This window comes from Marmota flaviventris, chromosome X, assembly GCF_047511675.1.
Source record: "Marmota flaviventris isolate mMarFla1 chromosome X, mMarFla1.hap1, whole genome shotgun sequence".
Classification (NCBI taxonomy): Eukaryota; Metazoa; Chordata; class Mammalia; order Rodentia; family Sciuridae; genus Marmota; species Marmota flaviventris.
In genome coordinates this window covers 117,377,227-117,521,405 of record NC_092518.1, presented here as the reverse complement: position 1 = coordinate 117,521,405, position 144,179 = coordinate 117,377,227, and the positions used below count along the sequence as shown (strand labels likewise).

Below are 144,179 nucleotides of genomic sequence, written 5' to 3'. Positions count from 1 at the left end.
GGCCAGTGGGGAGGCAGCATATCATGGCAAAAGTGCATGGCTAAGCAAAACTGCTCATCTGGTCATAAGCCAGAGAACAAAAGAAAGTGAGAAGGAAACTAGAGTCCTATAGTCCTTTCAAGGGCACACCTGTGATGACCTAAAGACCTCCCACCAGGCTCCATCTTTTAAAGGCTCTACCATCTCCCAATACCCTGGGGATCCAGCCTTTAACTACTTTGGCTTAGGGGAGCTTTCAAGATCCACACTACAGTATATTTCATCACCTCATTGCTCTGGCAATGAGAACTCATTATTTTTTGCTTATTTTGTTTTGCTTTTTGAGATGGGGTCTCACTATGCTTCCCAGGCTGGTGTCTAATTCCTGAACTCAGGAAATTCTTCTGCCTATGCTTCTTGAGTAGCTGGGACTATAGATACATGTTACTGTACCAGAAAATTCATTCTTACTCCCAGGTTGTGCACTGGAAATCACTTATCTAATCAGAATACTTCTGAATCCTCACCCTCACCTAGTACCTGCTCTATTTTGTATAAAATTTATCATTATCTAAAATTATCTTATTTCCCTTTATTTTAAAAAATATTTTGTTTTAGTTTTGTTTAAAGTATTTTTAAAGTGTTTTTTTTGGAGACACAATACCTTTATTTTATTTTTATGTGGTGCTGAGGATCAAACCCACATGTGCTAGGCAAGCGCTGTACCACTGAGCCACAACCCCAGCCCCTCTCATTTCCTTCTTGATGGCCTGTATGCCTTCCACTAAACAGACAGATTCTTAGATGCTTATTAACTGCCATATTCCCAGCTTTTTGTTTGTTTGAAACAGAAATTTATTCACAGAATAATGCACAAAGCACAGGTTGAGGCTACTTTTGGGAGCTTCCTTCCCTTACTCTTCATCCTCCCACCTCCCCTCTGAATGCCAGTTGAAGGAAATGTGCAATCACAAACAATGGTCAACTCTAAAAACAAAAGGTTTGGTTTAGAAGAACTCAACATAATTAATCCAATCACTGTGAACACTCCACTGAGTAGGATTAAGATATTGCAGATGTATTTTTTTCACAGGTGGCTCTTTAGTGATCAGGGGGCCTGCTTAATTGAGACAAGGATAGAATGCATGGGGGAGACATCTTTGGCCTGCTTGCTGAACTTGGGCCACCTGCTCAGTACCTGGAGACAACTCCTTAATGTCCTTTACAAAGACTTCTTCTGCTGCGCCATTGTTTGCTTTTATTTTCTGTAGGTGCTCCTCCTGTCTTGCATACCACTCTTCTAGCTCCTTTACTGATGTTTTCTTTCCACTCTGCTTCTTGCTCCCAAGAATTGGCATCAAGGAGCCAGGCATGGTGAGACATGCCTGTAATCCTTCAAAGTCAGCCTCAGCAAAAGCGGGGCACTAAGCAACTCAGTGAGACCCTGTCTCTAAATAAAATACAAAATACGGCTGGGGATGTGGTTGAGTGGCCCTTGAATTCAATCCCTGGTAACCCCCACCAAAAAAAAAAAAAAAAAGAATAGCATTAAGGGCTTCCAAGTGTTCCATTTGCTCTTTGCTCCCTATGATTATTGCCCTTATAAGAGGAGGAAAATTTGTACCTAAATACAGAGGAAAGACAGACATTATGCTGCCATAAGGCAAGGAATGTCTGGAGTTATAAAAAAAATGTAGTAGACAAGGAGGGATCTTACACTGCTTGATTTTATGCTTTTAACCTCCAGAACTATGATAATATATTTCCATTGTTTGAAAAGCCATCTGTTGATGGGCACTTGGATTGTTTCCTCCTTTTGGCTACTGGTGGTACTTTGTGCATGACTCAGAGTCACTTTTATATTTGATGCAATCTCTAATAAAATTCCAATGGAGTTCTAATCTTGAATTAGAACAACAAAGTTGGAGAATTCAAATTTCCTAGTTTCAGTACTTATGTCAAAGCCACAATAATCAAAATGGCATGGTATTGGTCTAAGGTAGACAGACACTGAAATAGAAGAGAGGGCCCTGAATAAACCTTCACATCTATGGTTGTATGATTTTCAATAAGGGTACCAAGACCATTCAGTGGGGGAAAGAACAGACTCTTCAGCAAATTAGGAAAAATGGAATATCAACATACAAAAAAAAGTTGTATTCATGCTTTTTACCACATACAAAAAAGAACTAAAAATAAGTTGAAGATCTAAATGTAGAGATAGAATTATAAAAGCTTAAAAATAAAACATAAGGGAAACCTCATGACCTTGAATTTGGTATTGTTTTTTAAAAATGTGACACTAGAAACACAATAACACAGAAAAAAATAGGTAAGATGGATTTTATCAAAATGTAATTTTTAATGCATCAGCAAACAACATCAAAAGATTGAAAAGGCAACCCTTAGAAAGGAAAAATTTCAAATCATAAATCTTACAAGGGTTTAATATACAGAATATATAAAGAATTCCTACAATTCAACAACAAAAAGACAAACATCCAGTTAAGATATGGGCAAAAGACTTGAACAGACTTTTCTCAAAATGAGATATTCAAATGGCCAGTAAGCACATGAAAAGATGCTTAACATTTTGAGACATGAGGAAAGCATAAAATCACATGATACACCCTTTCACACCTCTTAAAATGGCTCATAGAAACAATAGAAATAAGAAGTGTTGGTGAAGGTGTGGAGTAAAACAGTTTGATGATTTCTCAAAAAGTTAAACATAGAATTAATGTATGACCTAGCAATTTCACTTGTAGATATATGCAAAAGAATTGAGAACATGGATCCAAATATTCAACACAGCATTATTCACAATAGCCAAAAGGAGGAAACAATCCAAGTGCGCATCAACAGATGAACAGATAAAGATACATAAAAAGGAATGAAGTGGGTACATTGTACAACATGGATGAATTCTGAAAACATGTTAAATGAAAGAAGAGTCATAGAAGTTTTCCCAGGGCTTCCTTAAAAATTATCACTAAGCTGGTTGTCTTAGAACAACTCAAATTTATTATCTCACAGTTTCGGTGTCCAGCGTCTCAAATCAAGATGTCAACAGGGCTATGTTTTCTCTGAAGGCACTAGGGAAGGATCTATTTCAGGTCTGTCTCTAGCTTCTGGTAGCCTCAGGTGTTCCTTGGCTTATAGATGTTTATCTTCTCTAAGTCTTTTCACACCATCTTCCCTCTGTGAATATCTGTCTCTGTGTCCAAATTTTTTCTTTTTATAAGACAGCAGTCATAATGGATTAGGGCCCACCCTATAATGACCTCATTTAAACTTGATTATTTTAGTAAAGTTCCTGTTTCCACCTAAGGTCACATTCTGAGATATCGGGGATTAGGATTTTCATCACATATCCTTTTCATATTTCCCTTACATGAAATATCTAGAACATGCAGATTTACAGAGACAAAAAGTAGATGAGAGAGAGAGAGAGAGAGAGAGAGAGAGAGAGAGAGAGAGAGAGAGAGAGAGGTTAATGGGGAGGGGTTTTTTTTTTTTTTTGTATTGGGGACTGAACCCAGGGGAATTTAACCACTAAACTGCATCCCTAATCCTTTTGTTTATTTATTTTATTGTTTCTTTTTAGTTATGCATGATAGTAGAATCCATTTTGATATAATCATACAAGCATGAAATATATCTTATTCTAATTAGGACTCCAGACTTGTGGATGTACACGATGGTGAGATTCACTGTGGTGTATTCATCTATATACATAGGAAATTTATGTCAGATGCATTCCACTGTTGTTCCTTTCCTATACCTGCTCCCTTCCCTTTATTCCCCTTTGTCTAATCCACTGACCTTCTATTCTTCCCCTCCCCTCATATTGTGGGTTAGCTTCCACATATCAGAGAAAACATTTGACTTTTGGTTTTTGGGGATTGGCTTATTTTACTAAGCATATGTATCCATTTACTGGCAAATGTCAGAAAGTCATTCTTCTTAATGGCTGAGTAATTCTCCATTGTGTATTTATAAGTATATACCATATATTCTTTACACATTCCTCTGATGAAAGGCACTTAATCCAAACCTTTTTAATTTTGAGGCAGGGTTTTACTAAGTTGCTTAGGACCTCACTAACTTTCTAAGGACCTCACTAAGTTCCTGAGGCTGGCTTTGAACTTGCAATCCTCCTGCCTCAGCCTCCAGCTGCTGGGATTATAGATATGTGCCACTGCACCCAGCTAATGGGGAGTTTTTGCTTAAGAGTTCAGTTTCTAGGCCAAACTCTCCATCATGTTACCTTAGGAACTGATTTCCTCAACAAGATACCTAAAGTGCAAGAAGTAAAATCAACATTAATAAATGGGATGGTATCAAACTAGAAAGCTTTGTCACAATAAAGGAAAAAATAAAAAATGTGAACAAAGAGCCTACAGAATGGGAGAAAATCTTTGCCACCTGTACCTCAAATAAAGCATTAATCTCTAGGATATACAAAGAACTCAAAAAACTTAATGCCAAGAAAACAAATAACCCAATCAATAAATTGGCCAAGGAACTGAACAGACACTTCTCAGAAGACAATATACATTCGATCAACAAATATATGAAAAAGTATTCAACATCTCTAGCAGTTAGAGAAATGCAAATCAAAACTACTCTAAGATTTCATCTCATTCGAGGCAGAATGGCAGCTATTGTGAAGACGAACAACAATAAGTATGCCTTTTTCCCCCACATTGAGGATGTGGGGAAAAAGGCATACTCATACATTGCTGGTGGGACTGCAAATTGGTGCAGCCAATATGAAAAGCATTATGGAGATTCTTTGGAAAACTGGGAATGGAACCACCATTTGACCCAGTTATCCTACTCCTTGGTGTATACCCAAAGGACTTAAAATCAGCATACTACAGTGATGTAGCCACATGGAGGTTTATAGCAGCTCAATTCACAATAGCTAAACTATGGAACCAACCTATGTGCCCTTCAGCAGATGAATGGATAAAGAAAATGATGTATATATACACAAAGAAGCCATAAAGAAGAATGAAATTATGGCATTTTCTAGTAAATGGATGGAGCTGGAGACTATCATACTAAGTGATATAAGCCAGCCCCCAAATCCAGAGGTTGAATGTGTTCTCTGATATGTGAATGCTAACCCATAACAAGGGGGAGTTGTAGGAAGGGGAAGTATAGAAGTACACTGGATTAGAAAAAGGGGAATGAAGGAAAGGAAGGGAATAGGAGACAGTAGAAAGAATCGAATATAACTTTCATATACTCATGTATGAATGCACAACCATTGAAAATCCATCATGTTCAACCACAAGAGTGGGATCCTAATTAGAATAAGTTATAGTCTATGTATAAATAATATGCCAAAATACACTATATCGTCATGTATATCTAAAAAGAATACATAAAAAAGTTCAGAGTTTTTGTGTGGTGTAATGAAAAGTTTTTGAAATAGATGAAGTAACAGTTGCAGAACATTGTGAATGAATTAATGACATGAAATTGTACAATTAAGGTGATTTAAATGACTTATGTTTTTATCACAATTTAAAAATGGATTAGTTTTGGGCTGGGGTTGTGGCTCAGTGGCAGAGTACTTGCCTTGTACATGTGAGGCACTGGGGTTTGATCCTCAGCACCACATGAAAACAAATAAACCAAATAAAGATATTGTGTCCATCTACAACTAAAAAAATTTAAAAAATGGATTAATTTCCAAAGAATAGAGAAAGAGATCAAAAACTATCCTGCAGGAAGTACCAAACCCAGATAATTTCACACAGAAATGCACATAAACTTTCAGGGACTATCTAGAGGTAAAAAGCAAGGCAAAAGAGGGATAAATTGAAACACCGTCCTGAATAGGAAGCATCATTCTAAATAAGCAGGTGTATCTTGCAAAATCTGGAGGAGACAAGGACGTCTACCCTCACTCCTTCTAGCCAGTGTACAGAGTTCCTAACCAGGTCACTACATGAAAATTGTATTATAGACAGAGAATCAGAAATGAGTGAATAGAACTTCTGCTATTGCCAATGATCCACAAAACAAATTATTAGAAAGAATCCACAGACAAATTATTAGAAAGAAAGGAAGGAAGAATAGCAAGGGTAATTCTTAAGAAGTAGTAGTGTAGGATGTAAGGGGCAAAATGGGGAGGAGAGATGCACTTAGGTATCAGAGTTTATCATGAAGCAATAATCAGTAAAACACTTCCTCTTAATTACTCTGCCTCCCCACCTTAATCACCTTTGTCCCATCCCATCTTATCCTTAGAGTTGACTCCACATGAAAAGCCAAGGGTCCTGTGATTCTCTACTTTCATCATCAAAAGATTTGATACATTCTCATCCTCTATCTCCCTGGATCCTTTTCATGGCACCTCTCATTTTTCTCCTCTGATTTCCTGATATCTGGCTGCTTCTCAACACTTACCTATTAGTAATTGGTTTCATTGACGGAGAAACCTTTATTCCTGACCTCTACACCACAACTTCCAGTAAACTTCCATATTGGTATATTATGGCAATTCTCTGAAATCGGCTTTCTTATTGGTTTACTGGCTTGTTTAGTGTTTACCAATCCCTTCAAAGTTATGTTCTACCAAAGCAGAAACTTTGAAGGTTTTATTTGTCTATTCCCTAGAGAAAGAATAAAGTGGGAAGTCAATAACGTGGAATAAATGAATGAATAAAAGCTCTGTGCTGAGTTTACTTCTCAATTTCCTTGACTGAACATTTCAATGATTCCATTTAATAATGGAGTGTTTTGAAGAGAAACTCACCCAACTGCTTGCTGCTCAAAGTGGAAATACTGATACAAAATGAATAGACCAGAAGGACAAGTGCTAGGAGAGCAAGTCTTTTTTATCCCCAGCATTATAATGTCACCCCTTGCACAATGTAGATTGCCCACTGTTGAGAGCCACAGCCGAAGGGGCCCCAGCAAACTTCCAGCTGCCGGCTGATGATTGGCTCATAGCGGCCCCAGCAACATCTAGCTGATTGGCTCCTCTGCGGTGATGCTCACTGGGCTGTTTCCCTGCCCTTTCAGACCACGGAGCTGCTCATTGGGGGACTTTTTTGGCTCCACCCACGTGACCCAGCCAATCGGCCTCAAGAGCAGGAGGATTGTGGGAGGTGGAGAGAAGCTTCTGTGGGAGAGAGAGGCTTGTGGAAAGCCGGTGGTGGCAGTTGAGGCTCTGAGGGTTTTTCCTGAGAGGCTGTTTTGTTTGGCGTGTGTGGTTCTAAAAATAAAGTTAGTTTCTTTTGACAAGTGGCTCCTGATTGTGCCCAGCCAGACTGCGGCATTTGGTGGCTCGCACGGGGAGCGACTGAGGGTAAGTGAAACTGCTTGCCCCTGAGGGCAGGGCGAGAGGATGGGTAGCCATTTTAAGATTCCTCTTTTATTTTGCTTCACTTTTGTTTTAAGTTGCCTGTCCCTGGAGATGAGTGAGACGGAAGAAAAACCGCTCACATCTGAGGAAAAACTATTTACGTCTGAGGAACAGATAGGGAGAAAGGACGGATGCACATGTCAGGAGGATAGAATGGCTATAATGACTTTTTGTTGTTCCCTTTTTATTTCATTCTGTCTCGGTTTTGTTTGGCGTCATCTTGTTGGGTTGTATTATAGTAGAAATACGGGATCAGAAATTAGTAAAAAACAAACTGAAAGAGTGTTAAGTAAATTGTTAGAGGAAGGAGGCATCTCAGTAAAATCAAGAACAGTCAGGGCATACGTTGATACAATACAAAAATGTAGCCCATGGCTTTTTAAGGAGGAGTTGTTAAATATATCACAATGGAACCATCATGGTGAAGATTTAAAAAGAATAGAAAAGAAAAGCCCAGGGACTCTGCCAGTTGGCACATTGCCATTGTGGACGTTCGTATCTTGTTTGCTTAGTCCAAAGCCTTCAGTTCAGACAATGGTAGAGGAAGGAGAAGACATAATGATTCAAGTAAAAGAGAAGGTCTCTCAAGTTAGTCAGACAGAGGAAAAGATTCAAGTAAAAGAGAAGGCCTCTCAAGCTAGTCAGACAGAGAAAGAAAGTGTAAAACAGAAAAAGCCATCAGGGGGAAAGTTACAACAGGAGACTGCTACTAACACCTTTCTATCACCAGAGGGTGTAAGTGTCCAACCAACAGCACCACCTCTACAGGAGACTGCTACTAACACCTTTCTATCACCAGAGGACGTAAGTGTCCAACTAACAAGGCCACCTCCATATGCTGGGAGGCCCCCAACCCCCGCAGTTGATAGTGGGGATCCTGAGACAAGATCTCAAATATTAACATGCCCTGTATTTGAGGCAGGAGGGCAGCGATTTTACCAAGTTTTAAATTTCAAAACAGTGAAGCAGCTAAAAGAGGCTGTAACAACCTATGGTCCTCAAGCACCCTTCACTGTAAGCATGGTCGAATACATTAACAACTTGAACATGACGCCAGCAGATTGGGCTAATATGTGTAAAGCTGTGCTAAATGGAGGACAATACCTGTTATGGAAGGTTGCCAATGAGGAATTTTGCAAGGAGACGGCTAGGCGAAATGCAGCAGCTGGTTATCCTCAGAGAAATCTAGATATGTTGTTAGGAAAGGGACCTTATGAGGATCAGCAGCAACAAATTGCATATGATCCTGGTGTATATGCACAAATTGTTGTAGATGCAATAAGGCATGGAAGACTTTACAAGGACATGGAGGTTTACAAGGTCAATTATCTAAGGTAATACAAGGAGCTAATGAACCTTATGCTGAATTTGTAGATAGGCTTATTCAAACAGCTACCAGAGTTTTTGGGAATACAGAACAAGCAATGCCATTACTAAAACACCTGGCTTATGAGCAAGCGAATCGTTGGTGCAGAGATATCATTAGACCATGGAAACATGAAGATTTAAACACATATATTAAATTATGTAGAGACATTAATGAACAAGAGCAAGTCGTGGCAGCTGCAGTAAAACAGGCTTTAGATGCCAGAGACATTAAGGAACAAGGGCAAATTGTGGCAGCTGCAGTAAAACAGGCTTTAGATGCCAGGCCAAGAACATGCTACAATTGTGAACAAACAGGACATTTTAAAAGGAATTGCCCCATTGGAGGAGGGTTTAACAAAACTAGGTATCAAAGGAGTAGAATACCAGGTATTTGCCCACGATGCCATAGAGGGAGATATTGGGCTAATGAATGCCGTTCTCAAACCACCATAGAGGGTACTCCATTATCAAAAAACGAACAAGGACCAGGTGTTTATCCATGATATCGTGGAGAAAGGCATCGGGCTCCATTGCCAAAAAATGGACAGGGGGGCCCAATGCTCCGGGGCCCAAAACCACAAATATACGGAGCACTGGAGGAACCCAGCAACCCCATCAGGGTAGTGCCCAGGACACATTGTCCATCAGATCCCTCATCAGACAAACCAGAGGGAGCGCAGGGTTGGACATCTGCGCCTCCGCCAGAGCAGTACTAACTCCAGAGATGGGAGTTCAAATAATTCCCACAGGGGTGAAAGGACCTCTTCCCAAAGGAACAGTAGGCTTATTATTGGGACGCAGCTCTTCTACTCTAAAAGGACTTATGATAAGTCCTGGGGTAATTGATCCCGATTATGAAGGTGAAATAAAAATTATAGCCAGTTCTCCAAAGGGTATATCAGTAATTTCACCAGGAGATAGAATAGCACAGTTACTAATAATACCCAGCCTACATGATAAATTTTCCAGTCGTACTATAGAAAGAGGTTCCAAGGGATTAGGCTCCACAGGTGTAGATTGGGCTATGCTTTCTTTAAATTTAGATTCTCGCCCCATGCTAAAACTAAATATTCAAGGACATGAATTTAATGGGCTACTGGATACAGGTGCAGACCTTAGCATCATCTCTTGTCAAGAATGGCCAAAACATTGGCCATTACAACAAGCCACTCAAACGCTTCGAGGCCTAGGAGTGGCAACTAATCCCCATAGAAGTGCAATGGTATTAGATTGGAAGGATCCTGAAGGATGTGAAGGAACTATACAGCCATATGTATTGGATCATCTTCCCGTAAATTTATGGGGACGAGATGTCCTAGATCAATTAGGTTTGACATTAACAAATAACATCAACCAAAATGCACCCACTATTATGACTAGACAAGGTTTTAGGAAAGGAAAAAGATTAGAAAAACAAGAACAAGGTATAGCAGCACCAATACAAATAGATCAAGGAACAGACAGACATGGGTTGGATTTTCAGAAAGGGCCACTGAGACAATAAAAATTACTTGGAAATCAGAAAGACCAGTATGGGTTCCTCAGTGGCCCCTGACTAAAGAAAAGATACAAGCAGCCCATGACCTGGTCAAACAACAATTAGCAGAAGGACATATACAACCTTCTGTATCTCCCCATAATACTCCCATTTTTGTCATCAAAAAGAAATCTGGTAAATGGAGATTATTGCAAGATTTAAGAGCCATTAATAATGAGATGGTTATTATGGGACCTGCTCAATCAGGGATTCCTCAGTTGTCTGCTTTGCCAAAAACCTGGTATGTTTTAGTTATAGATATTAAAGATTGTTTTTTTTCAATTCCAATTCATCCTGAGGATAGTCCACGTTTTGCATTTACTATCCCTGCACTGAATCATGAAGGTCCTGATCAGAGATATGAATGGAAAGTACTCCCTCAAGGGATGGCTAACAGCCCAACTATGTGTCAAATTTATTTTAACAAAGTAATCCAGCCACTTAGAAATCAAAATCCTGAACTACAAATATTTCACTATATGGATGATGTATTATTAGCACACAAAGATAAAAACACATTGCTAGAATGTTATGCCACACTTACAAACTTATTAAAAAATTATAATCTAGAGATAGCAATAGATAAAATACAATTAAATTTTCCAATTAATTATTTAGGAGTTCTATTATCCTCAACCATGGTCCGTCCACCAAAAATTCAAATATGAGTAGATCAACTCAAATCACTTAATGACTTTCAAAAGTTATTAGGAGACATAAATTGGATAAGGCCTTATTTAGGTATACCAACAGGAGAGTTGGGACCTTTATTTGATATCCTAAAAGGTCCATCAGATCCAAATTCACCCCAAATGTTAACGCCTGAAGCAAGAAAGGCATTAAAAATCATTGAAACATATATGGAAAATATGCATTTGGATAGAATTGATATAAGTTTGCCTTTATTATTTATTGTACTACCAACAAAAAATATTCCTACAGGAGTATTTTGGCAAGAAGGTCCATTATTATGGATACATTTATCTTATTCTCCTAACACTATTCTTACTAGGTATCCTGAGGCTGTAGGACAATTAATACTCAAAGGAATAAAAGCAGCAAAGGGAGTGTTTGGAATTCCTCCCAATAAAATTATTACTCCATATACTATGAATCAAATTGATGAGTTAGCTAATGAGTTAAACACTTGGGCAGTAATCATGTGCAAATCTAATGTTTCATTTGATAACCACTTACCATCTAATCCTTTATTGTCTTTTTGGTCATTGCATCCTGTAATTTTTCCAAAAATGACAAGAAAAACACCTATCATGAATGCTCCAAATATATTCACTGATGGGTCAAATAATGGTACAGCAGCAGTAGTTACCCCTGATCAAACTTTTACATTTTTAGTACCCAAACAATCAGCTCAAAAGGTAGAGCTTAATGCAGTTTTACAAGCTCTTGTGATGTTTAAAGATTCTGTATTTAATTTATTTTCTGATAGTCAGTATGTAGTTAATGCTATAGTATCTCTTGAAGATGCTGGTAGGATTTCCCCTTCTTCTACTGTTTTCTCTTTGCTTTCCACTATACAAAGTCTAATCTGGGACAGAAAAGATCCATTCTTTATAGGACATATCAGGGCACATACAGGATTGCCTGGAGCCCTTAGTTTGGGCAATGATTTAGCAGATAAAACTACACATGACATACATATTTTCTCTACACTAGAAGAAGCTATAAATTTTCATAAAAAGTTCCATGTCAATGCTAATACTTTACAAAAGCGCTTTAAAATAACTAAGGAACAAGCTAGACAAATAATAAAACAATGTCAAAATTGTGTGACCTTTTTACCACAAGTTAATCTTGGAGTCAATCCTAGAGGATTGATACCTAACCATATTTGGCAGATGGACGTCACACACTTGCCAGAATTTGGAAAATTAAAATATTTGCATGTTACAGTTGATACTTCTTCTGGATTTTTGATGGGCTCCCTTCATGCCGGAGAAAAAACTAAAGATGTTATAGATCATTGCTTACAAACTTTTGCCACTGTGGGTGTTCCAAAACAGTTAAAAACAGATAATGCCCCTGGTTATTCTTCTACCTCTTTTAAACAATTTTGCTCAACATTTGGCATTACTCATATAACAGGAATCCCATACAATCCACAGGGACAAGGCATAGTTGAAAGAGCTCATCAAACTATTAAAATGTACTTATTAAAGCAAAAAGAAGGAATTGGGAAGGGGTATATATTCCCCAAAGATAAACTTAAAATAACCCTTTTTACTCTAAACTTTTTAAATTTGGATTCATCAGGACTTAGTGCTGCGGAAAGGCATATGTGTCCAAAAAATGTGCATAAGCCCAAGGTACTTTGGAAGGATATTCTAACAGGACAATGGAAAGGTCCTGACCCAATAATTGTCTGGAGTCGGGGGTCTGTTTGTGTGTTTCCACAGGGAGAACAGCAGCCGATTTGGATTCCAGAGAGATTAACCAAGGTCCTGACCCAGTGATTGTCTGGAGTCGGGGGTCTGTTTATGTGTTTCCACAGGGAGAACAGCAGCCGATTTGGATTCCAGAAAGATTAACTAAAGCGATTTCTACAGACCAAAAAGAAGATGATTTGGCTCAAATCCATAACAACTGATATCCAAAACTCCAGTTTGGCTATTCTTACATCTGCAACAGAACCAGGATGCTTTTTTCAATATCTATTTTATTATTGCCCTTTGCCATATCATGAAGTTCTATTTTGTTTTTTGAGCTCATACAGACCTAGGTTAATGTTTTGCTGATCAGTTCTATTTTTTGACTATAGAGTTTTTAAACATTGCAATGGAGATTTCACCTGTAAAAAGTTATAAGGCCTTTACTATAATGTTATGTGTTGTATGTATTATATTATGTGTGCACACTTGTGTTTTGTGTTATATGTTTGAATGTATGTATGTCCATATATCATATATGATGAGCGCTCATGATAAAATGGATCCAAATATTTTTTTTTCACGTGATTTATATGGTTTAATTTAAATTGGATGAACAACTGTTGAGGATTGTTTTAATATGTAAACAAAAAAGAAGGTTAACAGATCTGTTTGTTTACTTTCACCTTTCCTTTTCATTATATTTAATAATTCTCTGAAAGATAATGTAAATTGCTAAGAAAATTGTTTTCTTTTAGTGCCTTCTGTAATGTTACATAATTTTTTCTTTAGCCATTATTGCCAGAATTCCTATCTTCATCCCAGTGCCGGTGAAGACAATGTAAATTGTTAAGAAAATTGTTTTCTTTTAATGCCTTCTGTAATGTTACATAATTTTTTCTTTAGCCATTATTGCCAGAATTCCTATCTTCATCCCAGTGCTGGTGAAGTCAAAGATAAAACCAATCTACAGCTTCTACAATAGCCATCACTGAACTGCTTGCAGAACTTGCCTGGACACATTGTGAGCTCACCTGTATGCATTGTGAACTATCTGTTGGTGCAGCGACTTGTGGTAGTGTTGGGGTATTTTTGCTGATGATGTCATTGGTGGTACAATTTTTCCAAAAGGAGCCGTCAATTGGCTTGGTGTATCTTCCTCCCTTCTGCTTGTCATGATCGTCCAGCTAAAATTTGGGGGCCAACAGAGGTGAGGCAAAGAACCTCACCCCCCCCCCGCTGGTACAAAGACCTCTCCACAGGTGTGGCTGTATACTGGACCGGTAGTCAGTGACGGGTAAGATCCAATTGCAATGGTACCAAAGGACCATATGTACTATTGGACAACCTAAGGCAGGCACGGTCCCTAAGCCACATGCTTGTTGTTTAAACAGAGAGGGGGAGATGTTGAGAGCCACAGCCGAAGGGGCCCCAGCAAACTTCCAGCTGCCAGCAAACTTCCAGCTGCCGGCTGATGATTGGCTCACAGCGGCCCCAGCAACATCTAGCTGATTGGCTCCTCTGCGGTGATGCTCATTGGGCTGTTTCCCTGCCCTTTCAGACCACTGAGCTGCTCATTGGGGGACTTTTTTGGCTCCGCCCACGTGACCCAGCCAATCAGCCTCAAGAGCAGGAGGATTGTGGGAGGTGGAGAGAAGCTTGTGTGGGAGAGAGAGGCTTGTGGAAAGCCGGTGGTGGCAGTTGAGGCTCTGAGGGTTTTTCCTGAGAGGCTGTTTTGTTTGGCGTGTGTGGTTCTAAAAATAAAGTTAGTTTCTTTTGACAAGTGGCTCCTGATTGTGCCCAGCCAGACTGTGGCAGCCCACCACTGCCTGTCGATTTTATGAACAACAGAGCCCCAGCTCCATCCAGGATAGTGGTCACCACCAGAGTGTTCATCTTTATGTTTCTTTTTAAAATAATTTTTCTAATTATACCACTTGTTCAGGAACTTCATTGGCACAGCTACAAGACCCACAGCTGTTCCCCTTTTTTTTCTAAGTCAGACTATGGAAGTAGAATTAGTCAACTCCATGTCATCCTGCTGTAGTGTTTGCAACATCTCCTGCAACTTGGTGTGCATGCAGTCAAGTTCCACTCTATTGAGGTTCTCGCACCTGAATTGATCCAAGTACACAATGCATTCAGCAGGGACAGGGTAATGTACACACTTTAGCTCCTTCAGCTAAGTGCTGAAGCACATTCAGTATGCCCGACATGGAGATGACATTATCATAGAAGACAAGGGAGTGGAGTTTGGTGCAGCAGCATGGGTGGGCAGAAGGGCTCTGAGCTGGGCTTCCTTCAACCTGCAGCTTCTCAAATTCAGGTGTTGCAGAGTGCCTGATACCTCACCCAGCAGGACCTCTAGGGGTCCAGGAACCATTTGGGACAGGTTATTGCTACACAGGATCAACTCCTTGAGGCGTGTGGCACGAATGCTCTGGGATAAGTAGGTGATGTCATTCTCAGTAAGCCTGCATCCATTAATCACCAGGGTCTCCAATGGTTTCTGCAGGCCACTGTGAAAAGACAGATAAAGTTACTCCTTGGATATTGAGATACATTTGAGAAATGACAGAAATATAGCTTAGGAAATTTTCATTTTTCCTAAATCAACTACATCAAAGCTGGGAGTTTTGATGTCAGCTTTGATTTTCAGGTTGTTTGTACTGCTCAGGATCAGAGTTTAGAGTGAAACAGTTTCCTATTCCCAAAAGAATCATCCTTATATTTCAGAGAATGGTATCAGGTGCACTGACCTCTCACAGTCTCAGCTTCCTAATAAGCCATATAAGCACAGTCATCACTCTTGCTCCATAAATTGTTGCAGGAATTATTGAAATTTATATATAGCCCTTAACATATGGAGAGAATTAGGATTTTACGTGGTGGAAGGGTTGGTAAGTTATTTTCCACGTTTCTATTTGCCTAATTACTGGGCTCCAGGAGAAAAAAACCCTATTCCAGGAAAGGGCATGGAGAAGTCTATGAGACATAAATGAGAGGAACAAAAAAATCAGCTGTGCTTAGATGTTGTGGGGGCAATTAACTCCTTTCAATGCTACCCTCACAATTTACTATCCCTATTCATACTTCTCTATGTAAGCTTCAAGGAGCTGAGACCTGTTTGACTTTATTTATTTATTTATTTATTTATTTATTTTAGTTGTAGTTGGACACAATACTTTTTAAAAAATTTATATGTGGTGCTGAGGCTCTAACCCAGGGCCTCACATGTGCTAGGTGAGCACTCTATCGCTGAGTCACAACCCCAGCCTCCTGTCTGACTTTTAAAGATATATTTTAATTTTTAACTAACATATAGTAATTATACACATTTATAGGTATATGGTGATATTTCAAAACATGTATACCATGTTTACTGATCAGATCAGGGTGAGTGGCATATCTATCACCTTCTTTGTGTTGGAAACATTCAAAATCTTCTCTACTAGCTATTTAAAAATATTTAATGAATTGTCATCAACCATAATTATCCCTGTTGTGTTATAGAATGTTAGAAGTTATTCCTCTTATATACTGTATCCTTGTACCCATTAACCAAACTCTCTCCATCCCTCCCTCCTCCACACCTTACCAGCCTCTTCCCACTATTCTATTCTCCATTTCTTTTTTTAAAAATATATATTTATTGTTTAGTTGTAGATGGAAAATACCTTTGTTTATCTTTATGTGGTGCTGAGGCTTGGACATAGTGCCTCACACATGCTAGGCGAGTGCTCTACCCCTGAGCCACAGTTCCAGCTCCCTATTCTCTATTTCTTTAAGGTCAATTTTTAGCTTCCACATATAGATGAGAACAGGGAGTATTTGTGTTTTTGTGCCTGACTTATTTCACTTGATTGCTTTCTTTTGAGTTTTATCTCCCATTCTTATCCATATGTTTGATGTGACCAAGTGCATGAATGGATGCATGGACAAAGTGCCAATTTCAGACACGTATTTTTTTTTTCTATAAAATCACCAGCCACTTGTTGGTCCAGGACACCAATCTTAAAGTCTGTGCCCATAAGTGACTCTGTAGGTATTTAGGGAAGGGAAGGTCAAGCTTGTTTGGTCTCTGATGTGACATTGCAGGAGTGTTCAGGAATCCTGGCCTTATCTCTCCAGTGGGATTTAATGTACACTCACTTGAGCATCTTATTTAGCTGGCCTGAGAGACAACCAAAGATGAGGTGTAGCTTTTGAAGGTGGTCCAGGGGATTCATCAGGGAGAAACAATCAGCAGGGAAGTTCGAGGGGATGCCACTCATGATGAGATTGCCCAGATTGCACATTTGTCCTATCTGGGTGAAAAACTGGATCAGGTCTGATAGGAAGCAAAACCTGCTCCAATGATGCAGCCATACCTCTCCAATGGCCTCCAGTTCTGGCATTCCTAGAATTTTGACCAGACTGCGGAATGGCACTTGGTTAATGAACAGTGTCCGACAGCAGAGGCGCAGATAGCTATGGCTCCTCTCAGCTCTCTGCAATGTGTAAGAAGGGAATCTCGAAGGTGGAAGAAACCAAATAAACTGCCTAGGAGAAGGTCTGTTGTATTTCCACAGGTTCCTGGTAATGCCGAGGCTGTTCTCTGCAACTGGGCATGAGCTGGTCTGCTTCTTGCTCTTCCAGTGTGTGCATGATGACAAAGGGTGCTGGTGAGATTTCAGAGCATTCCTCCCAGTTGGAGTGTTCAAGGTCATGGGTAAAATCCAGCACCTTTAGCTTTGATCTCCTGTGGGGGAATGGGGAACAGATCTAGGATACTGATTTGCAGGTCAGTGTTGGAATAAGACCCACAGTAGCAAACTTTAGGAGGAAGCTTCCCTGCCAGCTAGCAGCCTTGCTCATTGGTCTACCATGCCTTTAAAAAGGCACTTCTCCATTCTCATTTCTCCTTTCGAAACCCCTCAGTCTTCACTCCTGGGATATCACTCAGGAGCTTCAACTATAATCTCAGTCACCTTAGCAGCATGGTCATCTCTGAACCATACCAGCTTCTTTCTTTTCTGAGGAACTCTATGATTTCAAGGCCTCCCGATGATTGATGCTGGGCCACCTGCCGACTCTGGAATATCTTCTGAACACATATCCCTGAATCCCAGCTCCTTCTTCCTTTACTTAGTGATTCCCCTACCAGCACCCCTTTACAATTACCTTGGGCAAACAGTGTTGGGACACTTCTCAGAAGAGAATATACAATCAATCAACAAATATATGAAAAAATATTCATCATTGCTAGCAATTAGAGAAATGCAAATCAAAACTACTCTAAGATATAATCTCACTACAGTCAGAATGGCAGCTATTATGAAGAAAAACAACAATAAGTGTTGGCAAAGATGTGGGGAAAAAGGTACACTCATACATTGCTGATGGGACTGCAAATTGGTGTAGCCAATATGGAAAGCAGTATGGAGATTACTTGGAAATCTGGGAATGGAACCACCATTTGATCCAGCTATCCCTGTCCTAGGACTATACCCAAAGGACTTAACAGCATACTATAGGGACATAGCCACATCAATGTTTATAGAAGCACAATTCACAATAGCTAAACTGTGGAGCCAACCTAGATGCCCTTCAGTGGATGAATGAATTAAAAAAATGTGGCATAAATACACAATTGAATATTATTCAGCAACAAAAGAGAATAAAATCATGGCATTTGCAGGTAAATGGATGGCATTGGAGAAGATAATGCTAAGTGAAGTTAGCCAATCCCAAAAAAACAAATGCCAAATGTTTTCTCTGATATAAAGAGGCTGATTCATTGTGGGGTAGGGAGGGGGAACATGGGAGGAATGGATTAGCAAGGATGGAACTAATTAATTTTTGACAAAAAGAAAGAGATGAGAAAGGAAAATTATAGTAAGTTTCATGTATGAAATCCTTAGTAAAGTATTATCAAGGGGAACATAACAGTGTCTTAATAAACATATATATATATATATATATATTTTTAAAAAGCCCAGGATGGGAATGACACTTGCCTAGCATGTGAGGCTCTGGTTTTGATTCAAAGTACCACAACTAAACAAAAGAAAAAGTCTGGTCACAAAGTGTTTCCTCGAGGAATGAAAGGAGAGTGATACATTAGAGAGCTTACAAATGATCTCCAGATTATACCTGGATGACTGAATATCAATGCTTTGAGTGGCTACTGGAAAACACAAAATAAAGGAATTCAAAGGGAATGAATTAGACTTCGTTCCTCTCCCAGGAAAAAAAATCTAGAATCTGAAAAAAGAGTAGAGGAACTACTGTGAAGACCACAAAAAAATGAAGGCCTAAGCCTATAGGGACTGGTAAAACCAGTAAGAAGCCAGCTACAGAACTTGGGAAGCCCCCTGGAATGCATCTGATGGTTAAGGCCCTGGGCAGGGAACAGAGAGGATGTAAGGAGCAGTGGTGGAACACTTGGATTTACCTGGATTTATCTCCACTACTGGCACAGCCAGTGGCACAACTAGGCCCATCATTCCTTTAATTCCCACCCTGACTCTGTTTTGCTGCCCCATGGAGCCCTCAGCCCACAGCAGTTTTGTTGGGAGTCTCCCTGAGAACTCCCTGGGCCTTTCAGACATGGCAGCGGGCAAATTGCTAGTGGGCGGCTAAGAACTCCCCTGCCTTTCAGATAAGGAGCCCCTAATGCAACATGGCGGTGGGCAAATTGCCAGTGGGTGGATAACAAATTGTTTTGAAAACCTTCTAATTGGCCCTTCCATCTTCCGTGCTCGTGAACAGTTCGTGCCCCCCATGAATCTTATGCAGGGCGGACTTGCGAGCACCGTAGGTGACCTTTACTATGATTGGCCCCAGGAGCTTTCTGGTTTAAGATAACTGACTTTCACTTTCTATATAAGTTAGCACCAGCTTGCAATAAAGTGCTTCATCTTTGTCACTGCTATCTGTGTGTGCCTTTTGATCTCCAACGACAAGCCTTGGCCTTTCAAGTTTGTTCTTCTGTGAGGAAAAGGAGGGGGAGAAGGGAGAAGGGTTTCCCTGGGGGCAGGTTTTGTAGATGATCATTTTAACAATTAAAATGCTAGATTTGACCTGAATTTCTCCACAGGAGAGTGTTCCACAGACATGTGACTGAGAAGGGGCACAGGCCTGGAGGGTAACCTAGGGATCAGGTGGGGTCACAGAGGGAAGCCCAGGTCTCTGTTATAATTCACCAGTTGTTCTGAAGGCAGAGCTCCTCTGCATCAGTTGGAGTCCTTGCTGCAGAGGTGGCTGTGATAAATTTGAATCTTCATTTCCGTGCTTCTATTAGTATCCCATTTTTCTAAAGGAGCAGCCATAGGAAGCCACTGGACCTCTTTAGAGGTGATATTCAGTGTCTGTGGGCAGTTCATAGTCATGGTGAATATGCCCTGGAGCCTCAGGGCCAGCTCTGCTCTTGTAAGCTGACAGTTTCATGTCCTTCTAATTTAACAAAAACAAGTCCAACTACCAAACTCTTCAGGAGCAATGTGCAACTTTATTCATTTCTCTTTTGGGGCAGAGTGGAGGTTCCTTGGAACGGGGTGAGAAATCTCATTATATTTCTGCATGTGACAATTTCCCTGCCTCTCCTCAGCCTGTCTGGCTGAAGAGGTGTCAGCTGTATTCTTTGCCTGGACAGTCTTCTTCCCACCAAAGACACCTTCATTTGCACCTCTCAATGTCTCTCTGCTCAGTCCCTGAAGGTCCTCTTTGATCCCATCCCTCCAGTTAAGGTGGGTATTGGAATTAGCCCATATTTTAATTGTCATACTGATTTTTCTCAGGTTTTCTACTAACTATTACAGATTTTCTTTTCACTAGAATTTTCAGCCCAAGCCATAGGTCTTTATTTATCAGGATATAGATAGAAATGGGGCTCTGGTTCTTTCCAGTAGCCACAATTTCAGTTACTACTACTTTTCTTGTCCATTAAATATTAGGGTTGCTTATTGCTGCCTATTCTTGGCCTAGGTCAGCCTGATTATCTAGTAAGACTAAACTGATACCATCTCTTTTTGGAGGTTTGTGGTTTGACTGTGTCTGCTGGAGCTTTAATGCCAATACTAAGGTTGGAAATGTAGAACAAATGGGCTTGTCTCTTTGGTGTGGCGGAAAAGCCAATAAGCACAACCAGGAGATAAAAAATGATGTAAGCTTTATTACTTGGAGCAAGTAAGGAGAGCACTAGATATAATTCCTAAAGCAATATCTCTCTGAAAAAAGGAAGCAAAGGACTTTTATTGGGGAAATGAAGATATGTGTATTCATACTGGAAAGACCCAGCATCATATATAGAGGCAGGCACATTCCTGAGCAGTCTCATTTGGAGATCATGCTTCTTCATACATGAAATGTCCAAAAATGATGATTGGGAATGTCTCCTGGGAGGAGAATTTAGCATTATGAAATTATTATTATTATTATTTTTAATATTTATTTTTTAGTTGTAGTTGGACACAATACCTTCATTTCACTTATTTATTTTTATGTGGTGCTGAGGATTGAACCCGGGTCTTGCACTCTACTGCTTAGCCAAAACCCCAGCCCAGCATTATGAGATTATAAAGAGTAAAATTCATGTTAGGTCATCTGGAAGAGTGACTTAGAGTGACTCAGCAATTTTGGCTGGTTTGGGGTGTGTGTGTGTGTGTGTGTGTTTTGGGGGGGAAGGCCTTATTTGAAAGAAACAACAATATAATGGGATTTTTACAGTCATTTTAAAGGGCAGCAGTTATTTCCTTCATAAGCATAGAAACTATGCTAAAGTTCCTACCTAGTATCTAACAAAAAGAGGTCTGCTCTGTTCCTGAAGCCCATCATTAGAATCCCAAGATAGTGAATGCAGGGACTGGGGTGCAAGATTTGGAACAAGAGAATATGCATTTGAGGTAGATTTGTGGGGATCAGTCACCCTAGAGTTTGGGTTTATTCACTTATTCAGTGAGTAATCATTTGACTTCTCTGATGGTTCAGCTATTATTTAAGGTGTTGAAAATCTGTGGTAGGGACTTTCTCAGAACAAAAAAGAACATGGCACCATCAGTATCATTCCACAATTATACTGCAACACTGAAGCAAATCTAGAGTATAGAAATAGAACACCCAATCAGAATGTGCATTATCATATATGGGCGACAAAGAGTTGGCAAATGAAAGATGAACTAGCAAGGGGTATGCCTCCTGCCTTTGGTGCTCATCCTTTGGGTACGAATCCACTGGGCCAGTGCTAGCACTAAGAAATGCTGCTTTCTGCTGAATGCCCCAATGCCCTGTCTCTCTGTGCAGGCATCCACCAACAAACCTAGAACTGAACAAAGTAGAATGCCTGATCCCAGAGGATCAGGCCTGCTGGAATATTGACTTCTCCTGGAAGCAGGATATGAGATGGAGTTCAGTGTGTAGACATTTACTAGGGGAGTTTCCTTGGGATTGGTACCTGAGGAGTGTGAGAAACATATTCACCTCTCAAACTCAAAGAATGGACTTGAAGACACAAGCTGCAGTGGAAGTAGGGTTTATTGTTGTTGTTTTTTAGTTTATTTGTTCTTTTTTGATATACATACAGCAGAGTGTATTTTGACATATTTTATATACATGGAGTATATCTTATTCTAATTTGGATCCCATTTTTTGTGGTTGTACATATGTGGAGTTTCACTGGTCGTGTGTTGTGAATTGAGCTGCTGTGTTATATGAACATATGAAAGTTATGTTTGATTCATTCTATTGTCTTTTCTATTCCCATCATCCCTCCCTTCCCTTCATTCCCCTTTTTCTAATCCAATAAACTTCTATTCTACGTCCTCCTTATTGTGTGTTAGCATCTGCATATCAGAAAGAACATTCAGTCTTTGGGTTTTTGGGGACTTGCTTATTTCACTTAGCACGATAGTCTCCAGTTTCATCTGTTAACTGGCAAATGCCATAATTTTATTCTTCTTTATGGCTGAGTAATATTTCATTGTGTATATATACAACATTTTCTTTATTCATTCATCTGTTGAAGGGCACCTAGGTTGGTTCCATAGCTTAGCTATTGTGCATTGAGCTACTATAAACATTCATGTGGCTGTGTCACTGTAGTATGCTGATATTAAGTCCTTTGGGTATATACCAAGGAATGGGAAAACTGGGTCAAATAGTTGTTCCATTCCAAGTTTTCTGAGGAATCTCCACACTGTTTTCTAGAGTGGTTGCATCAATTTGCAGTCCCATCAGCAATGTATGAGTGTACCATTTCCCCCACATCCTTGCCAACTCTTATTGTTGCTTATATTCTTGATAATTGCCATTCTGACTGGAGTGAGATGGAATCTCAGTGAAGTTTTAATTTGCATTTCTCTAATTGCTAGAGATATTGAACATTTTTTTCATATATTTGTTGGTTGATTGTGTATCTTCTTCTGTGGAGTGTTTGTTCAGTTTCTTAGCCCATTTATTGACTAGGTTATCTGTTTTTTTTTTTTTTTTTTTGGTGTTAAGTTTTTTGAGTTCTTTATATATCCTGGAGATTAATGCTTTATCTGAGGTGCAGGTGGTAAAGATTTTCTCCATTCTGTAGTCACTCTGTTCATGTTCTTGATTGTTTCTTTGCTGTGAAGAAGCTTTTTAGTTTGATACCATCCCATTTTGTGATGTTTGATTTTACTTCTTGCACTTTAGGATTCTTGTTGAGGAAGTCGGTTCCTAAGCTGATATGATGAAGAGTTGGGCCTACTTTCTCTTCCAATAGGCACAGGGTCTCTGGGTAATATCTAGGTCTTTGATCCACTTTGAGTTGAGTTTTGTGCACGGTGAGAGATAGGAGTTGTATTTCATTCTACTACATGCGAATTTCCAGTTTTCCCAGAATCATTTATTGAAGAGGTTATCTTTTCTCCAATGTATGTTTTTTTGTGCCTTTGTCTAGGATGAGATAACTGTATTTATGTGGGTTTGTCTCTCTCTCTTCTATTCTGTTCCATCAGTCTTCATGTCTGTTTTTGTGCCAATATCATGCTATTTTTGTTACTATAGCTATAGTATAATTTAAGGTCTGGTATTGTGATGCCTTATGGTAAGCAAGGTTTTAATGAGGGTCTTGCAAGATCAGGTGTCTGGTGGTCAGATACACCCAAAGCAGTTACAATCAGTATTTTGTACCCTTGCGCACAAGTTCCCTCCCTCAATTCCTCACTGGCTGAATACAATGGGGTGTACAGTCTTTCTTGACATTGCCTAAGTTTTAATGTCTACTATTCAGTTATTTAAAGAAATGCATCTTTATTTGTCTCCACCTCCTTTATTTCTCTTGTGGTGAAAATATTGTCTTGGGGTGAGTACATTTTGGCATTATGCAGTTCTTGGGTTCTATTTTTTAATTAATTAATTTACTTTAATTAGGTATATATGACAACAGAATGTATTTTGATTCATTGTATACAATTGCAGTACACTTTTAATTTCTCTGGTTGTACACGATGTAGCATCTCACCATATTGCAGTCATACGTGTACCTAGGGTAATGATGTCCATCTCATTCCACCATCTTTCCTGCCCCCATTCTCTCACCCCACCCCTCCCTCCCTTTTGCCTCATCAAAGTTCCTCCATTTTTCCCATACCTCCCCCCAGTATGAATTGGCATCCACTTATCTGAGAGAACATTTGGTCTTTGGTTTTTTGGAATTGGCTTATTTCACTTACATAATATTCTACAACTCCATCCATTTACCTGCAAATGCCATAATTTTATTCTCTTTCAATGCTAAGTAATATTCCATTTTATATATATATATATATATATATATATCATAGTTTGTTTACCCATTCATCTATTGAAGGGCATCTAGTTTGGTTTCATAGTTTAGCGATTGTGAATTAAACTGCTATAAACATTGGTGTGGCTGTATTATTATAGTATGCTGATTTGAAGTCCTTTTGGTATATACTGAGAAGTGGGATAACTGGGTCAAATGGTGGTTACATATTTTTCCAAGTGAATTTCATGATTGATTCTGAGGAATCTTCATACTGCTTTCCAGAGTGGTTGCACCAATTTGTAGTCCTACCAGTAATGTATGAGTGTGTCTTTCCCCCTACATCCTTGTCAACATTTATTCTTGTCTGTAGTCTTGATAACTGCTATTCTGACTGGTGAGAGATGAAATCTTAGTTTTGATTCACATTGCTCTAATTATTAGAGATGTCGAACATTTTTTCATATTTTGTTGATCAAATGTATAATTTCTTCTGAGAAATGTCTGTTCATCTCCTTAGCCCATTTGTTGTTTAGGTTGTTAGTTTTTTTTGGTGATAAGTTTTTTGAGTTCTTTATATATCCTGGAGATTAGTGCTCTATCTGATATGTGTGGCAAAAATTTTCTCCCCAAAATGTAGGCTCTCTCTTCACCTCCTTGATTATTTCTTTTGCTGAGAAAAACCTTTTCATTATAATATGCCTTGGTGTAAATTTATTGTAATTTTGTACATTTAGTGTCCTCTAAGCCTCTTGTATTTGATTTTTCCCACTCATGGTTCATGTTTGGGAAATTTTCTGATATTATTTCATTGAAGAGATTGTGCATTCCTTTGGTTTGAATCTCAGTGCCTTCCTCTATTCCAACAATCCTTAGATTTGATCATTTGATGCTGTCCTCTAATTCTTGGACATTCTGCTCATGGTTTCTTACCATCTTCGCTGTGTGGTCAACTATATTTTATATTTTCAAGATTATATACTTTGTCTTCATTATCTTACATTCTGTCTTCCAAGTGATCTAGTGTTTTGGTGATGCTTTCTATTGAGTTTTTTATTTGGTTTATTGTTTTATTTATTTCAAGGATTTCTGATTTTTTTTCAGAATCTCTATTTCTTTCTTGAAGTAATCTTTTGCTACCTGTAATTGCTCCCTTATCTTTTTTGTTGGTGTAATCAATGGTTGCCTGTATTTTCTCTCCTATCTCTTTGTTGGAGTAAACATTTTTTTGCTTGTATTTGCTCATTTAGATCATTCATGAATTCATAGATTATTTTAATTATGTACATTCTGAACTCCTTCTCTGACATTTCATCAATTTCGCTGTCCATGGATTCTATTATTTTAGTATGCTGGTTTTTTTGGGGCCCTTTCTTCCCTTGTTTTTTTTTTTCATGTTGTCTGTGTGTCTTCTTTTCTTGCAGTGTGGATCTGAGGTATTTCAGTTTCTATCCTATAATTTTATAGTATCCATGCAGATTATCTGTACCTCACCTTGGTGTTGGGCTTCCAGACCCTGTTGTGATCCCATAATGGATGCTACTGCATCTAAAGGTGGTGGTGGCAATAGTAGAGGTAACTCAAGATAGCAGTGGGGGTGTCCCAAGATGAATGCCACCACTTTTGGAGATGGGGCTGAATGGGTGGACCTTACAATGGCTTCGTGCTGCCTGTTCTGAGATGCAACTGCTTCTAGACCCTGTCTGTTGCCCCAGTGTGGAGGCTACTGTGTGGGGAGGGCTATGGTGATGGCTGCAGTGTCCCAAGATGGAGGTGGGCTAGGCTTGAGCTCCCAGGTGGGCCCAGGGGATGGTGCTGGGCCTGACCTGGGCTAAGACTCCAGCGTGGGTCTGCCAGTCAGCAGGTCGGACTTGGGTTTAACCTGGGCCTTGGCTCCCTAATGGGTGGTGGGGGTGGAACTAGGCATGGGCCTGGGAAGTTCTATCTCTTAACAGAGATATTTCTATCTGTGTTTGTCCAGGCAACCCCTCCTCCCACTTCCTGTTTGTCAAGGGGCTGTTCAGGGGTATGGATTTTGAATCTACCACATCCACAGGCTGTTGTGCCATGGTGTGAGTTAACTGCAGGTAATCACTCTGCTTTATTTCTCCTCTGATTGTTTTTCTTACATTCTCAGTAATTTTACATTTAAAATTAAAACACGATTCTGAAAATGGACCACTGGACAAGTCTCCCCTTTTTATTTTCGTGCCTTTTGGTCTTATTTTTAGTTTTGTTCCTATATCCTCTGGTCCTCAAACTGTCTAAGATCTGCTGTTTTTTTCTCCTCATAGGAAAATGCATATAATTTAATCTCCAATACCAGTAGTTATTCTGTTGAGAAGTCATGGGAATTTATTAATTAACTGCTGTTTCAATTAACCTCTATGTTAATTACCTACACAAGAAATAATAAAACACTTTACTGCTGTGAGGACCCCAGCCCCAATTATGAAGGATGCCATTATTGAAGCTACTTTGCCCTTTTATTTTCCAAATAATCCCTCTAGTCAGTCTGCAAAACTTGACAGGCATCAAACTTTACAGTCTGGAGGAAGTAGTTTTAGTCACATTAATCACCAGTTTGGGTAGTAGAAATTTCCCTGTTGGTTTCCCCTTTGATTTTCTTTTTTAAAATTTATATATGACAGTATAGTGCATTACAATTCTTATTACACATATAGATCACAATTTTTCATATCTCTGGTTGTATACAAAGTATATTCACACCAATTCGTGTCTTCATGCATGTACTTTGGACAATAATGATCATTACATTCCACCATCATTTGTAATCCCATGCCCTCTCCTTTCCCCTCCAACATCTCTGCCCTATCTAGAGTTTGTCTATTCCTCCCATGCTCCCTCTATTTATCCCACTATGAATCAGCCTCATTATAACAAAGAAAACATTCGGCATTTGTTTTTTGGGGATTGGCTAACTTCACTTAGCATTACCTTCTCCAACACCATCCATTTACCTGCAAATGCCGATTTTATTCTTTTATTGTTGAGTAAAATTCCATTGTGTATATGTGCCACATTTTTTTATCCATTCATTTATTGAAGGGCATCTAGGTTGGCTCCACAGTTTAGCTATTGTGAATTGTGCTGCTATAAACAGTGATGTGTCCCTGTAGTATGCTGTTTTTAAGTCCTTTGGGTATAGACCAAGGAGAGGGATAGCTGGGTCAAATGAAGATTCCATTTTCATTTTTCCAAGAAATCTCCATACTGCTTTCCATATTGGCCGCACCAATTTGCAGTCCTACCAGCAATGTATGAGTGTACCTTTTCCCCCACATCCTTGCCAACACTTATTGATTTTTGTCTTCACAATAACTGCTATTCTGACTGGAGTGAGATGATCTCTTTGAGTAATTTTGATTTGCATTTCCCTAAATGCTAGAGATGATTAACATTTTTTTCATATATTTGTTGATTGATTGTATATCCTCTTCTGAGAAGTGTCTGTTCAGGTCCCTCTCAATAGGCTGAGATCTCAATGTGGGGGAGATGCATTAGTTGAGGTTTGGGAGCCCGACTGGTACATGAAAGAATTTCCAGTTGTCCCTGCAGAGCGAGAGACTGAAGAGAGAAGCAACACTAGCACTACAGTTGCTATGACTCACAGGTACCATTAAGCTGCATTCCACCTGTGTGCCCACCTGGGTACTGGGTAAACACATCACTTCCAAAATAGGAGCACATTCATTCATGTAGTTCTGCAGTAGTGAATATAGAGGGGGCACTAGATCATCACCTTCAGTGATGAACTCAACAGAAGCAGTCCTTGATTTCAAAAGATTGTGGTAAATAGAAACAAGCACATATGAAGTTCTAAGCTCTGACAAATACCTTAACAACTATAATACATAGTAGAGCAAGAGTCAGTTGAGCCTTCTGATGTGATAAAGTCAGGTGAGTCTGCCAAGGAGGTGATGTTGAAATGAGCACCTCAAGGAAGGAGGTTTGTTTGGAGAGAACCATGAGAAAAGGCATTGGATCATGGGCAAATGTCCTGTGGTGACAAAGAGTGTGGTGACAGTATGGCTTAGCACCATGTGAGAGGATGAGAGTGGAAAGGCATGAGATAAACATGCCTTTACATGAGAAATGAGGTAGAATGGGAAATGTTAGGAACCAAGTGAGGGAAGAGGCAGAGATGGGGAGGAATGATGAGTAGAGGAACCATTAGGTGGGGATGTGGAGGGTCTTGTTGAGATCAAAGCCATGTGCAGAAAATGAGGTGCCATATTGGCTCTCCCAACCATGCTGAGTCAGCCATTATTGACCAAAACCACAAAGGTGATCCCAGGTAGAACCAGAAGAACCACTAAAGCAAACCAAAGAATTGAAGAAATAACCAATTGTTTATTTATTTTTTGTGTGTTATTGTATTTTTATACCTTTATTTTATTATTCTATTTATATGTGGTACTGATGATCAAACCTGGTGCCTCACACATGCTAGGCAAGTGCTCTACCATTGAGCCACAACCCCAGCCTCAATCGTTTATTAAAAATTTTTTAGACTTATTTTTTTTAGTTATACATGACGGTAGAGTATATTTTGGCATATTTATACAAATATGGAATATATCTTATTCTAATTATGATCCCATTTTTGTGATTGTACATAATGTGGAGATTCACTGTGGTGTATTCATTTATGTGCATAAGAGTTATGTTAGATTTATTCCACTGTCTTTCCTATTCTGGTCCCTCTTTCCTCCCTTTTTTTCCCTTTGTCTAATTCACTGAACTTCTATCCCTCCCTTGTTATGGCTTAGCATCCACATATCAGAGAAAACATTCAACCTTTGGTTTTTTTGGGATTGGCTTATTTCACTTAACAACATTCTCCAGATGCATCCATATATTGACAAATGTCATCAAGTCATTTCTCTTTATGGCTGAGTAATATTCCATTGTGTATTATGTACCACATTGTCTTTATCCATTCATCTGTTGAAGGACACCTAGGTTGGTTCCATAGATTAACTATTGTGAATTGAGTTGCTATAAACATTGATGTGGCTGCATCACTGTAGTATGCTGACTTTAAGTCCTTTGTGTATATACTTAGGAGTGGGATGACTGGGTCAAATGGTGGTTTCATTCTAAGTTTTCTAAGGAATCTCTATAATGCTATCCAAATTGGTTGTACCAATTTTCAGTCCCACCAGCAACATATGAGTGTACCCTTTTCCCCACATCCTGGCCAACATTGTTACTTGTATTCTTGATAATTGCCATTCTGACTGGAGTGAGATGGAATCTTAGTGTAGTTTTAATTTGCATTTTTCTAATCGCTAGAGATGTTGAACATTTTTTATGTATTTGTTGATCGATTGTATTTCTTCTTCTGAGAAGTGTCTGTTCAGTTCCTTAGCCCATTTATTGATGGGCTATTGGTTTATTTGTTTTTTTGGTGTTAAGTTTTTTGAGTTCTTTGTATATCCTGGAGATTAATGTTCTATCTGAGGTGTGTGGTAAAGATTTTCTTCCATTCTGTAGGCTCTCTTTTCACACTTTGTTTCCTTTACTGTGAAGAAGCTTTTTAGTTTGATACCATCCTGTTTATTGATTTTTGATTTTACTTCTTGTGCTTTAGTAGTCTTGTTGAGGAGGTTGTTTCCTAAGATGACTTGTTGGAGCATTAGACCTACTTTTTTTTCCCTAGCATGTGCAGGGTTTCTGGTCTAAGACCTAGGTATTTGATTCACTTTGAATTGAGTTTTGTGCAAGGTGAAGAGACAGAGGTTAAATTTCATTCTACTACATATATATTTCCAGTTTTCCCAGAACCATTTGTTGAAGATGCTAACTTTTCTCCAATATATGTTTTTAGCACCTTTTTCAAGTATGAGATAACTGTATTTATTGAATTTGTCTCTGTGTCTTCTTCTGTTCTGTTCCATTGTTATTCATGCCTGTTTTGGTGCCAATACCATGTTGTTTTTGTTACTATAGCTGTAGTATAATTTAAGATCTGGTACTGTGATGCCTCTTGCTTCACTTTTCTGAAAAGATTGGCTCCCAGTGGCCAACACATGTGCTGGGAAATGCCTTGGCCCTTCCAGATCCTGCTGGATATAATTTTGGCCCTCAGAGCATCTGGCTGTAGATGGGGATCACACATTCTGAACTCCTCGCCCTGCACGGCTAGCCCCATCTCTGTTCCTTCAGCTTTGCCCTCAACATCCTGCCTCATGGGCCATCTTCAGAACCTGGCAGTTTAGTGGAGATGATATATTTCATCATTTTCACTTCTGTATGTAGCTCTTTTAAGTAACTATCAATCAAGAGAAAGTTGTTGAGCTCTGTGACAGACCTCAAGGTCCTCAAGGACCACAGACATTCAAAAGACTTCTCTATGCTCCTGCCTAATCTATTGATGTCTTATAGACTCTAATTATCTACTGCTTCATGACAAACCACCTAAAATATTGCCAAAATAACCATACTACCAAAAGCACTATACAGATTTAATGAAATTCCTTTATGAAGTCAAACAACAACAAGTGCTGGCGAGGATGTGGGGAAAACGGTACACTTGTACATTGCTGGTGGGACTGCAGATTGGTGCAGCCAATTTGGAAAGCAGTATGGAGATTTCTTGGAAAGCTGGGAATGGAGCCACCATTTGACCCAGCTATTCCCCTTCTTGGTCTATTCCCTAAAGACCTAAAAAGAGCATGCTACAGGGACACTGCTACATTGATGTTCATAGCAGCACAGTTCACAATAGCAAGACTGTGGAACCAACCTAGATGCCCTTCAATAGACGAATGGATTAAAAAAATGTGGCATTTATACACAATGGAGTATTACTCTGCATTAAAAAATGACAAAATCATAGAATTTACAGGGAAATGGATGGCATTAGAGCAGATTATGCTAAGTGAAGCTAGCCAATCCCTAAAAAACAAATGCCAAATGTCTTCTTTGATATAAGGAGAGTAACTAAGATCAGAGTAGGAACGAAGAGCAGGAGAAGAAGATTAACATTTAACAGGGATGAGAGGTGGGAGGGAAAGGGAGAGAGAAGGGAAATTGCATGGTAATGGAAGGAGACCCTCAGGGTTATACAGTGGAGGGGGTAGAGAGAGAGAGGAGGGGAGGGGAGGGGAGAGGTGGGGAGGGGGAGGGGAGAGGTGGGGAGGGGGAGGGTGGAGGATGGGAAAGGCAGCGGAGCACAACAGACACTAGTATGGCAATATGTAAATCAATGGATGTGTAACTGATGTGATTCTGCAATCTGTGTATGGGGTGAAGGTGGGAGTTCATAACCCACTTGAATCAAAGTGTGGAATATGATATGTCAAGAAATTTGTAATGTTTTGAACAACCCACAATAAAAAATTAAAAAAAAAAAAAGTCCAATGTCGTTCTTCATAGAAATAGAAAGAAAAAAGTCATGAAATTCATTTGGAATAATAAGAGACCCAGAATAGCCAAAGCAATCCTTACCAAGAAAAGTGAAGCAAGAGGCATCACACCCTGGGATGCCGGGGTTAAGTCTACAAGAACAAAGTTGGGGTCAGGGTTTCTATAAGGTTAATGGGAGGTTCTCAGCTTACTCATTGTCTCAGTAAAACTAGATGTGTATACCTAAAAGTGAAAGTGGAACTACTTACTTTCTCTGAGATTTATAAGGATCAAAAAGCTCTGACAGTGACTATGGTGGGACCAGATTGTGGGGATTCAGTTGTTTTGATGTTCACAAGTGGCACGGTCTCCAGCCCTGATTCTCAAGGACTGGGTGCTCTGGGAGATGCTACTTCTTTTTCATGAATACATGCACAACACATGGATGAACAACTGGATGAGGGAATGGATGCTTGAATGAGCAAAGCTTCCTTTCTCCTTTACTCTCTGGTCAGTTTCCCAGTGTCCACCATCCTGTGCTGAGGAGGGAAGAGTGACAGATCATTTTTATGGTTGCAGCCGTGACTGGACAAGGGGTGATCAAGATGTCCTATATCTGCTGTGATTCTCCTCACCCCTCACCAGAGCCGATTTTGCGGTTGGCCAGAGAGGCAGCAGGAAGAAGGACACATCTCCTTTAGTTGCCCTAGCTGACCAATTTGAGTGAGGTCTGCTCCTTGTCAGGGAAATAAAGAAAAAGGGGAAGCTCAAGGCTCTATAGAAGTAATATTAGGGAATAATAAATTTAATTAGCCAAATATTTATGAGAAAGAGAGGACTGGTGCTTTCCCAGCTGCTCAGTGCCATATAGAGCACATAAGGTCACTTCACCCATAGTCATAGAGCTGTGCAGATTTAAGGAGAAACTTTGACTCCAGCTTTTGAGTGAGCCTGTGGGAAAAGAGAACTTCGGGGCCATCTTAGAATTACTTCTGGCTATGTTTTGAATGTTTGTGTCTCCCCAAATTCCCATGTTGATCCTCACCTCCAATGTGTCATTAGCAGGGCCTTTTGGAGGTGATTATGTTATAGGGAAGAATCCTTATGAACAGGATTGGTACTTTTACAAAAGAGGCCAAGAGGGGTCTCTTGCCTCTCCACCACATGAGATTGTAGCGAGAACCCAATCTACTCTGAACCAAGACACAGGTCCTTGCCACACACCAAATCTACCAATGTCTTGATAGTAGAATCCCCCTACCCCACAACTTTGAGGTCTGTGAGAAATTCCTGTTATTTACAAGCTGCCCAACCTATGGTATTTTGTTGTAGCAGCCCAAATGAACTAAGAAACTTCTGTACTGGTTTCCTAGGACCTGAGTGACAAGGTTCCATTAACTAAGAGGCTTAAATAACAAAAATTAATTGTCTCACAATTCTAAAGGCCAGAAGTCCCAAATCAAGTTACTGGCAAAGTTGATTTCTTCTGAGGGTTTTGAAGGAAGATATGTTCCAGATTTTTCTCTTGGCTTGAAGATGACCTTCTCCTCTCTACATCACTTATCAGCTTCCCTGTATCTGAGCTCAAATTTCTTATTTTTATAGGGACACCAGATGTACTGGATCAGGGCTCTATTCTTATGGTCTTATTTAACCATAATTACTTCCATAAAGGTCTTCTCTCCAAATTAGTCCCACTGGGGGGTTATGGCTTCAATGTGTGAATTTGGGGGACATAGTTTAGTCTACAACAGGGCCAAAAATGTGTCTCCTTAGTGAGCTGAGAGCAGGAAGAGGAATAATTCTGGGTCCCCTGGTACTTTTCTCTTGAAGTCCAATCATTCCACCTTGTCCTAGGAGGGGAAAGAGCCAGGTTAAAGGTGTTACTGAGTTTTGGAAAGGCACAGAGCGTCCCACTGTCTTCAGGATCCCCAACACTTGCAGGTGTTTTAACCACCCTGAGGATGGGTCCTCTCCATTTTACTAGGCATCTACATTTGGATGAGAAACTTATTTCTGTGAGGCTTAGCTTCCTCAAGGGGGAATTGATGTCACTCTCCCTCAGGGACCTGAGTTCACCAGCCAACCTCCTAGGCACTGATCTGTAAGCTTTCAGCAGGTGCTTCCTCCCCAAACCCTTCCACATGGCAAGGCCAGAGCCACAAAGCCTGCCGTGGGACCGTTCTTTTAACTGACAATGCCAACCCAAGAAAGTCTGGGATGGTAGTGAGTAGGAACTAGGGTTGCAATGGCTCCTCCCCTTGGAGCAGGGAGGAAGAGGCTGGCTTATCCTACAAAGGCCCCAGGAGCAGTAGCCTCGGGAAGTAGAGTTCTGCCGGTCTGCACCATGTCCTGGGTTCCCGTCCTGCTCATGCTGTTAGTCTACTGCACAGGTGAGGGAACTCCCAGTGTCCAAAGCCTTCTGCTCCCTCTCTTGCTTTGCCCTGCCTCCGTGGGGTAACCCACATGCTTCTGTGTTCCCAGGTTGTGTTCCTCAGCCTGTGCTGCATCAGCCACCATCCATGTCTTCACCTCTTGGAACCACAGTCCGCCTTACCTGCACCCTGAGCAGCAACTATAACATTGGTGTTTATAGCATCTACTGGTACCAACAGAGGCTGGGCAACTCTCCAAGGTTCTTGCTAAGATACTTCTCATACTCAGATCAGCACTGGGGTCCCAATGTCCCCCATCGCTACTCTGGATCAAAAGATGTGGCCAGGAACCGTGGGTATTTAATCATCTCCAAACTGAAGTCTGAGGATGAGGCAATGTATTTCTGTGCTGTGGGTCCCCAAAGCATGGAGAGGGAAAAGATGGAGAGGGAGAGCAGGGAAGAAAAGGATCCTGCTGCTTCAGGATCCCAGATGCCCCAGGACATGTATACCTGAATTGAAGACAAGGTTTCACTCAGAGAGGCTGGTGTGGGAAGGGGGAGGATAGAAGCATGGGGCTGCACAGAGCCCAGGAGATAGGGACACTTAGCTCCTTCTTGTCTAGCAGTATGGCTGTAAACCTCATTGGAAGCTAGATTACAGAATTAAAGCTTTTTTGTGTTTTCAGAAGTTGTTTTGCTGAGTTTGGTCTGATTGCATGATCTCATGGGATGAAACTGACTAACTTAGGGCACAGGTCCCAGGAAAGTTACCAACCACAGTCTACTCAGTCAAGGCCCTGTGGGCAGTTTCACCTGAGCCTCTACTCAGGGTTATGGGGGCGGGGGGGAAGGAGAACAAGAGACTGACACAAGTGCCTTGGAGCAGGAACATCCTTGCCGGACAGGACCTTCTATTGTCATCTGATTATGCCCAGGAGTTATGAGGTGAACAAGGTTAAGAAAACACTTTTTATTGGGCCCTTGGGGAGGACAATAGGAGCCAAGTGAAAGAGATATAGCAGGCTCCCCACTTTGGTACTGTTTTTTTTTTTTTTAAATAAATTCAATATCCCTGACATAGAATGCATTTTTTAACTTTAAAATATTTGCAGTTTTTTTTAATTAATAACAAAACCGACATACTTATTTTTATTTGTTCTAATTACTTATACATGGCAGTAGAATGCATTTAGACACATCATACATAAATGGAGTATAACTTCTCATTCTTCTGGTTGTACATGATGTAGAATCATACTGGTCATACAATCATATATGCACATAGGGTAATTATGTCTGATTCATTCTACTATCCTCACTACCCTCATATCCTCTCCTCTCCCTTCACTTCCCTCTGTCTAATCCAAAGTACTTCTATTCTTCCTTAGAAGTATAGACACCCCCCTCCTTTTTGTGAGTTAGCATTCACATATCAGAGGAAACATTTGGTCTTTGGTTCTTTGGGATTGGCTTATTTTGCTTACCATGATATTCTCTAGCTTTATCTACTCACTGGCAAATGCCATAATTTCATTCCCCTTTAAGGCTGAGTAATATTCCATTATGTGTGTGTGTGTATGTGTGTGTGTGTGTGTGTGTATATATATATATATATATATATATATATATATATATATATATATATCTCACATTTTCTTTATATTCATAGGTTGAAGTACACTTAGGTTCCATAGTTTACCTATTGTGAATTGAGCTGCTATAAACATTGATGTGATTGCATCACTGTAGCATGCTGATTTAAAATCCTTTGGATATATACTGAAGAGTGGGATACCTGGGTCAAATGGTGGTTCCATTTATAGTTTTTTTTTAGGAATATCCATACTGCTTTCCAGAGTGGTTGCACCAATTTGCAGTCCCAACAGCAATGAACACACTGATTTTATACATTTAAATTATTTCGAGATTTCATGACAATAATTACCTATATAGTATGGCCCAGAAATGAAAATATACAAAATATTTTTAGAAACACATGTATTTCTACTGTATCATACAAAGATACATATTTTTATTTATTTATTAAAAGGTGTTGATGGACCTTTATTTTTTTTATTTATTTGTATGTGGTGCTGAGAATCGAACCCACTGCCTCATGCATGCCAGGCAAGCACGCTACCACTGAGCCACAACTTCAGCCCCCATATTTATTTTTAAAATAAAGACTTGGAAAATGAAACCAGTTAATCAAATTTTTACCAAACTATGACAAGAAACCTTTTATGCAAAAAAAAAAATTGGTGCAGAAATAACACTTTTAACTTTTCTGGTGTCTTAAAAATCACACTAATTCTATAAATTGCTATTTCTAAATATATAATTTTAATTGTTCCCTGCCCATTTCTGTCATGCTTACAATAAAACATAAAAGTGATCTATATATAATAAATGAAATTGTTACATTTAAAACTTTTCTTAATATAAAAGATAACATTCACATATCAGAGAAAACATTTAGCTTTTGTTTTTTGAGGGACTGGCTTATTTCACTTAGCATTATAGTCTCTAGTTCTATTTACTGGCAAATGCCATAATTTCATTCTTCTTTATGACTGAGTAATACATACCACATTTTCTTTATCCATTTATCGTTAAAGGGCACCTAGGTTGGTCTCATAGAACAGATCATATCTTATTTTTCTATTTAACTTTATATTGTACTACTTTACATGGAAGAAGTATCCTGATGACATGATATTTTACATACATTCTTTGATACTCACATCTACATTGATGATAGTTCACAGTCCACTTAAATAATTTTCTAGTAGGTATTAATAAGATCATATGTATAGTTCTACTCTTTTTGAAACTCAAGATATTCAGGTTTTATTATTACTGCCTTGGGAAACACTGAATTTAAAAAAAAAACCAAGCAAATCACTCATGGTACTGGTCATAACATTTGAGCAAAACTTGATGATTCTTCATTTTTTTTGAGTCTCTCTCTCTCTCTCTCTCCCTCTCTCTCCCTCTCTCTCCCTCTCTCTCTCTCTCTCTCTCTCTCTCTCTCTTTGTACTGGGGATTGACCCCAGGGTTGCTCTACCACTGAGCCACATCCCCAGACCTTTTTAATTCTTTTCTATTTTGAGATAGATTTTTCTTGTGTTGCCAAGACTGGCCTCGCCAGACAGGTTTTCCTTTCGTTGCCAAACTTGCCATCCTCCTGCCTCACCCTTTGGAGCCATTGGGATTACAGGTGTGTGCCAACATACCCAGCTTGAGTCTACTTTTTTTTGATACCAAGGATTGAACTTGGAGGCACTTAACCACTGAGCCACATCCCCAGCCCTTTGTATTTTTTTATTTTGAGTCAAGGTCTCACTAAGTTTCTTAGGGCCTCATTAAATTGCTGGTGCTAACTTTGAACTTATGATCCTCCCACCTCAGCCTCACAAGCTGCTGGTATTACAGGTGTGTGCCACCATGCCCAGCAAATCTCTGTTTTTAAATACATTTATTTTACTAAAAAATGAAGAAAAAAATTCTTTTTTCCCAATGAAGCAGAATTATGAGAAGAGAAATAATTATACTTCAAAGCTGGGTATATTTTATATTCTGAATTTTATATTTTATATTCTGTAAAATTCAGTTCTCATTGCTCTTCTGCAATATAATCAAACCCATTTATTTTAACAATATAAACAAAACATTAAGAGTCTTTACAAAATCATGACTATAGGCTTGGAGTATCATTTAGTTGTCAAGTGCAGGCCCAGTGTGTGCAAGGCCCTAGGTTCAATCCTCAGCACCCCCCCCTCCCCCAAATTATGATTACAATCAAAAGCTTTAAACAGGAGTGTTGAAATTTGGCTCAGGGATGGAGCTCTTGTCTAGCATCTGTGAGGTGCTGGATTTTGCCCCAGCACTGCAAAAAGAAGAAGAAGGAGGAGGAGGAAGAGGAGGAAGAGGAGGAGGAAGTTTGGAACAGTATGATAAATCTAATGGAAATCTCTTTTTAAAAAATTTTTTTTTATTAGTTGCTCAAAACATTACAATGGCAATCTCTTAAACTCCATTTTAAGATAGTTCTGCTTCCAAATAACATTTTAAAATGGTCTCCAACAATCTGATTATAATTAGTCATCACCATTTTAGGAATATTTTTTCAATATTCAAAAAGCATAATATTTGGCATCAGAAAGTACTTTTGATTTGTGAATAAAAAAAACCATGTACTAATGTCAGTGGTTCCTGTGACAGATAAATTTCCTCTTTCAAGTAATGCCTGTTCCACAATTAAAGTAGCACTATGTTTTTATTTTTCTGAGAGTTTATTAAAGAAACCACAAACCACATTTTTTTTTAGTTGAGGTGAAAAAACGGCTTCATAAGTTCATATGTTGTAAAAGCCACTGCTTGAGAGGGAATACACAGAATGAAATTAAGGGATAAGCCACAATATAATCCTTTTCAAATTCTGTGGTGTCAACAGACATAGTTCATAGTCTCCCGCAAGGTAAGGTGCTTTTCAAAATCTGGTGGAATAGTTCCTAGTTATATTTTCTGATGAGTTACATCAAATGGGTATGATATTGCCTATGTTGTTGCAACAGCAACACCAGCACAATGTAAGTTAATGTGTTTTCAGCACCATGACTTTAGGATTGTCTGATGAAGGTCTGCTAAGAAGGGTAAGAGCATGGGAAAGCCCAACACTCTTTAAGATAATCAAAAGTAAAAAATGAAACACCTGCAACAGCCACGTCAATGTTTATAGCAGCACAATTCACAATAGCTAAACTGTGGAGCCAACCTAGATGCCCTTCAGTGGATGAATGGATAAAAAATGTGGCATATATACACGATGGAATTTTACTCAGCAATAAAAGAGAATAAAATCATGGCATTTGCAGGTAAATGGGTGGCATTGGAGAAGATGGCAATTAGCCAATCCACAAAAGAAAACAAATGCCGAATGTTTCCTCTGATATAAGGGGGCTGACTCATAGTGGGGTAGGGAGGGGGAGCATGGGAGGAATAGATGAACTCTAGATAAGGCAGAGGGATGGGAGGAAAAGGAAGCAGGCAAGGGGTTAGCAAGGATGGTGGAATGCGATAGACATCATCATCCAAAGTATATGTATGAAGACTCGAATTGGGTGACAGCATACTTTATATATAAACAGAGATATGAAAAATTGTGGTATATATGTATAATAAGAATTGTAGTGCAAAAAAACAAAAAGTTCATGTATAAAGGCATGAATTGGCGGGGACATACTTTATATACAAAGATATGAAAATTGTACTCTATATGTGTAACAAGAATTGTAATGCATAAAAAAGAAGCCATTCCTAATATAGTGAGCATCAGTCTTTGTAAAAATCCAAGGAAACCACCTTTGCATAAATTGGTTTGAATGCATGAATGATTCCTGTGTAGGTGTGTTGCCCTTTCATCTGGAATGCTCAATGTATTCTAACCATGTCAAGAAGGTAAGTACAGATAACTGCTGTCATACCTGTGATGGATCCATCCGTTAATCTGTGAACACGACCATAGGGAAAGATTTGAATCATCATTGCACCATTTCCTTTATACAATCCCAGGTGTCCTTCTCTTTGGAGAGCAACACACAATGTAGAAAATACTCTTCCATGATTCGAAGATTTTGGCTTGGAAAATATCAGTACCCTAAATGCCTGTAATCGTGATTGTGAGCTTGTAATAAAATCTTTACTCATTCCAAAGGAACCACTGTTGTTTTTGCACAGCATCTGGCAATACCTCTGGCCAAGAAGGAGCCCAGTCAGTAGAATTTGCAGCAGACAGTGGGCCCTCCAGCCCCTGCTGCCTGCAGCATGGCGGGAGGGAGATGGCAGGGCTGCCGCCACAGCCATCAGGACAAGGACATCTTGGGAGCCTTGGTTGTCAATTTACAAACCACAGGTCTGAACACAGCTGTGCCTGTAGTGACAGGAAGCTGACCACCATGCTGGGAGTACCAGATCTACCTTGGTACTGCTAACATTTTGGGTTGGACAAATTTTTGCTGAGGGGCTGTCCTGTGTATTGTAAAATGTAAAGTTGCCAGATGCCAGTACATACCTGATGTTTCCCTGCACATTTGTAACAACCCAAAATGTCTCCAGACATTGCTAAATGTCCCCACAGTGGAAAAATTGGACACTTAGGTGAGAGAAACACACTTATTCTTCTGCACAGGGGAGTGGCAGGAGCTAGCAAACATTTTCTGTAAACAGCCAGATACTAACTTTTGGCATTGTGGGTCCCACTGTGTGGTGTGCCACCTGTAAAGCTACTTGAGTGGTCTTTTACTGGGTACTGAGCCATGGGGGACTTAAATCTCCCCTAGGAAACCATCCCAGCATTCCCATGTGTAGACCACCCAAGACATGAGATATCTGCCCTCCCTCTACCAATGGGACAGTTCTTGTAGCTCTGGAATATTGGGCGTAACCCATTGGGTTTGGACAGCCCACCTCCTGCCTTAATTTGGTGAAGAACATTCTGTAGAAAACCTTTGAAGTTCCCTTGTATAAATAAATGGAACGGGGTGGATGGGTGGGGGGCTCAGTCTTCCCACTCCCTTCCCAGTGTGGAAGCTGGACACCTAAGGTTGTAGAACTGTCCAGCCCTTGCTTTTCAAAATTAATTCCTGTGTAGTGTGGTTTCTTCAGGTGTTTTCTTTTCTTAGCTTTAATTTGCAGCCAGTCTGCATCATGCAGAGGAAACCCAAATTCCATCGCTGGCGCCAAAGGTGGTGAGACTACTGTCTGTTGAAATATTCAGGTTTTCCCCTACAGTAAGAAACCCTTTACAGACCACAGGTGAACAAATGGGTATGGCTATGTTCCTATTAAACTTAATTTATAGAAATAATTGGGGCTCTGGCCGGCTGATCCTCTACTCTAGGGAACACTCAAACTCTTGCCTCCATGTTTCCATCAAACCACACTTGGTGGGGCCATCAAGGTCCTTCTTAACTCTTTCTGTATTGATGCCCAAAGAACTCTATGTTTTGCTTATCATCTGCCCCCCCTGCCCCAATTTTTTTTTTTGCTTTCATCCTTCATGATCTGAGGTTACATGCCTTGACAAGAAATCCAGAAAGCAGGGATGTAAGGTTGGGCTTATCCATCATTCTGTCATTCCTGCCCCACCAGCTCAATGGAGGATGAAATCCTGAACTTGGCTCTGGTTGGCCTTAGAGGGTCACTTGAAATCAAGGCCACCACTTCCAATGTTTTATGTAAAGGAAATAATGATAGCACTAATTAATTAATTTAAAGTGCTTAAAATGGGCTTGACTGTCATGGGTACTCAACAAAATAATGCTATCCTTTCCTTATCAGTTACCAGACCTGTTCTTCCCTCTTGTCCAATTCTTTCATCTGAGTCATTTCTCACTTTGACCATCATCTGGCTTCCTGTCTATGGCTCTGATGCAACCTATAACTTTATTACCTTTCATTATACCTAGATCCAGGCTTGCTTGTACTCCCCTCTGACCCTTGACTGCCTTACATGCTCTAAGGGACATAAGAAAGCCCTATCTGTAATTTCCAATTTTCTAGTGGCTACATAAAAAGAAAAGTATTCAGGACTGGTAGTATGTGCCTGTAGTCCCAGCTACTTGAAAGGCTGAGCAAGAGGATTGCTTGAGTCCAAGAGCTCTGGGCCAATCTGGGCTACATAGTGAGACACCATATATATTTTTTCTTTTTTAAAAAAATTTTTTCTTTTTAGTTATTCATGATAGTAGATTGTATTTTGACATATATATACATGGAGTATAACTTCCCATTCTTGTGGTTGTACATGATGTGAAGTTACACTGGTTGTGTATTCATATAAGAACATAGGAAAGTCATGTCTGATTCATTCTATTGGCTTTCCTATTCCCATCCCCATCCCTTAAAAAAAAGAAGTAAAAAAAAAAAAAAAAAAAAAAACAGGTGAAATTCTTTCTTTTTTTTTCTTTTCATTTTTTAAAAATATTTATTTCTTAGTTGTAGTTGGACACAATACCTTTGTTTTATTTATTTATTTTTTAATGTGGTGCTGAGGATCAAATCCAGGGCCTTGCACGCACTAGGCCAGTGCTCTACTGCTGAGCCATAATCTCAGCCCCATCTTTTTATTTTTTTTAATATTTTATTTTTTAGTTATAGGTGGACACAATACCTTTATTTTGTTTGTTTATTTTTATATGGTGCTGAGGATAGAACCCAGGGCCTCATGCATGCTAGGTGAGTGTTCTACCACTCAGCTACAACCTCAGCCCCAGGTGAAATGATTTCTAATTATATATTTTATTTAGTATTATTTTGACATAAAACCAATATGAAAAGTAGTCATGAGATCATTTAAACTATTTTTTTTGAAACCCAGTATGTATGTTACCCTATGGGTCATCTCAACAGCCACATACAAGTTGTGAAAAGACAGCACAGGTTGAAGGTACGTTATTATGACATTGTCTTGGAAGACTGAATCAGATTTCTGTCCTAAGTTCCATTACTTGTGTACCCCTTCACGGTTAATTTCTCCCATGGTAAGCCAACTGCAATTGATCATGCACTTGATTCGATTTGCTTACCTGCCTCCAAACATTTGTTCAAGCTGTTTACCTGTTGGGAGGACTTCCTGTCCCTGGGCAGTGTCCTCCCAGATGGCTGCTCTAAGGGTTCCTCATGATTTTAACTCTCCCTCCTTGGGCAAGACTTTCCTGACTTCTTTATGCAGTTATTAACTTCCTCCAATGGGCAAACAGCTTGTTTTCCTAACTATATTTAGCACCAACCACACAGCTCTGGTTTTATTTAGCAAGGCTTCCTCCTTCACTAGTTTATAAATTCCCAGTGGGTAGGATCTGTTATGCATCTGATAAATACCAGGTGACAAGAGAGTTGAGTAAATGAATTAATGAGTGAATGAATGCATTACTGAGTGAATCCTTGGATTCCAAAGACCCCGACATTCTAGGATCCCACTAGGTGGCTGGGATCATTGTGATTCTCTAAGATGGGAGAACCAAACCCACATTCTCTTTTACCTTTGTGGCTAGCCAGCCTCTCTCTCTGTTTATATGTCTTCATTTCTCTGACTTTGTTTGTCTCTTTCACACACATACAACCCCTTCTGATGCTTGGCATATGTATCAGGTGATTATATCCAACAGATAAGAGTGGCTTGGAAGGGAAAGATGAAATTATGGGAAGGGGATGTTTGGGGAAATTTCTGAACCTGAAATAGAGGGGAAAGGTAGTAGAAAGTGTGGAGTTCCCAAACTGTCCATTGCTCAATATTGCAAAGATCCCTCTCAACCAGAAACTAACAGAACTTCTGATGATAAAGCACTACAAGACTGTGGGGTGCTAAGAACTATGAACTGTGCACAGAAATGCTCTTCTCAGCTTCCAGGTTTGACAAAGAAACACAAAACCAAATAAGCTTGGATATGAACAGAAGACAGGGACCTGCATATTCTGACCTGAGGAAGACCCTGAAACTCTTGGTGGAGAGAATTTTAGGAAGACCCAGGGATATTGGGGGATGGGGAGAATCAATCAGACTTAGAATGAAATGCAGGGACTCTCCATGGATATAGAAGGCCTCTGTGGTTGTGACATGGTCTGGTAAAGTGGGAGAGGACCATGAAAAGAGAGGGTGGAATCAGGATACAGAGGCCATTAGGAAGAATGATGAAGGCCCTTCCTTAAAACTTCATTTTAAGCTGCATTCTTGTGATGTATGCTCACTGTTCAATCCATTTGATCATTATGGAATGCAAAATGGGGACATTTTCCTTCTAGCATTCCTCATGCACTTGTTAGCTAGAAAAGTAACATAAAAATCCTTTCCCCCAAATGATTTAGTCACTTTGAAGGACATTTGAAAAGTAAAAACAGGTTAAATATTTAAATTTTTTCTCTTTATTTACTAACTATCAAAATAATGAGTCAATATGTCAGCATCATTCAATTTTAGTTTGTTAGTGTTATAAGCTCATGGGTATTTAAATTCATTGCAATGATTATAAATTTTCTGATTTTTGGTCAGGGCAAGCCTATTCAAATTAGTCCCTAACCAGGAACTTTTTGTTGTGTTGAAACAGTAAATTAAAATTTTCTGGGGAAAGGTTTATTTCAGCCAATTCACCAAAGAATAATGGAATTAGCACTTGGGTAGGTGCATGCACAGTGCTAATTCACAAAAGAAAGGAGGCAAAGAAAAGTTTATTTTACAGAAGAATGAACATTTACACATGGAGAAAGAGTACTAGAATTAGAAAATCATTATTTGCAACCTCAATGTGATACATAGTAGTTTTTAAGGCCGAGATCATAAATGGGTGCTGAAAGCATTGAGTGGTTATCAGTGAACAAGGGTCACCCCACAAACCCTAGTCATAAAGGGAGCATGGACATTTCCATTGGAGAGAGTTGGATGTTTCCCCTACTGAGGCAGTCAAGTCTGGATTCTCTAATTGTGGGTAAATAGTGTCTCCTAGGGGGTGTAACAAGAGCATTCCACAATTTATACCACAAGTCAGCTTTCAGCCTCAGTTTTTAGGAAACACAGGGGCCATAGGAAAATGATCACACTAACTCAGACTGTGGGATGCTGGAAAAAGAAAGAAAACTGGATTGGACTCTGACAAGTGAGTATCATGAAAGAAAAGAGGCAAGCATTTGCAGGTTAAAGGCTGGTTGTGGATCACGGTAGAGTGCTTGCCTAGCACGTGTGAGGCACTGGGTTCAATTTTCAACACCACATAAAATAAATAAATAAATTAAAGGTGTTGTGTCCATCTACAACTAAAAATATTAAAAATAAGAGACTAAAGAGTTTTAACAAGTAACTAGATTACTAGAATGTATGAATTGGGTTTAGATCTTGTTTATAAACAAAACAAAATAAGAAAGCAATAACTTTAATAAAGGAAAATCATTTTGAGGACAATTATGGAGATCTGACTATGGAGAGGATGTTAGATATTTTAGGGCAAAGGTATTTAGGACTATATTAACTTTTTAATGTAGTCATGATATTATGACTTTGTAGGAAATATGTCAAGACATCTGTAACTGAATTTTAGAAAAGTTTTAATTCAGAAATAATTATAGATTTATAAGAAATTGCAAAGTAATACACAAAAAGTTACTGGAGATGGGAACTTCTGATTTGGTGATGGTAGAAACGTAACTGAACCAAGAGAAAGCAAACATACACACAGGCAAATCTTTTAACTGGAACTTCAATGGAAGGCAGACAGAACTGATCAGGAGAGAGACCAAGCTGTTTCTTGTACAAAGGGAGATTTAAGCTTTTCTTGATTTTTCTGGAGTAATTTTCCTTTGGTTGGAGATATGGTTCCCAAAGATGTTTCTTCTTGTGTGAGACTTGGCCTACTGTTTGGTCATAGTCAACTTACCCCAGGAACTGTTGAGCACTCTTGCAGCTGGCACCAACATCCTGTGCAAACATCCTGGTCTTGTGGCTTTACTTGTGATAGAGCTTATTATAGGCCTGAAGAACTTTAGGTTCTTGGGTTGCTATAGCTGCTGAAAGAGCTCAAGGGTGGGGTAGAAGAAAATACATATCAGCTCTAATGGGCCATCAACACACCAACCTGCAGAGGAGGTAGAATCTGACACAAAAGTTAAAGCAGAAAGGGAACAGATATAATAAGAAGACAGACGAAAAACTTTTCATCCCATTGCAGTTACCCAACAGACATCTGCAGGCCCAAGCAAAGAGTCAGTGTTTTCAGCAAAAACACTGGTCTTCAGGTCCCTGAGAAGTAACGTAGCAAATGTTATCATCATAACACACAAGGAGATTTCCTGGGAATTCAGGTGCTACCTCGTTTTGTTTTTTTCCAGTCTTTTGTCATGGGAATTCCCAAGACGTTGTCTGGGGGTTATTCTTACAGCCATTTTAGATCCAACCAGCTTCATCCAGCTCGACATCCAGCTCGACAAAGGGAACTTTCAGGCATCCTGCCCTTAAAGGAAAGCAAGATTAGAGCTGCTAAGTCACCTAGGCAGTATAAGATTAGGATAGGATAACAGTTAGCTTTTTGTTGTGTGGCAAAATACAAGTGATAAGGAGAAGTTTATTTTGGTTCACAGCTCCAGAAGTTTCTGCCTGTGTTGTTCTTTTATTTATTTTTTTGCTTGTGGTGAGGCAGAACATCGTGATGAACAGCTGCATGTGACAGAGGAGGTCTGTTTACCTCATGGCAGCTGGGAAATAGAGAAAGGGGCTGGGGTTCCAATATTACTTTATGGGCATGTCACCAATGACCTAACTTGCTTCTGCATGGCCCACCTCCTAGAGGTTCTGCCACCTTTAGGTAGCACTACAGGCTGGCAAGCTGCGGCTTTAGCATATGGGCCTGCGGGGAGCATTCAAGATCCAAACCATAACAGCGTTGGAAGTGGGAGCAGTTTTGTGACACTTAAATTCTTAACCTGTGGGATCTGACATTAACTCCAGGCAAATAGTATAAAAGTTGAGTTGACTTATAGGATACCTAGTTGAGTGTCCATAGAGAACTGAAGAATTGTTTGGTATGGGAAATTCACACATATGGAGACCAGAAGTGTTGGTATGAGTGTGTAGAGACAAAGTTTATTTTTCCATATTCTTTCTTATTAAAGATTAGTAATTGATTGATATTGTTTGTTTGACTTTAAGAGGCATTGTCATAGAGTAAATGTAATTTCTCCTTCATCCTCATAAGTTCATCGTTGGAACAGAAACTTGTAAAGAAAGATGAGTTAACAAGAGAAAAATAAGCAAGTTTATTAATACCTGCAGTGCAGATCATGCAGGAAAAAACATAAATGAGAGGTAACTCAATGCAGTAGTTTAAAGGTCTGGCTTATATAACATCTTCAAGAAGAACAGTGCATTTTAGGAAAGTGACAAGATAAAGGAAAGCAGCTCTTGACTTTTAGAGGCAGGGAATTGTGAGGTGGTATACACATGGGAGTAAACTAATGTAGTACATTTGTTTGCAGATTTCTATGGTCCTCTTATAATTGGTCTGTTTTTCATACAAGAGAGGGGAGGGGGAATACTTTTATAAATTTGTATGCTCCTTTTAGGTAAATGGGGGAGCACAGAAAGCTTTTTTCCTGAATCTAATTCTTCTTTTCTTTGGCTCAAAAATATTTATGTCAAAAAAGCATACTTTGGGGTGATATTCTAGTTTCCTTAAGTATTAGACCCTCATGCTTAGTTCATTATTTTGGATTTCTTATTACTGATTGCTTGCTACAAAAGTTCAATCTTCGGTTGTATATTTGTATTCAAGAAGGAAGCATTGGGAAGGTGACTGGTTCTCTGGTACCTGGATAGGGCTTGTAAACTATGGAGAGCATTGTAGGAGTAGGAAATGTTCAAATGAAAGTACCTTTAGGTTTCTCTTATTTTATCAGGCAGATTCCTCCTCTCTTCTGAGAACAATCCTTAAGACTTCTTCCTGATGCTTAGATACCTAGCTGCCAGCATGCTGGGAGCCCAGCTAGGAATGGAAGCTGAGGCTCATCCTTTAGTATGTCTGCTTTAAAATTAGTCTGTTTTCCTCAGAGATCCTTACTCCCAGTAGCACAACACTCCCACATTATACCTGGACCACTTGCCCATATCTCTTGGTTGGGGGGAGGGGTTTCCTCTCTGTAGGTAAGTGTCTGATCCTCTGGTGGGAATGAGGAATGCCTGAAAGTCTAAATGCCTTCTCAGTTCTCCTGTGTTTGCTCCCTAAAAGACTTCTGGCCCTTCATATTCCCATTGTTTTTCTTACTTTCTGTGGTTTGATTCTTGGAGGCTTCTCCATCCCTTTACAAACTAAGATTGCAGCCTCCATAGTCTGTGCTGGAGCTGACCACTCATTCCAGCTTCTTTCCAGGTCATGAAATTGTGCATGTGCCAATGTGAATTCGGGGGGGGGGAGGGGTGGAGAGAAACTGAGAAGGCAAATTTGAAGCAATTCAAACTTTTGAGATGGAACAGCTAAAACACTGAGATCCCTGTCCTCATATTAGCCTCATAGCATCTATATCTAGAATACTGTGGTTACCAGAGGCAGAAAATGATGTGTGGATTTCTGCTCGACAAAAAAAAAAAAAAAAAGTATAAGTAGGAGTGGGTAGTTAGAATGTTTGGGCTTTCAGTGGAGTGAAAGCCTGGATTACTTTTAGCTAACCTGGGAGGGAGGGAGGCTGAGCATGGTTAAATTCATTCAGCATCTCCTTTGTCTTACACCAGTCAGTGGAGATGACCTTCTCAGACTCTTGGTTTTCACAATGCAGAGGCTGCAGAACAATAAACACTCAGCTGTGTGTGCGTGCCCTGGGAGAGCTCCCTGTGGGCCTCTTACCAATACTGTCCATGGTGGCCTTATGATGCAGGTCACACAAATACTGTGCTGGTGATGGTGAAGTCTTGGGCATCTGTCTGGGACCACTAATGGGCTTGTTAAGTAAAGGAAGCTTGAAAATTAGGCTGGGGTGTTACTTGTCTCAGGTGGTGGAGGAGAAGGTTTGCAGGCAAGGACTCAGAAAAGTGGTGGGAGGTTCTGTGTGGAAGACAGCTGAGGTACACCCAGGGGGAGCAGATGTTAATAGCTACACAGATCTGGTTCTTCAGCTAGCTAGTGCAGAAGAGCAACTTGAGCAATGTGAAGTGGAACATCAAAGGATGTGCACAAACGTGGGTCTCTGGGAGGCCTTCCATCATTTTTGGGAACCCCTTATGGATGAAAGTCTTGGGAATAAGTTGGGACTTCTTGAGGTGGTCAAGCTCTTGTGAGTTAGAGACAAAGAAGGTTGGAAGGAAAATCTGCTACAGAAGAACTCTACCTTGCAGGAGTGGTAGATGGGATGGAGCAGGCAAGTGGCTTGTAGAGAGGATTAAGCCCCTGAAGGCTTGTTTCTCCATGATATCCACTGCTCCTGGCCCTGTGCTGGCACTCAGGATTCATCATCTAGTCAATCTTCTATTTTACACAAATCAGAGATCAAAGCTGAAGGTATTAGGTGTTACTTATCACTTGACGTAGTCCACTGGGGGGCCATTCTGTGGCTTATTCACAATCCCTTCTTTTCTCATATACTGGTCAAGGCAGAGTGGGTCCCATTTGCAGCCAACATCAGGTCAATATAGGTGTCATAGAGGAGCCACCATGTGTTCTGGAGCCAGTGGAAATATACCTCAGTCTCATCCTACAGGGCAGAGTGAAGTGTTCTTCGTTGTTATTTCCTGTTCTGCCTATTTTTAAAAAAACATGGTGAGGTTCTCTGTGCCCCTGATGCTACAAGCTGCACATCCATGAAGTACCATCCTCCATGGGGCAAAAATCATGAGGAAGATGGAACTGGCATGCATCCAGAGGGAGCCAATGGTCACAGATACATACTGTAGTTCCAACTGTCCAGATCTGGTATCACACAGCTGAGGCAGATGTGTAACTTGGGCAATCTCAGACCAGTACATTCTTAGTCAACTTTTCATCACTCTGACCAAAAGATCCAGTAATAACAATTTAGAGAAGGAAAAGTTTACTTAGGCTCACAATTCCAGAGGTTAAGTTCATGGCTCCGTTGCTCTGGGCCTGAGATGAGGTAGGACATCATGGCAGAGGGCATAGTGAAGGAAAGCAGCTGAAGACATGACAACCCGGAAGGAGGGGGGGAGGAGAGAGAAATATCTGCTCACTAGGGACAAAATACAACCCTCAAAGACATGCTCCAGTGACCTACTTCCTCCAGTCATACCCTACCTGCCTGAAGTTTCATGCATCAGTGGAATAATCCATCGATAAGGTTATAACTCTCAAAATCTAATCATTTTACATATGACCATTGCCTTGTCTCACATATGAACTTTTGGGGGACACATCACAACAGTACATCTTCAGGGATTTTCCTGTAGATTTCTCCCCCTGGTTCAGTAAGCTAGACGGCCTCCACAAGGTTCTCATGTCTGGCTATCTCTCAGGCTAGTTACACAAGCTGCTCAGATAAGTGTATATGAAAGTTCAATTGGCTGGTGTTATCAGTTTCCCAGGGCTGCCTTTAGAATTGTCACAAATGGAGGGACTTAAAACAACAGAAATTTATTCTCCACAGCTCCAGAGGCTGGTAGTCAAAATCAAAGTGTGGATATGGCCACGCTTCCTTCAAAAGCTCTAAGGAAGAATCCTTTCTTGGCTTTCTAACTTCTAGTGGTTGCTGACAATTCTTGGCATTCCTGGGCTTGCTAATGCATCACACCAATCTCTGCCTCCATCATCACATGGCCTTTCCACCTGTATGCATGCATCTCTGTCCAAGTATTCTCTTATGTACACTAATCATTAGATTTGAGGCTCACTCTATTCAGTATGGCCTCAACTTGATTACATAAGCAAATATATAATTCCCAAATAAGATCATATTCATAGGTTCCTCTTGGATTTGAATTTTCTCACAGGGAGAGTGAAAACAATATTTAACCCAGTATAGTTAGAGAGCTCTTGACTCATGCCCCCAAATCAAATCAAATCAAAGCAGAGGTCAAATCTAGATTTATCTTCTTGTCATTCTTATGGACTCATTCAAAGTAAAGACTGGTGTTCTGAATTAGTTGATGTCTAGTTATAGTTAAAGAGACTAATGCTACATATGGGAAGAGAAGTTCTATTTATGCCAGCCATGGTGTCAGGCAATAAGAGTGTAACCATTAAAAGTCACATGATCTTTTACATGAATCTTTGAACAGAGTGGCTCTAGTTGAAAAAGTATAAATATGGTGTATGATGTCTTCTGACACCACTTTTGTAATTCTCTTGATACCAACAGGTTTCCAGCAATTAAATTAAATTATCAGACATTAATCTGAGTGTGGTGGTGCACATTTACCATCCCAGCAACTTGGGAGGCTGAGGTAGGAGGGTCACAAGTTCAAGACTAGCTTCAGCAACTTAGCAAGATCCTAAGCAACTTAGCAGGATCCTGTTTCAAAATAAAAAGGACTGGGGATGTACCTCAGTGGTAGAGTGCCCCTGGGATCAATCCCAGTCTTCTCCCGCAAAAAATTTAGAAATTAACTTTCCATGGTTAACATCTGATTCCACAGGTTTAAAGGTTTTGGTCTCATAAGACACGCTTTACTTCATATTCCAGTCACTAATAGGGTGCCCAAGCCATTTGTATTTCTGTGTGACTGGACTACAAATCTAGGGGTTTCCATGTTTCCCTCAGGTTTGATAATGTCTTAGACTGGCTCACAGAACTCAGAGAAAAATACTGTACTCATGGTTACAAGTTTATTAGGAAGGATGCATCTTAGGAATTGCCAAGTGAGTAGGGCAAGGTGTTAGGAATAGTGCAGAGTTCCCATGACCTCTCTGGGCATGCCACCTTCCAGCACATTGGATGTGTTTAGCAACTTCGAAGCTCTTCAAATCACATCAGGAGTTTTTTTTTTTAGTTAACATGTATGTTTATGTATGCATATATATATATATATATATATCTATATATGTCTATAGTAGTTTATTATAGTTACACATAATATTTGGGTTCATTTTGACATAATTATATAAGCATTTGGAATATAATTTGCTCCATTTTAGCCCCCAGTTCCTCTCCCTTTTCCTTGCCTCCTCATTCCCCAGTTCCCTTTCCTCTACTTTACTGATTTTTCTTCTATTTATTTATAGTTTTTAAAATTTAGTGCATTATTTTAATTTTTAATTTAGTGCACACACATATTGGTGAAATTCATTGTGGCATATTCATATGGGTATATAGGAAAGTTTGGTCAGATTGATTACACCGTTTCTCCCTTTTCCCATCCCTTCTCCATCCCACTCAATCCCCCGCTTCCATGCTCCACTGATCTGTCTTCTATTTTCATGGGATTCCCTGCCACTTTTTAAAAGATCTCAAAGAGTTTATATTCCATTCATCTTGTATTCATTTCTTATTTCTGTTCTAACAAATTATCACAAATTTGGGTGTGAAACAACCCACTTACAATACAAAAATTTATTATTGTACAGTTCTGGAGGTCTGAAATTACTCTCATGGGATTAAAATCAAGGCATGAGCAGGGCTGTTTTCTTTCTGGAGGATTTACTTAAGATAATGGTTTAAAGGTCTGGCTTATATAACAAGAGTTTGAAGAGAAAGCCTAGAATGGGAGATCTTTGCTACCTACTCCTCAGATAGAGAAGTAATATATAGAATAAATAATTGAAAAACTTAAAACCAAAAATATCTAATGAATAAATGAGCGAAAAAACTAAAGAAATACTTCTTAAAAGAAGAAATACAAATACAGCCAAAAATATATGGAAACATATTCAACATTTCTAGCAATTAGGAAAACGGAAATAAAAATTGCACTGAGATATCTCACTCTAGTCAGAATAGCAGTTACCAAGAATACAAGTAATAAAAAAGTCAGTGAGGATGTGGGGAAAAAGGCACACTCATATTGGAGGGACTGAAAATTAGTATAACCACTCTGGAAAGCAATATGGAGATTCCTCAAAAAACTAGGAATGGAAATACCATATGACCCAGCTATCCCATTCTACAAAGATAAAACAACATTAGTCAAGAGTTTTTATAACCCAATATCCAGTCCTTCCTCTTCTTCTTGAAGGGGGAGGAGGCTGAAAGTTCTCACCCCCTAATCACTTGGTTTTTCTAATGAACAGCTAGCTATACCACCCTCTAGGAGCTCTACCACAAGATATCTCATTAGCATAAACTTACATGTAGATACTCCCATTAGCAAATTCCAAGCATTTGAGGAACTCTATGCCAGGAACCAGGACAATGACCAATTTTGTTTTTTTGTTATTCTATAGGTGAAACATGTAGGTGGTCTAGTTTGCTCCCCCCCAACATCAATTCTAACCATACTTGACATTTAACCAACATTGTATTAATTTACATTTAATAAAGTTTATCAGAACCTGGGACTGCACTAGGAAACTGGCTAATGGGAACAATGTGTATGTGTGTGTTGGGGTGTGTGCATCTTTCCAACCTTAGCACATAGTAACAGTTCAGCTACAGAGTACAAAGTTCTTTCAAAACCTTAATCCCCACACTTTCTATATGCAGCATAAGCAATGATTACATGGATATAGCCAGTTAAAAATTTGTGGATAATCATGGTCAAATAATGTGCCCCAAAACACACATTGGGTAAGAATTCTTTAGAGTACAGGAGAGCATTTGACTCTAAAATCTGGGCTTTAGAAGTGTGAAGACTCTCTTGCAATAACATGTGAGCAGTGAAGGTCTACCAAGTCAAGAACCTTAAGTCTTTTCCAAATAGGATTTGAACTTCAAACACAGTGCTATAGTTTGGACCTGAAATGTCCTTCAAAGCCCCATGGTGCTATTGGGAGGTGGTGAAATCTTCAAGAGATAAGGCTTAGTGGGAGGTTTCAGGTCAGTGGAGGCATGCCCTTAGAAGGGGTTTTGGAACACCTGTATTTTTTTTTCACCACCAATACATTTATTTGAGGGAGGTGGGGTCAAATCTTACCATGAACTTTTAAACTGGGTAGGGCTAGAGACAATGATCTGTCTAACTTTTTCACATTCATACAACTGCACAGGTAACCGAATCCTATACATGAGGGGAACACCTGTATTTTTATGATGCCATTTTATTTTCACTATTGTCTTAAGCCAAAAGATATTCTACATGAATGGTATACTAAAAAAAAATCTGAGGTGCTTATAATTACAAAGACTTCAGAAAAAGTATTATTATCAAGGGTAAAGAGATACTAAGTAATGATAAAGGGCTCAGTACACCAGGAAGACAAAACAATTCTAAATGTGAACTAATAAAAAGTTCAAAGTTCATGAAATAAATACTCAGAACTGAAAGGGAAAAAATTCACAATTGGAAGAACTAGCAAGTGAGTTTAGAAAGGTCACAGAATACAAGACAAATATTTAAGAAAAACCAGTTATGTTTCTATAGTTAGCAATGAACAAGTAGAAATTGAAATCCATAAAACAGTGCTATTCCCAATACCATGAAATGTTAATATTAAATACTTCAATTTAAATATCATTGTATTCTCAAAAGCTCTGTGCAGCAAATGATGGCTCTTGGAAAAGAAAGCATAAGTAGAAAGTCTAACTAAGCAGAGAGATAAACATTCACATGTCACTTAATGATGGGCACATTCTGAGGAATCTGTCATTAGGCAATTCCATCTTCATGCATGCAAATATCAAAGTATATATAAACAAATCTAGACAGTATAGCCTCTGTTCTTAGGCTGTAAACCTGTACAGAATATTACTATAATGTACATTGTAAGTGATTGTAACACAACAGCATTTGTGTATCTAAATATAGGCAAGATTTCAGTAAAAATAAGATATACAAGGTACACCTGTATATGGCACTCACTGTGAATGGAGCTTGCAGATTTTGGGTGAATCAATGAGTGAGTTCTGAGTAAATGTAAAGGCCTAGGCCAATACTACAAATTACTGGAGACTTTATAATCATCGTAGAGTTGGGATACACCAAATTTATTAAAAATTTAAAAAATAAGAAATCAACATTAGCATATTATAAAATTTTACATTATAAAATTCTATAAAATTTTCTAAATTTTTAGAAAAATTTGTAGCTTCATTTCTAATAACAATTGGCCTGTTAGTCAGCTTTGCATCATGGTGACCATTATATCCCACAATAACAACTTAGAGGAGGAAGAATTTATTTTGGTTCATGGTTTCAGAGTGGTTCAGCCTATGGTGGCTTACTCCATTGCTTTGGACCTAAGGTGAAGCAGAACATTATGGTGGAAGAGCATGGCAGAGGAAAGCAGCTCAGGACATGGTAGAGAGAGCTTGAGAGTAAAGAGTCAGGAATAATATAATCCCCAAGGGCATGCTCCCAGTGACCTACTTCCTCCAGCCATGCCCTATCTCCCTATAGTTACAACTCATTAATCCATTCAAACAATTAATCCATTTTATGGGTTAATCCATGAATTAGGTTACAGCTCTCATAGTTTAATCATTTTATTTCTAAACATTCCTGCATTGTCTCATATATAAGCTCTCAGGGAACACCTCATATCCATAACACTTGGCTTGCAACACAGACACGTGGGTCTGCTATAATTTATTTCATCAATGTTGTTTGATTTTCAGAATACATTCCTTTCTTTTATTTGGCTACATTTATTTCTAAGCATTTTTTGTTTTAAATCTTCTTGTAAGTGGATTATTTTCTGAATTTTCAGATTGTACATTATTAGTATAGAAACAAAAATTGAGTTTTGTATTTTATTTTGTATCCTTCAGTATTATTAAATTCATTTATTAGTTCCAGTGGATTTTTTTGTGGAATGTTTAGAGTTTCCTACATAGAAGATCCCGTCATCTGAAAACCTATATACTTTATTTCTTCCTTTCTAATTTGGATAATTTCAACTTGTTTTTCATGACTAATTGCTCTGAGTAGGACTTCCAGTATGATGTTGAATAGAAATGGCAAGAGTAGGCATCCTTGTCTTGTTCCAGATCTTAGGGGAAAGAGCTTTCAATTTTTCACCACTGAATATGATGTCAGCTAAAGATTTTCAGATATGGCCTTCATTGTGTTGAAGTAAATTCCTTCTGTACCTAATTTTTCCTGAATTTTTTATCAAAAAAGGGCGTTGTGTCTGTTGAGATTATCAGATGATTTTTATTCTTCATACTGTTTATATGGTGTATTACATTGCTTGATTTGTGTATATTGTACCCTGGAAATAAATCCCATTTGGTCATGGTTTATGATCCTCTTAACATTCTGTCAAATTTGCTATTATTTTGTTAAGGATTTTTGCATTAGTTTCCTTAGGCATTTATCTTCTTCTTCTTTTTTCTAGTGGTGTCTCTCTGGATTTTGATATCAGGGTAATGCTGCATGTGTGAGGCTCTGGGTCAATCCCAAGCACCAAAACCAAAATTTTGAAAGCATTACCTGATATACTTTTAAGAAAAATTTAAGAAAGATTGATAGGAATTCTTATTCTATAATTGGTAGAATTCACTTGTGAAGTCATTTGGTTCTGTGCTTTTCTTTTTGGGAAGTTTTCAATCTCCTTATTTTTTTTTTCATTGATCTGTTCAGTCTGCTCATCTCTTTTTAAGTTAGTCTTGGTAGGTTATATATTTCTAGGACTTATCCAATTCTTCCATATTGTCCACTCATTTGGCATATAACTGTTCATAATATCCTATTATGATTTTCTGTTTTGGTGGCATCAATCATAGTATTTTTCTCTAAATTTCTCAAAATAATTCTTCTTTCTGAAGGTAGTCTACCGAAGTGTTTGTCAATTTTGTTTTTCATTTCAAAGATCCAACTCTAGTTTTGTTGATTTTCCTAATAATTTATGTTGATTGGGTGATTTGTTTTTTTGGTGCTTAGGAAAGTCAAAGTCTTTACAATGCCTTCCAAGTCCTCAGCCTGCACCTGACCCTCTTTCTCCCCTCTGTACACTCACTGATCTTACTCTTTTTTAAAAACCAATCTATTTATAGCAGCACAATTCACAATAGCTAAATTATGGAACCAAATTAGATGTCCTCCAGTAGATGAAAGGATAGGGAAATTTCTCAAAATAATTTGGTTCTTCTTTTTGTAGGTAGTCTACCTAAGTGTTTGTTATAATAAGGATGGTGGAATGTGATAGACATCTGTGCTGCTATAAACACTGATGTGGCTGTGTCCCTGTATGATGTTTTTAAGTCTTTATAGCAGCACAATTCATAATAGCTAAATTATGGAACCAAGCTAGATGCTCTCCAGTAGATGAATGGATAGGGAAATTTCTCTCAAATAATTTGATTCTTCTTCTTTAATAATTTAAAAAATTATTATGTTTTTATCTTTATTATTTTCTTCTTTCTGCTAACTTTAGACTTAGTTTGTCTTTTTTTTTTAGTTATTTGATGTATAATGTTGGTCTATTCATTTGAGATCTTTCTTTCAACAATATAGATATTTACTGCCCTTATTTCCTCTTAGTACTGATTTTTCTGCATCCCATAAGTTTTGGTATTTTTATTTTATTTTCCTTTGTTTCAAGGTAGTTTCTAATTTAACTTAAAACTTCTTCTTTGACCCAATGGTGTTCAAGAATGTGTTATTTAATTTCTGTATTTTGTTTTCCTTTTGTTATTGCCTTCTAGTTTCATTTCATTTTGTTTGAAAAGGATGCTTATTTTTTTAATATTTTGTTTTTAGTTATAGTTCAACACAATACCTTTATTTTATTTTTATGTGGTGCTGAGGATCGAACCTAGCACCCCACACATGCTAGGTGAGTACTCTACCACTGAGCCACAACCCAATCCTGGATAGTTATTTTTTAAATTAAATTATTTATGTATTCTAATTGTTATAAATGATTACAGAATGCAATTCATTTCAAATTACACATATGAAGCACAATTTCTCAAGTTACTGATTGTACACAAAGTATTTTCACACCATTAGTGTCTTCATACATGTACTTAGGGTAATGATGTCTAACTCATTGCACCATCAATCCTGACCCCCCCTCCTCCTTTCCCCTCCCTCCCCTTTGCCCTATCTAAAGTTCCTCCATTCCTTCCAGACCTCCCCCTGCCAATCGCCCTTATGAGTCAGCATCCTCATATCAAAGAAAACATTCAGCCTTTGGTTTTTTGAGATTGACTTGCTTCACTTAGCATTGTATTCTCCAACCTCATCCATTTACCTGCAAATGCCATGATTTTATTCTCTTTTAATGCTGAGTAGTATTCCATTGTGTATATATACCAAAGTTCCCCTATTCATTCTTCTACTGGAGGGCACCTAGGTTGGTTCCATAATTTAGCTATTGTGAATTGTGCTGCTATAAAGAGTAAGATCAGTTTTTTAAAAAGAGTAAGATCAGTGAGTGTACACACGGGAGGAAAAGGGTTGGGTGCAGGTTGAGGGCTTGGAAGGCATTGTAAAGACTTTGACTTTCCTAAGCACCAAAAAACCCCTCAAATAACCCAATCAACAAATGGGCCAAGAACCTGAACAGACACTTCTCAGAGAGGATATACAATCAATCAACAAATATATAAAAAATGTTCCTCATCTCTAGCAATTAGAGAAATGCAAATCAAAACTACTCTAAGATTTCACCTCACTCCAGTCAGAATGGCAGCTATTATGAATACAAACAACAATAAGTGTTGGCAAGGATGTGGGGAAAAAGGTACACTCATACATTGCTGATGGGACTGCAAATTGGTGCAGCCAATATGGAAAGCAGTATGGAGATTCCTTGGAAATATGGGAATGGAACCATCATTTGACCCAGCTATCCCGCTCCTCAGTCTATACCCAAAAGACTTAAAAACAGCATACAACAGGGACACAGCCACATCAATGTTTATAGCAGCACAATTCACAATAGCTAAACTGTGGAGCCAACCTAGATGCCCTTCAGTGGATGAATGGATTAAAAAATGTGGCATATATACACAATGGAATTTTACTCAGCAATAAAAGAGATTAAAATCATGGCATTTGCAGGTAAATAGATGGCATTGAAGAAGATAATGCTAAGCAAAGTTAGCCAATCCCAAAAAACAAATGCTGAATGTTTTCTCTGATATAAGAAGGCTTATTCATAGTGGGGCAGGGAGAGGGAGCATGGGAGGAATAGACAAACTTTAGATAGAGCAGAGGAGTGGGAGGGAAAGGGACGGGGCAGGGGGTTAGCAAGGATGGTGGAATGTGATGGACATCATTATCCAAAGTACATGTATGAAGACACAAATTGGTGTCAACATACTTTATATACAACTAGAGATATGAAAAATTGTGCTGATATGTGTAATAAGAATTGTAATGCATTCTGCTGTCATTTATTTTTTTAAAATAAAGTTTTTACTTTTGTTTTTAATGCTCAAAATTTATTTTTAAAATTGAGATTGTGCTCTGAAGTCACTATCTATATGAACCTGAGAGAGAACCTCCTGGGGTGTAACATGGGCAATGTGTTAATTTGTTTTCTGTTGCTACAATCAAGCACCCAAGGCTGGGTACTTTATGAAGAAAAAAGTTTATTTGGCTCACAATTCCAGTGGCTGAAGGGTCCAAATAGCATGGCATTAGCATCCTGGCTGTTTTGCAGCATAGTAGAGAAACAGAGAACCAAGCACATGCAAAGGGTCCAGGTACATGGGATGGCCTTACTTTATAAGAACCCTCTTTAGAGAGAACTAGCTCACAACACTAGGATCAAGCCCTTCTGAGGGTGATGCCCCCAAGGACCTAATTACCTTCCACTACACTAGGCCCCACCTCTTAAAAAGTTCCACGACCAGTCAACATCTTCACACTGGGGAGGAAGCTTCTAGCACATGAACCTTTCGGAATACACTCAAGACACATCCCAACCAAAGCAGGCAGGCATCAGGGAAAAGAGTCTGCACATCCGAGCCTCTGTATCTGTGCTTGTGCTTAGTGGCTTCTGACATAGACATTTCTGAGAGCTCTGCTTAGCCTCCATGTAGTCTTATTTAGCACATGTAACTCAGACTACTCAAAGTCTCCCCTGGTGCTGGTATTGTTTTTTGTCTCTTCCCACTGGTCATTTGCTATCAGGGGCCATCAGGTAGGCCGTGGGTTGGGGGTCCCTCTCTTCCCAGTGGTGTTGGCAGGGCAGGAAGAGGTAGAGAGTGGAGGAGGTCATCTGGGGGTGCTGGTCTCACTGATCCTCTGACTGGGGTCACTGTGGGTCCTGCATGGAGCTGCTTCCATGGCCTCAGCCAGCCTCTGCTGGGAAGGTAATTGGGTGGGAGATAATCAGTCTTGCCCTCTGCCTGAAAAACTGCTATACATCCGTCATTGGATCCTTGACAACGGTGCCAAACACGCACACGGGAGGAGGCAGCCTTTTAAACACACGGTGCTGGGAGAACCGATCATCTCTATGTAGAAGAAGGAAACTAGACCCTAATCTCTCACCCTGCATAAAAATCCACTCAAAATGAATCAAAGACCTAGGAATTAGACCAGAAACTACGCAACCCCTAGAAGAAAACGTAAGGTCAACAGTTCAGCTTTGGGGCACAGACAATGACTTTCTCAATTGGACTCCTAAAGCTCAGGAAGTAATGTCAAGAGTTAAGAAACTGGGCAGCATCAAATTCTGCAAGGCAAAGGAAACAATTAGGAACATGAAGGGAGAAGCTACAGAATGAGAGAAAAAATTTTTGCTAGCTACTATTCTAACAGAGGATTAATATCTAGAATATATAAAGAACTCAGAAAACTTTATATTAAAAAAAATCAAATAACCCAATAAATGGGAAAATGAATAAATCATTTCTCAAAAGAAGAAATACAAATTGCCAACAAATATATGAAAAAAATATTCAACAGCATTAGCAAACGCAAATCAGAACTGCGCTGAGATTTCATCTCACACCCATCAGAATGGTCTTCATCATCAAGAATACAAATAATAATGAATGCTGGAGAGGATGTGGAGAAAGAGGAAGTGTAAATTAGTACTCTCACTGTGGAAATCAGTATGGAGGTTCCTCAAACATCTAGGAGTGGAGCCACCATATGACCCAGCTATACCACTCCTTGGTATTTATCCTAATGAATTAAAGTCATCATACTACAGTGATACACGCATACACCCATGTGTATAGCGGCACAATTCACAATAGCCAAACTATGGAACGAGCCTATGTCCATTAGTAGATGAATGGACAAAGAAAATGTGGTATATGAGTACACAATGGAATTGTATTCAGCCATAAAGAAAAATTAAATTATGGCATTTGCAGGAAAATGGACAGAATGTAGAGACCATTGTGTTAAGAAATATAAGTCAAACTGAAAGTCAAGGTTGTGACATCATGAAGTCAAACAACAACAAGTGCTGGCGAGGATGTGGGGAAAAAGGTACTCTCATATGTTGCTGGCGGGACTGCAAATTGGTGCAGCCAATTTGGAAAGCAGTATGAAGATTCCTTGGAAATCTGGGAACGGAACCACCATTTGACCCAGCTATTCCTCTTCTCAGACTGTACCCAAAATACCTAAAAACAGCATACTACAGGGACACAGCCACATCAATGATTGTAGCAGCACAATTCACAATAGCTAGACTGTGGAACCAACCTAGATAACCTTCAATGGATGAATGGATAAAAAAATGTGGCACATATACACAATGGAATATTACTCAGCACTAAAAAATAACATGATCATGGCATTTGCAGGGAAATGGATGGCATTAGAGCAGATTATGCTAAGTGAAGTTTGACTTATATTTCTTAACACAATGGTCTCTACATTCTGTCCATTTTAAAAAACAAATGCCGAATGTCTTCTCTGATATAAGGGGGGTGACTCAAAATGGGGTAGGGAAGAAGAGCTTGAGAAGAAGATTATCACTAAATAGGGAGGGAAAGGTAGGGAGAAGGGGAATTGCATGGAAGATGGAAGGAGACCCTCATCGTTATACAGAATACATGTATGACAATATGAGAAAAAAAAAGAAGTGTGTCACATTAGATTGGGTAGAGAGAAGTGATGGGAGGGGAGGGGAGGGGAAGGGAGGAAAGGAAGGTCAGCAGAATAAAATACACATTAGTATTGCTGTATGTATACCGTGATTGCATGACCAATGTGATTCTGCAACCTGTACACTCAGAAAACATGAGAAATTATACCCCATCTGATTCAAAAGTATGATATGTCAAGATCACTGTACTGTCATGTGTAACTAATCAAAGCAAATTAAAAAAAAAGAAATATAAGTCAAACTGAAAGTCAAGGTTGTGTGTTTTCTCTCATATGTGGAAGCTAGAGAGGAAAAAGAAAAGAAAGGTGGGAGGGGGTCTCATGAAAATTGAAGGGAGATCAGTATAGAGGAAAGGGACCAAAAGAAGGAGAGGAGAGAAAGGAGAGGTATTGGGGAATGATGTTGGCTAAGTTATATTGTACAAATATGTAACAACAAATCCTACCATTATGTACAACTATAATGCACCACTAAAAATATGCAGAAATTAAAAAAAAAAGAAAAGGTGATTGTGTCCATTTGTCCTGGGACCACTGACACAAAGCCTGTAAGGAGGGAGAGGAGATGGGACTTGAGAGTGAAGAGCCTAGTCCCTAGGGTGCCACCCCTGGGGCTGTGGCTGGGCTGGACTCAGGGGTTGAGGCAGGCCCAGCTCAGGGTGCTACAGGGCTAGCCTGTGGGCAGGGTGAGGGTGGCTGCATCTGTGCAAAAAGTGAAGTGGGAGAGCAGGATTGGGGTCCAGGTCTCAGTGGAGAGATCTCAGAGCACTGTCCCTGCCCACAGCTGGGCAGGGCTCTCAGGCACTGTCATTTGTGTAGGTCTTGTGCAAATGTGACCCTGTCATGTCAAAGGGCTCCTTGTGGCTCTGAGCAGGGCTTATCTCCCGGGGTTCATGACATTTCTCAGGGCTTCCCCTCTGCCCTCCTACCTGAAGCAAGGTGGGCTCTGGCCCTCAGGGTCTGATATGACCAGGTCCCAGAACTTTTGCCACCACCAACATTTTACACCAGATATCAAAATGTAGGCTCAAGCCAGGCATGGTGATAATCCTGTAATCCCATAATCCCAGTGGCTCAGGAGGCTGAAGCAGGAGGATCATGAGTTCAAAGCCAGCCTCAGTAATGGCGAGGCCCTAAGCAACTCAGTGAGACCCTATCTCTAAATAAAATACAAAAAAGGGCTGGGGATGTGGATCAATGGTCGAGTGCCTCTGAATTCAATCTCTGGTACCAAAAAAAAAAAAAAAGTAGATTCAGATCCAGGAGGTCTAGGAAGGTGCTGAAATGTGGTATTCTTTATAGGCTTCCAGGTGATGTTGTTGCTACCAGCCTACAGACTACACTTTGAAAGGTTCAAATGCAACTACATAGAACAGCCTTGTTAAAAGGTGTTTGCATTTGCCCAGGAGGTGATGGAGGCCAATGGAAATCATTGACTTCACCAAGAGTTGATTCGCTGGGAAAGTCAAAATTCACCAATTTAAATGCTAATCTCATTCAAACACCTTTTCCCTTAGAGCAGGAGCCCCACTGACAAGGGACCTGACCTGTAGACCCTTGGTGACTCCCCTAGCCAGGGAGCCCCAGTGGGCATGAGCTTCCCATGCAGGAGCCTTGGCACAGAGGAAGAGGCTTAGGAAGCTGGTAAGTAATACTGGTCCATTCATTCACATACCCCCTAGAAAGCCCCGCCTGCTGTGTGTAAATCCTAGTGCTAGATGCAAAAATGGATTGCAAAATGAATTGAAAAGCCCCCTTCTCTCTCTCGCAGTTCCAAGTCTAATGCAAGTATTCTTAACCACGGGACCCTTCTCTCACCATATATCCCCTACTCCCTGCTGGTCAGAAGCATCCCAATCCTGCCCCATCCCTTGAACTCAAGCTCTCTGGGGAATCTTGTTCTGCAGGGACTCAGCCACTGTCTACAGCCCCTTGAGCCTACAAGAACATCCCCCACAGACCCAAGATGTCCTTGGGGAACTGGGGAACAGGGGCCAAGAGTTGTCCCACCTGGGGCCCTGGAGGTGGGGCCAAGACAGCCCCTGTGATGGGAAGCAGTTGAGCTCAAATCCTGACCACAGCAAAACAGTTAGCAGATGTTTCTCCGGGAAAGACCCTTAGAGTTAACGGCCATGGGCCCTGCAGGGGGACAGGCTGGGGGCAGGGACCAAAGCCTTCAGGGCAAGGACTGACTACATAGACCTGTGTGGGTGCATTTGAGTGGCCGCTGCCAGCAAGAGGACCAGGGGCATCCTCTCCAGGAAACCCACACAGCTCTTGGGGCCAGAAGTGCCTTTGTTCCTGACGACGGATGAAACCCAGGACAGGCCAGATGGGCACTGTCCCTGGGGGGGCTATGCCTTGGCCCCAGGCAGTGCAGGGCCCTTCTGCAGCTATTGCTTCTGGGCCTGGCTGTAGGTGCCCAGGATCTTCTGCCCCCAACAGCAGTACCATGGAGCAGGGATCCAGGCCTCAGAGCCCGAGCAGGAAGCAGCCCCTCCAGCCTGCAGAAACTGTGGGGCAGGTAATGGGCCACGTGTGTTGTGGGGGACCCTATTGTTCTGGACAGGAATGAATGACCAGAGGGGTGGGAAGGAAGGAGCAGCCTGAGACAGGATCCTGGTCAGGTTCTCTGCCAGGGCTGCTTGTAATACTTATTACTTTTAAATGTTGTGTTAAGATACTTTTTATCTTGACTTGTCAGTCTTCTGGCTCTCCTTAAATTATGCATCAAGGCAAGTGGCTCACTGGCTTCCTCCCAGTCCTTTGAGTAAGGCAGATAAGGAGGTGCTGGTAATGTCTGTGGCAGGTGGCAGGTGGTGGCAGTCCAGAGCACTAGCTGGTGTTGCAGGTGATGCCTTCCACATAGTCCCCAGGTAATCAGACCCTCAGCGAATGTCCGTCCCTTTCTCCAGGAGCTCAAGTCCTCCCAGGGAAAATCCCAGGGTAGGTTATGTGTGGGGCGCAGCATGTCCCAATTTATGATATGACCTGAGCCCCCTCCCCTCTGTTTGTGGTGGAAAGTCCGTGGACAAAATACTGAGTATCTGATCCATTTATGACACTCTCTGGTACAACACCACTGGTGGCTGCTAATCATTGAAGGGGAAGAACCTCCCCCTCAGTGGCCCCTCAAGGCAGGATCTGCTGTTATTCCCTTTTTACAGATGAGGGTAGAGGTCAGAGAGGTGAGAAGTGGGGTGAGCTACCTAAGGTCACACAGATCATGGGCAAAGACCCCAAGACCTGAGCTTGATTCATCCAGCTCTTTGCTGTTTCCTTCCTATAAGCTGGTGGAGTTGATGAGTTCACCTAAGCGAGGAATTCTAATTGGGCAAGGACCGTACAGTCTAGTACCTGCCCAGAGGATGTAGGGTTGTCATAGTGAGAGGCTCCAACTGGATGAGCTGGCTCTCTGCTACATTAGGAGTTCTACCATGGAGGTTGGGTCAGCACCTGTGGTATGGCCAGGGTGAGGGACTCAACGTACTGCAGGGACTGTTGAGCAAACAGTCCCAATCAGGGTCAGGTTCTCTGCCAGGGCTGGTTTTCTGAAGGAACAAGATTTACCCCAACTCACAGTGACAGGAGACCCAGCGAGATGATAGTCACAGGTGTGTTGCCTGCAGGACAGAGACTGACCTAGAATAGAAAACAGGTAGAGGATTCCACCTGGGAAAGGGTATTGCAGGTGTAGAACTCTCAGGAAACTCCTGGTGGTTGGCAGGGCTGCATCTGGTGGGTCTTGGGATGAAGGTAGTCTGAGAGGAGGCTGGGCAGAAAGCCAGGCCCAGACCCAGAGGTCCTATCCTGGGAGCACACACTTCATCTGGGAGAGTCCTGGGGAATATTTACAAGGGAGCAACATGACTAGACTTAAATGGGTGGGCAAGGTGGGGATCTGGAATTCGGGAGACTCCAGGGAGGATTTTGTGGTGCCCAGGCAGAATTTAATAGATAAAGGGTCAGATCCAGAAGGTAAAGGAAATACAACAGGGAGAAGCAAGAACTACCCATTTCTCTCTCTCTCTCTCTCTCTCTCTCTCTCTCTCTTTCTAGGGGAGTCTTGCTAAGTTGTCCAGGCTGGCCTAGAACTCAGGATCCTCTCACTTCAGCCTCACAAGTAGCTGTGATTATAGTTGTGTGCCACTGCTCCTCACCCCCTGATGTCTTGATGGGCAGTTAAGAAAGTGCGTGACCATATTGGCAGGTTCTGTATTTTAAACAAAATGGTCCAAGAGAAGGAGTATTCTGCAAATAATACTGTGAGGGGAGTGAGGGCTTGGCTTAGTCTTCTCCAAGAATGTTCTCTTACTGATTTATCTGTAAACATTTCCTGGGAGTTAGACCTGGGGAAACAGAGAGGGTGGGCCTGAGCCAAGGGGACCTGACTAGTCTTGGGGACAGACCAATGGTCCTGTTCAGGGGCAATAAAGGAGGAGGTTATTCTTTCTACGTTGTGGATGCCCAATCAGGTCTCACAGGTGGAGGGGCTCTGGCTGGTGATAGGAGCACCATGCGAAAACAGCAGTGGGCAGAGTGTGGAACATGGGCTCCAACTGCAGGAGGGAGCTCCCCATGGGCAGGGGCTGTGGCTTGCAAAGTTCCTGAACTCCCAGCCTTTGTCTTGCAGTCCAGGAGCAGGAGTTGGAAGGATTTAAACAGGGGGCGGCCAGGGTCGGACTTGCATTTTGAAAATGTTGACTTACGATGAGAGGCTGGTGAGAAGCCAATTCCAGGAACCAGTCAAAGGTAGAAGACAGAGACAGGGTGGTGGCAGGGGTTCAGAGAAGTGGGTTGGGACCACAGCCTACACCTGGGAAAGGGGATGAGGCGCAGGTCCAGGCAGTGACCAGTTGCCAAGATTCCTATGAATGTAGTGAATTTTCTAATTTTTATTTTTCAGAAGACCATTTTTTTTTTTTATTCACAGCAGTCAGTCCCCTGATCCCCTGAGATTTACTTATTTTTTCACATGCTCAATGTGTTCATTCCATCCCAACACATTTCACTCATGTTACAACTCCATCCTGGAATTTCCAAAAGTCTCATGCTATTATACTATTAACTCAGTCCAAAATCTCAGTTAAATGTCATCAGTTCAAAAGTCTCAAATCTCATTTTTTTAATCATATGAGGATGATACTCTGCATATGATACATCTTAAGGCAAAATTCCTCTCCATCTGTGAATGTCTTTCTTGTTTTTCTTCTTTCTCTCTTTCCCTCCTTCCCTCACTTTCTCCATCTTACACCTTTATTACATTGGTGGGACAGGCAGGCACAGAACACCAGTTTTATATATTCTGGGTTAAGTTGGAGAGAAAATGGGAGGAAAAAAAGAAGCCACAAATATCAGACAATATCAGAAATTCAGTCAGGCAAATTTCATTACATTTTAAAGACTGGTAATAGTTTTCTAGGATTTGCAACTCTACCTCTGGTCTTGAGGCTTTGGCCTCTGGACTTACATAGTTCTACCCTCAAAGTTATTTTTCCTTTTATACGAAGGGTAGCACATATTTGCAGCTGAGTAGTTTCATCAGCTACTTTCCTGATTGTAGAAGTTTGAAGGTACAACAGGCTTCTTTAATTTTAGACTTAGAGAGTGAATTTAAAGCTAGAATACTAGAACCCTGACTGGGAAGGAGTGGTCTTTCTCATGGACTGTCAGAGGGAGGCTGCATTTCTGGAACCAATAGCACTGTCTATGATTTATAAAATTTTATGATTTATAAAATGTGTATTCCTTTTAATCAAGAAAAGATTCTATAAATGTATCTTGAGGGAATAATTAAAACTACCATTAAATATTATAAATGTGTCCGTGGGGAAAACAGTGGAAACAAATTGTCAAAGGATAGGGGAGGCAAAAATAAACTATGGTACTTCCATGGTAGGGAATACTAAACAGTTATTGAATATAATGTTTTTTTGAGGTCTGTAATGACATAAAGATTTCGAAACAAACTGCAATATGTCCTACTACCTATTTTATTTTAATGTACACAAAGTAAAATTTATTCTTTTTGGTATAGCAAAAATTAGTATAAATTTAGAAAGAACAACAGACTCATGTATCCACCACTTCAATCAAATACAGAATATTTCTATCACACCCGTCCCTGCGATTTCCCTTTGTCCCTTTGTAGTCAAATACCATAACCATGGTATCGAGTTGTCTCTTTTTGACCCTATGGTTTTGCCTTTTCTAGAATATTGTATCAGTGGAATCATACAGTTTGTAAAGTGTGTGTGTGTGTGTGTATTCTGTAAATAGTCTCTCTGTGTGTTTTACTGGGAATTTAACCCAATGCTTTACATATCCTAAGCACATGCTTTACCTCAGAGCAATATCCCCATCCATGTTCTATAAATGGAATCATGCAATATGTATCCTTTTGGAACTGACTTGTTTTCCCCTCCTTAGTCTAATTTTCTGGATATGCATCCAGGTGGTCGGATGTATCACAGGTTTTTTTTTTCCTTTTTTTTTCTGAGTAGGATTCCAGCTATGAACCCTTTGGATCTGTGCTCAGTATAACACCTTTGCAATTCATCCATGTTGAATCTTTACAGTATTTGTCCTTTATCAATATTTTGTTACTTTTTTGCTAGGTAATATTTCATGTATGAATACTTCACGATTTGTTTAACCATTCACCAGTTGAAGGATATTCGGATTGTTTTCTATTTGGGGAAATGATAAATAAAGTTGGCATAAATATTTGCATACAAGTTTGCTTTTAAACCTAAGTTTTCATAGATACCTAGGAGTAGGGTTTGCTTTGGGTGTATTTATTAGAAACTGCCCCTGACAGCCACTAATCTGCTTTCTGCCTCCATGGTTTTACCTATTCTGGATATTTCATATAGAAGGAAGCATACAATATATGGTCTTTTGAGTCTGGCTTATTTAACTTAGCATAATGTTTTCAAGGTTTACCCATGTGTAGTAGGTGTCAACACTTCATTTTTTTATGAACAAATAATGTTCCATTAAATGGCTATATCACACTTTGTTTATGCATTCATTAGTCAATGGACCTTGGAGTAATTTCCACTTTTGGTTATTGAGATTTGTGCTTTTATTAACATTTGTGTACAAGTTTTTGTTTTAATACTTGTTTTCAATTCTTTTGTGTATATGCCTAACAGCAGAATTGCTGGGTCATATGATGACTTTGTATTTAACTTTTTGAGGAACCACCAAAATAATATTCATAGAGATTGTACCATTTTACATTCTCACTAGCAATGTGCAAAAGTTATAATCTCTCTAAATCCATGTAAATACTTGTCATTAAAAAATTCATAGCCATCCTACAATCTATGAAATGGCATCTCATGGCAGTTTTGGTTTTAAAATCAATCCAATTATTTTTGAAAATAAAAATTGTGATTATAAGTAAATCACTTTTATTGGCTGGCTTCAGAAATCATTAGAATCTTTATAGTATTTGTCCTTTCTGTCTAGTAACAGGGCTTGTATCTCTTGCGTACTTTTTTAAATTTTAAAAATAGTTTTATTCATGTGGGTTTTGCATCCATCTCCCTTCCTCCCTCTCTCTCTTCCTTCTTTCATCTTTCTCTCTTTCTCTTTCTTCTTGATCTCTTCTCTTTTTTTTGAGATGGAATTTTGCTGTTTCCCAGGCTGCTTTTCAACCCTTGGGCTTCAGAATCCTCCCACCTGTCTCCTGAGTAGCTGGGACTACAGGCACACACCACCATGCCCGGTGGTTTTGGATATTTCTTATTAAGCTATTCTTAGGTGTTTTTTATTCTATTGCTACTGAGAATGCAATTTACCCCATTACACAACCTAATTCACTATTGATTATGAAAAGAAAGTTGCCATTTTTCCCCCAGTCCTGGGGATTGAACTCAAGGAGGCTCTACTGCTGAGCTATGTCCACAAGTTTTCCCATGGCCCAGCTGGACCATGTAGAACCTATGCCCGTTTCATTTTTATATTTTGAGATAGGGTCTTATAATTTGCCAAGGCTGGCCTCAAACTTGTGATTCTTCAGCCTCAGACTCTGAGTTGCTGGGATTATAGATGAATGACATAGCGCCCAGCAAAAGTCACCAATTTTAATATACTGATTTCTTATTTCATTTAGTAGTCTTTCAACCTGATATCTTTATTTCTAATATTGATACTCCAAGTTTATCTTATTGCATTGTTTAGAACCTCCAGAATGATATAAATGAAAGTGACAAAGGATGTTATGGCTTGTTTTCAGACTTTAATGAGCATGCATGTAATATTTCATAGTCAAGAGTGATTATTGCTTGCATGGTGGTGTAGCTCAGTGGTTGACCACTTGCTAGCACATGCAAGGCCCTGGGTTCCATCCCTAGCAGCAAGTATATCTTCTAGTCATAGCTTAATAATCGTTTCTTTTTGTTTTTGGGAAATAGATTTTGGATGAATGTTAACAGGTTTTAATTGTTAATTATTTTATTATGTTTTTGTCTCGCTTAATTAAAAACTATTTTCAAAAATTTTCTGTGACACCAATGAAACTTAATGTTATGCTAAGTGAAATAAGGAGACTCAAAAGGACAATGACTATATAATTTCACTCATATGAGGTACTTAAACAGTAGGCAAATTCATACAGATGGAAAGTATAGTAGAGGTCACAAGGGACAGGTGGCAGGCGGTGGGGGATAAGTTATTACTTAACGGGTACAGAATTTCTATTTAGAGAGATGAAAAAGTTCTAGAGATGGGTGGTGGTGATGGTTCCACAACAATGCACTGAACTAGACAGTTAAAAATGGCGAAAGTGGAAACTTATAAGCTATATATGTTTTACCACAATTTTTTTAAAAAAGGAAATGTAACAAGCAGGAGAGAGATGGAATGATAAATATTGTAGCTTTTATTTTTCATTTTTTTTGTGGTACTGGGGACTGAACCCTACCACTGAGCTACATCCCCAGCCCTTCTTTGTTTTCTGTTTTAAGACCAGCTCTCACAAAATTGCCCAGGCTGGCCTTAAACTTGTGATCTTTGTGCTCCAACTTAATATAATACTTTTTTTTTTAACTGATTTTTTTTGTACCAGGGATTGAACCCAGGGGTACTTAACCACTGAGCCACATTTTCTTATTTTGAAGCAGGGTCTTTCTAAGTTGCTTAGGGCTTCGCTAAGTTGCTGAGGTTGGCACTGAATTCACAATTCTCCTACCCCAGCAGGCATGTACCATCATGCCTGGCCAACCTAATATAAACTTTTAAAATGCACTTCTGCATTGCTTGTATAATATTTTTAAAATCTTAAAAACAAAAAAGGATTTTTAAGCAAAAAGTTGTGTATTTGCCTCCTACTGCTTACTGGATGAGCTCTAAGGTGGAAATGCAACCTCCTGATAGAGATGCATGCATCCAGTTAGTACCAACTCAATGTTGCATCTTTGTAAGAAATTGATTTGCTGATTAAAATCAGCAAAGGCAAAACCTAGATCTTCTTGTAGATTTGGAGTCTCAGAGAGTCATTTTAGTTTTCTTAATATTTCAGCTTTAGTTTAACTTCAAAAAGGGTGTTTAGATGCAGCATCTAAGGACAGAGAGGTCATTTTACTGTGGGAGGCCACAGTAAAATTACATTAATTACAACTGATTTACTGTGGTCTGAATCTATAGTGACTCTAGTTTTCCAGCCTGGGGAGCAAGAGTGTTTATGGTCATTGTGATAAGACAGCAAGAGAGCTGGGTAGACGAAGGGTGTAAATCTCATTTAAACATGATTTTGAGCTTCCTGTTGGGCCTCTGGCTGAAGACGGTCAGTAGGCAATTCAGGGGGAGCCAAGGTGGTTTTCAGCTGAGATCGTCTTGAGGCTTACCATATGGACAGTGGTTGGACTGCATAGTGTGAGATGATGGAGGATGGCAGTGGTGGGTCTGGGGACTAGAATTCAGGCATGGTCCATGGAGAAAGGGAAGCCAGAGAAGGAGGAGATACCCCAGGAAGAGAGTTTTTTTAAAAAATTATTTTAGATATACATGACAGTATATTTTGACATATTATACATACATGGAGAATGGTTTATTCTAATTAGGATCCAATTCTTGTACATGATGTGGTATTTCACTAGTCATGTGTTCATACATGAACATAGGGAAGTTATGTCTGATTCATTCTACTGTCTTTTCTATTTCCATATCCCCTCCCTTCCCTTCATTCCCTTTGTCTAATCCAGTGAACTTCTATTCTTTCTTCCTCCTTCTTATTGTGTGTTAGCATCTGCGTATCAGAGAGAACATTTGGCTTTGGTGTTTTGGGATTGGCTTATTTCACTTAGCATGATAGTCTCCAGGGCCATCCATTTACCAGCAAATGCCACAATTTCATTCTTCTTTATGGCTGAGTAATATTCCATTGTGTATATATACAATATTTTCTTTATCCAAACATCTGTTGAAGGGCATCTAGGTTGCTTCCATAGTTTTGCCATTGTGAATTGCGCTGCTATAAACGTTGATGTGGCTGTGTCAGAGTATTATGCTGGTTTTAAGTCCTTTGTGTATATACTGAGGAGTGGGATAGCTGGTTCAAATGGTGGTTTCATTCCACGTTTTCTGAAGAATCTCTATACTGCTTTCCAGAGTAATTGCACCAATTTTGGAAAGAGGGAGGACCTCGTGCTGCATCCTTCAGAGATATCCAGTACAACAGGGATGGGGAAGGGACCTTGGATTTAACAATGATGAGGGCCTTATAGGCCTTAACCTGAGAGGTGTCAGAGGGAGATGGGATTGAGAGCCAAGGGGATTCTGCCACATCTTCAGCATGTGAAACAGTGCCTGGTGCAAACGGGCTGAAGAATGGATGGATAGATGAATGGATAAACAGATGGATGGACCAATGGATGTAAAGATATATGGGTCTGTGCTCAGAGAGATGACTAGATAGATGGGTGGGAAAAAGTGCCCTGAAAGATCAGAGAAGGCCTCAGGAATGAGACGGGACTGAGCTGCGTCTTTGAATAGGAATGAAAGCCGAGGGGTCTCCACATAGGAGCACCTTAAGTCAAGAATGACTCAGTGCTTGTGGGTCCAGGGAGGAAGCTAGCCCAGATAGACCATGGGAAACTTGTGTAAAGGAGACTCAGAGGCCCTAAGATGACCCAGTGCAGTACTCCTTGCCATTCCACACCCACCCGAGAAGGCACATCACTCAGGGGCTTGCTGAGTACTTACTGTGCCCAATGTTGTAATCGTCATCAACCATCTCAGAGATGGGGGAGGTGAGGGCAAAAGTGGGGTGACTCTGAGGCCATGGATGACACTTGCTTGGGACAACGGGACAGGCCTCTGGGGAGCTGGCTGATAGCCCACCTGCCTTCCACTGGGGTCATAGCTCACTCTATTCTCATCATTCCCAGCAGGTTCCCACTCCAGCCTGGCCCCCAGGGGGCAGGCCCCAGATGCTGGTTCCATGGGTTTTGGTTTGAGCCTCAGTCACCGTGGTTCATCTTTGGTGGTGGAACCCAACTCACTGTCCTAGGTAAGTGACTCTCACAGCCTTTCCCAACCTTCCCACCCCTTTGCTGTTTTAGGACTGTTCATTATCTTTTTCTTGGATTTTTCCCCCCTCTGCCCTCCCCAGACTTAAGGTTTTATCCATTATCTTTTTTCATGGAGTGTGGAGGTGGTGGGTGATCTTTGGGTAACCATCGGGAAGGTCCCAAACAGAATGCTAACAGTGAGATACAGCCTGCCCAGGGTCCTGGGCTGGGGGTTTAGTCAGGGATGGGGCTCTTTCCCTTCTTCTAGGGTATTTGCCAAGTGGAGGCTAGGGGCCAAGTCTAGTGAGGTGAGGGAAACCAGGCCTTAAAGAGAGTTCTTGGGCCTCCAGCATCTGGACTGAGGGCAGATGCTCATCTCATCCAGGCCAGGAGACCACATAGGAGGCCCAGAAATATGGCTGGGACTGTGACCCCAGACTGTGGGACTCAAGAGGTCATCCCAAGTATAGACCATCAGAGGGCAGGGAGAGGCGTCTGACTCACTCTAGGCTCTAGTTCTTTGGACCTCTGCTGGGCCATGGAGACATGGACTTAGAGATGGGGCAGATGAATCAGAGTCTGGCCTTCCCAGTATGGCCATTAGGGCAGACACTCATTTGTTCCTGAAACCCTTTACCTCTGGGGCCTTATGTCTCACTTGTCCGTGAGTCAGCCTACCACCTTCCTTGAGGGGCACATTTAAATGAGGGATGGTGAAATGAATGGGGGGAGTGTTCGAGATACCTGACTTCCAGGTAAAATTAGGAGTTGTCAGAGGCTGCTGGGGTGAGTGCAGGGCTGCTATATCTCATAGTCTGCCCCAAGAACATAACCAAGACGAAGGGTCTTTGTGATCAGGCCAGTGGAGACAGGGGAGACACTAGTGTTGGAGGAGCCCTCAGGGATTGTCTGGTTAGAACCAACACTTGCCAGCAGAGTTGAGTGGACTGGCCTGGAGCTTCCTGTCCTCTCAGAGGATAGGCTCTGCTTCATCCCTCCACCCATCCCCGTGTAGTGGGCATAGGCTTGGGACCTCCACACATACATTAGGACCATCCTTCTAGGCTGAATGGGGACCCCCACTTCACAGCAGAGGCTCTGGACACTGGAAGAATAAATGGAGGTGGGACCCTGGACTGGGATGAGGGCTTAGTTGCTGAGGGTTAGATTCCAAACTCAGACTCCAGAAACCAAGGGGGAGGGAGCACAGTCTGTCCTGGGGGCTGCAAGAGGAGGGACTGGGTCAGGTAGAGGTAACCTGGGAGAGGTAAATTGGGAAGAACTTCCAGGAATATTCAGAGGTGTCAAGTGGAAAGGCGGAGGGAAGGAGGGTCCTCAGTTGGACAAGATGGCCACACTGTGAATGGTCATAGAGATTTTAGGAGTGTGTGTGTTGATCCCAACACTTAAAATCTCTTCTAGTGACTCATACTCCCTCTTCTATTCATACAGACCAGCCCAAATCTGCTCCCTTGGTCACTCTGTTCCCACCCTCCTCTGAGGAGCTCCAGGTCAACAAAGCCACACTGGTGTGTCTGATGAATGACTTCTACCCGGGCACTGTGATGGTGGCCTGGAAAGCTAATGGCACCACCATCACCCAGGGTGTGGAGACCACCCAGCCCTCCAAACAGAGAAATAACAAATACACGGCCAGCAGCTACCTGACTGTGACACCTGACCAGTGGATATCTCGTGGCACATACACCTGCCAGGTCACACATGAAGGGAGCACTGTAGAAAAGAATGTGTCTCTTGCAAAGTGTTCTTGGTCTTCAACCCTCACCCCATATGCAGAGACCTAGAACTGAAAAACTCTGGGGAGGGGTCCCCCCTCCTACCCTTAACATCCCAAGCCCTTTCCCTGCAACCAATAAATGCTCAATAAAAGGTTCCATTGTCAATCAGAAATTCTACTCTATCTTATATTTCATATGCAATCCTCCCCAGAAGTTTTAGGGTGGTAAGGAAGAATCTTAGTACACACTGGGAAAGTAGCTCTGGGGGAGAGTTTCATGGTCTCTTAGAGGCAACACCAGGCAACAGTCATCTGTCCCTCTGTTCTCTTTTCCTCCATTTCTGCCCCCACCGCAAAACAGGGTCCTCCACTCCCTGCCTCCTTTCTAGATGGATTTGTCTGGGCCAGAATCTCCTGAGTTACATTCTCTCCCTGCCCTGTTCTGAGGGGATGAGGCTTAAAAACATTAATGGCCCAAGGTCGTACCCCAGTTCAGAGCTGGGATTAGAATCCAGGTACTGAGTTCAGTCCCTTTACATATAAACACCAAAGTTCTGTGCTTCTCCTGGTTTGGATTTACCCACCCACCAAACCATCCATCCATTCACTCACTCAAATACCTGCTCAATCATGCACCCACAATTCACCCACTCACTACATGCATTGGCCCATCGCCTCCTTCTCCTCCCCCTTCTCTTTTCCTTTCTCCTTCCTTTCCTTCTTTTCTTTCTTCATTTAATTGGGAGCTTTATATGTATCAAATACCAGGCAGGGGATGAGATGAGGTAAAGAGTGTGGAAAACTTGCAAGGGGCTGCTTGTCTTTGGAGCAGTAGCTTTTCCTTGGCTAATGTGCGTCCCCAAAGGGGTGAGTGAGTAAGAGCCCTTCAAATCAGGTCCTTCAGCATTCTGTTACCCAGGATGAGACTCAGGGAAAATTTGGAGAGGCAGATGATCTTACAAGGTTGGGGAAGGAGGGAGGAGTATGGTGAGCACAGGGAGAAACAATTAGGGGATGCTCTGTAAGTTGTTCACGAACAGATTGACCTTGTCAAGAGCTCCATAGCTGTTATGTGGAGAGCAGTCTGCAGAGTCTGAAAGTGGAAGGTGGATCATCTGTGAGGTGGCCACTGATTCTCTGACAGATCTAAGAGGAGTCGATTTTGGTGTTCGCAGACTTTATAGGTTGTGAGAACATTGTGAAAATCTCCAAGATCCTTACCTGCCAGAAGTTCTTTTTGATTATTTAAAATTATTTCCCTGTTAAATAATTCAAATCAGGGATGAAATCAATGAAATTGAAACAAAAGAAACAATTGAAAAAATTGACAAAAAGCTGATTCTTTGAAAAAATAAATAAAATTGATAAACACTTAGCCACTTAATGAAAAGGAGACAAAACTCAAATTACTAAAATTCATGATGAAAAAGGAAATACCATGACAAACACTATTGAAATAGAGAAGATAGTTAGAAACTATTTTGAAAATTTATACTCCAATAAAATAGATAATCTCAAAAACAAATTTCTAGAGGCATATGATGTGCCCAAACTGAATCAGGAGGACATACACAATTTAAACAGACCAATTTCAAGCAATGATATTGAAGACACCAGCAAAAGCCTACCAGCCAAGAAAAGCCCAGGACCAGATGGATTCTCTGCTGAGTTTTATAAGACCTTCAAAGAAGAATTAATACCAATACTCATCAAATTATTCCATGAAATAGAAAAGGAGGGAAGACTTCCAAACTCATTTAAAAAATATTTTTAGTTGTATATGAACACAATACCTTTATTGTATTTTTATGTGATGATGAGGATTGAACCTAGTGCATCTCACATGTGAGGTGAGAGCTCTACCACTTCCAAACTCATTCTATGAGGCTATTATCATCCTGATACCAAAATCAGACAAAGGCACATTAAGGAGAGAAAACTTTAGATCAATATTCCTGATGAACATAGATGCAAAAATTCTCAATAACATTCTGAAAATTTGCATACAAAAACATATTAGAAAGATAGCACACCATGATCAAGTGGGGTTCATCCCAGGGATGCAAAGTTGGTTCAACATATGGAATTCAGCAAATTTAATTAATTACATCAATAGACTTAAAAGATTAAGAGATGCAAAAAAAAAAGCATTTGGCAAAATATAGCACCCTTTTATATTCAAAATACTAGAAAAACTAGGGATAGTAGGAACATACCTCAACATTGTACAAGCTGTATATGCTAAACCTAAAGCCAATATTATTCTAAATTTTAGAGAGAATTGAATGCATTCTCTCTAACTGGAATATGACAGGGATGCCCTCTTTCACTACTTCTATTCAACATAGTTCTTGAAACTCCAGACAGAGCAACTTGACAGATGAAAGAAATTAAAAGGATATTTGCCAATGACATGATTCTGTATTTAGAGGATCCAAAAAATTCTTCCAAAAAACTCTAGAATTAATGAATTAAGCAAAGTAGCAGGATATAAAATCAATACTGATAAATTAAATGCATTTCTATATATCAGTGTTGAATCCTCTGAAAGAGAAATTAGGAAAATTACCCCATTCACAATAGTTTCAGAAAAGAATAAAATACTTGGGAATCAATTTAACAAAAGAGATAAAGTGAAAACTACAGAACACTAAAGAAAGAAATTGAAGAAGACCTTAGAAAAGATGGAAAGATATCCCATATTCTTGGATAGGCAGAACTAATATTGTAAAAATGGACATATTACCAAAAGTGCTATACAGATTTAATGCAATTCCAATTAAAATCCCAATGGAATTCCTCATATAAATAGAAAAATGATCATGAAATTCATTTGAAAAAATAAGAGATGCAGAATAGCCAAAGCAATCCTTAGCAAAAAGAAAGAATCAGGAGGCATCACAATACCAGACCTTAAATTATACTATAAAGCTATAGTAACAAAAATGGCATCGGTACCAAAAAGACTTGTAGACTAAGGGTACAAAATGGAAGACACAGAGACTAACCCATATAAATACAGTTATCTCATATTAGACAAAGGCACCAAAAGCATACATTGGAGAAAAGATAGCCTTTCCTACAAATGGTGCTGGGAAAACTGGAAATACATACGCAGCAAAATGAAATTAAACCCCTATGTCTCACTATGCACAAAACTCAACTCAAAGTGGATCAAGGACCTAGAAATTAGACCAGAGACCGTGCATCTAATAGAGGAAAAAGTAGGCCCAAATCTTCATCATGTTCGATTAGGCCCCAACTTCCTTAACAAGACTCCTAAAGCACAAGAAATAAAATAAAAAATCAATAAATAGAATGGATTCAAACTAAAAAACTCTCATAAAAGAAACAATAATGTGAAAAGAGAGCCTGCAGGGTGGTAAAAAATCTTTAGCACATGCATATTAGAGCACTACTCTCCAGGGTATATAAAGAACTCAAAAACTTAACACCAAAATAAAACAAAACAAAAACAACCCAATCAATAAACAGGCTAAGGAGTTGAACAGACACTTCTCAGAAGAAGATATACAATTGATCAACAAATATATGAAAAAATGTTCAACATCTCTAGTAATTAGAGAAATTCAAATCAAAATTACTCTTTTATTTCACTCCAGTCAGAATGATAATTATCAAGAATTCAAGCAATAATAAGTGTTGGCGAGGTTGTGGGGGAAATACTACAATCATACATTGCTGGTGGGACTATAAATTGGTGCAACCAACCTGGAAAGCACTAAGGAGATTCCTCAGAAAACTTGGAATGAAACTGTCATTTGACCCAGCTATCCCACTACTCCATCTATTTAATATTGCAGTACTGAACCCAAACAATTCTATCTAGTTTAATGTTTTTGAAGCATTTACTGAAATCATTCTGTTTTTGCTTTCCTAATTCAGGTTTACACTTCGTCTTAGTCTCTTTTCCCTTTTGCATTACCTGCTTCTGTCTCAAATCCCCCCATTTCCTTCTTTTGATCTCTTTATGTATTTTTCTCTTTCATCTTTGTTTGATCATTTTTCTCTTTTCTCCTTTTAAATCCTGCAAAGTTTAATAGTGATTTTGCTATCTTTTATAACTAATTTTTTCAACCCTTTCAAGAACACTATTTTAAATCCATATTTGGATTAGAGGAATTGTGGAGAATATTTTCAATAAGTTTTTTTCCTGAGGTTTATTAGTATTTGGCATTGCTCTGAAGCAAATAAAGTTAATAGGAATTAGCATATTTTCTCAAAGTGGTGGTGGATACTGGGCCCCATGAGGAGAAATATTGATACTTAGATATTTGTCCAGCTTAAGGCACTTAAGCTCAATAAATAGCCCCTGCATAAAAGTGCAAGAGATAACCATCCCAGCTGATGGGTAGACACATACAAACAATATAAAAACACAATGGAACAAGCCACCCCAAACAACCCACAACAACTAATCCCACTGATACCTGTGGGGGATATGTCAGATAAAGGATTTTCAAACTTCATAGCTAAAATGTTCAATGAATCAAAAGACGATGAAAGAAATGAACTATGAAAGAAAATACAGGAAGTAAAAGAATATTTTAATAAAGATATAGAGATTGTAAAAAAGAACCAAACAAATCCTGGAAATAAAGGACTCAATAAATCAAATAAAAATTTCAATTTTAATAAATCAAATCAATAAAAAGCATAACCAATAGATTAGGCTATGCAGAAGACAGATTTTTCAGACATGAAGATAAAGTATATTATCCTAAAAGTAAACACAACAATAAAGAATATATGTGAAGAGACAATAAATAGAATATTCAAGAAACCTGGGATAATATTAACAGACCAAATATGAGAATCACTGGTATAGAAGAAGCACTAAAATATGAAGTAATGAATACTAACTAAGCACTAAATATTACCTAATACACAACATTTTCAATGAAATAATATCAGAACACTTAGGAATAAGATTGAAATCCAAATACAAGATACATTTAGTGCCAATACCATGCCATTTTTGTTACTATAGCTTTGCAGTATAGTTTAAGGTCTGGTATTGTGATGCTTCCTGCTTCACTCTTCTTGATAAGGATTGCTCTGGCTATTCTGGGTCTCTTATTTTTCCAAATGAATTTCATGATTGATTTTTCTATTTCTATAAGGAATGATGATGGAATTTTAATTGGAATCACATTGAATCTGTATAGCACTTTGGGTAGAATGGCCATTTTGACAATATTACTTTTGCCTACCCAAGAGCATGAGATATCTTTCCATCTTCTAAAGTCTTCCTCAATTTCTTTCTTTAGTGTTCTGTAGTTTTCATTGTAGAGGTCTTTCACCTCTTTTGTTGATTCCCAAGTATTCTAGATTTTTTTGAGGCTATTGTGAATGGGGTAGTTTTCCTAATTTCTCTTTCAGAGGATTCATCACTGATGTATATAAATGCATTTGATTCATGGATATTAATTTTATATCCTGCTACTTTGCTGAATTCATTAATTCTAGAAGTTTTCTGGTGGAGTTTTTTTGGATCCTCTAAGTATAGAACCACATTGTCAGCAAATAATGACATGTAGACCAATGGTACAGAAGAGAAGACACAGAGAAAAAACACATAAATATAGTTATCTCATACTAGATAAAGGCATCAGAAACATACCCTGGAGAAAAGATAGCCTCTTCAAGAAATGGTGCTCGGAAAACTAGAAATCCATATGCAGCAAAATGAAAATAAAGCCCTATCTCTCACCATGCACAAAACTCAGCTCAAAGTGGATCAAGGATCTAGGAGACCTAGAACAGAGACCCTGCACTGTAGAGGAAATAGTAGACCCAAATCTTCATCATGTTGGATTAGGCCCTGACTTCCTTAACAAGACTCTTAAAGCTCAAAAAAATAAAATCAAGAATTAATAAATGGGATGGACTCAAACTAAAAAGCTTCATCTCAGCAAAAAAAAAAAAATAATGAGGTGAAGAGAAAGCCTGCTACATTTTGGGAGCAAATTTTTGCCACACACAAGTCAGAGCACTAATCTCCAGGATATATAAAGAATTCAAAAAACTTAATACCAACCCCCCCCCCCAAACAACCCAAGCAATAAATGGGCTAAGGAGCTGAACAGACAGTTCTTAGAAGAATATATACAATCGGTCAACAAATATATGGAAAAATGTTCAACAACTTTAGTAATTAGAGAAATGCAAATCAAAACTACTCTAAGATTTCACCTCACTCCAGTCAGAATGGCAGTTATCAAGAATACAGACAACAATAAATGTTAGTGAGGATGTGGAGGAAAAGGCACACTCATACATATCTGGTGGGACTGGAAATTGGTGCAACCACTCTGAAAGCAGTATTGAGATTCCTTAGAAAACTTGGGATGGAACCACTATTTGACCCAGCTATCCCACTCCTTGGTCTACACCCAAAGGACTTAAAATCAGCATTCTATAGTAACACAGCCACATCAATGTTTATGGCAGCTCAATTCACAATAGCTAAACTGTGGAAGCAACCTAGATGCTCTTAAATAGATGACTGGATAAAGAAATTGTGGTATATATACACATTGGAATATTACTTAGCATAGAAAGAGAATAAATTTATGGCATTTGTAGGTAAATGGATGGGGTTGGAGAATATCATGCTAAGTGAAGTAAGCCAGTCATCCCAAAACCAAAGGCCAAATGATAAGTGGATGCTGATTCATAATGGGGGAGGGCATGGGAAAAATGGAAGAACTTTGATTGGGCAAAGGGGAGGGTGGGATGGGAAGAGTGCATGGGGGCAGGAAAGATGGTGGAATGAGATGGACATCATTACTGTAGGTATATGTATGACTGCACATATGGTGGGATGTACATTGTGTACAATCAGAGTAATGAAAAGTTGAGCTGCAATTGTGTACAATGAATCACAATGTATTCTGCTTTGATATATACTAATTATATTAAATAAATTAAGAAAAAAAGACATGTTTAGAACTCCAGGTACAAAGGATTAAAATGGTCCTCTCCAAAACATAATTAAAATGTCGAATATAGAGAATGAGGAGAAAATTTTAAAAGCCACAAGAGAAAAGTGGCAAGTCACATTTAGAGGTAAACAAACATAAGTTATCCCTGATCTTTCAGCCTAGATTTTAATAGGCAGGAGGACTTGCAATAATACATACCAAGCCCTGAAGTAGAAGGGATGCCAAAGAAAACTGCTATATCCAGGAAAACTATCCTTCAGAATTGGAGATCAAGTAAAACCTTCCATGATAAGCAGAAAGGGAATCATCCAACAATATTATATGATGATTGGAAATATTTATGCCCCAAACAATGGTGCATTTACATACATAAAACAAACCTTTCTCAATATAAAGAATAAAATAGACTATAACTTAATAATACTGGGTGATTTCAACACACCTCTCTCACCAATAGACAGGCCATTCACACAAAAACTAAGCAAAGCAATAAATTTTTTAAAAAAACTAAGTAAAGTTTCTTCAGGAATAAAAAATACTATTGATCAAATAGACCTAATAGACATCAACAGAATATTTCATCCATCAACAACTAAATTCACTTCCTTCTCAGCTGCATGTGGAACCTTTCCTAAAATAGAAATCTGAAAAAATAGAATTCCTTGTGTTTTATCAGATCATAATAAAATTAAAAATCAATGACAAGATAAAAAATAAAATATTAACATGTGGAGATTGAACAATATATTTTTGACTTAAGAATGGGTCATAGAAGAAATTAAGGGTAAATAAAAACATCATTCTTAAAACAAACAAGAACACAGATACAACATATCAAAATTTTTAGGATAGTATGAAGGCAGTTTCAAAGAGAAAGTTTATAGCCTTGAGTACTATATAAAAAGAGAGAAACCAGAAAGATCCCGAATAAATAATATAATGCTGAATCTAAAGGCCATAGGAAAGCAAGAACAATCTAACTCCAAAAATCAATAGAAGACTGAAAATAATTAAGATCAGAGCCAAAATTAATGAATTTGAGAATAAAAGGCAACGTAAAGGATCACTGCAAAGAAGAGTTAGTTCTGTGAAAGGTATACAGGATTGATAAATCTTAGCCAAAGTTACCAAAAGGAAGAGAGAGAAAAATCAGCAAAATTACAGATGAAAAGGGAGATATCCACCAAAGATATTTCTTTTTTTAAAAAATGTTTTTTAGTTGTTGATGGACCTTTATTTTATTCATTTATTTATATGTGGTGCTGAGAATTGAACCCAGTGCCTCACACATGTGAAGCAAGTGCTCTAAAACTGAGCCAGGAACCCAGCCCCACCAAAGACATTTCTGAAGTGAAAAGGATCATTAGGAACTATTTTGAAAATTTATACTCCAATAAACTGGAAAATCAAAAAGATGTCGACAACTTTCTAGACCTACCTAAATTGAATTTACCAGATATTTAAAGAACTAATGCCAACCTTCCTTAAACTATTCTATGAAATGAAAAGGGAGGGAATACTTCCAAACTTATTCCATGAGACCAGTATCACCCCAATACCCAAACCAGAAAAAGACACATCAAGGAAAGAAAATCACAGATACATATTCCTGATGAATATAGATGCAAAAATACTTAATAGTAAGATTAGCAAACTGAATAAAAAATACACTAAGAAGATGGTACACTATAATCATGTGGGTTTTCTCCCAAGAATACAAGAATAGTTCAACATATGCAAATCAATAAGTGGAATTCACCACATAAATAGAATTAAGGACAAAAATCACATGATCATCTCAATCGGTACAGAAAAAGCCTTTGACAAAATTCAGCAAGCATTTCTGTTAAAAACATTGAAAAAAACGAGGGATAGAAGGAACATATGACGAACCTAAAGCCAACATAATACTGAAAAGAGAAAAACTGAAAGCATTTTATCTAAAATGTCAGCTCTCACCATCCCATTCAACATAGTCTTGAAACTCTAGCCAGAGCAATCAGGCAAGAGAAGGGAATTAAATAGATACAAATAGGAAAAGAAGTGTAACTCTTTGTTAATGACATTGCTTCTATATATGTAGAAAATCCAAAGAACTCCACCAAAAGACTTCTAGAGCTGGTAAACAAATTCAATAAAGTAGCAGCATACCAGATCAACAAAAAATCAATAGCTTTCCTACATTTCAATAATGAATCTGCTTAGAAAGAAATAAGGAAAATGATTCCATTCAAGTACTCAAAAAAACTACTTGTAAATAAATCTAACAAAGGAAGTGAAAGTTTTCTATAATGAAAACTATAGAACACTGAAGAAAGAAATTGAATACCTTAAAAGATGAAAGGGTAGGCATGCTGTTGAATAGGCAGAATTAATATTGTAAAAATGGTCATAAAGTGATCTAAAGATCTATTGTAATACCTCTCAAAATGCTAATAACATTCTTCATATAACTAGGAAAAATAGTCCTAACATTTATATGTAAAAATAAAAGACCCATAACAGCTAAAGCAATACTGAGCAAGAAGATAGTACCTGATCTTAAATTATGCTAGAGTTAGTAATAAAAACAGCATGTTATTGGGATCAAAACACACACGAGGACCAATGGAATGGGGCAGGAAACAAAGACAAATCTACATAGATGCAGCCACCTAATTGGTGATGAAGTTGCACAAATATATGTTGGAGCAAAGATAAGAAATGGTGTTGGGGAATCTATCCATATGTAGAAGAATGAAGCTAGATCCCTATCTCTCACCAGACATAAAAATAAACTCAAAGTGGATAAAAACCCTAAGAATTAGACAAGAAACATTACAACTGGTAGATAAAAACATAGGGTTTATACCATATGAGCACAGGCATTGACTTCCTTAAGGTGACTCCTAAAACTGCAGATATAAAACCAAGAATCACTAAGTGGGATGAGATCAAATTAAAAGCTTCTGCACAGCAAAGAAAATGAGAGCATGAAGAAAGAGCCTACAGGATGGGAGAAAATCTTTGCCAGTTACTCTTCAATAGGGGACTAATATTCAGAATACATAAAGAACTAAAAAAAAAAACTTGGAAAAAACCCAAGCAACTCATCAATATAAACAGATATTTCTCAAACAAAGAAGTGCTAATGGCTAACAAATATATGAAAAAAATGTTCATATATGTATACAGGAAAGTTAGATTAATTTGACTGTCTTTCCCTATCCTATTCCTCCTCCCTTCTCTTAATTCCCCTTCATCCACTCCACCGATTTTTCTTCTATTTTTTTTATCCCCCTGTATTTTGGATCAGCTTCTGTATATCAGAGAAAACATTTAACCCTTTTGGGGGGGGGGGGGCTGGCTTATTTCACAGCATAATAGTCTCCAATTATTGTTAAATGGGAAAAAAAAGCACAGTGCAGAACTGTTTACTGTTTACAATAAATATCTATTAGGTCCATTTGTTTTAGCATAGAGTTTCAACCCAAAGCTTTTATATTGATTTTCTGTCTGGATGATCAGTCCATTGAAGAAAGTGGGGATGTTGCAATCTTCTATTATCTATTCCTTTAAATCTCTTAATATATGTTTTATATGATTATGTGGTCCAGTGTTGTTTGCATATATATTTATACTTGTTATATCCCCTTGCAGTATTGATCCCTTTGTGATTGATTATATTATGGCCATTGTCTCATTTTATTGTTTATTGATCTTATCTTGTATAAGTATAGCTACCCCTGATATCTTTTTAAAAAAATTTTGTTTCTAATAGTAGTTCAAAACAATACCTTTATTTTATTTATTTGTTTTTAATGTGGTGCTGAGGATTGAACCCAGGGCCTCACACATGCTAGGCAAGTGCTCTACCACTGAGCCACAACCCCAGGCCTAATCTTGATATCTTTTGGTTTCACTTGTTTGGAATATCTTTTTCCATCCCTTCAATTTAAGTCTATGAGTGACCTTGCAGATGAAGTGAATCTCTATAGAGAACACATAGTTGGGATATCAATATAGATAAAGATATAGTTACAGATACAGATATAGAGTTCTATTGCTGAGGATCAATACAAGCACATGAATCCTATAAGGACATATCACATTTTCTTTTTCTCATTCCTTCTAGATTACAGGAGTGATGCAGAATCTTCTTTGCAAATAAGTAAATACTGGTTTTAAAGTTAAATTCTAAGTGTTAAGGGATGAGAGTATTTTGTATAAAGAGATTAGTGAGAAAATAAAATGCTTTTACTGCAAAAACACGTAGTTGGAAATTATTTTTTAAAATTTGTTCTACCATTCTGTGTTTTTTAGTTGAAGAACTTAATCCATTTAATTCAAAGTAGTTGATGATAGGTTATGACAATACTGGCATTTTGGTAATTGTTTTCTCATTCTTTTGGAGACCTTCCTTTCTCTCTTAATGGCTTTCTTTGCATTTAGGCAATTTCCCCCAGCAGTATGTTTTGATTCCTTGAATTTTTATTTTTAGTGTATTTTTAAACTTTTTTGGGGGGGTATACCAGGGATTGAACTCAGGGACACTCAATCACTGAGCCACATCCCCACCGCTATTTTGTATTTTATTTAGAGACAAGGTCTTACTAAGTTGCTTAGTGCCTCACTCTTGCTTAGGCTGGCTTTGAACTCGTTTCAAGCCTCCCAAGCCCCCTGGGATTATAGGCATGCACCACTGCGCCTGGCAGTATTAAACTTTTTCCTTTGTGGTTATGATAAAGTTCACACCAACATCTTATGATAGATTATTTCAAACAGGTAACATCTTACCTTTGGTTACAAAACAAATTTAAAAAAAACACTCCACACTTTGACTCCATCTGCCTAGGTTTTTAATTTTTTTATGGCACATATTTTTATATTGCTGAACTCTTAACTAGTTATTATAATTGTTCTTATTTTAATAGTTTTGCCTTTTAACCTTGATGCCACAGATATAAGTGGATTACATGTCATGGTAACAATGTTTGGATATCCTGAATTTGCAAATTGAATATGCTAAATTTGCCAGTGTATACTCACTATTACCAGTGAGTTTTCTATACTTAGCTGTTTTTGTGTTACATGCCAACACTCTTTGAAGTTTAAGGTATTCCCTCCTCGCTTTTTTTTAAGAGGAGAAAAGGCACAAATTTATTAACACACACATATGCACAGGAGCCATATAAAATATAAAACTCAAGGAAAGGTCAGATGGTTAACACTTATATTTCTTCTTCTTAGGGAAAAGGGAACACGAAGGATGAGGTATTCCCTTTAGCTTTTTTTTTTTTTAATGATACAGGTTTTGTGGTAATAAATCCACTTGATTTTTGTCTGGGAAAGTCTTCGACTAGTCTTCATGTCTGAAGGACTTTAATGACTGCACTATTCTACATTGACAGTTTTTCTCTCTCAGGACTTAGAAGGTTATCATCCACTCCCTTCTGGCCTGTAAGATTTCTGCTGAGAAGCCTATTTCCAGGTATATTGAAACCCAATGTAAATGATCTCTTTCTCATGCTACTTTTAGAATTCTCAGTTTATCTTTGATCTTTTGTTTTTTTTTATATTGGCCTTAGTATTGTTTGATTTGTATTAAATCTGATTGATGCCTTTGATCTTTTTATGCCTGGATATTTTTATCATTTTCAAGGTTTGGAAAGTTTTCTGTTATTTATTTAAATAAGCTTTCTACCTTTTTGTCATTGTCTCCTCCCACTTCAATACCATTTAGATACTATTGGATCAAGTATTAATAATCTTCCATAGGATCAAGTATCACAATGTCTTCATTCCTTTTCATCCTCTAATTTTTTTTCATATGGACTGTCTCTGAGTTCACTGATTATTCTACTGGTTCAATTCTGCTGTTATGCATCTTTATATTTTTTTCAGTTTATTTATTTATTTTGAAAATAGAGTAGCTTTTATTATGAATCTGGGTGGCCACCAGTTTTAAAGGAAGCATTCAGAACCATCTTTTCATCATGGCAGAGTCTAGTAATCTTAAGTCTGAAAAAAATAAGCTGCAACAGGATATGAATTGTAAAATTTACTTTAATCTCTGTTCAAAATCTCTGTCCAATTTCTGTGTGTCTCTTCAAAGTTTGGTGTTTCCTTTAAACAGGTATTTTGAATTCTTACTCTCCCAGATTCTTTCCTTGACCCTGCTCAGCTTGTTGGGGAGCCTGTATAAAGCATTCTCCATTCATGTTAGTGTTTTTTATGTCTAACATTTATATTTACCCCTTCTTAAGAGTTTCTATCTCTGTGCTTACTAATGTAAGTTCTTTCATGATGTATACCTTTTTCATTAAATTTTTTAAAATATTGATAATTGAAATTCCCAGTCCTATAATTCCCTTGTCTATATCATATATGACCCACTGTTTAGGCTTGCTCTCCCACTTTAAACTGTTTTCTGCTAATATGACTATTTCTAACTATTACCATTATAGCACTTAGAATATCAATTATAGTTATTTAAAAATTTCAGTCTAATAGTCCCAAATCTCTGATATCTCAGTAACATTTTTATGCTTGCTTTGTCTCTTCAAACTGTGCTTTTCTTTCTTTTTTTTTTTTTTTTTTTTGCTTTTAGTATGCCTTGCAATTTTTTATTGAAACCTGGACATGATCTACTGGGTCAAGAACTGAGGTAAATAGAGCTTTAGTGTGAGTTTGCATTTATTCAGATAGGGGTACGCTGAGTTCACTATTTATTGTAACTGTTGGTGTCACAGTCTAATATCTGCCATATTTGTTTTTGAGCTGTGATCTTTTGGGTTTCCATAGGAATATTTTCTTCACAAATTCTTCTGTGATCTGCAGTTGCTTCTGTTGCAATCCTTTGTTATTTTATGGAGGTCATAGTGATGCAGCGGTGAGATGTGGACAAAGAGGAAGCCTTCTTTAATGCTGTGATTAGTCTGTCAGTGAGTCTGGAACACTGGACTGTGACTCCCACAGCACTTCTCAGTCCTCCCCCTTAGGTGAGATAGGAAGAGGAGTAGTAGTTTAGGTTTTCCTGTCCAACTACTTGCTCCACTGGAAGCCTATGCTCAGGTAAGCTGTGATTCTCTATGTTCTGGCCATTCCAATTTTGGTAGAAATGGTTGACCCTGTTACCTCAACTCTTTGATGGAGCAGAAAAGAGAAGTTATTTTCAGTTTTTTTTTTTTTTTGGTACCAGAGATTGAACCCAGGGGTGCTTAGCCACCAAATCACATTCCAGCCCTTTTTACTTTGAGACAGGGTCTCATTTAGTTGCTGAGGCTGACCTTGAACTTGCAATCCTCCTGCCCCAGCTTCCTGAGTAACTGGGATTACAGGTGCATACCACTGTGCCAGCCAGTTTGTTCATCTTTTGACCCATATATATTGCCCCACAAATTGGAAGTATGTAGTCATTTTCTTAGTCTAAAAGTGACAAATTTTGCTTGTTTACTCAGGAAAGAGTCTCGTGCCATCTCTATTCTTGCAAAAGAGAAGAGATGTACTTAGGGAGTCCCCTACCTTTTTAAAACCAGGATGTCATAAATCATTCAAGAATATATTGCATCCTAGAATCAATGTTTTTCTAGGATACAGAACAAATGTAAGTTTTCTATCTTTTTTCTTCCTGGTACAGTCACTTTGATGCCAGACCAATACTCTCTGTGTGAGATGTTGATATGGGTTATTGACCCAAGACCCATTAAAAACAAAAAGGGGAAAAGAAATGGATCCAATCTAAAAGATTAAAATGTATAGAGTGGGGACACCTGGTGAATATGAGGGATGATGCAGTCCTCTCCAGGTCAGGTAGGTGGTTAACAAGTGGCAACTCTAATGTAAGGAGCAGACTCCTGTATCCCTCCATTGGGTACACTTGATCCTGGACTGCTGTCCCTTAAGCTCAATCAGATTTTTAATATGTCCACATCTGTCTCTTTGGGTATCAAATTGAGCTACTGGCCATCTCCATCAGCTGGGCTACCAAAACTGTAGGCCAGATAAGTCTGGCATCCAGTGTCACAACTCATCCATACCATTGCTTTCTCACTCTGGATCTAGAAAGCACAGATTAATGAGGACAATATATAAGAAGAAGACCTCATTAAAAGATACATAGAAGACACAGGATTCTGGGAGGGAAATGGGGGAAAAGGGCATCAACTGTAGGTAACAGTGGACATCCTGTCTACACCAGGACTGGAGATATTACCAGAGTCCTGGCCAAGGCTTGGCTCTAGGGAAATTTCAAAAGAACAGTCCTGGCCACTTGCTCCAACATAAAGTGCCAAAAGTAATGGTGAAAACAGGAAAAAGGGTTTATTTTCAATGTGGCTACACTGGGAAGAGAGATCTATGTGCTATGTTCAGGATGTAAACAATATCTTTGGGGTTACATAGTAAAGAAAAGGGTTTATATTGCTAGTGATTTTGCTCAGTTTGTAATATTGTTCATTATTATCCTGGGGACTCATCATGTAAAGGCTTGTTTACAGAAATGAAATTTCCACTGCTTGGGAAGCAGTTTAGATTTCTGTCATAGGGTGTTATGTTTGCCTACAGATCTGGGAGCTGGGAATTGAAGATAATCTGAGGGAAAGAACTCATTAAAGAATAGGTCAGAGAGAAAATGGAGTTAGGCTGGGGATTAGATCCTTCTTCAAATCCCTATCATCAAATAACCATTCCATTCTGTGGCATAAGGATTTCTTTAACTATTTCCTGCTGACAAGGAACAATGTGAAAATTTTTGAAATGGAAGAATTTGACAGGGTGAGAAAATTTTCTCATATCTTCTGAGGAGTAGAGCATTTTTTCTTTTTTTATTGGTTCTTTTTAGTTATACATGACATTAGAATCCATTTGATATAATTATACAATCATGAAATAGCTCTTATTCCAGTTAAGACCCTCATTCTTGTGGATGTATATGATGGTGGGATTCACGGTGGTGTATTCATATATGTACATAGGAAAGTTATGTCAGACTCATTCCAATGCCTTTCCTTTTCCTGTTCCCCTCCCTTGCCTTCATTTGCCTTTGTCTATCTACTGAATTGCTATTCTTTCCTTCCCCACCTATGTGCAGTTAGCTTCCACATATCAGAGAAAATATTTGACCTTTGGCTTTTTGGGATTGGCTTATTTCACTTTACCTGATAGTCTTTAGATCCATCCCTTTCCCAGTAAATGTCACAAAATCATTCTTTAAAAAAAAACATTTATTATGGGACTTTATTCATGAAGGACAATGTGGTTAGGACACAAGCCAGCAGGTGGTCACAGCCTCACCACCTGCAGGGTGCGGGGAAGCATGAAGGGAAGGAGGTGCACCCAGGAACACCCATTCCACTCCTAGAGACCCAGACACACTCCCGGTGACTCAAATGACAGGTGGGGGTAACAAGAGATGGAAGAGTGGCCAGAGTGAGGACCTGTGGAATGGGGCAGGTGCAGAACCCCCATCCACTCAGAAATCTCTTGGATCTCATTTGTCTTCCTCTTCAAGGATGTCTGGAAGGTCATGTGCAAGTCTCTTCAAGGTGGCTTCTTGATTCTTGCCTTGTACCACCAGGATCCAGGGCCTCTTGGGAAGGGCTGCTGCCGGGACACTCTCCTGGGCACCTTCAGAGGATGGACATGTATAAAACAAGCCAGACCAGGTGGGGAGATCCCAGGACTGGCCTGGCCAGGTTGAGTGTGCCCAGCAGTAGCCTGAGCCCTGGGAGGGGTGGTTTCTAATCCACTGCTGCATCAGAAACCAATCCTGCACGTGTTGCTCCTCTAGGCCTAGGCAGGAGGCCAGGGCCACCAGGGTACTGTGGGATGGAAAGGGGTCCTTCCTGAAGTGCTCCTTCACCTTCTCCATCTGCTGCATGCTGAGGATCAAAATAGTCCCACTCGACGCTAATGGGCCCAGCATAAAGTGAATTCTTTCGATCTTATCCGTGGCAGCGATCTCTTTCCATCTCATCCACGGCAGCGATCTCTCTTTCCATCTCACCCATGGCAGCGGAGGCTCCGTTCAGAGGAGTGGATAAAATCATTCTTTATGAAAAAATAAAAAATAAAACAATAACAATAATAGAAGGGAGATCAGTAGAGTAGAACAAGCAGATCTGGGGAAGGCAGTAAGGGAAGGTACTAGGGAAGGAGACTGAGTAAATTATGTCATGTGCATGTATAAATATGGCATAATAAATCCCACTATTATGTATAATTATAATGTACCACTAACAAAATAGTTGTGATTAGACTGAGATTTAAATGGAAATGGACTTCTTCTACATGCTTTCAAATAGAAAGTTTTAATAATGCTTATAAAAATATAACAGTGTATTCCAATCAATATTTATACTATCTTCTATTGCACTTAAATCTGAAAAGGAGGTTATGATCTGAGAAACTATCTGCCAGAGTATTCATGATTTCACCCAAAGAAGCAATTTATTTTAGTTTCTACCACTACACCTTCTTATCCAACTCATGGCTTCACGTATGAGTCCCAAAGAGTTGCTTTTCTGTGTTTCACTTTTTCAAACATTTCTGGGAAGGTTAAAAATAAATATACTGGTTTTCTTGAAAACATGTTCTCTACTTTTCTTTCACAAGTGGTCTATACTATGTCACTAATAAATCCATTTTAACCAACAACAAAAAAAATCATTCTTTATGGAGGAGTAACATTCCATGTGTATTTTCTTTATCCATTCATCTGTTAAAGGTACCTAGTTTGCTTCCATAGCTTAAGATATTGTGAATTGAGCTGCTATGAATATTGATGTGCCTGCATCACTATAGTATGCTGATTTTAAGTCCATTGTATATATGCTGAGCAGTGGGATAACTGGGTCAAATGGTGGTTCCATTCTAAGTTTTCTGAGAAATTCCATACTGTTTCCCATAGTGGTTGCACCAATTTGCAGTCCCACCAGCAATATGTGCCCCTTCCCCTCCATCCTCACCAACATTTGTGATTCTTGATAATTGTCATTTTGACTGGAGTAATACGAAATTTCAGTGCAGTTTTTTTAAAAATTTATTTTTCAGTTGTAGTTGTACATAATACATTTATTTATTTATTTACTTATTTATTTATTTTAATGTGGTGCTGAGGATCCAACCCAGGGCTTTGTACATGCTAGGAGAGTGCTCTACTGCTGAGCCACAACCCCAGCCCTCAGTGCAGTTTTAATTTACATTTCTCTAATTACTAGAGATGTTGAATGTTTTTTTTCTTATATTTAGTGACCATTTGTATTTCTTTTTTTGAGACATGACTATTAAGTTCCTTTGCCAAGTTATTGATTGGGCTATTTGCATTTTTTTGGTGTTAAGTTTTTTGAGTTCTTTATATATTAGCAGAGGCATTTTCAAGTTGCTACGAACAGCCCAAGTACTAGGCTTACAAAAGCACTAAGTTAAACAGCACCCAAAGAGAAGGTGAGAAAGGAAAATAACAATGCTGAGAACCAGGTATTTCCTTTTGGATCAAATGACCTTAGCTTACTATTAAAAGGATGTATTGCCAAGGTATCAATAGTAATGACATGTTTGTCTAGATCTTTCATAGTTTTGATTTTGTTTTTTTTTAATAAAGGGGAATGCAAACACAACATTCTGTTTTTTTAATAAATCCCACTGATATATTATATCCCAGATGTTCTCAACTATGAAATTTTTGACACAGATATGTTTGTATTGATTGTGAGGTACATTAAAATTATTGTTAATAATAACTAGAACCATCACCCGGAAATTATGCATTATTACAAATATTAAAATTTTTATTAGTGTATTATAGTTATTCATAGTAGTGAAGTTTATTTAAAAATATTCATACATGTATAGAACATAATTTGCTCCATTTAATCTCCAGTGTTTCTACCTTCACTCTCCTCCCTGTTCCTTTTCCTGTACTGGTCTTCTTCATATTTATTTTTTGTTTTTTAAATTGGTGCATTATAGACATTTTGATAAAAGCACATCAACCCTTGGACTACAGTCAAGATATCTAAGATCACCTGGTTTTGGAGCACCCATCTTCAGAATTTGTGTGGTTTCCAATGTTTATGAGGGTGACAATACATAGGGTTTGAATAAAAGTTGCTGTATGCTGAGCTGGAGCTTCCATGCATAATTCTACACTGACAGAGGTTGGCTCCTGGAACAGTATGACTGTTTTTTTTTTTTTTTATACAGTATCTGGCTTTAACATTATCCCAGTTATGGAGGTTTCTGGCAAATGGGAAACAAACCATTCTTCAAGGGTTAGGCATACCCAGGTCTATCATTCAACCTTTATAAGGAAAGGAAAGCCACTTGTGATTTCTACAAATCCACAGCCATATGGCACAGGGTATATTCCTATTATCAAATAATGAGACAAGCCATATAGACTCATTTGCAATGAGAGTTATGTTACACTTCTGTCAGGGAGTCCTGCCAATTATATTGGGAGCCCCACAAGAGTCATTTTAGTTTTCAGTATATAAGTTCACATTCAATTGAACTTGTTTTTCAGTTATCCATTTGACTCCATCATGTACTCCATAGCTTATACCCAGAGAGAAATTAACCAGTTATTGTACTAGATCAAACACATTTTCCCCCCTCAGCTTTGGTTGTGAACATCTGAGAGGTCAGTGTTTTTCTTAGAAGAGGGGAAGAGGCATTTTGCATTAGGAAGGGGAAATGCGTTCTCTTTGTTCTTGAGACAATTAGAAAACCACCATCATACAATTACATTAACTTCCTGAAGTTTTCAAGTAGTCTGTTAAGTCCAAGAGAGAGCACTCTCTGAATACCCAGCTGGATGATGAACCTCAGAAACTGAGAACCTAGTCTGTAAATAGGTTGGATTGAATAGTTTGGAGTTAGGAAGAGAAAGAGAAGATAATGAATAAGAGTAAAAAAAAAAATGCATGGCTGTTTAAAATGTCTTGCCTGAGTTTTTTCTCTTGAAGAGATATTGGAGGTCTTCTAGAGGAGTTGCCATCCAGCCAGGTGGCTGGGTGGGTCCCCATGAGGATCAGATGAATCCATTTCTTTTGAGTGAATCCATGGTTTAACATCTGCAAGTTTTAGAGATGTATGAGTATTTAGGAGTACCTTGTAAGGGCCTGTCCGTCCATTAGTAGATATTCCAGTCCCTGGTTAAATGTCTTTAACAAGACTCCATATCCTTGTTGGAAAGGGCATAGGCTCTTGTCCTAGAGAAAGCAAAACTCATGCGTAGAGTTTAGAATTTGGTTAAGCTGTTGTACACGAGTGTTTGAGCCTATATTCATATTCTAAATGGGAAGAAAACATCCTTCTTATAGAGGTCTGAAGGTATATCCCATATATAATCTCATAAAGGATCAATTGTAGACCCCTCTAGGTGCATTCTTATGCAGAAAAGGACAATATGCCTTTTCCCATGTTGGGCTAGTTTCCTGACATGGATTTCTTAGAGTCATTTTAGAGTAGGGTTCATCTTTTTTGCCTTATCTGTCAGTTGAGTTCTTCAGGAAGCATGCAGTCTCAACTGAATTCCTAAAGTTTTACTCACCTTTTGTATTACTTTTAAGGGTCTTTATCACTCTTTATGGAGTGAAATATACCATATCTTGGAATGTCTTTTAATAAGGCTCAAGCCAATTCTGAGGCCTTTTCTTGTTGGGTTTGCCTGGTCCAAACTGGAGAAAATGTTAACAAAAACTAGTAAGTTTCTACTAGTAGTCTTTGGCATCTGGGTGAAGTCCACTTGCTGGTCTTCAAGAGGATATGGCCCATTATATTGGGGCCCACAGGTTTTGGACAGTATTTCTATTTGGAGTTGTTTTGGCATTTTTGGTTCACCACTTCTATTGCTGGGCACACTTGGTCCTCAGAGGTAAGGTCTGACAAATTCAGTAACAGGTTTTGCCAATAATGAGACACTTGATGAATATAATTATGACAAACACAAGCTTCTCTGGTAATAAAATGACTCCGAGATGCACTGATCCCCAAAACACCACATAACTCTGACAGGCATCCTTCCCCTACTCTTTCTGTGTTCCAGAAAGTTGTTCAGGATGTCCCAGGGGTCTCACCAAGTCCTTGGAAAACTCCATCTTACAGGACCAGGATTACCCTTTGAATAAATCCTCTCAAGCTTCTGCCCAGTTCTGTAATGTATACCCTTCAGCATGTCAAAGAACTTCACTGGTGGAAGGACAGAGCATGGAGTGAGGGGCACCTACCAGCAGCATGTTGATTTCTCCCTCCTGGGCTGCTTTCAGCTTGGTAGCTGGCCCTCCTAGGGGTCCTTACTACTCACTTCATTGTGGGAAGCCATTCTCACACGTGACTGGGCAACTCCCGGTTTGGGTCTGAGGCGCTCTGGCTAACTGTGTCGGAGCTTTCCCGGCCCTCTCCTGATGAGAGAGCCTGTCCGTGTGGGGGTGTGACTGACCACTGACCCCGGGGGCCAATCACTGACCCTGACCTTGGAGTGCGGCCCCCCTCAACCTTCATTGGATGGAATTCTCCCCTGAATTTCTTGTTCCCCAATAAAAGGCTACTCCCTGGCATGCTCCCTCTCTCTCTCTCCTGCTAGCCCTGAGTAATCCTTGCTGCCCTACCGGGTGGTTCGAGGTGGGAACCAGAGAGGGGAGCTGTCTCGGACCTGGTCATAGAGAAAGGTAACTGAGTCTGTGTGTTTTATTTCGATCTCGCTAGCTAACTTTTATGCCAAGAACCTCATTAATGAAACCAGTGCGCTGGTCGCATGGCGGACTTCATCTTTGGAAATGGAAACTACATTTGTAGATTTAACTCCCCTATTCATAATCCTGCTTTATGGAGATGAGGCCAGGTTCTCCTAGAGCCTCCTAGGCTCTCAGTCTTGCCAATCTCCAGTGTCCTGGAGGTGGCCTGTCTTCTTTCCCCATTTCCTGCTGCATGGAAAAATGAGCTGGATTCCCTATGGGAATTGAATCATGTATGTCCCCCTAAGGAGTTGACTGCTTGGAGTGAGCATTTGGGGCCAAGTCTGAGGGGCCCTGGTGCCTGAGATTAACTGAGCTTTTTATTTTCTAAGAGCAAAGACATATGCAGCCTTTATTGCTTATTTTCCCTCATTACATGAACAACCAGTATTCATTGTAGATATTTAGAAGGAGCTGATGCACAAAATGGAGAAAACAAAAAACATCTATAATCCCATCTAAGAGACTCTCAGCATTGACATTTGGGTATACCTCTTTGCAGTTTTGTTTCTGGATGATTTCTTCCTTCTCTTTATGTATTTTAAAAGGGTTTCATGGATGGCAATTCTCTTGAGGACTTCATTTTGAAGAACAAAGTGCAGTTTTTGAGAGAAGAGTGGGACTGCAAATTGGTACAACCACTCTGGAAAGCAGTATGGAGATGTCCTCAGAAAACTTGGAATGGAACTACCATTTGATCCAGCTATCCCACTCCTTGGGATTTATACCCAAAGTACTTAGAATCAGCATTCTACAGTGACACAACTACATCAATGTTTATAGCACCTCAATTCACAATAGCTAAACTATGGAACCAAACTAGATTCCCCTTCAATGGATGAAGGGATAAAAAATGTGGTATAAAGGATGGAGCTGCAGAATATCATGCTGAGTGAAATAAGCCAGACCCAAAAAACCAAAGGCTGAATGTTTTTTTTTTTTTTTCTGTTAAGTAGATGCTGATCTATAAGGGCGGGGGGTAGGGAAGAATGAAGGAACTTTGGATTGTGCAGAGAGGAGTGAAGAGACAGGAGAGGGTGTGGGGATGGGAAAGATGGTGAAAATGAGATGTACATTATTACCCTATATGCATGTATGATTATATTACTGGTGTGACTCTGCATCATGTTTTTTGTCCACAATGGAGTGAAGATAAAAATTAATAGCTAAATGAAAACTGGAAATTTCACCATTATGTGGACATAAAAACCACTATTAATCATTGAGTAAAAGAAGAAATCACAATGAGATTTAGAAAATACACTGAGATGAATGAATTCAAACAAACAATCTATCAAAATTTATAATATGCAGTGAAAATATTGCTCATAGAAAAATTTATAACTTCAAATGCTTACATTAAAAACATCTCAAATCTCAACTTCTTAAGAGACTAGAACAACAAAGTAAACTAGTAAGAATGATCATTTGATCCAGTTTTTTTTTTTTGTATCTCTCTGAAGACTTTAAAACCAGCATACTACAGTGATATAGCCACATCAATGTTTATAGCAGCACAATTCACAATATCTAAGCTATAGAGCCAACCTATAGGTGCCCTTCAATAGATGACTGGATAAAGAAATGTGGTATATATAAACAATGGAGTATTAGTCATAAAAAAGAATGACTTTATGACATATAGATGGATCTGGAGATTATCATTCACATGAAATGAGCCAATCCCCCAAAACCAAATGTTGAATGTTTTTTCTGATAGGTAAAAGCTAACCCACAATAAAGGGGGACAGAAAAAAAAAAGAAGTTCAAAGGAACAAAGAAAATGAAGGGAAAAGAGGGGGGATAGGAAAAGGAAAGACATTGAACAGAAGGAAGTTAACAGATGGAAAAGAGAAACTAAAAGGTTCTAGATATAGATTTAATAGAGGGAAAATGTGTTTCTTGATAAAAGAGTCTATATGATTAAGTAATTAAGAGAGTTTAAATAAGTGATAAAAAAGGTCTGTGTAAGTTGGCTATATATGTAAGTTTTTGAGCAAATAGTCTTAAAAAATTAAAAAATTATACAACTATGGTTAAACAACAACTGTTATTTTTCAATACTTTTCCTGTGCTCTCTTGCTGTGCATAATGAAGTTCTTTCAAACCCAATTGAAGAAAGTTTCTAATCAAACTTACAACCAGCTTCTGCTTAGGCACTACCAGCCTCTGATGACCGATGAACCCCCAACATCTTCAAGAGAACAGTTCACTCAGTGCTGAAGCTCACTACCAGGCACGATGGAATACAACGGACATCAGACAGTGGGAGACAATAAGTTCGGAGAACCTCTTAATCTACCATCCTGGATTCATGAGTCTTTATGTCCTTCTAAGCCTCCTCATGGCCCCTGGCCTCTTTTCTGTCAATCCCCCAACATGGAACTTCTGCCAAAAGCTGACCTTTGCTTTAATTTTTATCTTCATTCTGTTTTAATTAACTCTGATTTTGTTCAGGTGCTGGTGACGCCAACATGGTGCCTAAGGACTTCTTCTTCCTACCTTCTTCTTCTCTGCAGTGGTGCGATAATTTCCTGCCCGTGTGAACTCTCCCACCAGCGCCAATCTCAAATCTTGCTGGCGGAGAACCTTAGCCCCAATGAAAACTAATTCCTGGGCTCCGGAGCTCATATCTGGAAGAACTTACCAGTAAACAGGTTGCCTGCCATTTATCTAAGCCCTACCATCTCCCCCTTAGTTTTATATAAGCACAGAGCTTTTTGCAAGGGTAATTATGGTGCCATTAATATATGTTCATATTTTCCAGGTATATAAGTCTGTAAGGTAGAAACTTCAAAAGAGCATTATATCAAGCTGGTGTTCTAAAGTTGTATGGTAATTTTAGGCTTAAAAAGAAAAACTTGTTGGAGATTTATTTATATAATTTGTGTTCTATAATTGGACTTGTTATCAATAAGATATGTATAGTTCCATGTTACTTTTTACACTGAGATACAATTTAAATGTATTTTTAAGTTAATGAGAGCCTAATCTGTGTAAAGGTTTTATTGTAAAACACCAAAGTACTTTGCTACTTTTCTATAAAAGGTTAGAAGTTTTCAGCCTTTAATTCATGTTTTAGATGTGATATTATGTTGTGTTAGCTAATATCCATGTAAACTTGAGCAACAATTTATGTAGGCTTTGTAAAATGATGTCTAAAAAGCAAAGAACAGCTTCAGAACTATAGTATTTAAGATTTATGAAGAGCCCTGCCTTACTTGAGATAAGGCTCCATGTCCCATCTCATGTGAAAGAGACTATGAAAGAAGTAGGCCAGATTTCAGTACATTTAAAGTTGTGTCCAAAAGTTGGTTGCCCAGTAAATACTCCCCCTGACCATCTGGTTGTTTAATAACCTAGGACCCTGTGCGGCCTGGCACATAGGCATCGCAGGACCTAAACCAATCAGTTTGAATGTATCCCACCCCCTTAGGAGTGACCTATCACTCCCGCCCAACCTGTTCCCACAAATGAATGTACTAATCGTGTTTAAGAATTGTTGTTTGATTTTCCTGTGGTGTATGATGATTGGTTAAAGGAGACTGTGATGTATGTAAAGTCCCCACCCTCCCCAAAAAGTGTACTTAAAACACTGCTCAAGCCCTGCTTGGGGCTCTGGGCTGCTCTCCCTTCTTGAGTGAGCACGGAGCCTCAGCACGCTGGATTGGATCCTCAATAAACCCCTTTTGCTGATGCATGAGCTGGTCTCTTGGTGGTCTCTTCCTCTGACATTCACCAGACCCTTACAAGCTAAGGATAAAATCACATATCAATGCATTTTTCAGTCATTAAACTATGTATAACTATTTCAGTATGGTGTTATGCAGATGGGGATACTGAGGCCCAGAGAAGTGAAGTCACTTTTCTAAGGTCACATGGCTGGGAAATGGTTGAGGCTGAGTTTTTTCTCAGAGTAATGGGCATACATTTATTAGAAGGGATATGAAAGGAGGAAGGAAAACAATCTCAAGGGAAATGGTAGGCCCTTTCAGAGAGAAGAGAGACACTGTACCTCTCCTTTGAAGCTGAGATTTGATGTCAGATTCCAGAGTCTGTTTCCAGAAGCACCACTCCATAGAGCCTCTTCTCATAGTAATCCTGTGAGGCTCGATCCAGATGGTGAATGTGCAGTGCTCAGCTCCATGCATGGGCTACCAAGAAGGCTTGGTAAATGGATGGTAGCTGTTGTACTAAGCCCTCAGTAACTGCTGGCTCCTTGGAAACTGACAGGCCCCAAGATGAGGGATACCATGGAGTACACAGGGAGGAAAGGCCCTGTTTACAAAGTGGAGATGGAAACACAGGGAAAGGCCCCAGTTCCAGAAGGCCAGGGGCAGGATTCTGGCAAATGTAAGATTCTCTGAGGTCCAACATCCAGGTGCAGGTACCCACAGATGATGGAGGCTGAGGGGGTAGAGTTGAAAGTTAGTGACAGTGGTCCCATTACCACCAGGGCCAGCTCACTCATAAGTTTCAGGCAGACCCCCAACATCATAAGTGGGGAGCAGGACAACCCAGAGGGAAAGATGTTCCCATCTTCAGAGCTGGGGCCAATCAGAAAAATTATGGACAGGCCTGGGCCTCATTATTTATCTGATAATAAATCCTGGAGGGTAGCTATGACTCCCTTTCTCTGAGGAGGTGATCTGTGCCGCAGTCTGGCTGGGCAAAAATAACTGAGCTGCCATAAAGCCTTGTAGGTTCAAACAGCAATTCTTTTTTTCCCCAATTCTCACTGGCACTGCACACACACTCGTTGGGAACACACTTCTTCCAACGGGCTCCGTGCGCCCAATCTCCTTGAACCCCAACACCCCCTCCAACTGCACGGGACCTCCAAAGTAGCAGGCGCCCGAGAGACAGATTCCTGGAGCCGCCCTATTCATGGATCAGGGTCCATATATAACTCAATCAATCCAGCATCACAGCAATTATATACAGCTTAACTCAAATCATCATCTCAATGGTTTGCTGGCCTCACCTTTCAACCATTCCCTCTGACAATATGCCAGGCGTCATTCTGACTTGGCTGTGGCTCTCAACAGATCTGAAAACAGAGATGATGCCTTGTGAGGAGTCTGGATTTGGACTATCATAGCCTTCATCCCCTAAGGACCTTTCCAGCTCCTCCCTCAGCCTCTCTCACTCCTGACCTAGTTCATGTCTTTGGCTTCTTTGAATTTCCCAGGCCTAGGATCTAAGCTTTGTTTATTATCCCCATTTTGCAGAACAGGAAACAGGTTCAAGGTCAAACAACAATGGGATGGCCAAGTCAGGAATTGAACGTAAATTATCTGCCTTCCAGGCTGCTGCCCAAACTGGGTCCATTATGGCTTCTCATCTGCAGAGCACAGCTGGCCTCTCAACCAGAGTGCGCTGGTGCCAGACCCACTCTGCTTCTGCTACTTGACTGTGGCTAAGCTGCTTGTGCTCTCTGGGCTGCCCCTCTGACATGTTCTATGAGGGGGATGGAGATGCATCTTCACAACTTCTGGAGGAAGCCAAAATGCCCTTCCTCATATCCTCATTATCCCAACATGTCCATTTGCAACCCATCAACTTCTTGAGTTCACAAACTAGGGCTTCCAGGAAGAGACTGAAGAGTCAAGGCCTGGCCTACTCCTAATCATAAAGAAACCTTAATCAGGTCATGACTTCTCAAAGCAGTTGCCCCTTATGCCCAGAGATAGCCAGTCTTGCTTTAGGCATAGCTCCCAGGACCACTTGGAGCCTCCCAGACAATGGTGGTGGATGCAGTCCCTGCACACTGTGAAGCACCAGGGCAGGCATGTCCACTCCTTTGCCCACATCCTGCCTCAGGCAAGAGACATTGGACTTGATTCTCAGATGCTTTGGCCCTGCTTTCTTTGAGACTTTACCAGCAGCCCCCAGTAATCTCTGGACCCAGCTCTGCCTCACCCTACAGTGGGGTAAGTTTCAATCAGGATCCCTGACATCCATGGCATGAAGTGACCCAGAAGCCTGGAAAGGAGCATAACAAAACCTGTCAGGCCAATAATGTCAGAGCATGAGCAATGGCATTCTATAACCTCCAGACCTTGCCCATGCCAAGCCTCTGTTGAGAACACTGCCCCTTTCTGACCTTTTTCCACTGGATAATGCTACCTCACTTTTAGTTCTCAGTTTAGACTTCACCTTCTCTGTGATGCCACATCTGTGTTGGCCCCTCTATGAACTCCCACAACCCTCTAATCCAACTGTTTTGAAATCATTGACTTATCTTTCCCACTAGATTGGGAGTGTCTTGCGGGTGGGTCTGTCTAGCTCATAATGATATCCCTGGCATCTACCACGGAGAGTAGCATGTAATGGATGTTGGGTGAACTTTTGGAGGATGAATAAATTGTATTCTTCCAGGTGGCACAAGCTTTCCTCAAAGAGTGTGGAATGCCTGGGATCCCCATAGAGGTCTGATCACTTGGTATCTGTCCCATGGGCCACTCCCTGTGGGGCTCTGCTCTCCACTGGAAGTCCCCTTCTTCTGAAATCATCCCTTGAGCAGGCTAATCTGGGTCTTCATTGCTGCTGCTACCTTATCCCATCCAGTGTATGACCTTCATGTGGGGCTACCAATCCCATTTCCCAGTAGGCTTGATGGCTATTTCCAAGTTAGCTTGATGGCTATTGCCACCCCTCCCCAGAACTCTGCTTCTTTCCACCCTGAAAAAACGTCCATGTTTCAGAAAACCTCCCTCCTCAAACTCACCAGGCCACACCTTAGTCTCTAAGCCCCATTCACAGGCCTCCTTTGAGATGGTGGTTCTCCAGGGGTGGTCCAGGAAATAGTGTTGGTCTATGGGACCTTCAAGTGATCTGTGGGCAGGTCCAAAATTCAAGGCATGCAAAAATGTGTGATGGAGTGTTAGGGGTTTTTAATTAAGTTTATTTTCTGCAGCAGATTTCAACCTATACATTGAAAACCCAAAGATGGCTAGCTTTTCAGTACAGTCATAGTAAAGTTTATCTATCCAGTCAAAAGGCCATCAGACCAGTTAGGATTTGGGAATGTGCCAGGATAAGATAGAAAGAGCCTCTAAAGAAGGAGGCTTGTTTCATGATATGAAATCAGAACAGGAAGGGGCCTATAATATTGCCCCCCCTTTGGAAGTGGAAAAACAGAGGCTGTAGTATAAGAGAGGCCCAAGGGGCCTAGTTGACCAGGCCCAATGGTACCCTTGGGCCCCCAAATCGTTTGGCAAGCATTCCCCAAAGAGGGACCACTGTAGCCTCAGTGATCCCAGGACTACAGTGCTACCACCCCAGACCAAAGCCTTTAAGGATCAGTGAACACATGCTGCTTACCTCTCTTTGGCCTCAGCTCCCAGCCTTCCCAACATCCCTAACAACTGTGGCCCTTTGGGGATCTCCCAATCCCCAGCTCCAGGCCAGACAGGCAGGCAGCCTCCCCTTCACATACACACAAACACAACCTGCATTCTTGAATAGCTGCCACCACTTCCTTGGCCTCAGCCCCAAGAAGGAGTGTGGAATGTGCTTCCCTGAACCATTAGGGAGCCAGTTACTATGGGGGGAGGAGTGTCTGCAGGGAAGGCACTGAGAATAGAAAAATAGACTGCAGAAGGACAAGAGGGATAAAGCCAAGGGCCAAAGCTGCTAGGGGTAGGTGGCCCCCGGCAGTTTCCCTGGAGACCAGGCTGGGAAGGAAGCCCTGGGCCTCTATCTCCTACTCTATTCTCTATACCCACACTCACAGGACACAGGATACCAGGTACCAAGGCTCTCTGGGCACACCCTAAGATTTCAGCCAGAAATGGGGTAGGCATGGATTCTTCTGGAACAAGCTTTAGAAGGCAGGAGAGGAACTGACTTCTGCATGTACTGAAATAAAATTACCAACTCAGCCTCCTCTTTTGTGAGTGCTAGCATCCAATCTTTTTACTGTGAAGTTCATTGTGAAGACAAATTGAGTATTATGAGCTCTTTGTCATTCACTAAAATTAAAAAGTCAAGAATTGTGAATTATTTCCTGTAGTTTTCATTTTGTAAAAGTCGATTAGAGATGATTCTCAAGTATAAGAAAAAGGTAACAGGAATTTCTGGTTCAAGATAAGAAAGAGGAGATACAATTCTCTTCCTCCTGATAGATACAGCTCAAAACTTTGGATGATCTTCTTATTTATATCTATATCACACTGAAAGGTGGAGAGAAGGCAGACCAGCTAAAGAACTCAGGGCCCATTGAGTGTTATAGAAGGCAGAAATCAGAAATACGAATGGGAACAGACAAAAAACAAACCAAACTGAATGCCAAAAAAAGAAGTTCAACTCCAACAAAATTCTGCTTTCTGTAACCAAAAAGTCAGAAAAGAGATGCATAGCAAGGCAAAAAACAATTAGACACCATCAATCCACCCCATTTTAACACCACAAAATAAAAAAGTGGCTCCACCCTGTATCCACAGCAAATGGGCTGAATGACTTCTGCCCTCACCAGGCTGTAATATGGTGCCTCAGTCTATCCTCTTGCTTGTCACTCCATGGCCACTGGGATAATATCAGAGAAAGTTAAAAGACTTTTATCCCTTTTTAGTGGTAATAAGGTCTTCCCTGCTCCCACTGTGTGTGGAAGTCTTATAAGAATCCTGAACTCCTAGATCTACCTATAGTAAAGAGGCATTCTCCAATCTTTGGGCTTCAAAGGCAGAGTTGAGAATCTGGATTTTTATTATATAAATAGCAATAAAGAAGAGATATCTTCCTTTCCGTGTTAGCATAGTGATAGAGAATTCCTGCTAAAAGAGAAGACTTAAATAAGAATCTCATAAGGTTATTCACTAAGTATCCAGGTTTCAACAATGAAAACTTCAACTTGAATGAGAAAAGAAAGTCAATATATTCCAAAACCAAGTTATCACAGATATTTAATTATCTGATTAAAAGCAGCCATAGTAAAAAAATATTCAACAAAGAATTACAAGAAAATATGGTTGAAAAAAATTAAAAGCCCATAAATTATTAGTAAAGAAATAGAATATATATAAAAAAACAAAATGGAAATTATTTTAATGGAAAAATACAGTGAATGAAATGAAAAACTCAATGGATAAATTTAGAAAGAATGAAGGTAACAGAGGAAAGAATCAATGAGCTTGATGACAGAGGAATGAATATTGCCCATTTTAGCAACACAGGCAAAATACACCTTAAAAATGAAGAGATGATCAAGGACATCACCACATCATTAGAGTTCATGTCATGAAAGGAGAAGAGAATGTAGTGTGAGCTAAAAATTTACTCAAAGAAATAATCACCTGAAATTCTCAAAATCCAGCAAAAGACACAAACGTGCAGATCTAACATGCTGAGCAAACTCCAAACAGGATAAATGAGAAATTTACACCAAGGCACATCTAATCAAACTTAAAAATAAAGATAGAAAAAATTCAAATCAATAAGAGACAAATGACAATTTACTTGGCAGGGGGAGAACTCCAAGTATAGCCCATTTATCATTAGGAACAATGGATGTGAAAAGAAATTGATATGAGATTTTCAAGAGTTAAAAGAAAAGAACTGTTGACCAGCAAAACTATCCTGCAGAAATGAAGGATAAAAGCAAGACATTTCAGATGAAGGAAAATGAAGAGAATTTGATACTAATAGGCCTACTCTAAAGGAATAGCTAAAGGAGGTCCTTGAGATGAAACTAAAGTGGCAAAAGAAGGAATATTAAAATATCAGGAAACAAGAAATAAGATAAAAACATGGGCATAAACAGTGGCCTTTCCTTCCCTTCTCGAATTTTCTAAAGTATGTTTGACAGTTGAAGCAAATATTATAACAATATCTAAATGTGGCTCTCAATGTAGGAATAGGGTATATATTGGAAAAGCAGGGTATGTAGAGAGACTTAAAAAGGAAATAAGGTCTCTACACTTCTCTTTGAAGTGGTGAGGTGTTGACAATGGCACATGGTGATAGAATTGAATGAAACTGGAAATGTGTACAACATGTAAAAATCTGTGTATTGCAGCTAAAGCAGTGCTGGGAAGGAAATTAATAGCACTCAAAGCATTTATTAGAAAAGAGGCAAATATCAAAAAAAAATAATAATAAATTAGAAAACTAAATAGTAAAATCAACCCAAAGCCAGCAGAAGGAAAGTAATAATAAAAATAAGAGCAGACTTCTAGTATAAAAGCAAAGTATTGTATGTAAGAATCCTAGAAGTCACTATTCCCATCCAACAATAAGTACAAAGCTGGAAAAAAATGATAAATAAGCAACTGTTCTTAAATATGTAACAGAAGGTCACAGGGAAAATCATTTCCCCAAGTTGAAGAGACTAATAGGAAAATATCAATAATCAAAACTTACTGAAATAGAAATCTACAGGTAGAAACTTGGCCAGAATCAGTGCCTGGTTCGCAAAACCTGAATTGTAATTGAAAAGTTGCTGAAGATTCAGTGTGGAAGTCTGAGAAATCATTTTTTAAAACTCCATTGGATCCTAGCCATGGGGGTGGGGAGTGCATTTTTGTGATTTTATCTCCTGGAGATGTACCACATTCTCACAATGAATATTGGAGAGACATCCTTCATATATCCAGCAGGGTGAGAGGAGAAGAAAAAATTCTGAAATACTCCTTAATTTAAAAAAAAAAATCTTTTACTTAAAGTTGCATAATTGCAAATCCTAACCATATCTCCAAAATATCTTTAGAATCAGCACCAATAGTAGGATTTGATTAAACAAATGTATTCTATAGCCTAGCCAATTTGACACATAAGACTAACCATTACATATTGAGTTATTTATATATTCTGAATATTTGACCCTTATTAGATTTGTACTTTGCTAATATTTTCTCCCATTCTATGATTTGTCTTTTCACTCTCTTGAGACTGTCCTTTCATATACACAGGTTTTTGATATTTATGAGACTCAATTTATCCATTGTTTCTTTTGTCACTTATGTTTGGTATCGTAATTGAGAATTCCTTGCCAAAGTAAGGTCATGAAGATTTATCTTTATGTTTTCTTCTAAATTTTTGTATAGTTTTACCTCTTAAATTTTAATCTCCTGAATTTTGAGTTAATTTTTATACATGGTGCAAGTTAAGGGTTCAACTTCATTCTTTGGCATATGGATACACAATTTCTGCATCATTTATTGAAAACATAGTTTTAACCAGATGGTAAAATGGCACTCTGGTCTTGGCACTCTTAAAAAAAGTCAATTGGCCTTCAATATATTCAATTCTGGATTATTAATTCTATCCCACTAACCTATGTCTCTATGTGAACACTACATCATTTTGAATACTGGAGCCTAAGAATGGGTTCTTTAACATTTTATTTTTCAAAATTATATTGGCTATTTGTAATCAATGGTACTTTTATATGATTTGGTCAGTTTTTGCATTTCTTGAACAAGGTGTATTGAGATTTTGATAGCTATTCCCTTAAATATATAGATTGCTTTAGAGAATGTTGCAATATTACTAATATTAAGTATTCCAATTCATGAACATGGTGTGTTTTTCCTTTTTTCTAGGTCTTCTTGAATTTAGTTCAGGAATGTTCTACATATTTCAAATAATAAACCTAGAAACTGCTTAGTTAAGTGTATTGACTCTTTGATCCTTTTTGATGTGTATGCACAGAAAATTGTTTTGTTTTTCTCCCCTCAGTTTACAAGAGGTCTGATTGACCAACAAAAATCATATATATTTATTTTGTGCAACATAATGATTTGCTATATGTATAATTGTGAGATGATCACCGAAATAAAACTAATAACATAAAAACCACCTCAAAAAGTTGCCTTGTGAGGCACTTAAGATCAATTTTCTTGGCAAATTTCAAATATTTTACAATACAGTATTAGTAACTGTAGTCACTACATTATACAGTGATCTCCAGAATTCATTCATCTTTTAACTTATGATCAACATCTCCTCATTTCCCCCACCCTTCAGCTTCTGGTAATCTTTGTTCTACTCTGTTTTTATACATTTGACTTTGTCAGAGTCCAAATATGTATAATAAATACAATATTTTTATTTTATGGTTGGCTTATATCAATTAGAATAATATCCTTAAAATTAACCCATGTGGTCACAATGGCAGGACTACCTTCTTTTTTAAAGTGAAACAATATCCATTGTATACATGTATACACACAACATTTTATTTATTTATCCATCAATAGGCATTTAGGGTATTTCTATATCTTTGCTATTGTAAACAATGCTGTAATGAACACAAGAGTGCAAAATCTCTTCAAGATAATGATTTTATTTCCTTTAGATTATATATCCTAGAGTGAAATTAATGATCATATGGTAGTCCCATTTTAATTTGGAGGGAACCTCCAAGTTGGTTTCCATAAAGGCTGTACCAATTTACACAATTTACATTTCCACCAACAATGTACAAATGTTCCTGTTTCCTTGACAACACTTGTCATATTTTGGAATTTTGATAAAATCATCCTAAGGAAGTAAATAAATGAATATAAATAAAATTTTTAAATGGTTCAATTTTTTCCTTTCATATGTGGATATCCAGTATTACCAACATCATATATTGAAGTGGCTACCCATTGCCTATCATGTATTCTTGGTAACTTTGGTGAATATTAGTTGACTGTGTATATGTGAGTTATTTCTGGGATTTTTATTCTGTTTCATTGCTCTGTGTGTCTTTTTTTATGCCAATACCATGCTGGTTTTGTTACCAGGATATTTGTGATAAAATTTGCAATCAGGAAGTGTTTTGCCTCCTGGTTTGTACTTCTTTTTTTGATTGTTTTAGATACTCAGGATCTTTGGTGGTTCCATATGAATTTTAAGATAGTCTTTTCTATTTCAGTGTAAAACGCCTCTAGAATTTTCAAAGAGATTGTATTGAATTTATAGATTGCTTTGGGTAATATGGGTATTTTTAAAATTTTTTTAGTTGTATATAATACCTTTATTTTGTTTATTTATTGTTGTGTGGTGGTGAGTACCGAACCCAGTGTCTCACACATGCAAGGTGAGCTCTATACCACTGAGCCACAACCCCAGCCCCTAATGTGGGTATTTTATCAATGTTAAACCTTCCAATTCATATTTTCAATTATTTGTGTCTTCTTCCATTTCTTTCATGAATGTTTGGTAGTTTTCTGTGTCCACCTCTTTCACTTCCTTGGCTAAATTTATTCCTAAATATTTTATTATTTTGATCCTATTATAAATGATATTGGATTCTTTCTTTTTTGGATAGTTGCATTTTTAAAATTTTTTTTTTTTTTTTAGTTTTAGGTAGACAACATCTTTTTTTAAATTTTTTATGTCGTTCTGAGGATCAAACCAAGTGCCTCACTCATGCCAGGCGAGCATGCTACCACTTGAGCCACATCCCCAGCCCTGGATAGTTGTTTTTGTTAGTGTGTAGAAACACAACAGATTCTTATAAGTTAAGTTTGTACCTCACAATTTTACTGAATTTTTAAATTAATTCTAGCACTTTTTTGTGAAGTCTTTGTGTTTTCCATAGATAAAATCATATAACTTACAGATAGGAACAATTTCACTTCTTACTTTTCAATTTGGGAAATACACCTTGTTTCTTATTCTTGCCTAATTTCTCAGGTTAAGACTTCTACTTCTATATTGAATAGAAAAAGTAGTGGGTGCTCGAGGCAGCAAGAGCCGCCCCATTGCCCGACAGTAAAGGTCAAATATACAATAAGATCAATCCAGCATCACAGCAATTATATACAGCTTAACTCAAATCATCATCTCAATGGTTTGCTGGCATCACCTTTCAACCATTCCCTCTGGCAAATGCCAGGCATCATTCTGACTGGGCTGTGGCTCTCAATATCCTCTATGTTGTCTTCATTTTCTTGATAGCATCCTTTGAAGCATAGAAGACTCTACTTGGAAGAACTGTAATTTATCTTTTTCTTTTCTTTTGTCCACACAAAAATCTGTGTATGACTGTTCATTCCCGGCAGTATTATTTATAATACCATAAAGCTACAAAAAATCTTTTGGTGTCATATCTAATAAACCATTGTCTCATCCAGGGTCAAGATAATTTACATCTCTGTTGTCTTCTATATTTTGATCTTTGATCAACTTTGAGTTAATTTTTGTTTGTAGTATGAGATTGAAATCCAAATTCAATCTTTCACATGTGGGTGCCCATTTGTGTCAGGACAATTTGTTAAAAAGACTATTCATTTCTCATTGAGTGGTCTAGTTTCCCTTGTTTCCAATCATGTTTTACATGTATGAGTTTATTTCTAGGTTCTCAATTCTATTCTACATCTATAATTGTACCAATATTATATAGTCTTGATTTGTGTATGTTTTGAAGTCAGGAATTGCCAAAGAACAACTTGTTTTTATTTGTATTTATTTTTTAGTTGTAGTTGGACACAATCCCTTTATTTTGCTTATTTATTTTTATGTGGGTGCTGAGGATTGAACTCAGGGCCTTGCACGTGCTAGGTGAGCACTCTACCACTGAGCCACAACCCCAGCCCAGAACAAACTTGTTTTTAAAAAATCATTTTGTTTAGTCTCATTTTTTGTAATTCCATTTACACATTTAAATCATCTGGTCAATTTCTAAGAACAAAAAAGCAAAAACAACAGAGATTGATCTGTAGATCAATTTGATGAATACTGCCATCTTAATAATATTGTCTTCCCATACAAAATAATGGCATGTCTTTCCACTTATTTAGGTCCTGTTTAATTCCATTTGAATTTTGTAGTATTCCGTCTTTTTATTCTGAAGTGTTTTTTTTTATGTTATTGTAAATAGAACTGGCTTCAGACCTGCTTTCCTCATCCTTCCCTTCCTTCCTCCCTCCTGTCCCCTCTCTTTCTCTTTCTCTCCTCCTTCTTTTCTTCCTCTCTCCCTCCCCTCTCATCTCCCTCCCCACCTATGCAGTCTCTCTGTGTTGCCCAGGCTGCCTTGATCAAATTCTTGGTCTCAAGTCATCCTCTTTCCTTGGCCTCCAAAATTGTTGGGAATAGAAGCACTTGCTACCTCAGCTGGCTATTGGAATTGTTCTATAAGGGACCGGTGAAACGTTGGAGGAAGAGACCACAAGAGACTGGCTTCATGCAATAAGCAGACGGGGATTTTTATTGAGGATCCAATTCAGCGTGCTGAGGCTCTAGGCTCACTCAGGAAGGGAAAACAGCCCAGAGCCCAGAGCCGGGGTTGAACAATGCTTAAGTACACTTTTTTGGGGAGGGAAGGGACTTTACATACATCACAGTCTCCTTTAACAAATCACCATACACCGCAGGAAAGTTAAACAACAATTCTTAGACTTGATTAGTACATACATTGGTGGGAACAGGGCTGGCTGGAGTGATAGGTCATTCTTAAGGTGGGGGTTACATTTAAACTGATTGGTTTAGGCCCTGAGGTGTGTATGTGCTGGACTGCACAGGATCTTAGGCCATGAATCAACTAAATGGCCAATAGGACATTGTCTTAACTGCCTCGGGAATTTAACCCATGCTTTGCAGTTTGGGGCAGGTTTACAATGCCTGGCCCTTTACATTTTAACTCAGGCTTTGCAGCTTAGAAACTTTACCCTTTCAGTTCTGTTAATCTCATTTTTGGATTGTTATAGCAAATGTATAGAGAAAAATAATAATATTTATCTTGTATCCTACAACCTCACTAAACTAGTCTATTTGTTGTAGTAGTTATGTTTTGTGGCTTTCATAGGATTTGTTGAGTTACTTTCAGTCTTTGTAGAAGTTTGTCCAATTTGCCATCTAGGTTTTCTCACTTGTTAGCATGCAGCTCTTTGATAGATATCCATATAATTGCATTCATTTCTATAAGGCTGCTAGTAATGTATTCTGTTCATTCCTCATTTTGCTAATTTGAGGTCTCTCTTTTTTTCTTGCTTAGTCTGCCTAAAAGTTAGGTAATTTTCTTGATCTTTTCAAAGTGCCATTTTTTTGTTGCTTTGATGTTATCTACAAATTTAACTTTCTATTTCATTTATTTATGTCCCAGTATTTATTATTTCTTTCTGTCTGCTTTTCTGCTTTGTGTTTATCTTGTTCTCCTTTTTCTAGTTTCTTAAGTTTGAAAGTTATTGATTTGAGATCTTTCTTCATTTTTTTAATATAGGCATTTCAGTTATAAATTTTTCTTTAAGTACTGTATTAGCTGCACTCCATAAGTTTTGGTGTGGTGTAATTTTGTTTCCACTTATCACAATGCATGTTCTAATTTCCCTTGTGATTTCTTTGACTCATTGGCTATTTAGGATTGTGTTGTTTAATTTCCATATGTTTGTGATGTCATCAAATTTCTTTCTGTTAATGACATTTTTTCACATTTTTATTATGCATTATAGTTGTAAATGTTCATGGGATTTGTTGTCGCATATTTGTACATGCACACAATATAACATTATAATGTGGCCGATATCTCTCCCCAGCACTTTCCTCCTCTTTTGCTCTCCCATTTCTTTGTTCCTTTCCTCCACTGATCTCCCTTCAATTTTTGTGAAATCCTCCCACTTTTCCTTTTCCTCTTTAGCTTCCACATATGAGAAAAATACAATCATTGACCCTCTGAGTTAGTCTCAATTCGCTTAACATAGTGTTCACAAGGTCCATCCTTTTGGCCATAATTTCATTTTTTTATGGCTGAATAAAACTTCATTGTGTATATACAACACATTTTCTTCATACATTCAACCATTGAGGGATACTTAGGCTGGTTCGATAGTTCACCTATTGTGAATTCTACTGCTATAAAACATAGGTATGCATGTACTGCTGTAGTAAGAAGACTTTAATTCTTCAGGATAAATACCAAGGAGTGATATAGTGTGTTTATTTGTTAATTGGTTTTTAATTTTATTCCATTATAGTTGTAGAACATACTTTGCTTTATTATAATAATTTTAAATTTATTAAGACTTGATTTATGGCCTAACATAATCTAACACTGTGCACTTGAAAAGAGTCTGTATTCTGCTATTGTTGAGAAACATTCTATAGATGTCCATTAGGTCTAGTTGATTTATAACATTGCTGAAGTCTTCTATTTCCATGTTGAATATCTGTTCTATTTGTTATGAGAATTAAGTTATGGAAAGTCTTGAATTATCACTACCCATTTACCCCTTTAATTCTGTCAGGTTTTGATTCATGTATTTTGGGACTCTGTGGTAGATGTGTTTATGTTCATAATTGTTATATCCTCTTGGTAGGTTGACCTTTTGTCATTATGAAATATTCCTCTTTATTTATAGAACAAGTTTTGTCTTAAATCTATTTTGTATTCATATAGTCACTCCAGTTCTCTATTGCTATTTGAATGGTATCATTCTCCATCATTGTACTTTTAACCTATTTGTATTGGAATCTAAAGTGTGAATCTCATACATAGCATGTAACTGGATCATGTTTTTAAAATATATCTCATCAATTGCTCCCTTTATATTGGAGTATGCAATTCATATACCTTTAATTAAATTACTGATATCACAGGATTTATTTCTGGTATTTTGCTATTTATTTTCTATATATCTTGGGTCTTTGTTCCTCTATTCCTCCATTATACCTCTTTTGTGTTATATAAGTACTTTCTAGTATGTTGTTTTGGTATTCCCTGGAGATATATATATATATATATATATATATATATATATATATATATAATCACAATACCTTTATTTTGTTTATTTTTATGTGATGCTGAGGATCAAACCCAGAGCCTCACACATGTGAGGCAAGCACTCTACTGCTGAGCCACAACCCCAGTCCCTGTTTGGCTATATTTTAAAATATTTTTTATTGGTTGCCCTACAGATTATAATTGGCACCTTAGTATGCAATAATCTAGTTCAGATTAATACATTTCACTCATATACAAAACTTTGTTCCTCTACACTTCTGTTTTTCCCTCTTCTTTTATACTTATATTATTGTACAAATATCTTTATACATTGAATGCCCATCAGCACAGATTTTAAATTTTTATGCATTTAAATCTGATGAAAGGGAAAACATTGTAAACCAAAAATATTGGTGTTCTTTATCCATATGGATCCAAAATACCGTCTAGTTTCCTTTAATTTCAGCTCAAATTAATCTCTTCAGGATTTCTTGTAGGGCAAGTCTAATGATGAATTCTCTTGATTTTAGTTTTGTTTTTGTTTATCTTGGAATGTTTAATTTCTCAGCATTTTCTGTTTTGTGTTCGTTTTCTTTTCTTTGTGCAGTACTGAAAATTGAACCCACTTGCACTACTCTGAGTAATATACTTAGCCATTTTAATTTTTTTTTTTTTTTTTTTGGTAAATGGTCTAACTAAATTGCTGGAGATCTTGCTAAGTTGATGAGGCTGTCCTTGAATTTTCCATTCTCTTGCTTCAGCCTCCTAAGTGGCTGGGATTATGGGCATGCACCTCCACATCTGGTTTTCTATATTTATTAAGGATAGTTTGACTGGATACAGAAATCTTGGTCAAAAACCTTTATTCTTACAGCACTTTAAATATGTCATCTTGCTCCATTCTGGCTTCCATTATTTCTAATGAGACATTGGGTATTAATCTTATTGATAATTCCTTTTATGTAATGATTCACTTCTCTGACTGTTTTCATGATTTTGTCTTTGGTTTTGGGTTTTGACCATTTGATAATATGTCTACGGGTGAAACTTTTTGAGTTTATCCTACATTGAGCTTATTGAGATCCTTGAATGTATATATCATTGTTTTTAAACAAAATTTGGGACATTTTAAGCCACTGATTTTTCAAACATCCCTATGACTCTTTCTCACTCATCTTTCAAGGAGTCCCATGTTGAGTATGTTGGTGTGCTTGCTGGTTTTCCAAGGGCCTTGAAACTCCATCCATTTTCTTTATTCTTTTATCTTTCTGTTCTTCAGACTACAACATATTACCTCACATATCTTCAAGTTTGCTGATTATTGTTTTTACTTTCTCAAATACGTTATTGACTGATATTTGAGAATTTTTTTTTTAATTTTACTGATTATTCTTTTCATCTTTAAAATTTCTATTTTGTTCTTTAATGTAATGTATCTTTTTTCATATTTCCTATTTGGTGAGACATCTTTGTTCAACTTTTTTCTATTGAGGCTTAGTTTCCCTTAAATCTTTGAACATATTATAAAAGTCTTTGTCTACTAAGTACAATATCTGGCCTTCCTCAGGAACAGTTTCTATGGACTGCTTTTTTCCCTGTGTAAAATATATTTTCATGTTTCTTTGCATGTTCACATTTTTGTTGAAAACTGAACATTTTAAATCATATGATATTGCAATTATGAAAATCAGACTCTTTCCTTTAACTAGGCTTTAAACTACTTCTGTAAAGTGTGTGCTGTTTATCTTGTGTGATTACTGAAGTTTCTGCCCAGTTTGGTGGTCAACTAATGATACAAATGATACAAAGAGATTTTCTTAAAGGACTGAAGCTCTATGTCTCCTAGTCTTTTCAAAAGTCCTTGTGTGCATGTCAATGGCACATAGTAAGTATTCAACCAGACAGTTTACAACTCACCTTGGACCGCTTACTTATGCAGAGCCTAAAAGTCAGCCAGAAGGGACAGCTCGGATCTTTCAGGAGCATGGGAACAGCCTTAGGTTGGCCTGCTACATGTTTACGAATATCACAGCTTTCTCAAATCCTTTTATGACCATCTCATCCTCGAGCTCATCCTTTTAATCTTATTGGTTAGGCTATCTACCTCCAGCTATAACCCCCACCTCAGGGAGCCAGGGTGTTAAACAATTGCCACTGATTATTTTCAGCAAACTTATTGCCACTGGGTGAGCTTTAGGTCTCAGTAAATAAACACAAGTCTTATGAGTGGTGTCTTCATAGGACCCAACAGACACGTCAAGTGATGACAGTTCTCTGGGAATGAGAAAGACCTTTAGCCCTATTCTTCCTTCTCCAGTGGTTACCAGGCTGCTGATTATCACTGTGATTTCTGGCTATTCATTTTCAAGACAACTGTGGAGCTGAGGAGAATGGGTGGGGGGGAAAGGCCATTTAAAATGTCACAAAGTTCATTATATTTATCAAAATTAATTCTCTTTGCTGGAATAATCTCTTTAGATTACTGGAATCCTTTGGTTAATTTCTATTGTTTGGAAAATTGATCCTGGCCACTCTTATCAGTGTTCTTGTTTTATGGAAAAAGGTATTTTTGTAGATATTGTCATTCTTGCTGATATCTCTCTGTACTCTTTGCAATTTCTATTGGATCTACAGTTATTACAAAGTAAAAAAGCTAAAGGAATGTTAAGGGAGGGCTAGCAAATGGCCTGTCACCTGACTTGGCTGCCTTGCGGTCTCTAAAACTATCACTTGTTCCAGAACAATGGGTTTTTACAATAACTCGGTGAAGTAGGCCCTTCTAAGCCCAATTAACAGTGGAGAAAACTGGGGATCAGAGAGGCTCAAGGCTTTGCCCAAGTTTACAGAACTAGAAAAGAGGCAAGCTGGGAATTCTAATTTATATGAACCTCATTTCCAAGTCACCTTTTCATTTACTTTATTTATCTATCTAAGAAGTCTTTATTAAACATCTAGTACATGCTAGGCACTATTGCAATGTTAGCAGTATAGTAATGCACAAGATACAGCCCCTCCTCTCATAAAGCTCTCTTCCTAGTGAAGGGAGACAAATAATCCTATAAATAAATAAACAATATGAGTGATAGTTATGAGTGCTATAAGGAAAACAAAGGAGGGCAATGATAGAGAGTCCTGGAAGTGATGGGAGGGGCTACTTTAGCTGAATTAGGAAATATCTGAGACAGTGACATGTGAGCACAAATCTGAATGAAGTAAGGAAGGTAGACACAGGTGGCAAAAGAAAAATAATCCCAAGCAATGGGGACAGTAAGCACAGACATTCAGGCAGGAATGTCTCTGGAGTGTTTGAGGAAGAAAAGGGGATTGGATGGTGAGGAACAGGCAAGTGTAGGTGATAAAGTCACGGAGATGGGGTGGTGATGGTGACTGATCATGTGGGCAGTAGTTCTCAACCTTGGACACATCTAGCTTCATTTGTCAAACTCTCACACACAGGATACACCCAAGAACAGTGAAACAAGAACCTCTGGGCCTAAAAACCAGGTACCAGTATTTTTAAAAACTCCTTAGGTGGGGCCAGGGATATAGCTGAGTGGTAGAGTGCTCGCCTGGCATGTGTGAGGCACTGGGTTCGATCCTCAGCACCACAGAAAAATTAAAAAAAATAAAGATATTGTTTCCATCTAAAACTAAAAACTAAATATTAAAAAAAAACTCCTTAGGTAACTCTGAAGTGCATCCAAGATTGGACACCCATGATAGAGAGTCTTTTAAATCATTGCAAGAACTTTGGCATTGATCATGGTTTATGAGAGGCCAAAAGATGGTTTTGAGAAACGGCATGATATGATGTAGTTTATGCTCTGACAGGATCCCAGCAGCCTCTCTGCTGGTGGTGGACTGTATGCAGGGCACAGGAATGGAAGAAGGGAGAAGCAGTGAGGGCCGGTGCAGTCATCTGGATGAGAAATAATGAAGGCCTAGGTTATGTTAGAAACTGAAAATCTAAAGATCAGAGTGGGCAAGGGACTGGTCCAGGGACTCACTGCCAGTCATTGGTCATGTGAGAACTGCCACTGGGCCTCCTGCCTTGCTCTGAAGGCCTACCTTATGGCCATTCTTAGAATGTGAGGCAGAAGTAAGTCAGAGAACAGAGGCAGGGCTGGCCCAAGTTGGACTGCAGAAGCATCCTGGGTCAGGCCACTGAGAGCTGCTGGGCTGCCTGGGTCCCCTAAGGGATTTCTAGGGTTTCTGCTCCTTGATCCCAATGGAAGTGAATGGAAGGAAACTGCAAGAAGTTCCTGACTCAATAGTCATCCCTTCCTAATCAATAACAAATTCTATTTTAAGAAACATAAGGGGAGTCAGTTGTGGTGGCACACACCTGTAATCCCAGCAGCTTGGGAGGCTGAGGCAAGAAGTTTGAGTTCAAAGCCAGCCTCGGCAAAAGTGAGGTGCTAAGCAACTCATTGAGACCCTGTTTCTGAATAAAATACAAAATAGGGCTGGGAATGAGGCTCAGTGGTCGAGTGCCCCTGAGCTCAATCCCTGGTAAACCCCTCCCCAATTTTTTTAAATAAATAAAAAGGGCTGGAGATGTAGCTCAGTGGTCAAGGGCCCCTGCGGTTCAATAGCAGTACCAAAAATTAAAAATAAATAAATAAAGGGAACATAAGGGCAGCTGGCTGTTGTTGTGATCAGCTCTGGTTCCTTCTGTGAGTGTTAGACCAGGGAAATACTGGGGAATTACACAGCCACCTGAGTGTCAGGATATGGGATGGAGCATGGGAAATATCTCCCAGGCCAGAAGCAGGCCAAGCCTCAGCCCTTAATCCCACAGGGCTCCTTTCCATTTGCTGAGCACAAAAGAGTAGGAAGTGGCAGGTCCCATTGGGTTCCAAATCCTTCTAAACCCTCTGTCAGGTAAGGATCACTTTACTGCTGAAAAAAGTGAGACTTTGAAACGTTTGGTTATTTGTCCAGAGTTGCACCACTGGAAAAATGGCAGGGCCAGGACTTCAGCTAAAGTCAGTCTGATGACCTCACCTGTGCTCTTCCCCTGGTCCACACTGCCTGCCCTCGAGGAGTCTCAAGGCTATACAGGAACATATGCACATAACTCAGTGAGAAGGTGAGGCTGGCCATACAGCCACTAGAAAGAATGGATTAAAGTCCTGGTGAAATGCCAAGGCAGAGGATTTCAACAGAGCCTTTCTGGACAGGGTTTCACGCAACAGCTGAGAGCCTTGAAAGCTGCGTAGGACTTGGACTTGCAGAGAGGGACAGAGAGGACACTGCAGGCCAAGGGAACCTGGTAAGCAGAATCCTGGAGATGAGTGCAGATGAGTCAGGCCCACATATTAGTTTTTGTGTCTGCTCACCAAACACCACTATGGCACTTGCTCCATGCCAGGCACTCTGCCAAGGGATTTCCATACAGCAACTAATTTAATCCTCACACAACTCTCTGCATCTGGAAATCCATCTCTGATGAGTCCAGTTTGGCTGAGACGTAAGATTTATAAGCAGAAAAACAAAGTTAAAGCTGCAAAAGTAGATTGAAGCTTTATGTAGATAACCCTGGATGGCACAGGGTTTTGGGACTCATTTAGCAGGCACAGGAAGCCATTGAGTGTCTTTAAGCAAGGAAACAAGAGGATCAAAAGTGTGCACTTTGAAGATTCATCTGGATCTGATCTGCCCCAGCTGAGCCACCAGCATGGGGGCAGTAGGAGGGAACTGGACCCCAGGAAGGCACGGAGTAGGTGGAGAGTTGACACTGGTAGGTCAGCAGCATATTTAGGAGACACAATCAACACAGTGAGGGAGGTGTCCAAGGGGAGGATATATTGTACCAACCCAATGGACCTGGGTAAACTGGATCCCAAGCCTAGAATAGTTAGAAATCCACTGTATGACCTTGGACATGTCCCTGGTCCTCTGTGAGTCTCAGTCTCCCCACCTGCACCATCAGAAGGCTGAGTATGTTTATCCCCAACGGCTCCATCAGATCTGCTGGCCTGTGCCTGTGATTCTCTTTCCCTTGGGCAATAGCTTCACAGTCAAGATTGCTTGGGCTTAACTTTCAGTCAGTAAACTGCTCTGCAGATCAGATCCTGTTCTGTCAGCTGAGAATGGTAAGAACAATACATGTTCTATGGGGTTCTAGTGAGAACTCGATGAGATAAGGCACATGATCAAGTCCAGCAGTTACTCAATTCATAGGGTTGATTCTATTATTGTGACTTCTGCCTCCTCTGGTTGGTTGGTGGAAATACAAGATATGAAAACCAGGCTCCAAGGTGCTCAGATTCTAGAACCCCCCGGAGGCTATGGCATGACTTCCCAGCCTCAATTCCCAGCTGCCAAGCACAGCACTTCACAGTTTACAAAACTCTTTTCTACCCCAACAAGTCTAAAGTCTAGGAGGTTGAAATTTACAAATGAAGTCCAGCTGGGCAGTCAGGGAGCATCTTCCCACAGACGTGCTTTCCACTAAGTCATGCGACATCAGGACAAGCGTTTTCAGAGCACCAGAGCTTTGAGGGTCCTTTCATGGTACAGCTGGGGAAACTGAGGCCTGAGACGATATCCTCTTGGCCATTCCCAAATCCAGTAGGGACACTAAAACATGGACAAGAGCAGGTGCCACCAGGATCCTAGGCCTGGTTTCATTTGTCACTGGGCTGGGCACCATGCAGCTTGCCCAGGGCCATGATTCAGGCCCAAATTGGGGTGTTTGGTTCCTTTCTTTATGTCTCCTCTTGTAACTCCAGCTTAACACTCCCCAGATGGCCATTCAGACGGGAAAGCAATCATTTCGCAGCCCCATTAATTGAAGACTAATTGCTGATTGGAAACACATTGACTGGGCCCTGAGCCGGTATCATGATGTGGGCCCTCTGGCCCTGGTGAATACCTGGCCCTAACGAGACTCCGGCCCCCCAGTGGCTTGCTCACTCACTGCGGCAGCAGAACTGGACCTGGACTTAGGCTAATGAGGTGTCAGCTGACTATTAGAACCACATGGATGGGGGGAGGTTGGTGACTGGACCAGAGAGGAGCTGCCACATGCAGCAACCATTAGCTCTGAAGTTGCAGTGCTTCCAATAACAGCTCCCTGGCCGCCCCGTCTGCCCAGTCCTTTCCCAGACAGTAGAGAGGAGTTCATCTTCCAGCTAAGCCCCCCTTCCAAGAAGCCTAGTGGCCCCTGACCCACGACGCTCCCAATCACTCATTCAACCACCAAATAAATGGCTTCTTTGGGCCAGGTCCTGGGGCTATAGAAATGAATGAGCATAGCTGCATTTATTGAGCATTTACTACAAGACGGTGCTCCTCTGAGTGCTTCATATGGACTTTTCTGTCTCACAAAAGTCTGGTGGGAGACTGAAGTTCTCCTTATCCACATTTCACACAAGGAAACTGAGGCCTAGTGGGGCAAAGGGACTTAGTCAAGTGTATACACCTACCACATGGCAGTGCCAGGTTCCAAAGTCAAGCAGTAAGAGACCAAAGTCCGTGTTCAGAACTGTTGCCATCTACTGCCCCTCAGCCCTGCCTGTCCGCTTGGGGAGACCACTGAGGAAGGTGCTGCAGTAGCAGGCATCTGGGGAAAGGGCCAGGGTGTGGCAGAGCCCAGGAGTTCTGGGAGCCCCGGGGAGGGCAACTAAGCCAAATGTGGGAGAAGGAGAGAAGTCAGAACCCAAGCAGTGAGCCAAACAGTGCAGGCCAGTGCAGGCAGGGGACGATGGAAGGACAACAGACCGTCCAGCCGGCTGAGAGTATTTGGGGGGTAGGTACCAGGGATTGAACTCAGGGGCACTCGACCACGCAGCCATGTCCCCAGCCCTATTTTGTATTTTATTTAGAGACAGGGTCTCACTGAGTTGCTTAGCACCTCACCATTGCTGAGGCTGGCATTGAATTTGAGATCCTCCTGCCTCAGCCTCCTGGGCTGCTGGGATGACAGGTGCACGCCAGTGTGCCTGGCCCTGAACTCTTCATTTATGGGCAATGAAACTGTCTGAGTTCCTGGCTTATGTCCTTTGTCTCTAGGGTGGGGGGAGACAGGCCTGGAGAGGTGAGCAGGCGGATTATTGAATAGCGTTACTCATAGGAGAAGCCTATGTGGTATACACATCTGCCTAGACCTCCAGAGTTTATCTTGGGCTCACTTTGTTCCAGGGGTCACTAGCCCAGATGCCCGTTAAGGGATGGAGCCAGGTGTGGTGGCCCACGCCTGTCATCCCAGAAGCTCAGGAGGCTGAGGCAGGAGGATGGTGAATTCAAAGCCAGCCTCAGAAAAAGCAAGATGCTAAGCACCTCAGTGAGATCCTGTCTCTAAATAAAATATAAAATAGGGCTGAGGAAGTGGCTCAGTGATCGAGTGTCCCTGAGTTCAATCCCTGGTACCAAAGGGAAAACAAAAGTCCGGGATGGAAGTGAAAAAGTACAACAAGTGACAAGAAACAACAGTACAAGTAGGTTGAGGGGTGGCAGCTACGGGGACAACAGAGGGTGGTGGGGCCTGTGAAGGATCCAGCATGTGCCCTATCTGCAGCAGTAGCTGCTCCTCGAACAATGTTGAGTGCCGCCATGTTGGAACACAAGTCTAAGGTTGCCAGGACTCCTGAATTTTTCCAGAAGACCAGGAAATCCGGATTTTTATGTCAAATGGCCTTATTTTGTAAGCCTGGTGACTCATCCTCGGCTTCCTGGAAGCATTCTAAAGTAAACAAAACATCATTGTACGTTGAGTCGGGCAGGTTTGCGATCATTCACATTCTGCAGATGTCCACTGGGCACCCCATTGGGAACTCAGCTCTGTGCTAGACATTGCTGGGCACTGCTGGGAAGAGGGATGCAGAGATCTGGGAAGGCTTGGAGTTCCCTGGGAGAGGAAGATGTGTCCACAGACTTACAAGGGCCATGATTGGCATGATTATGAATATGGGTCTCGAGTCACACAGTTGTGAATTTATGCCCTGGCTCTGACACATACAGGTTGTGTGTCCTTGGGCAAGTCACTTAACCTCTCTGAGACTCAACTTTTATATGCAAGGGAAAAAAAGGTTAAAAGAAATTGAGTCTCCCAGGACTGTCTTGCCTGCCAAATGAGTTAATGGCTGGTTAACCCTTTGGGAATCATCTGCTGGGCAAGTGTGCTGGGATGTTCCAAGGAGCTGAGATGACAGGGTTGGGGCCATGCCTGGAATGGGCTGAGTGTTTGGTGTACATCCAGGTGGGCAGGCATTTCTGGAAGTGGAATGGTCAGGGAGCTCTGAGAAAAAGATGGCGGAAACCCTCGCTGGGGGCCAAGTGGCAATGTGCGGTCCGCTGAGTGTCTCTGCTCTCATACCATCAGGGTGTCCAGGGCTGCTGCAAGGATTTCCTGATCAGATGCTGGATGCAAGTTGAGATCTAGAGAGCAGAAAGGGCCTGTGGAAGGTGGGCTCAAGATCCTACAAAACCCCAAATGCCATGTGTACTTCACAGCCACCATCCTGCTCGCTGCCCCCACTTCTTGCACTTGCTGTGTGGCAAATGTGGCTCTCAACACTTTTCCATAGAGTGGCTCATTTAATATATGAGCCTGGGAGCTACATACTGTTACTATCATTTCCAGTTTCCAGATAGGGCCACTAAGGCACAGAGAGGTTAAGCAACTTTCTGAAAGTCACACAGCAAGTAGACAACAGAGTCAGGCCATCTGGCCCCCAGACCTATGCTACCTGAATTAACCCTCCTGGATGGAATTCCCTCTACTAAAAGACTTCTGGTTCCACTTTTCCTGATAACACACTGACAGACAGTTCCCATCTGTTCCATGGGGGAGAAAAGAGTGGTTCGATTATTTCAGGACTGTTAACCCTCCCCATTCTGGGCAGCCAGGGGAGAGTCCAGGCCCCAGGAATACCTTCATGCTAAGTCTCAGGGCCTCATAGGTGCTTGTCTCCCTCGCCATGCTCTTTGCTTCCCCAGGGCAAGCCCTGAAAGCCTCCAGGGAGAAGCTGGGAGCCAGGCAGGGAGGGAGAAGAAGGCTATAGTTGAAGCCTGGCGCCAGGTGATCTCTGATGTGAGTGCAGAACTGGGCCAACAGGTCTGCCTGCACTGGGCCAGGCAAGTCAAGGCCACCAGATCCAGAGAGTGGCCCAGTGCTTAGCCCCGGGCCCAGAATCCCCCATCCCCATCTGCTCATGCACATGCCCTCCATCACGCACACACTCCCACGTCCTCACTCACCAGCCACAGTTACTCACGTGCCCCGAGACGTCCATCAATCCAGACACACATGCACGGTTTCGCTGCTCACTCTCAGGCAGTCACACACGTGAATAAGTCATGCACATGCGTGGACACTCAGACCCCAGCGCCAATTCCTGGGAGGCCAGGGAGGGACTGTTCCAAGCCAGCCCGCAGCACTTCTCCCTCTGGTCACTCCTTCCCCCTTCCATTAAATGGAAAAATGCCTTCAGCAAAAGCCGCCCACAGGGCTGGAAGCTCCCCCTCCCTTCCTGGCCTCTTCCATTCAGGGCACAGCCAGTGTGACAGCTCCCTGCGTCTGTTGGGAAACATGCCAGTGGGAGAGGCGACAAGATGAGAAGAATGTTTCAAAGTAGAGTCCAAAGATGACACCAGACCTTCACGGTCTGTGTCAGCTTGCAGTGTTAGAGGGAAAAGCTGAAGAAAAGCAGGGCCTATTGGAGGAATCCTGGGCTGCGAAGCAAGAATGTTAACACAAAGGCAAACTTCATCAGTGATTTACTGTGTGACCTTGGGCCAGTCACTTCCTGTCTCTGAGATGTAAGTTTTCTGATAGCCTAAGGGTTAAGAGCAGGTATCTGGAGCCAGAAGACTTCAGTTTGAATTCTGGCTCTCTGTTTTACCAAACTGGGTGACCTTGGGCAAGTTATACAACTTCTCTATGCCTTAATTTCATCATATGTATAATGGGGCTTATATTATTTTACAGTAGTCATGAGGATTAAATGGCTTGATATACACAAAGCTGTTAGAAAGGATAAATAAATAAATTTTACAGATACGGATCATTTAATATATGAGCTTAGGAGCTACATACTGTTACTATCATTTCCAGTTTCCAGATAGGGGCACTAAGGCACAGAGAGGTTAAGCAACTTTCTGAAAGTCACACAGCATGTAAACAACAGAGTGAGCCATCTGGCCCCCAAATCTATCATTTAATGATTTAAATACAGGAGCGACCGCAACATCTGCCAAGTTGATTGAATGTGGGAGAGAGGAAGTATCCAAACCTAGTATCCAAATGTAATAACAGCAGCAATTATTGTTGCTGGGGTTTTGTTTTGTTTTCTATTCCTTTTGCCATACTGGACTCCCTCCCACTGAGCCACATCCTCAGCCATTTTTTTTTTCCAAATGGGTAACGCTAAATTGTCCAGGCTGGCCTCAAACTTGTGATCCTCTTGCCTCAGCCTCCCAACTTGCTGGTATTACAGGCATGCACCACTGCACCTGGCTACTGTTCCTACTTATTGTAAAGTGAGGACACAAATGTTACCTGCACAGGATTGCGGGTGAAGTATGCAAGACAGTGCTTGGCAAGGAGTCCAAAAAGTAGTGATCAATGTGCAAGAAGAACAATATTTGCTGGATGCATTCCGAGGTTGGGATGGGCCTCTACGCATGTTCTGAACAGAGAGGGCTGCCCTCAGGGTAGGGCTTCCTCAGCCCCTGCCACCGGGCTGTGGCTTGTTGTCTGAGCATGCAGGCTTGCCCTGCCTCATGGCCTTGAACGAGTCTCCCCTAGATGCTCACATGACCCATTCTCTCACCTCCTTGAAGTCTTTGTTTAAGAAGCACTTTCTCCATGAGGCCTACTATGACCATTTAGGTAGTTTGAGGTTTTTGTTTGTTTTGTTTTAATTCTTTTTTATTTGTTCTTTTTAGATACACATGGCAGTAGAGTGTATTTCGACATAGTACACATACATGGAGTACAGCTCCCCATTCCTGTGGTTGGACAGGATGTGGAGTTTCACTGTGTGCTTTCACATATGAACATAGGAAAGTTCTGTCCCATTCACTCCACTGTCTTTTGCATTCCCATTCCCCATCCCTTCCCTTCCTGCCCCTTTGTCTACTCCAATGAACTTGTATTCTGCCCCCCACCCTTATTGAGAGTCAGCATGCACAGATCAGGGAGAACATTCTGCCTTTGGTTTGGGGATTGGCTTATTTCACTTAGGTAGTTACACATTGTTCCTCACACTCCTGCATTTGTTACATTTCTCTTATTTTTCTGAAGTGTATGCCGGCTTCTCACACACTACATCCTTCACTAACGATAAAATTGTCTTGCTTATTTTCCTGCTCTACTCATGGCTCCCGAGTGCCTAGAACTGACCTGCGGTAGGACCACAGTGACTTTGGCTGAGTAAGCACAGCTTCCCGTGAAAGTCCCCAGGCTACAGTTGGGACAGTGGGCTGGTGAGTCTGGAGGTGAGGAGAGTGGTGGGGAGGCTGCTGAAGGCCTCTACAGGGGAGGCCTGGAAGCCTGAGGCAGGGCCGTGATGGCAGGAGGGCAGCTGTGAGGCGCAGGCAGAGGCCAGGAGAGCAGGCGTCCAATCCTGCTGGCTTGTGGACAGATGGATCTCCAAGCCCTGGTCACTGCCAGTCAGAGTCCAGGCACAAGGAGTGTTTGTTGAGTGAATGATTTAAATACACGAGCGATCGCAGCATCGGCCAAGTTGGTCGAATGGGGGGAGAGGAAGTGTCCAAACCTCGCACCCTCAGCTTGAGCCTGGGTGACCCAGAAATGGGGTGCCAATGTCCCCAAGTGCTCAAGTCACAAGATCTCCCACACATCACACCTGCGGACATCAACTCCAACATCACTTCCTCCACAAAGTACGCTTCACCAGAACCACAGGGTGGGCCTCACCTGGCCCCTGGTGCTCACTACATCTGTGGGCCTAGAACAAAATGTGGGATCAGGCTGCAGGCCCACAGTCAGCAGGTCACACATCTGTGAGGAAAGTGGGGGGTCCCCAGGAGCTGCGAAGTGCAGCCCAGCAGTGGACAGTGGGCCTTGCCCTTTGCCCTTTCACCAACCGTTCTTCCCCGAGAGATCCCTGCACGCCCTTTCCAGGTCACCTGTTCCAGACATCTGTCACAGAAACTGGACTCAACAGTGTGTGTTTGGACAACAGAAGTTGGCGGTGTGCTAGCCCAGCTCCCTTGGTCTCTCCTATCAGGATTGGCCTCCACCACTTGCTCTGAATGGACAGTCATCTCAGCAAGCGAGGTCGCCGACCAGCCGGCCCTCACTGCCTATTGCCTGCCCAGTGGCCTGACCTTCCAGCCTCCAACTCCTGGGCGGGATCACCCTGCAGCCCCAGCATCTGTCATCAGCTCTGCCTGCAGACACTTCCACCAAGAAACCTGTCCTTTGTGCCTTGCTTGGCTGTGCCTTGCTGGGCTGGCTGCTACAGAGGCCCTCTCCTGCAGGTGGCACTCTGCTCTCTGTGGATCCTCCTGCCGCCCTCCTGGAGGGACCACAGGGAAAAGCAGGCACTGTCCTCTGGTAACTTAGGAACATCGCGACCCTCCAGAATCCCAGGATCCTCCTTCCGAGACCAGATCAATTGTACTGCCTTCACTACCAAAGCAGGTCCACGGAGATCTGGAGCCCAGGACACCTAGTCACATACCTCTCTTCCTTGGAAAAGCAAACAGAGGTGAGGGCCCAAGAGCAACCAGAGGATCTGATGGCAGCAGCGGTGGAAGTGGCTGTGGTGGCACAGGACAGGGATGTGGAAGAGGCAGAGGAGAATAAAGGAGGAGGAAGAGGAGGAGGAGGAGAGCAAAGAGATATGTAGGACATTTTGGAAATGGATGCGCTTAGCAATGGGGGAGTATCACCCTTGAAGCCTCTGCACACCAAGGAAGACCTCGCTGTGTGCAGCCTACTCCTAGGCCCTAAGAAACAAACACTGTACAAGAGAGGGTCCAGGTGTCTCCAGTGAACTTCTCTGACAGCCTGACTGGTGCAGCCTGAGGCAGAGGCAGCAGTGCTCCTGGCCTGCTCCATGCTGCCACAAAATGGGTAAAGCAAGGGTTGGATGAAGACATTGAGACATTCTGCCCAGTTCTCCCAACTCCTGGGAATCTCCAGATGGGGTACAGGGGGAAGTCTTCAACTAACCCGTTAAGGAGTGCTCTTCCACTCATACCTGCTAGCCAGAGGCCCTGTAACAGAAAAAGCCACATGCCAGTGACCCTGTAGATACCACTTTAGTGGCATTGAGGTGAGCTGCCACACCTCCTAAGCACACTGTGGTTCTTATGGAGGAAGACTTAGGCACCCTGCAGAAGAAGGATCTGTCTCCAAAGAAGAGCCGTATCATGGAGGATGACATGGAGGACTTGGAGGGTAAAACAGACTGCAGCGGCCAGCACTAGGACCCTGAAGTTTTTCTCCCCACCTGTGGATCCTGCAAGGACTGCAGACCCATGACTCCACCCACTGATACATCCCATAATATCCAGCTATTCTTGCCACCACTGTATTGGCAAATCAGGCTGATTGCCCCTGATCCTGTCTGTCCCTTTACCTTCCCGCATACCAATTAGTGTTGATGTGGGCCTCCCTAGTTGTCTTCCTCTCCCTCCGCCTGCTAACCTCTTCCTTCTTTGAGGCCCAGTCCCAGTGTGGATATTCTTGCTGGTAAGTATCATCACTCTACTCACTTGGCAAGAGCCGCTGCACCCCCCATTTCCCTCCTCCCCACACCTCATATCCTGGAGCCTTTCCCCTTCAGCCTGCCTCCTGCAGAATGGAATCCCCAACCCTCAACTGTGTGGAGTTTCCTCCTCCTCCTCTCTTTCTTTCCCAGTTCTCCTTTGATCCCTTTCACCAGCAAACATGTTAGCATTGGTCAGCCCCTAACTCTGGAAAGTGAATCTGCCACCTCTAGAGCCAATGCATCTGAGCACCCGATCCAGCAGCCAACTGTCCAGAGGGTAGTATGAGGTCATTGCCATGGACACTACTCCCTATTTTATGGCAGTGATTGTCACAATTGTCCCTGGCTCAAAGAGCAGCTCCTACCCATTCCCCCACGTCCATACTCCTAGGTATTACAGGGAGGTGGAAAATGGACCAGTGTGGACCAGACCGCCTTTTTTTTTTTTAGGGTCTCCTGCTCCAACTCCTATGGAACCATCTCTTTGTTCCATAAACCACTCCTCAGCCCACATCTGAGAACCCTCATGGGCAACAGGGAGAGCCCCTCTTCACAACACTCCTCTAATCATCTTATTCCCAGTCATGGATCATGCAGTGGCCTCCTTCCTAGATGACACACTCTATACCATCAACCTGCAAGTATACCAATGATGGTGCTATGGATACCACCCCTTTATCCAAGGCTGTCATCTTCCAATCCTCTCTTGTTGTCAAGAACAACTTCAGCCCATACTACGGGTTGCTCCCTGGTTATGGGAACCTCCTACCCATGGCAATATCACCTCCCTCCTTTTATCCACAAGTTGGTGTGTACAGCCTGTGCAGGGACCCAGCTCTACTCTCCAGCATCCTAGCAGTGCTGAAACAACCCATCAGCCCACATCTAGGGCTGCAACCTAATGCACAACTCTTTCTCTTTGGGTAATCCAGGAAGCCCAGCCCCAGCTATGGACTTAAGCTTTCTCACAGCTCAACAGCTGAGTGGCAGCACAGTGCAGTCAGGACCTGTGGGTATCACATCACCATGAACACCATTTTACCCACAACTCCACAACCTGACAGCCTTTCCCAAGAACCCAGATGGTATGTACACAGGCATAGCCACAAGGTCTGAACTGGGACATGCCAGCAGGGTGACAAGCTCCAGGGACAGAACTTCAATCTTTGCTAGCACAATTTCTGGCCCAGTGGAGTTCATGAGAACTGGGGCTCCCAGGGGTGGAGGGAACTTTGGGTTTAGCATAACAACACCAGGATGGAGGTCCCATTCCACAGCCCACTCTCAATCAGGATGGATCTAATGCAAACCAGTGTGAAGCACAGAGGAGAACTTTGTGGACACTCAGCTTGACCCACCTGCCAGATATGGAAAAGAAATACATACATAAATTGTTTGTAGGATTGCTAATTAGTGCAACTTTTCTAGAAGGCAGTATAGAGGTTCCTAAAAATAAATGGAAGGAACTCACCATATCATCCAGGGATTACACTCTTTGGTGTATAACCAAAGGAGCTAAAATCAGCATACTACAGGGTGCAGCCACAACAATATTTATAGGACAACTCACATTATTTAGCTCTGGAGCCAACCTAGGTATCTGTGAACACAGGAATTGATAAGGAAAATGTGATGTGTGTGTGTGTGTGTGTGTGTGTGTGTGTGTGTGTATATATATATATATATATATATATATATATATATATATATATATTCACACATACATACATTATACATACAAATAGATTATTACTCAGCCATAAAGAAGAATGGAACTATGGCATTGGCAGTCAATGGTTGGAACTGGAGACCATCTTGCTAAATAAAATTAACCTGACCCAAAAAGCAAAAGATCAAATGCTTTCTCTGATATTCAGAAGCTGAACCAGAGTAAGAAAAACATAGAAGAAAAAGTATGTTTTTTTGGGGGGAGGAATTCCATGAAACTAGAAGAGATGTCAGTGGAATGGAGGATGGGGATTGAGGGGGAGGAACGAGGAATGAGAAAAGAGAAGAAGGATGGAATGAATCTGACCCAATTCCTGTATGTATATATGAATATGAATTTAACTTTTGTTGATATCCACAAGGTACTAAAATGATTAATAAAAGAAACATCAGTAGAGTACAGGTGAGGGTTCATGGGAGAGAAGGAGTATAGGAAAAGCAGAGAAACTGCAAACTGAATTTGAACAAATTATATTCCATGATTGTGTAGTTATGTCAAGTGAAGCCTAAAAATGATTCCTCATGCTCCTTCCTGTGTCCTGCCTTCCACCCTTGTCCATACTACACCTGTACATCCCCAGGGTGGTGTGGCTATGATCTCCATCCTTACAGATGTGTCAATATATTTTATAAATGTATGCAAATGAGTATACAAAGTTGCCTGTTTAGCTTCTTTCATAAAACAATGATTTTTTAAAAATGTTTTCTTTTTTTAGTTTTTATACTTGTAGAGGGACACAGTACCTTTATTTTATTAATTTATTTTAATGATGCTGAGGATCAAACCCAGTGCCTCACACATGCTAGGCAAGCACTCTACCACTGAGCTATACCCAGACCCCCATAATGATTTTGAGGGGAAGACATGATTTTGTTTATGTCAGTGACCCATCCCTGTGGTTTACTGTATAGTAGTCCATTGTGTGAGTGTACCATGGGACAACCCAACCATTGCCGGATATCTATGTTGTAGAGTACAGTTATTAAAAGTAAACTAGTATGAATGTCTCTTGAAAGATCTTATAAGAATAGGCAAAGGAAGAGAAGGGCTATGCCATATGCTAGAAGCAGGTTTAAATTTTAAGTGGCTAGACTTTCTAATCTTGGAAGGGATGGTAACAAGCCACTAAGTGCCGAAGAGTTCGGTTCCCTACACTTTCTCACCAATATTTTGTGTAGCCAGACATTTAAGTTTTAGGTCTTCAACTGTTGTGCAGTTGTATCCTCTTGTGATCTAAGTTTTTATAAAGCTGTTGATTATGATAAGTAAATTTTCATGTGATTGTTTCCTGTGTATATAACTGTCTTAATGATATCTCTTTTCAAAGCGTTTTGCCAGTGCTTTTGACTTTATTTTAATTTCTAATATTTAGGCTTAGATTTTTTTCAAATGGCATAGAACACATGTTTTTATATGATTTGCAAACATTTCTATCAATCTCTGTTCTGCTCTTTTATTCTTACAGAGATATCTTCCAAATATCTCTTCTTCATCTCAGATGTCATTTTTGCTCCTTTCTTGTTCTTGGGATGATACTGTCTGTAGGTAATCTTCATCTCACCCAAGAGCAAAAGGACTTTGTCCCACATTTAGACTCATAGAAATTTAATAGATGTATGTTTGAATTTGGACTCTTGACCTATCAAGTAGGAGAAAAATTCCTATATTTTGAGAAGGGTTCTGTACGTACCATATACTACCTGTGTACAGAAACACTTCTCAAAAACTCTCCTCTTCCTCCACTGAATTTCCTTTGTACCATTCTTCAAAATCAATTGTCCCTCTATGTTTGACTCTGTAAGTATCTATTTTCTCCCTCTGATCTATTATGAATGATGCTAAATTGTAATGAATTCTCTCCCTGACTGCAGTTCAGTTACTCATGGACATTGGCTTATAACATATGGCTACATGTATCTATCAAATCATGCAGCTGATGAACCCAGCCTAATTCCATCTTAAGATTGGGAGCCATTTCATCACAAAGATATGAAAAGTTAATTTCTGTTTTCCTGTAAATTACTGTGATTTGTAAACTTGCTTGGAATGCCTGCCCATGCCTTGAGCTCACACATGCCTGGTTTCCCTTGTTCCTCTGAAACCTTAGTGGCTTATCACAAATTCTGGTTTTCCCTGACCAGATCAACACTCTCTGAAACCCTAATGGTGTCTCATAAATTCTGATATTGGGATGTAAATTTACTCCTTAAGTGCTGAACAATTTAGACCATTAAACTACTACCTGCCTTTGTATTATGCTTGTCAAAATCCTGTTATCTAACTGGGATTACTTCCATAGACATTTTAAATGTTAATATATAAAACTTGCATATTATACAGCCAAATAAGATCAACAAATTTCACATCAATGTATCCTAAAAACAATTGTTGGCATAAAGGGCATGTGCAGTGTTGATCTGAACCAACATACACAAAGGCATTAGAAATCCCAAACAACAGAGTATATGGAGCAAAACAAAGAAATATCAGACCTTGAAGGCAGCTCTCCTGAGACAAAGTAGAAGGGAAACCAAATAGAAAACACCAGGGGAGAATCTGAGCTCTTTGGACACCATTAAATGCACAGATGTCCACACTTTCAGGACATCTGAATGTAAGGAGAATCAAGGTGAGGAGATAGAAAGCCCATTCATTGAAGTCATAGCAGAAACTCTCCTCATCTTGGGAAAGATGTGGACATCCATCTACAGGAAGCTTATGAGACCCCAAATAGACATTGCCTGAAGATATATTCACCAGGGTAATTCACCCAACTGTCAAAAGTATAAGCCAGAGAAAGAAATCCAAAATCTACAAGACAAAGACATCCAGAGGAATTCAAGCCCTTGTCCTAGAGCAGTGAAGCAGTGGCCAGGGTGGTCTTGCCAATTCCTGGGATGTTCCCAAGCCATATCTCCTATTGTCTCAGAATAAATTGTTAAGCATCTCTATAGTGACTGTAATGCTTTGACAACCACGTCTTACTGAGACCCAATTTTACTCTGACTTTTCTTTTCAAATTCCATTTACCCTCTCATTTCTATTCCTCATTATCACAATAAACCTGGAGAAAAGCTGCTAGTCATATTCATACAGCAGCTGAATGCTGGGCTGCCTTGAAATTTCCTTCAGCAGAGTAATGAGTACCTCTAAATTCAGCCACACAGTGACAGAACTTGTTGAAAATATAGATAATTTCTATGCCATAATGTAACATGAATGGCCTCTATTTGCAATTCCAATGGTGTACTCCTCTGCTGCAATCTCATGAGCACAGCCTTTTTTTATGCACAATACTACCACCATTCTGGTCTTCTGAGCCTCCACCAGAGCCACACAAGTTCCAGTGGCAATGTTCAATTTTTTTCCATCTTGCATCTCTAAAATTTTGGAAAGTCCTACTTCAATCCTTTTTTAATTTTGAAACAGGGCCCCACTAAGTTACCAAGGCTGGTCTTGAACTCACGATCCTTTTTCCTGAGTAGCTAGGATTACAGGCATGTGCCACCATGCCAAGCACTTCATTCATGTAGTATCTTGATAAATTATAAGATTCTTATTTTCATATGAATTTTAAAATTATGTTTTTTCAATGTACATTCTGAAGAATTTTATTTTATTGATATAATGAATCAACATCAGTCATTTGGCAAAGGCAAGATTACAATTAATTTTCGTGGTTTAAAATTTTTTATTAAATTCTTTATTTATTCTAATTTGTCATACATGATGGCAGAATGCAATTCATCTCATATTATACATATAGATGTAACTCAGAGGTAGAGTGTGCTTGTATTCAGTCCTCAGTACAACAAAGAAAAAAATTAATAAAGTGGTATATTTGTATTATTTTATACAAAGGATGATGCCAAAAAGGATGATGTGTAAATTTATGTTGTTCTCCTGTGTCTTTATCATTTCTTTTTGGTTTTATAAATAATAAAAATTTTAAAGATTAAAAAAAAAAGTCTTATTTCAAATACTAAAAATTGCCAGATGTTCCTGAACAATATAGTCAGACTCATCACAAGAAGAACTCGCCTCTTGGTATCAATTTCATCTAACCAGCTTTTTAAAAAAAATATCACCAAAAGACCTGACAAGAAGGAGGAGGAAAAGTTTATTTGCTTCACAGTTTCTTATGTCAGTCTTTAGACAGCTGACTCTATAACTCTGGGCCCAAGATGAGGCATAACATCATAGCAAAAGTATGTGGTGGAAGTATCCAGTTCAGAACATGGCCACCGGGTAGGAGAGAGAGCAAGCACCAGTCACAAAGTATAAGCCCCAAAGGCATGCCCTCAGTCACGTACTTCTTCTAACCAACTTCTACCTGTCTAGAGTTACCCCTCAGTTTATCCATATTGGTGGATTAAGGAACTGTTTATGTTAAGGTTCTTACATCCCAATCTGTTTACACCAAAACTTTCTTTCATTGTCTCACACGTGAGCTTCTAGTGGACACTTCATTTTGAAATTATAACACCTGATACTGGACTTATTCAAATACGACTTGTCCTATGATGAGAAGGTTCCATGGAACCCAGACTGAGAGCAATGAGAATGGTGCCAGGAGTGGACCTAGAGGTGACTAGTGGAATGTGGTTGGATAAACTGTTTCATTTTTCAACTGATGGTTTGGGTTTGAGTTTTGCTGAATTCCTTGGTGATTGCATATCCAAACACAATGTGTTTGATAATGAGGAAAAACTGGAAAAGACATAATTCTGACTTTGACACTCACATTGTCTCCTTCTACTGTGGATCAGAACAGGGGCATGCTCTCCTAGGGGCCACACAGGGCATGGGAGCCTGGTGTCCTTGCTTCCTGCCACATCACTGCCACCACCACCAGGCTGTGACCTATGCAGGACCCTTTACTGCAGTGACCTATATGCTTCCCCTTCAGAGGACAAAAGTGAGGAAGTAGAATAAGGATGAGAGGTGAGGCCACAGGGCCTGAAATAAATCTCAGCTCCTCAGGAATGATGGGAAAGGGAGGGATGGGTGTCTGTTTAGGTCACTGCCACAACATGTTCCCAACTGTTCAACAGTCAGGTACAGTGGTCCACAGGCTCGACTGACAGTCACCAATCACCCTGTCACACAGCCAGGTAGTCAAGCCAGCTGTTGTCACCCCTCTGGATCCCTGGTATGGATGGGTTATGGCAGTTGCTGCCACTCCTGCATCCCTGATAGGACTCTTGCCCACAACTTTGGGACTATGTCATCTATGAAAAGCTTGTCCCACCACAGTGCCAACTGCTGATTCTACTAGACCATGATTCAGTCCCTGCTGGTGTCTTTCTTTCCCTGAGGACTCTGCTTGACCACTGCAACTGTTAAGGGCACTAAGGACGTTTGCTAGACCACAAGTGGCATGGTAAGTGTCCAGTACAGCACCAAGCACAATGAATGCACACAGTAGGTGTTCTATAACTGTTTCGTAAGCTGAATTAAGGAAGAAAATGCACACGTTAAAGGCTCAGTTCTTGGTTGCTGGTAGGTCAAAAATAAAAACTGAGTTTCGAGAAAAATAAATATTAAAGGCCTCATTGGAGACATTCATAATCTATCTGTAGAAAGCGAATAATCCAACTTAGAAACATAAAACACAGAGTGACAAAGAGTTAGCCTAAGTACAAAATGAAGAGATGGAAAAAGGAGCTTTAGGTGTGAGCTGGCATTGTTAGGGAAAGCTTCAGGAAGCAAGGACCTAACAGGTGGCCTGAATCAACTGGAAGGCAGCCAAACCAGGGGTTATTATTGATCCTCTGGTGCTTCTGCCTCCAGGCACAACTGTCACAGCTCCAGGGATTCTCCCCCCACCCCCAACTGGAAGCCCATGCGCACTCACCGGCCACTCCCCCTGCCACCCCATCCCCCGCGTGCCCATGTACCTGTGGGGCCACACTCACTCACGAGCCCAACCGCCCAACCGCCGCCCCTACCCAGCTTGAGGGCGCCCCCAGGCGGTAGGCTGGCCTGGGTGGGCCGCGGCACCCTGCTCCCAACAGCCGGCACCGCAGGGACCAACTGTCAGATGGTCACAGTCGCCGCGCCATCCCCACCCTCAGTGGGTCCGAATGGCGCCTCCAATAAGCAACTCACCTGCCGCCCTCAGGATGGCCTGGAGCCCGCGCCGCGTCCCGGGAAGCTGGAGGCGACCGAAGTTCTGGGTGCGGCGGCCAACTTCGTGCTGCAGCCGGCGGCGAAAAGGGCGGCCTCAGCGCGTCCGCTTTTGCACACCTGCCTGCGACGGGCTGAGGGCAGCAGGGTCAGGCCCGCGGACGGCACGCCAGGGGCAGTTCGGGCACCACTAGGGCGCGACCTGAGTGGCGCCGCTATCCCGCCAGGTACTGCCTCAAGCTCTCTCAGCGGGAGCAGGCGCTGCGGAGGATCAGGGCGGACAGTACGCGCCCTGCCGGCGGGATCTGCACCTGCATCTGGGGCCTTGGGTCTGTAGGCAATGCAGTGAGTCGCATGCAGGCCATCCAGCCAAAGAGAGCACAAGACACAGCACCTATTTCAAGAATATTAAAGCTCTCATAGAGAGACGATTTATACAATAGAAGCAGATGGAGATACAAGGAAGACAAATGATCATGAAACATTGAAAGAGAACAGCAGGGAGTTGACAGGACTCCACAAGGCAGGAGGAGTGGTAAGATGTTGCCATCAAATTGTACAGTGCATTTATTATGTTTTAACCCATTGGTAAATTCACCATCCCACGTTGATTAGCAGGGCTTTAGCTGGAGAAGCCAAGGCTCTGCTTCTCATGCACTACTGATCCATGCCTTTGCCTTTCTTTGTCCACCATAGATCATGTCCCAGCAGCAACTCTATCTCTGGCTGTTTTTCAGCCACCTCCAACCACTCCAGCCCTGTGTCCATACACTGCTTCCTGAGAAAATCTTCAACCAGACCCATGTACTGACACTTACTCTATCTTCTTTTAGAACATCCTGTGGATTCCGCTGAAGAGCTTCCAAATTAGAGGCATACATTCCTGAAACTCCAAGTGGAAGAAGCTTTGTTCTGATTGCACTGTCTTGTTGGAAGGCCTCCGATTGCACAGAACCCAGTCAGAGCCTGGCAACAGAAGTCAGAGCAAGAAGATGCTGTCCACACAGCATGGACTCAGAGGTAGGAGCAATGTCAGAGCCACTCTGTAGCCACCCTGTGTTTATGTCTCTGTTTTGTATGATTGGATCCCGAAGAGCATCTTTGTTTTCAGCAGTGAATTGGATGACCCACTAGACAGTCACACTGAAGGTAGGACACTATAGAAGCAGGTCTGTATGACAGCTGGAGGACACTGCTGCTTTTGAACTTGGGGATGGAGTCTGAGTGGAAGTATCTTTATATTTTTCATATCTTAATGACCTTGTGTCAAGAGATCTGATGCCATGACTTGGAGTGTGCTGTGTTTGTAACCACGTTTTCTAGCCTTACATGGAAAGTTGACCTTTGCCAGGAGAAGAGCTCATTCTCCCCTTATCACCTAAACATCCTGTGACTTGATGTGACATAGTGAAGAAGAAATCTCATCATCAGACAGAAAGACAGACAAAAACCAGGGTTTTTCTGTGCTCAGAGTGTCCTTCTGAGGTCACTCTCCCAATGACCTTTGGCCTCCCTCTTGGCCTCACCTTTTATAGGATCCACCCCTTCTCAATACTGCCCCCCTGAGGATGCCAACATATGGACCTAGGAGGACAACCACATCCAAACCTCAGAAGGGACTGCTGTGGTGGGTCTCAAACATTCACACCACCCCCAAATCAGTGTGACAGTGCTGTTCTCCTTGTTTGAGTCAGTTTGAGATTGGGAGTGTGACTTAGTTCTGAGGGTTGAGATGAAAGGGAAAGTCTGCTGGGGAAATCTCTGATAAAGGTATAGTCACAGGAGCTGAACCAAAAGTGAAGTATGGCAGATTGAGAAAATCTTCACATCCAACCACAACTCCATTAACATGCTAGGAAAAGGAATTTCGTTTTTCGTTTTTCTTTCTCTCTTCTTAAAAAAAATCATTTTTTTTTTAGGTATACATGGCATTAGAACCTATTTGATGTATTTGTACAAACACAGAATATATTGCATTTTAATCCCAGTCTTGTGGATGTACATGATGCCGAGATTCACTGTGGTATATTCACATATGTACAAGGAAAGTTATGTCAGATTCATTCCACTGTCTTTCCTATTCCTATCCCCTCTCCCTGCCTTTCATTCTCCTTTGTCTAATCCACTGAACTTTCATGGCCCACCCCCACCTACCCATTGTGTGTTAGCATCCACATGTTAGAATATTCAACCTCTGGTTTTTTGGGGATTGGCTTATTTCAGTTAGTATAGTTGATATATAGTTACTATAGATCTGGATAGTCTCCAGATCCATTCATTTACCAGCAAATGTTATAAAGTCATTCTTCTTTGTGCTGAGTAATATTCCATTGTGTATATATAACACATTTTCTTTATCCATTCATCTGTTGATGGGTACCTAGGTTGGTTCCATAGCTTAGCTATTGTGAATTGAGCTTCTATGAATATTGATGTGGCTATGTCACTGTAGTAGACTGATTTTATCCTGTGGATATATACTAAGGAGTGGGATAACTGGGTCAAATGGTGTTTCCATTCCTAGTTTTTAAAGGAATCTTCAATTGGTCCAGTGTAGTTGCATCAATTTGCAGTCCCATTTATTGTCACTTGTATTCATACACACACACACACATATCTGGGAAATATATATATATATATATATATATATATATATATATATATATATATATGGTATAAAACATATCTGAGAATATTGATACATAAGTTTATCTGCTCCCAAATTTTAAAATGTATTTATCTTGTTTGTATCCACTCAGTTCTAGAAATGTACCTGGGATAATGGGTGAGCTAAGATTTGTGTGAACCTGTTATGAATTTTGCATCAGAAAGCAAGATGAGGTGGTACTCAGAGGCCTACACAGTTTGCCAAGAAAACTAGGAAAAATGAAAGCATCTGATAAGCTGAGGAACCTTTTAGGTTATTGTGTAACCAATATGGTCCTAAATTTGCAAACAGAAGCTAAAAGAGTTAAGCTAAAAGTGCCTTAACCACATTCATATTAATGTGAAATTGCAAAAAACCCAGCAGTGTTATGAGCGAAATCACATGATGCAAGGAGGAAAGGCATAGGAAGTCACATCACACTGCATTTTAAATGTCCCCTCTCTTCTCTTGAATGCAGTGAGGAAAATATTTCACATTGTCCAAGAGAGATGTCTAGGGAGAGCTGAGATTCTTTTTAATATAGTTTCTTGTTTATAAAAAGAAATGAAATGAGTTGCTATCTCTTCGTTTTCCAGCGCGCGCCGCAGACTCTAGCCGCGGTGCGATTTGCTGAATAAGCAGCATGACCCTCCGTGCAGACAAATCTCTCGCGTTTGAGCCCCCTTAGCTGATCCTCGTGCGATGGAAATCCTTCCTCTAAGTTTTGGAGCACCCCAATTTTGCTGGAAATTCCTAACAAGATAGCTTTTAGCCCTTCTAACTCGTCATTCTCCCGCACAGTGACGCGGTACACGGGGGTGATGCACTCCCTACGCCGCCATCTTCCTGCCACCTATGATAATAATATTGTAAACATCAGGTATAGAAATTTTCTTTTTTCTTTTTTAATTTTTTAATTTGTTTTTTTTAGTTATGCATGACAGTAGAGTATATTTTGATATACGATACATTCATGGAGTATAACTTCCCATTTTTGTGGTTGTACATGATATGGAGTTACACTGGTCATGTATTCATATATGAACATAGAAAAGCTATGTCCAAGTCTACTGTCTTTTTCATTTCCGCCCCCCACCCCTGTCCAGTCTGGTGACCCTCCACTCCTCCCTCCCCCCACCCCCTCCCTAGATGGTGTTAGCATCTGCATATCAGAGAGAACATTTGACATTTGGTTTTCTTGGATTGGCTTATTTCACTTAGTATAATTGTCTCTAGTTCCATCCATTTCCTGGCAAATGCCATAATTTCATTCTTCTTTGTGGCTGAGTAGTAATATTCTATTGTACATATATACCACATTTTCTTTATTCATTCATCTGTTGAAGGGCACCTAGGTTGGTTCCATAACTTAGCTATTGTGAATTGAGCTGTTATAAACATTGATGGGGCCACATCACTCTAGTATGCTGATTTTAAGTCCTTTGGATATATGGGGAGGGGTGGGATAACTGAGTCAAATGGTGGTTCCATTCCAAGTGTTCTGAGGAATTTCCAGACTTCTTTCCAGAGTAGTTGCACCAATTTGCATTTTCTCCAGCAAAACCTATGAGTGTACCTTTCCCCCACATCCTCACAAACATTTATTGTTACTTGTATTCTGGATAATTGACATTCTGACTGGAATGAGATGAAATCTCAATGTAGGTTTTTTTTTTTTTTTTTTTTTTTTTTGTACTGGGTATTGAAGAGGGGCACTTGACCACTGAGCCACAACCCCAGCCCTATTTTCTATTTTATTTAGAGACAGGGTCTCACTGAGTTGTTTAGCACCTCACTTTTACAGAGGTTGGCTTTGAGCTTTTGATTTTCTTGTCTCAGCCTCCCGAGCTACTGGGATTACAGGCATGCAGTGCACTACCATGCCTGGCTCAGTGTAGTTTTAATTTGTATTTTTCTAATTGCTAGAGTTGTTAGACATTTTTTCATATATTTGTTGACCAATTGTATTTCTTCTGTGAAGTGTCTCTTCAGTTCTTTTGCCCATTTATTGATTGGGTTATTTGGTTTTTGGGGGGTATTAAGTTTTTTGAGTTATTTATATATCCTGGAGATTGATGTTCTACCTGAGGTGCAGGTGAAAAGATTTTCTCCCATTCTATAGGATTTCTCTTCATGTTCTTGATTGGTTTCCTTCGCTGTGAAGAGCTTTTTAGTTTGATATCATCCCATTTATCAATTCTTGATTTTGCTTCTTGTGTTGAGGAAGCTGACATGATGGAGATTTGGGCCTACTTTTCTAGTCTCTGGTCTAATTCCTAGGTCCTTGATCCACTTTGAGTTGAGTTTTGGGCAGGGTGAGAGATAGAGGTTACATATCAATTTACAGTTTTCCCAGCACCATTTGTTGAAGAGACTGTCTTTTCCTCAATGAATGTTTATGACACCTTTGTCTAATATGAGATAACTATATTTATGTAGGTTTTTCTCTGTGTCTTCTCTTCTGTACTATTGGTCTTCATGTCTGTTTTGGTGCCAATACCATGCTGTTTTTGTTACTATATCTCTGTCATGTAATTTAAGGTCTGGTATTGTGATGCCTCCTGCTTTACTTTTCTGAGAATTGCTTTGGCGATTCTGGGCCACTTATTTTTCCAAATGAATTTCATGACTGCTTTTTCTATTTCTATGAAGAGCATCATCAGAGCCTTAATAGGAATTGCATTAAATTTGTATAGCACTTTTGGTACTATGGCCATTTTGGTAATATTAATTCTGCCTATCCATGAACATGGTACATCTTTCCATCTAAGGTCTTCTTCAATTTCTTTCCTTAGTGTTCTGAAGTTTTGATTACAAAGATCTTTTACCTCTTTTGTTAGATTGATCCCCAAATATTTTGGGGGGGCTATAATGATGGGATAATTTTCCTAATTTCTCTTTCAATTGAATCATCACTAATATATGGGGAACATAACTGATTTATGGGTATTAATTTTATATCCTGCTACTCTGCTGAATTTATTTATGAGTTCTAGAAGAAACTTAAGTTTCTTATGTTACCTCCCAATCGCCCACTATCTCATCTCTTCTTATTCTTCTTACATAAGTATATGAAAGTTTTTCAATAAGTTGATAGAAAAGTTTTTATCATTGTAACCATGTAAATATAGTCTCAACCAAAGTAGATAAATATATAGGCTTCAAATTGCTCCACATGCAATTTTTAAAACTTTATGATGATGGGAAGGTGATATTTCAGTAGAAAGTGTACAGTCAGTAGAAACTGTAGTTAAAAATTTGAAGTTTGATCTTTTCTTTGGCTAGTGATATGTGCCACAGTACTCTTGCACATGATGCTAGGCAGCAGTGGGGCAGTGAACCACAGCTGTTGTGAGCCACACAATTACAAGGGAAAACCACTAATGCTCTGTAGCAAGTTGAGTTGCAGAAAAGTGATGTTGGGAATATTAAAGTATAATAAATGCATTGCTATTTATATTTGCAACCTAACTATTTGTGCATCAGGATGTAGACTCCTCATAAGTTGAGGAGCGTCTACACTATGTATATTAGGGTTCGTTTGCAGGGAAAAAAAAAAACTAGTCAAAATATTTGAAGCAGAATCTGATAAAAGAGAACTGGGGACTTGCAGTATTCTGGAGCTGGCCGGTGGAGTTGGTAGCTTCCTATCTGTAGATGAGGTAGCAGTTACCCTAATAGGGAAGTCATTTACAGGAGGTCAGCCCTGGAGAGAGCTGTACTCTGCAGGAGTCTGAGAAGAAAGCCCCTTGAACCAGAAGCAGGAAGCCCTTCCTCTTCTTGTGTCCCTCCAGTGCCTCCTACTGACACAGCTTAATGAACATAAAGCCATCTGGCAAAGACTACTCCAAGGCTTACTTCCATTATCACAGAGCATTACTAACTGGCACACCTATTAAGTCCAGAAACCTCCCAGCATGCTATTAGAGTTAAATGCCAAGTGCTGGTCAAAGGCTCATGTACATGCAGTGGGAGAGGGGAGCATGTTAGCTGTTTCCAGATACTTGAAGAACTGCCACATGAGGGAGAAAATCGTTAGGCATGTGTTACTCAGAGGGAATAAGCCTAGGAAAAGTGATAGGGAGGCTGATTTTGGCAAACCAGGAGGAACTGCATACGTATCTCCAGATATCTCCATCATCTGACACTGAGACTGATGAAGCAGAAGATAAAGTGGCTGTCTCTTGAATTGTGGGAGCTTACCCAGGCCAGGAGCATATGCTGTTGACCCCCAAGGTCCATTCCAGTCTGGAGAAGCTGTGGACTTTTCTCCGTTACTGAAGGAGGTGCGTTTAATGCCTACCTACCCATGTATGTCTCTGCATCATCCATCCAGTCACCCTCTTATGTTGCACTAAGACTCAGTAAAGTTATTTCACTCAATTAAAATTCATATTATTTGAGCCTATATTTATGGATTGGCTTTCAATGACTATAATATTAATATTAGAATTAATCAAAGATATTACATATACATTATTTTATTTAGCTTAAATATTAGAGTAATTTTTGTTTGCTGTCTTCTATATTCCAGGTATCCTTTTCCTAAAATTTTCTCATAATATGCCAAAATGACAGGAGGAATAAAAGTAAGGAAAGTAATTGAAACCGCATATGACCATCCTCACCTCTGAAGTTTCAGGA

General features: G+C 40.1%; 1 protein-coding gene, 1 long non-coding RNA gene and 2 pseudogenes across 2 annotated transcripts; 2 read left to right on the top strand and 2 right to left on the bottom strand.

The window, feature by feature from the left end:
- Positions 1-33,909: 33,909 nt before the first annotated feature.
- LOC114084461 (immunoglobulin iota chain-like) lies at positions 33,910-34,824 on the top strand. Its single transcript, XM_027925552.2, has 2 exons — positions 33,910-34,159; positions 34,251-34,824. The coding sequence occupies exons 1-2, from the start codon at positions 34,015-34,017 to the stop codon at positions 34,655-34,657; spliced, it is 552 nt and encodes a 183-aa protein (XP_027781353.2). The 5' UTR covers positions 33,910-34,014; the 3' UTR covers positions 34,658-34,824.
- A 3,646-nt stretch (positions 34,825-38,470) lies between these two features.
- On the bottom strand, positions 38,471-39,737 carry LOC114084460 (solute carrier family 25 member 16-like; annotated as a pseudogene).
- Positions 39,738-63,887: 24,150 nt separating this feature from the next.
- Positions 63,888-75,149, top strand: LOC139703275 (immunoglobulin lambda-like polypeptide 5; annotated as a pseudogene).
- Positions 75,150-91,155: 16,006 nt separating this feature from the next.
- Positions 91,156-137,141, bottom strand: LOC139703100 (uncharacterized). Its single transcript, XR_011705584.1, has 3 exons — positions 136,871-137,141; positions 94,898-95,025; positions 91,156-91,999 (listed from the first exon to the last, which is right to left on the bottom strand). It is a non-coding gene; the product is annotated as an uncharacterized lncRNA (long non-coding RNA).
- Positions 137,142-144,179: the final 7,038 nt, after the last annotated feature.

What these genes read in the sequence shown, in the direction of transcription:
- LOC114084461 (XM_027925552.2), top strand. Translation starts at nt 34,015, where the DNA reads ATGGCTCCTCCCCTTGGAGCAGGGAGGAAGAGGCTGGCTTATCCTACA. An exon ending in GCTGTTAGTCTACTGCACAG is followed by an intron (nt 34,160 to 34,250) that starts GTGAGGGAACTC and finishes CTGTGTTCCCAG; the next exon opens with GTTGTGTTCCTCAGCCTGTG.